The 144,179-nt window shown below is 43.5% G+C and overlaps 1 protein-coding gene across 1 annotated transcript; it reads right to left on the bottom strand.

Annotated features, from left to right (window-relative positions):
- Window positions 1–26,236: 26,236 nt before the first annotated feature.
- LOC149431232 (uncharacterized) lies at window positions 26,237–104,382 on the bottom strand. The gene is made up of 9 exons (XM_089665772.1): window positions 104,304–104,382; window positions 100,919–101,251; window positions 97,895–98,194; window positions 94,277–94,633; window positions 93,066–93,377; window positions 53,083–53,424; window positions 50,276–50,581; window positions 32,984–33,337; window positions 26,237–26,945 (listed from the first exon to the last, which is right to left on the bottom strand). The coding sequence occupies exons 1-9, from the start codon at window positions 104,380–104,382 to the stop codon at window positions 26,548–26,550; spliced, it is 2,781 nt and encodes a 926-aa protein (XP_089521898.1). The 3' UTR covers window positions 26,237–26,547.
- Between the last annotated feature and the right edge of the window lie 39,797 nt (window positions 104,383–144,179).

The following is a 144,179-nucleotide window of genomic DNA, read 5'->3' as shown; positions in this document are numbered from 1 at the left end:
TCATATCCCCCCTTATGTATTATACATGGTGATCATGTCCCCCTTATGTATTATACATGGAGATCATATCCCCCTTATGTATTATACATGGAGATCATATCCCCCTTATGTAGTATACATGGAGATCATATCCCTCCCTTATGTATTATACATGAAGATCATATCCCCCCCCCCCTTATGTATTATACATGGAGATCATATCCCCCTTATGTATTATGCATGAAGATCATATCCCCACTTATGTATTATACATGGAGATCATATCCCCCTTATGTATTATACAGGGGGATCATATCCCCCTTATGTATTATACATGGTGATCATATCCCCCTTATGTATTATACATGGTGATCATATCCCCCCTTATGTATTATACATGGTGATCATACCCCCCCTTATGTATTATACATGGCGATCATATCCTCCCTTATGTATTATACATGGAGATCATATCCCTCCCTTATGTATTATACATGAAGATCATATCCCCCCCTTATGTATTATACATGGAGATCATATCCCCCCTTATGTATTATACATGGAGATCATATCCCCCTTATGTATTATACATGGTGATCATATTCCCCCTTATGTATTATACATGGAGATCATATCCCCCCTTATGTATTATACATGGAGATCATATCCCCACTTATGTATTATACATGGAGATAATATCCTCCTTATGTATTATACATGGTGATCATATCCCCCCTTATGTATTATACATGGAGATCATATCCCCCCTTATGTATTATACATGGAGATCATATCACCCCTTATGTATTATACATGGAGATCATATCCCCCTTATGTATTATACATGGCGATCATATCCCCCCTTATGTATTATACATGGAGATCATATCCCCCCTTATGTATTATACATGGTGATCATATCCCCCCTTATGTATTATACATGGAGATCATATCCCCCCTTATGTATTATACATGGAGATCATATCCCCCCTTATGTATTATACACGGAGAGCATATCCCTCCCTTATGTATTATACATGAAGATCATATCCCCCCCTTATGTATTATACATGGTGATCATATCCACCCCTTATGTATTATACATGGAGATCATATCCCCCTTATGTAATATACATGAAGATCATATCCCCCCTTATGTATTATACATGGAGATCATATCCCCCCTTATGTATTATACATGGATATCATATCCCCACTTATGTATTATACATGGTGATCATATCCCCCCTTATGTATTATACATGGTGATCATATCCCCCCTTATGTATTATACATGGAGATCATATCCCCCCTTATGTATTATACATGGAGATCATATCCCCCTTATGTATTATACATGGAGATCATATCCCCCCTTATGTATTATACATGGAGATCATATCCCCCCTTATGTATTATACAGGGAGATCATACCCCCCTTATGTATTATACATGGAGATCATATCCCCCTTATGTATTATACATGGTGATCATATCCCCCCTTATGTATTATACATGGAGATCATATCCCCCCTTATGTATTATACATGGTGATCATGTCCCCCTTATGTATTATACATGGAGATCATATCCCCCTTATGTATTATACATGGAGATCATATCCCCCTTATGTAGTATACATGGAGATCATATCCCACCTTATGTATTATACATGGAGATCATATCCCTCCCTTATGTATTATACATGAAGATCATATCCCCCCCCCCTTATGTATTATACATGGAGATCATATCCCCCTTATGTATTATGCATGAAGATCATATCCCCACTTATGTATTATACATGGAGATCATATCCCCCCTTATGTATTATACATGGTGATCATATCCCCCTTATGTATTATACATGGTGATCATATCCCCCCTTATGTATTATACATGGTGATCATATCCCCCTTATGTATTATACATGGTGATCATATCCCCCCTTATGTATTATACATGGTGATCATACCCCCCCTTATGTATTATACATGGCGATCATATCCTCCCTTATGTATTATACATGGAGATCATATCCCCTCCTTATGTATTATACATGGAGATCATATCCCCCTTATGTATTATACATGGAGATCATATCCCCCTTATGTATTATACATGTAGATCATATCCCCCCTTATGTATTATACATGGAGATCATATCCCCCTTATGTATTATACATGGAGATCATATCCCTCCTTATGTATTATAGATGGAGATCTTATCCCCCCTTATGTATTATACATGGAGATCATATCCCCCCTTATATATTATACATGGAGATCATACCCCCCCTTATGTATTATACATGGAGATCATATCCCCCTTATGTATTATACATGGAGATCATACCCCCCTTATGTATTATACATGGAGATCATATCCCCCCCTTATGTATTATACATGGAGATCATATCCCCCCTTATGTATTATACATGGAGATCATATCCCCCCTTATGTATTATACATGGAGATCATATCCCCCCCTTATGTATTATACATGGAGATCATATCCCCCTTTATGTATTATACATGGAGATCATATCCCCCCTTATGTATTATACATGGAGATCATATCCCCCCTTATGTATTATACATGGAGATCATATCCCCCCTTGTGTATTATACATGGAGATCATATCCCCCCTTATGTATTATACATGGAGATCATATCCCCCCTTAATCTCCTCTTCTCAAGAGAGAATAAATTCAGTTCCTGTAATCTTTCCTCATAGCTGAGCTCCTCCATGCCTCTTATCAGTTTAGTTGCCCTTCTCTGTACTTTCTCCAGTTCCCCAATGTTCTTTTTGTGAATTGGTGCCCAAAACTGAACTGCATATGATGAGGTATTACTAATGATTTGTATGGGGGGGGGGAGATGATATCTCTCTCTCTGGAGTCTATACCTCTTTTAATACAAGAGAGGATTTTGCTCGCTTTAGAAACTGCAGCTTAGCATTGCATTCCATTATTAAGCTTGTGATCTACCAGAACTCCCAGATCCTTCTCCACCATTGACCCCCCCAGATCCTTCTCCACCATTGACTCCCCCCAGTTGTACCCCCTCCCCCAGTATGTATGATGCATGCATATTCTTAGCCCCCAAGCGCAGAACCTTACATTTATCAACATTAAACCTCATTTGCCACATAGTTGCCCAATTACACAGAGCATTGAGGTCGGCTTGTAAGTTGGAGACATCCTGTAAGGACGTTATTCCACAGCACAGCTTGGTGTCATCTGCAAAGACTGAAATGGGATTTATAATCCCAGACCCCATATCATTTATAAATATATTTAAAAGTAAGTGTCCCAACAATGAACTCTTGGGTGCCCCACTAATAACACTGAACCTTGGGGTACACCACTAATAACACTGAACCTTGGGGTACCCCACTCACACCCCTAGACCATTCAGAGTATGAATCATTAACCACGACTCTCTGAGTACGATCCTTTAGCCAGTTTTCTATCCATTTACACACGGATTTTTCCACCCTGTAGACTTTACCTTACACATTAGCCGTGTGTGGAGAACTGTGTCACGCTTTGCAAAATCCAAGTATACCACATCCACAGCCTCCCCTCTGTCCAAGTATACCATGTCCACCACCCCTCTGTCCAAGTATACCACGTCCACCGCCACCCCTCTGTCCAAGTATACCACGTGCACCGCCACCACTCTGTCCAAGTATACCACATCCACCGCCACCACTCTGTCCAAGATTTTGCTCACCTCCTCATAAAAAGAAATCAGATTTGTTTTACAACTTCTGTCTTTCTTCAAAAAGACTGTATGTGAACACACTGCAAAATATATTCCCATGGGCAACAAGGGAATATATTTTGCAGTGTGTTCACATACAGTCTTTTTGAAGAACTCCCATTTCTGTGTTGTGTTCATTGATGCCAATATTTCCTCCCAGTCTAAATCTTGGAGAGCAGCTCTCAGCCTTGGTAAATTAGCTCTCTTAAAATTGAGCGTTTTTATTTTTCCCATATGTGTTTGTTGTTTACAGCTAACAATAAATGAAATCATGTTATGGTCACTGCTACCCAGATGTTCTTTTAAATGGACATTCGTAATAAGCTCTGCATGGTTTGAGACTACCAGGTCCAGCAGAGCATCATTCCTAGTTGGGCCTATATTGTCATCATTGTCATCATTCCTAGTTGGGCCATAAAATTGTCCTGTAGTAGGTTTATACATTTTTGCCCTTTAACTGTTCCTGCAGTGCCATTGCTCCAGTCAATTTGCGGGTAGTTACCATCCCCCATTATTATCACTGTCCCAGCCCTTGCAGCCTTTCGATCTGTCCAAGGAGCTGAGTTTCCACCTCTTCACTAACACTGGGAGGCCTATAACAAATTTAACATACACACCCGCAGAAGTTCACATGAACAGGGTACGATTATGATGCAATGTGGAATCTGCACAGAAAACGCCGTTAATTCCGCTCCGCATCTGAACCTGGGCTCAGTGAAGTCTCTGGAGCATATCAATCAGGGGGGAGGAAAGGGTGTGGATCCTGAGCTGAATGTTGGCATAAGAATCCAGAAAAGTCTGTAACCCTCCCATGGGTAATTAACTCTTTTTTAACAGAAATGACGCACTTCTCAGAGGGCAGGAAGATTTGTAGGTACTTGGAGCTCATAAGCATCAAGACTGTGCAAAAAAGAAAACATAAGGCTTTAGAAGGTTTTAACTTTTGGAAGTCTACTTCTCCTTGTGTGGCATAGCAATGGGTTGGCAACTATAGATTGATTATTCCTATAGTAAGAGATTGATCGGAAATAGAAATCATATATATATATATATATATATATATATATAATAAAAGCACTGAGCAAACTGTTGGTGCTCTATAAATCCTGTAGAGCAGGGCCCTTGATCCCCTCATGTTTTGCATTGTATTGGTATTGTTCTGTCACATGTTCTGTCTCCCTTTTGTAATGTACAGCGCTGAGCGAACTATTGGCGCTTTATAAATACTGTATAATAATAATAATAATAATAATCAAATCATGTATGACCAGCATTGGAGTGATTTCTGGGAAATGCTGCCTGGAACCACATGCTATTATACGCCCCTCCACCGTCTATCGTCTATTACTTGGCATTCTCATGTTGTGATGTCAGTCTCCCTCCTTGCAGAAATACAATAACCCAGGAGGTGGATGGTCAGCCTCATCAGAGGATCCGCAACATTATCCCCATCCTAAGGGCTCGTTCACACCTGACTTCTTCCCAAACACCCCTATAGCATTAGACAGGCATTTGGGGAGTGTTTTTAATGCTCCCCAAATGCCCTATGCGCGTTTTTGAGCCGTTTTCCAAGTGTTAAAACCGCACCAAAAACGCCTATAAGAAAGTTACTGGTATTAATGCCTCGCAAACGCCGGCCAGGCGTTCGAAGAGCATCACCATAGGCTTGAAGAGGAGGCGTTGAAAGGCTTCAACTCCTCCAGACTGGACATGAGGCATCCATTTTGGCGCAGCGTGACACTAACGCTTCAGTGTGAACAGCACTGTGTGCTGCCATGTGTATAATGTTCATAGGTGTTTGAGGAGCGTTAAAAATGCCCCTCACATGCCTGCAAAACACCTGCCTACAAAGCTAGTGTGAACTGATCCTAACCCTCTGGTATTGAGTTGTATTGTCATTGGACTGTCTCCCTTTATAATGTAAAGTGCGAAGCAAACTGTTTGCGCTCTATAAGTCCTGAATAATAATAATAATGTGTCAGGATTTATTGTCCTGTAGAAAATACAGATCCCCGGAATCACCGTATTGCTCCATCCATACAGAAATAGTACTTAGTCCTCCTTTCTATAGACATTCTCTGTTCTGCTACATTGTGTTCTATGTGTATGCAGCTCAGGATGTGCTACAGAGCGACCAGCCTCTCCTCTAATCACTGGCCCGGCATCATGGATCATTTCCCATCACTCCCCACATCATGCCCTCTGCCCTAAGGCATGGTTCACATCTGTGCGGGTGGTGCCGCTGTGGGACCCGCACCAAAATACCTGCAGCCGCACCACCCGCACAGAGGAATGCGAGACCCGCACAAATACCTGCAGCCGCACCACCCGCACAGAGGAACGCAGGATCCGCACAAATACCTGCAGCCGCACCACCCGCACGGAGGAACGCGGGACCCGCACAAATACCTGCAGCCGCACCACCCGCACAGAGGAACGCAAAACCCACACAAATACCTGCAGCCGCACCACCCGCACAGAGGAACGTGAGACCCACACAAATACCTGCAGCCGCACCACCCGCACGGAAGAACGCGGGACCCGCACAAATACCTGCAGCCGCACCACCCGCACAGAGGAACGCAAAACCCACACAAATACCTGCAGCCGCACCACCCGCACAGAGGAACGTGAGACCCACACAAATACCTGCAGCCGCACCACCCGCACGGAGGAACGCGGGACCCGCACAAATACCTGCAGCCGCACCACCCGCACAGAGGAACCTGAGACCCACACAAATACCTGCAGCCGCACCACCCGCACAGAGGAACGCGAAACCCGCACAAATACCTGCAGCCGCACCACCCGCACAGAGGAACGCAAAACCCACACAAATACCTGCAGCCGCACCACCCGCACAGAGGAACGGGAGACCCACACAAATACCTGCAGCCGCACCACCCGCACGGAGGAACGCGGGACCCGCACAAATACCTGCAGCCGCACCACCCGCACGAAGGAACGCGGGACCCGCACAAATACCTGCAGCCGCACCACCCGCACAGAGGAACGCAAAACCCACACAAATACCTGCAGCCGCACCACCCGCACAGAGGAACCTGAGACCCACACAAATACCTGCAGCCGCACCACCCGCACAGAGGAACGCGAAACCCGCACAAATACCTGCAGCCGCACCACCCGCACAGAGGAACGCGAAACCCGCACAAATACCTGCAGCCGCACCACCCGCACAGAGGAACGCGGGACCCGCAGGCAGGTGCAATTAATTCTAATGGCACGCCGCCCGCACTGGAAATTGCAACTGTACTGGGAACTGAGATTCCCATTTGGGCTGCGATTTCCGGAGAAGTGCAGGGACTACTTCCCTGCGTGTCACGGGGCACGGGAGTCCCTTCAAATGAGTGGGCTCTCGTTCCCGCACACAATGCAGCCACACATATGTAAACCTGGCCTAATACAGGATAGTTTCAATACTATTATATATATTATATCCCGTACACCCCATATATCCCGTACATCCCCTACACCCCATACATCCCGTACATCCCCTACACCCCATACATCCCATACATCCCCTACACTCCATACATCCCATACATCCCATACATCCCGTACATCCCCTACACCCCAAATATCCTGTACATCCCCTACACCCCTACATCCCATAAACCTCCTACACTCCGTACATTCCATACATATTGTACATCCCCTACACCCCATACATCCCGTACATCCCCTACACCCCATACATCCCCTACACCCCATACATCCCGTACATCCCCTACACCCCTACATCCCATAAACCTCCTACACTCCGTACATTCCATACATATTGTACATCCCCTACACCCCATACATCCTGTACATCCCCTACACCCCATACATCCCGTACATCCCCTACACCCCTACATCCCATAAACCTCCTACACTCCGTACATTCCATACATATTGTACATCCCCTACACCCCATACATCCTGTACATCCCCTACACCCCATAAACCCCCTACACTCCGTACATTCCATACATCTTGTACATCCCGTACACCCCCTACATCCCGTACATCCTGTACATGAGTGGGCTCTCGTTCCCGCACAAAACATTGCCCACACAGCCACACATATGTGATCCTAGCCTAATACAGGATAGTCTCAATACTATTATATATATATTATTAGAATATTCAGAGGATTACCTGTTTCTAGAAAGCAAAGAAGCAGCAGAATGTGTGCAATCATTGTGTTTCTCTTGTCCTCCCCGATTAGATGTTTCTATTTTCACTTTCACTTTTAAACATTCACCCTCCTATATACAAAGTAGATCCTAGAAGGAGAACTTTCCCAGAACCAACTAGGAGAACACTGAAGACATAGAGGAAAGATGCAAAATCAATTGTGCAATAATTCCCATCGCTTATCGATACCAATCACTGCTTATTATATTGGGGTTGATTTACTGAAGGCAAATAGACTGAGCACTTTGGAAGTGCAGTTGCTGTAGAGTTTAGTAAATGACAGGAAGCTCTGCTGACTTCCATCATCCAATCATGTGCAAGATAAAATGCTGTTTTTTTCTCCTTGCGTGTGATTGGGTATTCTTTGCGAAGGGAAGTGTCATCTCATTTACTAAGCTCTGAAGCAACTGCCCTTGCAAAGTTCCCAGTCTATTTGCCCTTAGTAAATCCACCCCGTGTTAAATATTGCAACACTTTCCATATTTTAGTGTCCTTCTTAGGCAGTCATATAAATTGTTCGAGTGCCAGGCTGATTTAAAACAAAGTTTCTTCACAGTGAGAGCTGTGAAAATGTGGAATAGATTCCCTCAAGAGTTGGTTCTGGCCAGCTCATTGGATTGCTGTAGGAAAGTCCTGGATTCTTTCTTGGATACACAGAATATAACTGGATATAACATTTATAGGTAAAGTTGATCCAGGGAATATCCGATTGCCTCTCGGGGGATCAGGAAGGAATTTTTTTCCCTGCAGGAGCAAATTGGATCATGCTTTGCTGGGGGTTTTACACCCCCTACACCCTGTACATCCGTACATCTGCTAAACCCCTTACATCCCATACATACTGTACACCCCGTAAATCCCATACACCCCATATATACTGTGCACCCCATAAATCTCATACACCCCATACATCCCGTACACCCCCTTCACCCCGTACATCCCTTACACCCTGTACACCCCATATATCCCCTACACCCCGTACATCCCGTACACCCCATACATCCCGTACATCCCCTACACCCCATACATCCCGTATACCCCATACATCCTGTACACCCCCTGTTCTGGCTCTCCAATCTAAGCATTGAAAGTGTGATCTCTGTAACTTACAGTTGTGATGAGATAGCGATAACTCCAATCTTAGTTGAATAACACAGGCAGTGACTCAATCCAGACGACACCTTGTAGATCTTGTGAAGTTTATTCCATAAACTGAGAGAATCTTACAGCAATGAACATCCGAGAGGTCAAAAGATCATAATGTGATCTGCTTCCATAAGACATGAGGCTAGAAGCTGAAATGCATTACCGGGAAAAGGGGAGGGCTATCTATACAGCATGAACTAAGCCAAAGGAAAGGGAGGAGCAGAGACAAAATATAAAGAACTCTTAAAGGCACATGACAGTCATGTAAAACATGACATTCCCCTACACACCGTACATCCTATACACCACATACATCCCATACATTCCGTACACCCCATACACCCCTTATACTCCATACATCCCATGCACCCCTTACACCCCATACATCCCCTACACCCCGTACATCCCATACACCCCCTGCACCCCATACATCCCGTACAACCTATACATCCTGTACAATCCATACATCCCGTACACCACCTACACCCCCTACATCCCGTACACTCCATACATCCCGTACACCCCATACATCCCGTACATCCCCTGCACCCCATACATCCCCTACACCCCATACATCCCGTACACTCTGTACATACCTTACACCCTGTACATACCATACACCCCGTACATCCCATACATCCCATACACACTCTACACCCCATACATCCCTGTGACGTACATGTGACATGAATGTACAGATTTGAGTAGATAAGATGTGACCTGTACAGAATATGACAATGTAAATTTAGCTCATTCTTTGTTATTAAAGAAATATTCAGTCATAAGTACACAGACAGATGGACATCAATTAGCTCATCAATTAGCACCTGAAAAGCCTGGCTTCCTCTGGAAGTGGCACCTGGGTGCTAATAAGATTTTGTCACCTATACGTAATCAGACTTGGCCACCTTCCTGAAGCTGAAAAGAGAAACACAGACATTTCGGCTTCATAACAGCAGAGGGTCTCCGATCTGTCTGGGGAGCTAAAAGAATATACATACATCAAAGGGGTATGTTTCATCCCTCATAAAAGCTAAAATATTAGTTGCAGAGAGATGAAAATACTCCCTTCTGTTTGGGCATGCTGTGGGTCACACCAACATATAAAAATCATATTTGTGGTTTAGGTAGAAGGCCAGGAAAATGCAGGCAATGGTTAGGTGGCATTGGATCACGACAGTCGAACAGTACTGTCGCGATCGGGCTGATGCGCTGGTGTTTCAAGCCAGTCTTGGCCTGATTGAACTTGGGCAGGTCAGCACCCAGAACATCCTGTGGGCAGGTACAGGAACACCCCCCAGGGTCAATTGGCTGAAGGCTAATGTCCTGCCTACGTCCATATCCCCATAAATTGAGTACCCGGACATTGGGACATTGTATTTCGTATGGAGCTGGTCGATTGACTAACGGATTACGGACTTTTTCTGACTTGCTCCAGTCGCAGGGTAAATCTCAGTAAAGTTTTACTTCTGTCTTTTATTCCCTTTTATTTTATAGTGAATAGTCTTCGTGTGTCTTCTTGTATTTTTGTATTTCTGTAACTTTTTATATTTTGTACATATTTTATGCACTGCCCACTTTCGGGAAATTAAATCTTAAAATTAATTAGTGACTTCTGTGTACTTAAGCACATGCTCATATCTTTGGAGAGATTAGATTGTATTGTATTTTAGTGCCTTTAAACGCTCGGTCAAGCTCATTGTCAATCTGTATGCAATTGCACTGTGTGTTGGCAGATTGCGTGCAGATTGTAAAAGGTAACAGATCTGCCAGATGGAGATCTGTGCGTGTGGGGTGTCTCAGCAGACCGTTGTACGGATAAACTGTTGGGTGGTGGCACGCTACCTTTTGTGGTGTGTCTGGTGTGGGGGTGTGTGGACAGTGGAAGGGTGATTAACACCGGGGTTCAAGCTGTAGGGTAGCTGGAGGGACTCTAGAAGGGTGTGTAATTACTAAGCTGGTCCTCAACTCTAATCAGTGCACCAGATTGTATGTAAGATTTGTATCTGCCAGTGTGTGGTCAGCCATCTGGATTGGAGTGGAGTCTCCTTCTGGTGGTGGCCAAAAGTTAGTGCGGCCTGTGAAAGTATATCACGGCTGATCTTATATACAGTTTTATATATTCAAAGTTGAGTCCCCTTTACTCCCTCTTACTCCCTGTCATGGCCGCACATGCGCACCTTGGTTAGCTAGTCACTGTGGGTGTGTGCGTGTGGGGGATCCGTGACAATCCCGTACACCCCATACATCCCGTACACCCCGTACATCCTGTACACCCCCTACACCGCATACATCCTGTATACCCCATACACCCCGTACATCCCGTACACCCCCTACACCCCATACTGTACACCCCGTACATCCCGTGCACCCCATACATCCCATACATCCCGTGCACCCCATACATCCCCTACACCCCGTACATCCCATACACTCCATACACCCCCTACATCCCGTACATTCCATACATCCCATACACCCCATACATCCCATACACTCTGTACATCCCGTACATTCCATGCATCCCATACACTCTGTACATCTTGTACATTTCATACACCCCCTACATCCCTTACATTCCATACACCCACTACATCCCGTACACCCCATACAACCCCTACATCCCATACACCCCACACATCCTGTACACCCCATACATCCCGTACAATCCATACATCCCGTATATCCCGTACATCCTGTACACCCCATACATCCCCTACACCCCATACATCCTGTACATCCCATGCATTCCCATACACCTCATACATTCCATACACCCCTACACCCCATACATCCCATGCACCCCGTACATTCCATACATCATGTACATACCATACACCCCGTATATCCCGTACATTCCATACACCCACTACATCCCGTACACCCTGTACACCACGTACACCCCATACAACCCCTACATCCCATATACCCCACACATCCTGTATACCCCATACATCCCGTACACCCCATACAATCCATACATCCTGTACACCCCGTATATCCCGTACATCCTGTACACCCCATACATCCCCTACACCCCATACATCCTGTACATCCCATGCATTCCCATACACCTCCTACATTCCATACACCCCTAAACCCCATACATCCCATACACCCCGTACATCCCATACATCATGTACATACTATACACCCCATACATCCCATACACCCCCTACACCCCATATGTATCGTACTCCCTTACAACCCCTACACCCCATGCATCCCGTACACCCCCTACAACCCGTACACCACATAAAGCCCATACACCCCATAAATCCCATACACCCGTACATCCCTTACATCCCATACACCCTATATACCCCATACATCCCATACACCCTGTACATCCTGTACACCCCATACACCCCGTACATCCCATACATCTCCTACACCCCATACATCCCGTACACACTCTACATCCCGTACACCTCATACACCCCGTACATCCCATACATCTCCTACACCCCATACATCCCGTACACCCCCTACATCCCGTACACCCCCTACATCCGTACAACCCCTACATCCCATACACCCTGTACATCCCATACACCCCATACATCTAGTACATCCCATAAATCCCATACATCCCGTACATTTCATACACCCCCTACACCCCATACATTCCATACACCCACTACACCCCATACATCCTGTACATCCCGTACACCCCATACAACCCCTACATGCCATACACCCCACACATCCTGTACACCCCACACATCCCGTACACCCCATACAATTCATACATCCCATACACCCTGTATATCCCATACATCCTGTACACCACATACATCCCCTACACCCCATACATCCCCTGCAATCCCATACACCTCATACATCCCATACACCCCATACATCCCATACATCCCGTACATCCCATACATCCCCTACACCCCATACATCACATACATCCCATACACCCCCTATATCCCATACACCCCATACATCCCGTACAAACTGTACATCCCATACATCCCATGCCTCCCATACATCCCGTGCACCCCTTATACCCCTTACACCTTGTACATCCCATTCACCCCCTACACCCCATACATCACGTACACCCTGTACATCCCATACACCCCCTACACCCCATACGTCCCGTAAACCCTGTACATCCCGTACACCCTATTCATCCCTTACAACCCCTACATCCCATACACCCTGTACATCCCATACATCTCCTACACCCCCTACATCCCATACACCCCATAAATCCCATGCACCCTGTACATCTCATACGTCCCGTAAATTCCATACACCCCATAAATCCCATACACTCCGTACATCCCGTACACCCCATACATCCCGTGCACCCCATACACCCCATACACCCCATACATCCTGTATACCCCATACATCCCATACACCCCCCACACCTCATACATCACCTACACCCTGTACATCCTGTACACCCCATACACCCCGTACATCTCATACATCTCCTACACCCCATACATCTCGTACACCCCCAACATCTCATACATCCCATACATCCCGTGCACCCCCTACACCCCATACATCCCGTACACCCCATACACCCCCTAACCCCAAAAATCCCGTACACCCTGTACACCCCCTAACCCCAAACATCCCGTATACCCTGTACACCCCATACACCCCCTAACCCCATACATCCCGCACAATCCTGTACAATCCATACGTCCCGTACATCCCCTACACCCCATACACCCCGTACTTCCTGTACATCCTGTACATCCCATACACAACCCGTACATCCCATACACCACATACATCCCATACACCCCTACACCCCATATATCCCGTACACTCCATACATCACGTACACCCTGTACATCCCCTACACCCCATACATCCTGTACATCCCGTGCACTCCATACATCCTGTACACCCCATACATCCTGTACATCACCTACATCCCATACAAACCGTACAACCCGTACACCCCATACACCCCATACATCCCATACACCCCATACATCCCGTTCACCTTGTACATCATGTTCACCCCCTACATCCCGTACATCCTGTACATCCCATACATCCTATACACCTACACCCATTACATCCCGTATATCCCATACACCCGCAAAGCACCCTTGTTCCAATGTTGATAGACTGATAGACAAGGGCTTCGTCCCCACCTCTGAGTGCCGCAAACAGAAAAATGGGGGGAACCCCACGTTTTAATTAAGGGGGAGACCAGGTAACTGCTCCCTCCCAGAGTATACAGTATATAGGGGTACATTAGTAGTATGAGCTGTATCTTTTTGCCCCCTTATTGATTAAAGGGGCTTCAAATTCTTGTAATCCCCTCTCCCACAGACCCCCACATCATGTACACCCCATACATCACGTACACCCCATACATCACATACATCCCACACACCCCTATATCCCATACACCCCATACAGCAGTTTTGTAGAGGAGGAGAACATAATCACTCAATGGGGTTGATATACTAAAGGCGATTAGACTGTGCACTTTGCAGGTGCAGTTGTTCCAGAGCATAGTAAATGAGCAGAAGCTCTGCTGACTTCCATCATCCAATCATGTGCAAGCAAAACTGTTTTTTTTTTTGTCAAGATTGGGTATTCTTGACAAAGGGAAGCTTTACCTCATTTACTAAGTTCTGGAGCAACTGCACTTGCAGAGTGCTCAGTCTATTTGCCTTTAGTAAATCAACCCCACTGAGTTCACTGGCTCTGTGGGCAACCTTAAATGTAAAAACACAAAAGGAGCACCAGACCAAATGCTGAAAGAGTCCAAGTAGTTTTAATGATCATCATAAGATCTCATAAAGAGCCAGCCTGTTTCAGTGACTCAAAACACTTTACCAGGGATATAATATAAGTATAAAAAATATGATTAGTGTGAAAACAACTTATATTGAAATTCGTAGGATACAATTCATTTATATAAAAAGGCAAAGACAAGGTCAGCATTCCTAGGGGGTTATTTACTAAAGCTGGAGACTGCAAAATCTGGTGCAGCTCTGCATAGAAACCAATCAGCTTCCAGGTTTTACTGGCAAAGCTTAATTGAACAAGCTGAAGTTAGAAGCTGATTGGCTGCCATGCACAGCTGCACCAGATTCTGAGTTCTCCAGTTTTAGTAAATCTCCCCCATACTGTCCATCAATTCTTATAAAAGATATAGGTCCATAATACATGGTTTAAACATTTATTTAGAATCTATACACACTCACCGGCCTCTTTATTAGGTCCACCTGTTCAATTGCTTGGTAACACAAATTGCTAATCAGCCAATCACATGGCAGCAACTCAATGCATTTAAACATGTCAACACGGTGAGGGCAACTTGCTGAAGTTCAAATGGAGCATCAGAATGGGGAAGAAAGGGGATTTAGGTGGCTTTGAACGTGGCATGGTTGTTGGTGCCTGTAGAATTATAATTTAATTAGCTTATAACAGACGTCTGTATCCTTTAATATTTCTGACCCTCCAAAGTCTGCATATTGAGACTCAGCATTAGCTAGCTTAAAATGAACCGTGCGTGTAAATGGGCTCTGTAAGTCGGTGTACAAGTGTACCACGGCATTTCATGGCTAAGAGGTCAGGTCATTGGCTTCCCATCCTAAAACATATCACTTGAAATGCAGTAAAGAGCTGAGAGACAAGAAAATATCTTTTATAAAGAGAATCATTTCTAATCCATAATATAGTTAGTTATTTCATAGTTAGTTAACTAATTAGTTAGGAATACTGTGTGATAGTATATTCTCAATTATTGTTGATTATGTTTATGCATTTACGTGTTCTCTGTTCTTAAACTGAAGGTTGAACCTGTTTTAAGAAGAATGTAGTTATGTGATCCTATAGTACGGGAAGATCAGATAACAGTCTAACATAACAATATTGTGTATTTCTGTCCACCGAAGTATTTTGCAGATAACCACAGCTAAGAACCAGACATATGTTTAGAACACTTACTAATATGGCTGTTACACATTTCCCTCACACTGAATTAGGAAATGGTTGTATAGTGGGATGACTTCTTTGGTTCTTTGAAAAAGTATATAAGAAGCGACTCATGTCACATATAGACACACACACTCATACACACTGAAGTTGACACATGGGGGTTTATTTACTAAAGCTGGAGAGTCCAAAATCAGACTCCCTTCTGCATAGAAACCAATCAGCTTCCAGGTTTCATTGCCAAAGCTTCATTGAACAAGCTGAGGTTAGAAGCTGATTGGTTTCTATGCAGAAGGGAGTCTGATTTTGGACTCTCCAGCTTTAGTAAATAAACCCCATAGAGACATTTTGCTTACTTGAAGCGGAGCTCCACCCAAAAGATTTAAAGATTGGTCCCCAGCTCCCCATTAAGGATTGGCACCTTTGGGGGGCGGGGGGAACGGGTACCCAAATTTGAGAGGTACCCACTCCCACTTTCGCTGCGATCACCTAGGCCAGTGGTCGGCAAGCCGCGGCTCGCGAGCCACATGCGGCTCTTTACACATTTTAATGCGGCTCTTCTGTGTGCCGGGCGCTCGCTCCCCTCCCCTCCCTCCTCTCGGGCGGCCGCTCCCCTCCCCTCCCTCCTCTTGGGCGGCCGAGGACTCTGCAGCTAGCCCAGCAATGATTGGCCAGTCTCGCTGCCACTCACATCCTGATAGCTAGTGATTGGCTGTCAGGATGTGTGTAGGCGGGGCAGCGTGACAAACGTGAGGGGAGCTAGGCTCCTCTCACAGTCCGCCCTGAAGACCGGAACGGCGCTGGGAGCACGGCGAGAGGAACGCGCGGAGCAAAGGTAAGTGAATTGACACAGGAGGGACTTGGCTTACTACTTGCTACTTACTTACTACTACTATATGAGGGATGAATTAATATGGGGGATGAATTACTATATGGGGGATGAATTACTATATGAGGGATGAATTAATATGGGGGATGAATTACTATATGGGGGATGAATTACTATATGGGGGATGAATTACTATGGGGAATGAATTACTATATGGGGGATGAATTACTATATGGGGGATGAATTACTATATGGGGGATGAATTACTATATGGGGGATGAATTACTATGGGGGATGAATTACTATATGGGGGATGAATTACTATGGGGGATGAATTACTATGGGGGATGAATTACTATATGGGGGATGAATTACTATATGGGGGATGAATTACTATGGGGGAGGAATTACTATGGGGGATGAATTACTATAGGGGGGATGAATTACTATATGGGGGGATGAATTACTATATGGGGGATGAATTACTATATGGGGGATGAATTACTATATGGGGGATGCATTACTATATGGGGGATGAATTACTATGGGGGAGGAATTACTATGGGGGATGAATTACTATATGGGGGATGAATTACTATATGGGGGAGGAATTACTATGGGGGATGAATTAGTATATGGGGGATGAATTACTATATGGGGGATGAATTACTATGGGGGATGAATTACTATATGGGGGATGAATTACTATGGGGGATGAATTACTATGGGGGATGAATTACTATATGGGGGATGAATTACTATATGGGGGATGAATTACTATGGGGGATGAATTACTATATGGGGGATGAATTACTATAAAAACTTATTGAAACTAAAAACAGTGTACCATCCTATGTATTTTCAGTTTTAAAAATGTGGCTCTCAAAATAAATTTCAATTGTGGTTTTGGCGAGATTTGGCTCAGTTGAAAAAAAAGATTGCCCACCACTGACCTAGGCGATCAGAAGTGGAAGGTGTCCTCCCTCCCCGTAGTCTTTTGGGACACATGACAGGTCCAAGAAGACTACAGGCCCATTCACAAAGCGCATCGCTTCTCCTGCATGCGCATTGGGCACCCGGCTGTGAAGCCGCAAGTTGTCACAGGGAGAGAAGACGGCAGGTAAAACGGGCTGCAGGGGACACACCGTGGGACCAAGGGACAGGTGAGTGTGTGTTTTTGAACAGCCAGCAGCAGTTTTTGTAGCTGCTGACTTTTATTTTTTTGACAGGATGAGTGGAACTCCGGTTTAAAGCCTACAAGCCTTGCTACTCCAACACCTGTTGTCTTCCCTGACAAGACTGAAATACTCTTCATTTGCTACTTCACAATAGAACGGGCAAGAAGCTTGATATTTTTCTAGCGCTTATTTCTTCTCTATAGCTACAGCTATTATTTCTTATATTTTTGTTTCACTATACTAAACTGTATTTTATCTTTTGTATCCATTTTATGTTGTTGCCTAGTGTGAGTTATATAAAAGTCACACTGTTTTAAATCAGCCTGGCACTAGAACAATTTACCTAAACGCCTAAGAAGGACACTTAAATATTATAAGTGTCACGATATTTAACACTGCCAGAGGGGCTGGTCTGAGTATTTCAAAAACTGCTGATCTACTGGGATTTTCACACACAACCATCTCTAGGGTTTACAGAGAATGGTCCGAAAAAGAGAAAATCTCCAGTGAGCGGCAATTGTGTGGAGGAAAATGCCTTGTTGATGTCAGAGGAGAATGGGCAGACAGGTTGCTGTGACATTCAGATGGTAGCGTCAGAATTTGGTTTAAACAACATGAAAGCATGGATCCATCCTGCCTTGTATCAATGGTTCAGGCTGGTGGTGGTGGTGTCATGGTGTGGTGGATCCATCCTGCCTTGTATCAATGGTTCAGGCTGGTAGTGGTGGTGTCATGGTGTGGGGGATCCATCCTGCCTGGTGATCCGCTGGCCAGCACTGGTACTGCAGCCTGCACAGCAGGTCAGTCATTTCCTGGATCTGTGAGGAGAGGCTGTGTGAGTAGCTGCTGCTGCTGAGCTGCAGGACAGCTTGAGGGGCCTGGGGCTTGCCTGCCCCAACCCAGCCCAGGTGGGATGTCGGTCCCTGGGCCTGGTTCTGCTGACCTGAAGGCCCCAAAGCCTGGGACCTCAGGGGATGTATCCGGCTTAAACAGGATGGAAGACCCTGGGCCTAGTCCTGGAGGGAAGAAGGCCCCAAAGCCTGGGACCCCAAGTGCCCTGCCCGATCCAGGAAGGAAGGAGGGACCTGAGTCCAGCGAGGTTAGTACCCTGGAGGGACTTAGTACCGGCCTCCAAATCCCAGCAGTGGAGGACCTGGGAACGGGCCCAAAGATGGGGGAGACCTACTCCCAATACAGGGAGTGTGTGGCGGCTCGGATCAGGCTGGTGGAGCAGGAGGGGGCAAAGCTTAAGAAGCTGTCCCTTGGTTTGAAGAAGCTGCGCACCTCTTACTTACGCGTGTGGTCCTCCAAGAGGCAGGCGATGAAGCCAGGTCTGGAGGCCTTGGAGCTCCAGGTGTCCCAACAGGAGCGGTATGTTTTGGCGCTGCAGCGGAAGAGTGGGGCCCTTAGTGAGCGGTATCTAAATGAGGCCAAGTTCAAGGCCGCGAGGAGCCGCAGGGTAGCGGCTGTGCGGGGCCCTGTGGAGGAGGCCTCATCTGTGGAGGATCTTGCAGTGGAGTTGTCGGAGGATGGTGAGAGGAGACAGGGGCTGGCTGAGCCCGCTGTGTCGGTGGAGGAAGAGGTTCGGCCTGATATGGAGGAGCGTGCGGCTGTAGAATTATCAGAGTCTCTCCCCCCTGGGCAGCATCCCACAGATTGGGGGACACAGATGGAGGAGGCAGAGCTGGCAGGTGGGCTCCAGTTTACGGTGGAGGAAGGACCGGAACTGCGTCATGCGGACTTCCAGTTTTCATCCGAGGAGGAGGAAGTGGACGCCGGAAGTGACGTCATCCCGCGCAAACCCGCCAAGCCGGTGGCCAGGGAGCGTGCCGCTTTCGTGCGGCTGGATCACAGTCCGCAGGAGGTGCTGGCTAAGGCTGGGGAACTTCCCTCAGGACACAATGGACAGGACTCTGCTACTGGGACTGGTGAGGTATTCTCGGGCATGGGGGTGACAAATGTCATATCTGTTGATGTGTCAGGAGCGCAGGTCCGCCCCACGGTTCTGACTAGGGGTCTCCTCTCCCCAGTAGTCCTGCCGGGCCCCGCCCCCTCGGGGGTTGTGATGGCTGCAGGTGTACAGCCTCATATTAGTCCTCAGGGGGATTTGTCTTCTGAGCCTCTAGTACAGGCTCCTATGGGTCATGTCCAGGTGGGCTCCCCTGCCCAGGTGGGTGATGTCCAACTCCCAGCTCCCTGGGGTCCCAGTGTTTCACAGCCTGTGCCCCCTGTCTTGGCTGCCAGTGCAGTGGTTCCTCCTGCAGGATCCCCTGGTATAAGTGTCCCTAAGCCCGCGTTGAGCTACTCCGCGGCGGTTAGGGGTGGTCCAGTGCCCATGGGGTCAGCCAGGGCAAGGGCAGGCAACCTACCCACTTCAGCAGCCAGGCGCAATGTTGTCCAAATTAAGTGGACAGGGGTGGGTCCCCCCCTTGGTAGGAGGGAGGTAATCGACCGGATTCTGGAGATGGGGTTCCAGGCAAGTGAAATCTTTGCCTTTATCGCTCCGGTTGGGACTGGGGAATATGATGTCTCTTTCATGCGGCCTGACCAACTTGATTTGTTTTGGCAGCGGTATGAGGCCACTTTTGTGTCCAGTCCCAGGTGGGTGGGTTTGACCCCCCGGCTTTTGTCCCGCCAGTCCCTGGTTAAGAAGGTTACAATCCTGGTGCGGAATGAATCCATCCCTGCTGCGGATATCCAGGTCTGGTTGGGCAGGTATGGAGATGTGTTGGGGCCCTTGGGAAAGGTCCTGGATGACCGGGGGATATGGACCGGCGGGTGGACGGCTTCTGTTCGCCTCCGTGTGGTCGGGAATGTTATCCAGCATGTCCCCTCCTCTGCGTTCTTGGGGAAGGATCGGTTAATTATCTTTTATCCTGGCCAGCCGAGGGTCTGTCACCGGTGCGGGGCTAAGGGGCATTTTGCTGCCACCTGCCCAGTTGTACGTTGCTCTCTCTGCCAGGAGATAGGGCACTTGGCAAGAGATTGCAATATCATCAAGTGCAACCTCTGTGGTACGGAGGGGCACTCGTACAACAGGTGCCCAGAAGCCCTCCATAACCTCCCTGTGGGAGAGTTGGCAGCTGAGTTTTCCCGCATGGATGCGGAGGAGGCGGGGGAGGAGTTAGTGAGGGCTGCTTCGGCTTTGGCAGCTACCCTGGCGGGGGAGGTGGAGGCTGCTGAGGCTTCTTTGGTCTCTGCCCCTTCTGCCCCATCTGTCCCAGTTGTGTCCTCTGTCGCCCCTTCTGGCATGCCTGTCCCCCCTCCTAGGAACAAGAAACTGCTGAGGGAGGCTGCTAGGGGGGCTGGGTTGGTGGAGGCAAGGTCTAGCGTAGTTGTGGCCGCTCCCCCTGTGCTCTTGCCTTTGCGGAGGGAGAAGCCTGGTAAGGGGCCTCAGGAGTCCCAGGGTTCTGTCCCGGTAGGGGCTCAGGAGGTGGAGGGGTGGTCCCAGGTGTCTGGGGGTAGGCATAATAGGCCTGTTCTATCCCCTGCGGGGTCAGTCTCCTCTCTGGAGGTGGGGGAGGTGGCCCTGGAAAACCGGTTTGGGGCTCTATCGGGGGATGAGGGTGAGTTGGATCCCACTTCTCCGATGGAGGATGAGGAAGCGAGAGGGCTCCTGAAGCGTGTAAGGGACCCTGCTAAAAAAGTCAGGAGGAGGGTTAAGAAACGTCCCTCTCAATTATCTTAATGGCAGTTCCCGCTCCGATAAAGGTGGCAACCATTAATGTTGCCAGCATAAAGTCTGTAAGTGCTAGAGAAACAGCCTTATTTTTGATCAGTGGGATGGAAGCTGATATTTTCTTTTTGCAGGAGACCAGGTTGCCCACCTTGGCTGATGTCCATCTGGCCAAGCGTGAGTGGAGGCGTGGGCCCTCCTACTGGTCTCTTGCGGCTGAGCCTTACAGCGGAGTCGCGGTGCTTTTTACCGGCATGGTAACGTGTCGGCGGATAATTGAGGTAGAGATCGGAAGATGTCTGATTCTGGATGTTCTCGTAAGGGGGCAAGAGCTCCGGCTCATCAATATATATGGCCCACAGTCCAAGTGGGACAGGAAGAACCTCTTTGCGAGGATTAAACCTTACCTCTTTACATCCCGGCTGGTAGTCTTTGGAGGTGATTTTAACACCATTACTAGGCCCAAGGACAGGAGAGGCTTCACTGACAGGCTGGGATACGACAGCGTTTTTCTAAATGCTATAGTCAGGGAGGCAGGTCTGGTTGACGCTTGGATTCAAAGTGTCCCAGACGGCACGGGTTTCACCTATAGGAGAGGTAATAGCCAGAGTAGGATAGACAGGTTTTTTTTGAAGGAGAACTTCTCGGCACCTGAGTGTCGGGCGGTGGAGTTTTCCGATCACCTTATGCTATCTGTCACCTTGAATATTTCAGACACGCCGCTGAGAGGAAAGGGCATCTGGAGGATGAATTCGTCTCTGCTGGAGGACGAGGAGGTGAGACGATCTTTCGAGGAGTTCTTTCAGGCGCAGGAGACTGTGCTGGATTTCTGCAGCAGTAAGTCTGAGTGGTGGGAGCTCACCAAGGTGCGGATCAGCAGGTTTTTCAAGGCCATTGGTAAGAGACGGCAGTTTAAACAGTATAACGCCTACCAGCGGTTGCGGAGGAAGCTCGACCGCCTTGTTTCTAGCGGTGGAGATTCGGGGGCAATCTCGGAGGTAAAGCTTCTCCTCAGGCAATTCCAGTATGATCGGCGTGCCTCTTTGGTTCTGGAGAGGGATTATGGGAAATACCACTCACCCGACCCTTTCCAGAATTGCAAACGGAGTGCAGCAGTTAAGACGATCTCTGCTCTGAGGGATAGTACGGGGTCCCTGACTAAATCCAGGTCGGGGATTCTGGAGGTCTCCAGGTCCTTTTATGCGGATTTACTGAGTGAGAAGCACCTTGACCGGACAGGGATGTCGAGCTTTTTGGAATCCACGCCTGGTCTGGACAGTGATGTCCTTCTGGCGAGTTTGACTGGAGAGATTACTGCAGAAGAGGTGTCCAGAGCGATTGATAGTCTGGCCATTAAGAAGACTCCTGGGCCAGACGGTCTGACAGCCGAATTTTTTAAGGCTTTTAAATCCCGCCTGGCACCTCGTCTCACGGAAGTGTATAACAGCTGTCTGGATGAGGGATCTCTCCCTCCTTCCATGAGACAGTCTGCAGTTATCCTCCTGTCAAAGGGTAAGGATCCTTCGGCTATTGAGAACTGGCGCCCCATCAGCCTCCTCAATGTCGATAGAAAGGTTCTGGCGAAGATCTTGTTCTGGCGCTTGTCGTCAGTGGCAGACAGTTTGCTTTCCCATCAGCAGCATTGCTCGGTTCAGGGCAGGAGTACCTTTACAGCGGTGTTAGCTGTCCGGGAGGCTCTGGAGCGATGTAAGGCTGAAGGATGGGGAAAGTACTTGCTGGCGGTGGATCAGGCAAAGGCCTTTGATCGGGTTGATCACAAGTACCTCTGGCATCTCCTAGACCGGTATGGTTTGGAGGGGAGGTTCATCGGCTGGTTGAAGACTTTGTACCAAGGGGCTGAGAGCTTCATGTTGGTGAATGGTTGGGTTGGGCAGCCCTTTGAGGTTGGATCTGGGGTGCGCCAGGGGTGCCCGCTGAGTCCCTTGCTCTATGCCTTTGCCATCGACCCCTTCGTCAGGAGGCTAGATGGCGGGGCAGTGAGCGGGGTGCCGGTGGGTGCCACTGGAGATCCGCCTTTGAGAGTTGTGGCTTATGCTGATGACGTTTCTGTTTTCATTTCTGGACCAGAGGAGGCGCAGGAGGTGGTTTCAGTAATGGATCAGTATGCCGAGGCATCAGGTTCCAAGGTCAATCAGGACAAATGTGAAGTTCTTTGGATGGGCAGGGAGGGTGAGAGCTTCTCACTCCCGGACGCCTTCCCAGTGCCTCAGCCGAACATCAAAGTGTTGGGCATCAATTTTGGCCCTGCTGATTACAGCAAGCAAAATTGGGAATCCAAGCTGTCGGATGCCGAGGTCAAAGTGAGATGCTGGAAGGGGTGGCGGCTCTCCTTGAGGGAAAGGGTTGACTTGATCAAGACTTTCCTGCTCCCAGTCTTTTTATACGTCAGCTTCGTTTGCCTCTTGCCAGAATCGCTCTATGCGAGGATCTATAGCTGTTTCTTCCAGATGTTATGGGGGAATCGGCTGAACCTCGTCAAGAGGGACGTGACTTACTCATCCAGGCGGGAGGGTGGCCTAGGTATGGTCAACCCGGTGGTCTTTTTCTCTCTGATGTTCTTGAAACATAACTTTGGTAACATGCTGGCAGAGAGTCCGCCTGCATGGGTAGGACTGTTCCGGATCTGGTTTGGACCCTTTCTGCACAGTTGGGAGAGTGGTGGGCCAGTGAGAAGCCTGCGGGTCAAGCATGGTAAGCTCCCGGCTTATGCGGCCCCGTGCCTGAAGTTACTCCGGCGGTGGCATGTGACTGCGGAGGAGGTCCGGTCCCTCCCTAGGAGGCTCCTGGGTGAGAGGATTGTGGCATCTGCTTTCCATGCGCCGCTGGCCTTGAGAGATTGCCCGGGCCATGTTTTGAGGGAGGGTTTGCGGTTGATAAATCTGGAGCGGATCCCCCTGAAGTTGCGGGACCAGGCCTGGCTCGCCTTCCACGGCAGGCTCTACGTGAGGGGTAACCTGAAGTACCGTCCTCCGGATGACCGTGGTTGTCCGAGGTCGGAGTGTGGGGGTGAAGTGGAGACTATGGACCACTTCTTGCTTCAGTGCCCCTTTAACGTAGAGGTGTATAAACAGGTGGGAGGGTCTCTGGGTGTTCCTTTCCTCCATCGCATGTCGTATGCGGAGTGGGTGTACGGAGCATTCGAGTGTCGCATGGGTTTTGATTTGGACACCTTGTTTTTAGTCAGCTTAGTTGTCCGTTACTACATTTGGATGGCACGGTGTCAGGTCTCCATTCGGCAGAAGGTCCTCCCTGTTCAGGTGGTGGTGAGTGACATTCTTGGTGAGGTTGGGAAAATTCGGGGTCTTGAGAAAGACAGGCTGCGGCGTAGGGCTTGGATGGAGGCGTGGAGGAACATCAAGCCTGTTGCTGCGGTCTGTTGATCTCGGGTGATGGGAACTGTCCCTGTTTTCTGCCTCTTGCACTCCCTAGCTTTTGCGTTTCGGTCTTTTTGGTAGCCTTTTGTATGGTAGGTTGTAGGTGTTAGACGTGGAAGATCTGCGGGTTCCTTAGCCCTCCCCCATAGTGTATAAAATGGTTAGGTGTTTTTTGTGTATAGTTTGGGCCATATAGGCCGTAAGCGGCAGGTTTAGTATGGAAATTGTTTATGGTTTACGTTTATGTCTGAGCCATAAAGGCTCCTAATTATATGGTCTTGGCCATAGAGGCCTTGTACTGTACATATTGTATATAAGTTCCGTTTTTTCCTTTCAGGTTATGGACTTTTATGTTCTTTGTTTATTATTTCTCCCACAGGGGTTGTTGGGACTTTTTCAGTTTCTTTGTTTAGTTTTGTATTTATTTATTCTATTTATTATACTTTGTACTTTTATATATAAGTTGAGGATGGATATGTATGACATTAATACATAAATAAAAAATCTCCATCCTGCCTTGTATCAATGGTTCAGGCTGGTAGTGGTGGTGTCATGGTGTGGTGGATCGATTGTATCAATGGTTCAGGCTGGTGGTGGTGGTGTAATGGTGTGGGGAATTGTAACGTACCTGGTTGGGCAGCCTGACATGGAGAGAGGGTGTCCTCTTACTACTCCCGCTTGGGACCCCTGATAGGGTAGACAGAAGGTATCGAGCTAGGAGGGGCACCAGTGCCTGATGGGTCTGCGGTGACAGCTGGCAGGTTATGACCCGGAAGACCAGGATGCAGGTCGGTTGCGGATGCAGGTGAGCAGGTGCAGCAGCAGGCTGGTATGGACAAGCGTGGCAATCGGGCAGATCAGGTACAGAGGAGCAGGCAAGCGGATAGTCAAGGGATGAGCCGGGTCGGTGCAGATGGAGTTCAATCGCAGTCAGGTCAAATCAGGTAGATAACAGGAGTCAGGATACAACCACAGAACTTGGCAGACCAGAAGGCACCATTCTAAGTGCAGCAGGGGATTAAATAGCCTGCCTTTGCATGCCAGCGCACGAACGCATGCGCACTCTCGTGCACTGGCACGGCTGATGGGCACCCGGTGAAACTTCTTTACCCTGACAGTAATATTTTCTCGGCACTAACAAGGTGGACCTAATAAAGTGGACGGTGAGTGTATAAGTTGATCAAAGGTCCATTTAAACTCCTATAATGAACATAACACACTTGCAAAATTTTTAAACAGTGAGAAAAAAAGATTAAAATAAAAATAATAGAATTAATATTGATGGAATTAATACTGATACTGTGAAAAATATTAAAACACACGTTATTGTAAAGTGTGACATGCTCAAAAATATTCTTGTGGTATTATATTGTATTGTATTACATTAACACTGTATATATATTGGCTCAATCAACACAGCTAAAGGAAGTAATTGGACTTGGTACTAGTTTTTAGTCTGTCGTGGAGAAGCCTTTATTTGTGCTTTAACAGTCCTATTCATAGAATGCTTACTCAATCCTATAGCTCCTGTGGTCCTCTCTATGGGCTTCTCCAGGCTGGGATGTTCCACTCTACAGATGTACTCTGCCCCCTGGTCTCTGCTGAGTGATGGGGTGAATGTTAACAATGATTGATAGGTCTTATCTTTCTTATTGGTATGGATTTGGAAGGCATCATTAGGCGGTGTTATTATAATGGGATGTACGTCTGTCCCAGGTTCCTTCCTATACCAGCTCACAGTTATAGGATCTATGTATCCAGAGATTTTACAAGTCAGAGAGGCCTCTTTATCTTCTTCCAGGTTGGGAATATTGATATTTTGGACATGTAGACGGGGTGGATCTGAAAACAAAAGTTATTTAGAAGATGTGTCAGTCACAAAGTATTTTACAGTATACAGTATGTCCTTTGCAGACAATGCATTGCTACTGCTGTATAAACGGATTGTAGCCATGGTGTGCGATTTACATATTTTTGTGAGAATGTTTAGTGGACCGGATACATGTATTGCAATGCTAGCAGTGAGAGTGTAAAAAAATAATTACCACGCATAGGGTTAAAAACAAGAAGGCGTCAAGTGAAACAAGTCATGTGAAAAATTAAATCCATCCCATGAAACTCAAGGAAATTGGGAGATCAACCTCTCTAAGATCTGCTGTCAGGGATAGCTACTTCATATACTATCTAATGTGATTGTACCCGCATTTTTTTCTGATTCTTCCATCTGGATTACCTTACTAAGATTTGTTCGATCTGCTCTTTTATAGGTTATAAATTTGGCATGCTTTCACCAAACCATTTTTTCCTTGAGGGCTGCAGGAGGACGAACTCTAGTGCCTAACTGTCATTAGAACCAGGATACTCCATTCTACATTCACTATAGTTTTAGTCTATATGTGCATTACACTCCAGGACTTGTCTTATGCTAATTTCTACCCCATGGAAAGTGTTCACTATCAGGGATGCGGGTGTGACCAGAAGTGTGTGGACTGACACAGGGAAACGCAAGCTTCAGATATGGTATAAATAAGACAATTTATTAAGACTAACAATACAAATATAAACGCAGTGCACCAAACCCCAAGCTAACACAAATACGTACAACAAGGTGAAACAAACCCAAACCTAAACTGATAAAGATACACAGGTACATACACATATAGAGCACAACGTAATCAGGCAGGCCGGGTCGATAACTATCAGGCAGGTAGGTACAGGAGGAGCAGGCAGAGAGATTGGTCAGGGTCACAAGCCAGGGATCAAACAGGAGAAGTCAGCAGAGGTCAGGATCAGGCAGGGTCGGCAACAAGTCAGGCAGGAACAGGACCAGGAACGCAGGTTACAAGTTACAGGGGCCCATGGAAAAACACACACCAAGGCACAGACTGCAGGTCTGGCCATCCCTTAAATACACCACCTGCAATCAGTCTCAGGTGATGGCTAATTGCCGAAGTGAACCTCTGGTTGTTGAGAGCACCCGCTGGCCAGCCCTGGTACTGCAGCCCACAAGGCAGGTGAGACCCACCACTATTGGCAAGTCCATTCCTGACAGTACCCCCCCCTCAAGGAAGCTCCAAACAGTCCTAGCTGGGCAAAATGTTCCACCGCCCGGGTCCGGTGACTGGTGGGATATCAAAGACTGGCACATCGGGCTGGGCACCGGACGGAGGCAATTCGAGCTGGGCACCGGACGGAGGCACTTCGAGCTGGGCACCGGACGGAGGCACTTCGAGCTGAGCACCGGACGGAGGCACTTCGAGCTGAGCATCGGACGGAGGCACTTCGAGCTGGGCACCGGACGGAGGCACTTCGAGCTGGGCACCGGACGGAGGCACTTCGAGCTGGGCACCGGACAGAGGCACTTCGGGCTGGGCACCGGACGGAGGCACTTCTGGGCTGGACACCGGACAGAGGCACATCAGGCTGGATGCCGGACAGAGGCACATCAGGCTGGACGCCGGATCACCAGGCAGAGCAGCGGGCACCGGGCCACCAGGCGGAGCAGTGGGCACCGGGCCCCCAGGTGGAGCAGCGGGCACCGGGCCCCCAGGTGGAGCGGCGGGCACCGGGCCCCCAGGTGGAGCGGCGGGCACCGGGCCCCCCGGCGGAGCGGCGGGCACCGGGCCACCAGGCGGAGCAGCAGGCACCGGGCCACCAGGCGGAGCAGCAGGCACCGGGCCACCAGGCAGAGCAGCAGGCATTGGGCCACCAGGCAGGGCGGCAGGCACCGGGCCCGCAGGTGGAGCGGCAGGCACCGGGCCCCCAGGTGGAGCGGCGGGCACCGGGCCCCCAGATGGAGTGGCGGGCACCGGGCCATCTGGCTCGACAGCGGGTATCGGGTCACCAGGTACAACAGCGGGCACCGGGTCATCAGGCATTGGATCATCTGGCAAGACCGCGGGCTCTGAGTCATCTGGCAAGACCGCAGGCTTCGAGTCACCAGGCACAACAGCGGGCTCCGAGTCAACTGGCGGAACAGGGGGCATCGAGTCGTCTGGCAAGACTGCGGGCACCGAGTCGTCTGGCAAGACCACGGGCACCGAGTCGTCTGGCAAGACCGCGGGCTCTGAGCTGTCTGGCAAGACCGCGGGCTCCGAGTCAACTGGCGGAACAGCGGGCATCGAGTTAACTGGCAAGACTGCGGGCACTGAGTCGTCTGGCAAGACTGCGGGCACCGAGTCGTCTGGCAGGACTGCGGGCACCGAGTCATCTGGCAAGACTGCGGGCACCGAGTCGTCTGGCAAGACTGCGGGCACCGAGTCGTCTGGCAAGACTGCGGGCTCCGAGTCAACTGGCAAGACAGCGGGCACCGTGTCGTCTGGCGGAACAGCGGGCATCGAGTCGTCTGGCAAGACTGCGGGCACCGAGTTGCCTGGCAAGACTGCGGGCACCGAGTCGTCTGGCAAGACTGCGGGCACCGAGTCGTCTGGCAAGACTGCGGGCACCGAGTCGTCTGGCAAGACTGCGGGCTCCGAGTCAACTGGCAAGACAGCGGGCACCGAGACGTCTGGCGGAACAGCGGGCATCGAGTCGTCTGGCAAGACTGCGGGCACCGAGTCGTCTGGCAAGACTGCGGGCTCCGAGTCGTCTGGCAAGACTGCAGGCTCCGAGTCAACTGACAAGACAACGGGCACCGAGTCGTCTGGCAAGACTGCGGGCACCGGGTCATCAGGCTGGATCAGTTCATCAGGCTGGGTAGAGACATCATGCTGGGTAAGGACATCAGGCTGGGTAGAGACATCAGGCTGAATTGTGGGCGCCGAGGCACCAGGCTGCACCACGGAAGGCGGGTTCTCAGATGGCAGGCTGACCGGTTTGGATACTGGCAGGATGGTATTGGTTGGAAAGAATTTTCGCCTATCCTGGTTTTAGTTACCGGAGCACTGTAAGTAAGCGCAGGTTTGTAAACGGATGGAGCAGATGAAGACAGAGAAGAGCTGGAGGATGGAACAGAGGAAGGAGCAGTTGCTACAGAGGACTTCTTTACAGGGTTAAAGAAAGGATAGGTGCAGCGAGTGGGAGCAGAGGATTGATATGTGGTAGTTAGCAGAGTATACTGGGCAGTCACTGGGGGTGCTGTCGGGGATGCAGGAAGAGTGCCTTGAGCGGAGGAATGACGTTGTAAGCTGACTGAGGCTGGGTGCAACAAGTCTGACCATGTCTGCAGTATGGGTTGAACAAAGCTCAGCTTACACAAAGCCTGTCTGGTCAAAGACTGCACTGCGTTTATACAATCCCTTAATACCTGTGGTGAACATGCAGCTTAATGCTCCAAGAAGCAATCCACATCATCCTCTAATAACCATACCAGGGACTCTACCTGGTCTGCACTAAATGGTGGCAAAAAGTCATTCCTGCTTTCAGGGGTACCAGATGAAGCCAACTCTACACAAACCTGAATCAAAGGTTGCACCTCAGAGAACTCTGTGCCCTGATCTACTAGAACATGAGCGATCTGTATACATTCTAGCAGTTGATCCCGGGTATACTCCCTCAGAGTCTGATAAGCATATTCTCTGTCATCAAAAACCAGCAGCGACAGATACACAACCTCATCAAGATCCATCCTTCCCAGCAACAAGCCAAGATGGCTTCCCTGTGCAGCCACTTCTGGTCAGGATGGCCTTGGTGTAATGTCAGGGATGCGGGTGTGACCAGAAGCGTGTGGACTGACACAGGGAAACGCAGGCTTCAGATATGGTATAAATAAGACAATTTATTAAGACTAACAATACAAACATAAACGCAGTGCACCAAACCCCCAGCTAACACAAATACATACAACAAGGTGAAACAAACCCAAACCTAAACTGATAAAGATACACAGGTACATACACATATAGAGCACAACGTAATCAGGCAGGCCGGGTCGATAACTATCGGGCAGGTAGGTACAGGAGGAGCAGGCAGAGAGATTGGTCAGGGTCACAAGCCAGGGATCAAACAGGAGAAATCAGCAGAGGTCAGGATCAGGCAGGGTCAGCAACAAGTCAGCCAGAAACAGGAAGAGGAACAAGAATGCAGGTTACAAGATACAGGGGCCCATGGAAAAACACACACCAAGGCACAGACTGCAGGTCTGGCCATCCCTTAAATACACCACCTGCAATCAGCCCCAGGTGATGGCTAATTGCCGAAGTGAACCTCTGGTTGTTGAGAGCACCCCCTGGCCAGCCCTGGTACTGCAGCCCACAAGGCAGGTGAGACCCACCACTATTGGCAAGTCCATTCCTGACAGTTCACCTTTTCAGCATACTGTATTTAAACAGATCTTCATTCGAACAGTGAGGAAAGAAAAAACAGAGGGCGCACAGGCCTAGTGCATTACCATAAAAAATGTTTAATAAGAAATAAAGTAGGTGTTGTACTCACAAACGACAATATAGTCAAGGCACATCATAAAGAACAGCTGGGTCAACACCGCGCTGAGTAACAGTCCGCAATAGGGAGTATAGACATCCAAAAGGCTGACACGTTTCGAGGACTTGCCTCTTCCTCAGAGCCAACTGACCAAATGTCTGCTCCCTCTTTTATATGCTCATTACTAGTTAAACCAAAGGTCACATGGGCCATCCTGGACACTCCCCTGTGCAGGTGGAGGAGTCACAGGGGCAATTGACATAGTGTAAGTAAACATGAAAGGTCTATAAAAATATATATATAAATATATATATGTATAAATAAAACCATTGAAACTAGTGACAATCATAAAATCATATGAACCATAAGAAGTGTGCACAGTGAAAAATAAATAAGTGGAAAGTTACACATATATATAAAATAAAAATCCTTCCCTGCTGATGCACTGCACTGCTCGCCTTTAAATAAATGGATGGATGAGCAACGCTATGAAGCTGCCTAGTGCTCTTCTTGCCATAGACAACCATGGGACATGGATTTAATATAGAGAGTAGATCTGAAACCCAGCAGAGACACTTATTAATTCATAGAGATGCAGCCTACAGGGTGTGTGCTTATCATTCTTGTATAGTCATATGATGAAACGTAGGCATGTGTGGCAATGTAGTGCACCATGGATGGATATGCATATGCGATACTATATACAAGAACAAAGGAGATAAATCACTAGTAAAACATAAATGTTGATATAAAACGTTACAAAAACCTTCTTAATATGGTTCACAAAGTTTAAATAAAATAAAATTAAATAAGTATTGTTACAATATAGTATAATATCTGGTAAAATTGGTATAGTGTATGGTATATGTGTGCATGCATAAACATGGAAGCATAAGAAATAGAAATATATAGGAAATTAAAGAAAAAAAAAATATAAAAATGAAAAATTAATAATTATATAAAAAATGTATAAAAGATGCATATGTGTGTTATATATAAGAATTATATAAAAATGTCAAAGGTGTTATGGAACAAGCACTTGCAGGATGAGAAAGCAGTGCTCGAAGAGAGCTCACTGGACCACGTGCGTGCGCACATGTGTGTGTAACACGTCCACATGAGCAACTTCTTTTTAGTAAAAACACATGTATATACATACATACATAAACCCACACACACATATGGAAACTGAATGAAAAAATGGGTGACCAATGAATGATCCATAGACACAAGCACAGAGAAATAGAAACCAGTACGTCCCTGCTGACAAGAGAGAGATCTGTATTGTGTACACGCAGATCTCTCTTCTGTTGCTGGCTAGGACCCTGTGACTGACATCTCTGGGAGCCAATTGCAATGAGGGTAGGGCAGCACGCGCGCCCTCTACCCAGAAATGCGAAATCACATATATTTACATGATTTTGCACAGAGCGGCCACCCTGTAGCAGTACATCTGCTATAGGACAGTCTAAAAGCGGTTAATTGTAATGTGTTGAAAGTCTTATTATGGAAAAGTGTACCTATTCTTATAGGACCCGTTCTTTTCTCGATTGGATGCTCCAGGCTGGGATGTTCCACTCTACAGATGAATTCTGCCCCCTGGTCTCTGCTGAGTAACGGGGTGAATGTCAGGGATGACATATAGGAGAAGGTCTTATATTTCTGCTCCCTCTTCTTATTCTCAGAGACTTTGTGGGCTTTTTTAGGTAGCTCTGTTACAATGAGTTGTAAATCTGTTCCGGGTTCCTTCTTAAACCAGCTCACTTGCAGATGATCTGGGAAATATCCGGAGATATCACAGGTCAGACAGGACTCTTTACCTTCTTCCAGGTTGGGAATTATGATCTCTCCTACTTGTGGACACCAGGGCAGATCTGCAACATAAAGTGATTTACAAGACGCACAAGTCAGTTCATATCTCACAATGGGGTGATTCTCTAAAAAGCAACAAGTTGAGCATTTAATGCAAAAAAAATAAACTTCAGTCCTGTAGGAACCTTTGTTTTGAATGTTACTGTAAAACAAGCAGTACAACATTACAAAATACTAATAATTTTGAAGCTAATCCCTCCCCCCAGGCTCTGCAAGGGTTAAATGCTTATTTCATCCAGGGGGAACATAATAAGCAACTATACTTACCTTATTCCTCACTCCTGCAGGCTTCCTTCATGCTGCATGGCCAGTCCTGCAAAGCAGCTTCTATTCGCCAATACCATCAGTCATCTGAAGCCACCACAATTTGGAGCCTAGGTAAATGGAGAAGAGTACCAACTACCAGTGGAGTGAGGAATGATGTAATGTTAGTGTCTTTTTCTATTCCCTCTATAGAAATGAGCGTTTAACCCTTCCAACCCTGGCTGAGTCACACCGCAAAGGTCATTGTTTTCCCCAGAGTTTAGCTTTATGCAAGTTCAGGTTTGAAATGAATAATAAAAAGCAATATGGCACTCAATATTTTTTTATTGTGGTTACTACAGCCATTTGAAAGATTTCTCCCTCACTTTCTTTGTGAACACTTAGATACAAAATGAGTAAAATCTCTACAAATTGGCCACTAACAGCAGTAAACCATTTTTGTAAAGTAGAATGGGGAAAAATGAGAAGCTCTGTCAGGTTTTTATTGACGGCTCATCTTGTTTGGTCACCAGGACAAGAAATAAGGAGAAATTTCTTCAAGAAAGGAAAAAATGATGACAAGAGACCAAAAAGGGTGGAAAGAAATCAATTACAGTTTCGCAGCATCTCACGGCTGACAGAGCAGGCCCGGCACTGATAATACTGACCTGTGGAGTGCCCCTCCTTGTAGGCCCACCACTGATAATACTGTCCTGTGGAGCGCCCCTCCTTGTAGGCCCAGCACTAATAATACTGTCCTGTGAAGCGCCCCTCCTTGTAGGCCCACCACTGATAATACTGTCCTGTGGAGCGCCCCTCCTTGTAGGCCCAGCACTGATAATAGATAATACTGTCCTATGGATGGAAGGGGTGACATGTGCAGATGCATTTTCACTCCTCATTGGCTGGTGGGCGGAGCTCCAGAAGGGTTCCGGGGGAGTTAAGTGTGACAAGGCTCCTAATGCTGCCTCAGCACAGCAGCGTTAATTTCCCTGTCTCTCATACCTTTTTACATTTGAGGAACCCCTTGTCACAACCCGCGGTCGCCGCCACCAACAGGGCGACAATCGCACAGCCGCGACTAACAGTAATACGTCACGCCCACGGCGTCAGACCCCAGACCTTCTCACCAAACTCGTGACCGAAGGGCCGGCCGATCCAAAACCGCGGTGTGACGCACGTAACAAGGCCCCACCCAGCTGCACCCTACACAGCGATTGCCCAGCTAATGGACTGCAGCCTGAATGCGCTTGTTACTGGGTCGGGTTAGTTATGCAACTAACCCTCTACCTGCCACCACCACTTTTGTCGGAGACTGGGAAACTCCCGTTACCAAATATACACTATAATGATTGAAATATTGATCTATATAGCACGGCCCGCGGACCTGCTATACAGAGAAATGACAACCCGTAGCGTCTCTTTAAAGGCAGGGATTCGTGAATTGCAAGTAAGCGCTTAGAAACAGTTTAACACTTTCAGAAAGAAAGATTTATTACCAAAAGCGTCACACAGATGCAAATAAATATTTACGAAGAGATGTCACAAAAATATATATATATGTATATAAAGACACAGCAAACATAGAATAGCGAGGGAATTACAGGGTAAGTTACTTGCTGTTGGATTTTTAGACACATATAATACTGCTTCTAGTGTCTTGAGGCGATTATGAATGAAAGAGCCATTGTAATAAAAAATGAAGTGTGATTTTATTCTATCACACAATGGTGTCAAATAAACAATGTAAAGCGTATTATGAACAGTTCCATGTAGATGAAACTACTGTAAAACTGACAAGCGAAAGTTCAAAGAAAAAGTCACCATTATCTGTCATGGCTGTTCTGTCTTTGCCATGTGCTCCATGCTCCATGCTGTCCTTCCAATGACTTTGTAAAGAAGGAGAAGCCGGATGTGACTAAATTGTAGCTGGAAGTGATCTCAGTATGCACCTGTTGCAGCTTCTCAGACGTGTGTTTGCAAGAGTCATGTTGCTTGTGTGTATCAGAGAGAGTGTGTGTGAGCGTGAGTGAGTGTCCCTTGTCCGTTCCGATGGTCTTTTATGAGGCAAATGTACGTCATAGTTAGTGATCATAATACCTTCTATGGAAAGTATTACTGCTTAGCAAAGCTATTTCATAAAAGGGAAAGATGCTATACATATGATGTTTGATGGACAGGAACATATGTATGCTGATGTACCAATGATGTAACCCTTAGCTATATATTTAAAAGATAGTATAGCTTAAGAACATATCAATGTATAATCACTAAACTATATACAGTTGTGTCCAAAATTATTCAACCCCCAATGCTGTAAAGGGGTTTAGGGACTATAGTGTACATTTGGAATTGTATTCAGAATCAAATCCTACAAGGACGTTGTAACTACCCAAATGCAACTAAAATGACATCAATTGTTTATGTAATACAGTAGTAAATGGTTCTTATGTGGTTTCTTCATTGCCACAATTATTCAACCCCTTAAAGACTACCACTCTGAAGAACAGAGGTTCATACAGGTGCTTTCCATCAGGTATTGAAAACACCTGTGGATGTCACCGAGCAGCAATCAAGCATAATAAGCACCAATTAGGCAGCTTTAAAATGACTGTGATACTCAGCTCCTTCTAGACATTTACTGGTGTGGTTACAAACATGGTGAAGGCAAGAGAATGGTCCAGGAAGACAAGAGAAGAGGTGATTTCTCTTCACAGGAAGGGCAATGGCTATAAGAAGATTGCAAAGATGTTAAACATACCAAGAGACACCTTAGGAAGCATCATTCGCAAATTCAAGGCAAAGGGCACTGTTGAAACGCTACCTGGTCGTGGCAGAAAGAAGATGCTGACTTCGACTGCTGTGCGCTACCTGAAGCGTAGAGTGGAGAGAAGTCCCCGTGTGACTGCTGAGGAACTGAGAAAAGATTTGTCAGATGTGGGTACAGAAGTTTCAGCCCAGACAATAAGACGCACACTGCGTAATGAAGGCCTCCGTGCCAGAACTCCCAGGCGTACCCCCTTGCTGTCTCCAAAGAATAAGAAGAGTCGACTGCAGTATGCCAAAAGCCATGTGGACAAACCACAAAAGTTGTGGGATAGTGTTCTGTGGACTGATGAAACAAAATTAGAACTGTTTGGGCCCATGGATCAACACTATGTTTGGAGGAGGAAGAACAAGGCCTATGATGAAAAGAACACCTTGCCTACTGTGAAGCATGGTGGAGGGTCAATCATGCTTTGGGGCTGTTTTGCTTCTGCAGGTACAGGGAAGCTTCAGCGTGTGCAAGGTACCATGAATTCTCTTCAGTACCAGGAGATATTGGATGGAAACGTGATGCAGTCCGTCACACACCTGAGGCTTGGGAGACGTTGGACCTTTCAACAGGACAATGATCCCAAGCATACCTCCAAGTCCACTAGAGCATGGTTGCAGAGGAAAGGCTGGAACATTTTGGAGTGGCCATCGCAGTCACCAGACTTAAATCCGATTGAGAACCTCTGGTGGGACTTAAAGAAAGCAGTTGCAGTGCGCAAGCCTAAGAATGTGACTGAACTGGAGGCCTTTGCCCATGAAGAATGGGCGAAGATACCCGTAGATCGCTGCAAGACACTTGTGTCAAGCTATGCTTCACGTTTAAAAGCTGTTATAACTGTAAAAGGATGCTGTACTAAGTACTAAGATTGAATGTCACTTGGGGGTTGAATAAAACTGATAATGCTGTGAGCACAGAAAAGACATTTGTGGTTATTTCATTATAACTGTTATGTTATATTTGTCTGACCTACAAGTGCCTCTTTAATGTAAATGTAAGCAAGATGACTGAATGATCAAAAGCAATGTCAAACTGGCCAAAACACTCAATTTCAGTGGGGGTTGAATAATTTTGGACACAACTGTATGTATCAGTGTTAGAGACGTATACTAAATATACACAGAAAATACGTAATGTAATAGTAAGTCGCTTCTAATAACCTTGACATAACTACCAAATACTTTTAACCAACTATCTCTAAATATAGTCTACTCAACTTTCAACTGGTATATACTATTTCAGCTTAACTTGTATATCTTTTGGTCTCAGCTATAATTGAAGAATAGTAAATACTACCATTTGTCAAAGACCACTTACACATATTAATATTAATTATGACTAATCATAAAAACCAAATATTTTGCAAGCTTGCCATTAATATAAGTGCCGAATCATAATTTAGATTTAACACTTGCCTTGCCTGGTTTTAGCAAATTCAAGATGCAGAGCAGAAAGGTTCTTTGATCTCCTCTGTTACGATGTTACCTCGGATATCTCTGTGTGTGTTTCAGACTAACTCACTTAACTCTCTTAAAGGTCCCTCTCAAAGGGGAGGGGGGGGGCTCTGACTTGGGAGTGGTCATTGGGAAACTCTACACTAAATTACCAGCTTCATATCCCGTGATATGAACCATACAGTTGACCTGAAGAATGTTCAGTTCTGGGTCAGGTTGATAAGGTGTGGGGCTTACATAGCTTTGGTTGACCAAAGTGACACCTCCGCAGACGGGCTGGCTCCACTTCTCATGGTTGTTCCACATCATCTGCCAGGAGATAAAGTCTGCCTCACAGGAATGCAAGGGGGGGGGATGTGAGGAATGATTCGAGGAAGACCTCAAATACAGCAAGGAACAGGGGAACTCCGCTTCCAGCTCTGATGAGCTAGTTTGTTACAAAAGCAAAGGTTGAAGGAGAACTCCGCTTCCAGCTCTGAGGAGCTAGTTTGCTACACCTCCCTCTTTAGTGGTTGCCAAGGAGTGAGCTACAAGTTCTCTCCTGACGCAACCGACTTCTGCTGGCTTCTTATGCTGTATGGTGAAATCTTATTGCTGGAGAGTTAGGCTCCTCCGGAGTAGTTTGCCATTCTCCCCAGCCACACGATTTAGCCAGCTCAGGGGATTGTGATCAGTGATCACAGTGAAGTGCCGCCCATACAGGTACATTTGTAGTTTCTGGAGCGCCCACACGATCGCCAGGCACTCTTTCTTGATCGTGGCGTATGCTACCTCCCTCGGGAGCAGCTTCCGGCTCAGGTAGAGGATGGGATGTTCTTCTCCTGAACCATCAACCTGGCTCAGGACGGCACCCAATCCATATGCAGAGGCATCTGTCTGCACTAGGAAACGACGGGTGAAGTCTGGAGCCTGTAGCACAGGAGCGCTGGCCAGCGCCTCCTTCAAGGCCTGGAAGGCCTTCTCACACTCGGGTGTCCACGACACCGCCTTGGGCAGTTTCTTCTTGGTCAGGTCAGTCAAGGGTTTCGCCAGGCTACTATAGTTACCTACAAACTTCCGATAGTAGCCAGCTGTCCCCAGGAATGACATGACCTGCTTCTTGGTTTGTGGGGTAGGCCAGGCCAGGATGGCCTCCACCTTCCCTGTTTCAGGCCTCAGGGTGCCTCCTCCTACCTGGTGTCCCAAATACTGGACATCTGTCATGCCTATCTGACACTTGCTGGGTTTGACTGTCAGATTGGCGGCTGTCAGTCTGTCAGGAATGGACTTGCCAGTAGTGGTGGGTCTCACCTGCCTTGTGGGCTGCAGTACCAGGGCTGGCCAGTGGGTGCTCCCAGCAATCAGAGACTCAACCCTGCAGCCAGCCAAACACCTGAAACTGCTTATGCAGGTGTATTTAAGTGATGGCCAGACCTGCAGTCTGGGCCTTGGTGTGTGTGTTTTTCCTGGGCCCTGTATCTTGTTCCTGCATCCCTGTTCCTGTCCCTGTCCCTGTCCCTGTCTGACTGATTCGTTGCTGACCCTGCCTGATCCGGACCTCTGCTGACTTCTCCTGTTTCATCCCAGGCTTGTGACCCCGACCATTCTCTGCCTGACCCCCTGTACCTACCTGCCCGATTGTTATTGACCCGGCCTGCCTGACGACGCTTGCATTGTATGTACTGTTATCTGTGGGTGGTTTGGTTTGGTTCGTTTGCACTGTGTTATGTTTTAGTATTGCACTGCGTTTATGTTTGTATTGTTAGTCTTTAATAAATTGCCTTATTTATAACATATCTGAAGTCTGCGTTTCCCTGCGTCAGTCACACACCTCTGGTCATACCCTGGAGCCCTGACATTACACCAAGGCCAATCCTGACCAGAAGTGGCTGCACAGGGAAGCCATCTTGGCTTGTTGCTGGGAAGGATGGATCTTGATGAAGTTGTGTATTTATCTCTGCTAGTGTTTGATGACAGAGAGTATGCTTATCAAACTCTGAAGGAGTATCCCAGGGATGAACTGCTAGAGTGTATACGGATCGCTCATTGCCTAGTAGATCAGGGCACAGAGTTCTCTGAGGTGCAGCCATTGATTCAGGTTTGTGCTGAGTTGGTTTCATCTGGTACCCCCGAATGCAGGGATGAATTTTTGCCGCCATGTAGTGCCGACCAGGTAGAGTCCCTGGTATGGTTATTAGAGGATGATGTGGATTACTTTCTGGAGCGTTACTCTGCATGTTCACCACAGGTACTAAGAGATTGTATAAACGCAGTGCAGTCATTGACCAGACAGGCTTTGTGTAAACTGAGCTTTGTTCAACCCATACTGCAGACATGGTCAGACTTGTTGCACCCAGCCTCAGTCAGCTTACAACATCATTCCTCCACTCAAGGCATTCTTCCTGCATCCCCGACAGCACCCCCAGTGACTGCCCAGTATACTCTAACTACCACATACCAGTCCTCTGCTCCCACTCGCTGCACCTATCCTTTCTTTAACCCTGTAAAGAAGTCCTCTGTAGCAACTGCTCCCTCCTCTGTTCCATCTTCCAGCTCTTCTCTGTCAGCAGCTGCTCCATTCGTTTGCAGACCTGCGTTTACTTGCAGTGCCCCAGTAGTTAAAACCAGAAAAAAGCGGAAATTCTTTCCAACCAGTACCATCCTGCCAGTATCCAAACCGGTGAGCCTGCCGTCTGAGAACCTGCCTTCCGTGGTTCAGCCTGGTGCCTCGGCACCCGCACTTCAGCCTGATGCCTGTACCCAGCCTGATGCCTGTACCCAGCCTGATGCCTGTACCCAGCCTGATGTCTGTACCCAGCCTGATGAACTGATCCAGCCTGATGATCCTATCACGCCTGATGACCCAGTGCCCGCTGTCGAGCCAGACGATCCGGTACCTGATGACCCGGTGCCCACTGTCATGCCTGGTGACCCGATGCCCGCTGTCGAGCCAGACGATCCAATGCCTGATGACCCAGTGCCCGCGGTCATACCTGGTGACCCGATGCCCGCTGTCAAGCCAGTTGATCCAATGTCTGACCCAGTGCCCGCGGTCATGCCAGTTGACTCGGAGCCCACTGTCGTGCCTGGTGACTCGGTGCCCACTGCCTTGCCAGATGACGTGGTGCCCGCTGGCGAGCCAAATGACCTGATGCCTGGTGACCCAGTGCCCGCTGTCATACCTGGTGACCCGATGCCCGCTGTCGGGCCAGACGATCCAATGTCTGACCCAGTGCCCGCTGTCATACCTGGTGACCCGATGCCCGCTGTCGAGCCAGACGATCCAATGCCTGATGACCCAGTGCCCGCTATCATGCCTGGTGACCCGATGCCCGCTGTCAAGCCAGACGATCCAGCGCCAGATGACCCGGTGTCCGCTGTCGATCCAGACGATCCGGTACCTGATGACCCAGTGCCTGCTGTCATGCCTGGTGACCCGATGCCCGCTGTCGAGCCAGACTATCCAACTCCAGATGACCCGGTGCCCGCTGTCGATCCAGACGATCCGGTACCTGAGGACCCGATGCCCGCTGTCGAGCCAGACGATCCAATGCCTGATGACCCAGTGCCCGCTGTCATGCCTGGTGACCTGATGCCCGCTGTTGAGCCAGACGATCCAGCGCCAGATGACCCGGTGCCTGCTGTCGAGCCAGACGATCCAGTACCTGATGACCCGGTGCCCGCTGTCGTGCCAATTGACTCAGAGCCCACTGTCATGCCTGGTGACTCGGTGCCCACTGCCTTGCCAGATGACGCGGTGCCCGCTGGCGAGCCAAATGACCTGATGCCTGGTGACCCAGTGCCCGCTGTCATACCTGGTGACCCGATGCCCGCTATCGAGCCAGACAATCCAATGCCTGATGACCCAGTGCCCGCGGTCATGCCTGGTGATCCGATGCCCGCTGTCGAGCCAGACGATCCAGCGCCAGATGACCCGGTGCCTGCTGTCGAGCCAGACGATCCGGTACCTGATGACCCGGTGCCCGCTGTCGTGCCAATTGACTCAGAGCCCACTGTCGTGCCTGGTGACTTGGTGCCCACTGCCTTGCCAGATGACGCGGTGCCCGCTGTCGAGCCTAATGACCTGATGCCTGGTGACCCGATGCCCGCTGTCCAGCCAGACGATCCAATGTCTGACCCAGTGCCAGCGGTCATGCCAGTTGACTCGGAGCCCACTGTCGTGCCTGGTGACTCGGTGCCTGTCGCTCTGCCTGGGGGCCCGAGACCTGTCGCTCCGCCTGGGGGTCCTGCGCCCGCCTCGCCTGAGGGCCCGAGACCTGTCGCTCCGCCTGGGGGTCCTGCGCCCGCCGCTCTGCCTGGGGGCCCGAGACCTGTCGCTCCGCCTTGGGGTCCTGCGCCCGCCGCTCCGCCTGGGGGCCCGAGACCTGTCGCTCCGCCTGGGGGTCCGGCGCCCGCCGCTCCGCCTGGGGGCCCGAGACCTGTCGCTCCGCCTGGGGGTCCGGCGCCCGCTGCTCCGCCTGGGGGCCCGATGCCTGTCGCCCCGCCTGGGGGCCCAATGCCTGTCGCCCCACCTGGGGGCCCGATGCCTGTCGCTCCGCCTGGGGGTCCGGCGCCCGCCGCTCCACCTGGGGGCCCGAGACCTGTCGCTCCGCCTGGGGGTCTGGCGCTCGCCACTCCGCCTGGGGGCCCGAGACCTGTCGCTCCGCCTGGGGGTCCTGCGCCCACCGCTCCGCCTGGGGGCCCGAGACCTGTCGCTCCGCCTGGGGGTCCGGCGCCCGCCGCTCCGCCTGGGAGCCCGATGCCTGTCGCCCCGCCTGGGGGCCCGACGCCTGTCGCCCCGCCTGGGGGCCCAGCGCCTGTCGCCCCGCCTGGTGGCCCGATGCCTGTCGCCCCGCCTGGTGGCCCGATGCCTGTCGCCCCGCCTGGTGGCCCGATGCCTGTCGCCCCGCCTGGTTGCCCGATGCCTGTCGCTCCGCCTGGTGGCCCGGTGCCTGCTGCTCCGCCTGGTGGCCCGGTGCCTGCTGCTCCGCCTGGTGGCCCGGTGCCTGCTGCTCCACCTGGTGGCCCGGTGCCTGCTGCTCCGCCTGGTGGCCTGCTGCCTGCTGGCGAGCCAAATGACCTGATGCCTGGTGACCCAGTGCCCGCTGTCATACCTGGTGACCCGATGCCCGCTGTCGAGCCAGACAATCCAATGCCTGATGACCCAGTGCCCGCGGTCATGCCTGGTGATCCGATGCCCGCTGTCGAGCCAGACGATCCAGCGCCAGATGACCCGGTGCCTGCTGTCGAGCCAGATGATCCGGTACCTGATGACCTGGTGCCCGCTGTCGTGCCAATTGACTCAGAGCCCACTGTCGTGCCTGGTGACTTGGTGCCCACTGCCTTGCCAGATGACGCGGTGCCCGCTGTCGAGCCAAATGACCTGATGCCTGGTGACCCGATGCCCGCTGTCCAGCCAGACGATCCAATGTCTGACCCAGTGCCAGCGGTCATGCCAGTTGACTCGGAGCCCACTGTCGTGCCTGGTGACTCGGTGCCTGTCGCTGCCGCTGCCCGGAGTCCTGCCCGATGTGCCTCTGCCCGGAGTCCTGCCCGATGTGCCTCTGCCCGGAGTCCAGCCCGATGTGCCTCTGCCCGGAGTCCAGCCCGATGTGCCTCTGCCCGGAGTCCAACCCGATGTGCCTCTGCCCGGAGTCCAGCCCGATGTGCCTCTGCCCGGAGTCCAGCCCGATGTGCCGCTGCCCGGAGTCCAGCCCGATGTGCCGCTGCCCGGAGTCCAGCCCGATGTGCCGCTGCCCGGAGTCCAGCCCGATGTGCCGCTGCCCGGAGTCCAGCCCGATGTGCCAGTCTTTGATATCCCGCCAGTTACCAGACCCAGGCGGTGGAACATTTTGCCCAGCTAGGACTGTTTGGAGCGTCCTTGAGGGGGGGGGGTACTGTCAGGAATGGACTTGCCAGTAGTGGTGGGTCTCACCTGCCTTGTGGGCTGCAGTACCAGGGCTGGCCAGCGGGTGCTCCCAGCAATCAGAGACTCAACCCTGCAGCCAGCCAAACACCTGAAACTGCTTATGCAGGTGTATTTAAGTGATGGCCAGACCTGCAGTCTGGGCCTTGGTGTGTGTGTTTTTCCTGGGTCCTGTATCTTGTTCCTGCATCCCTGTCCCTGTCTGACTGATTCGTTGCTGACCCTGCCTGATCCGGACCTCTGCTGACTTCTCCTGTTTCATCCCTGGCTTGTGACCCCGACCATTCTCTGCCTGACCCCCTGTACCTACCTGCCCGATTGTTATTGACCCGGCCTGCCTGACGACGCTTGCATTGTATGTACTGTTATCTGTGGGTGGTTTGGTTTGGTTCGTTTGCACTGTGTTATGTTTTAGTATTGCACTGCGTTTATGTTTGTATTGTTAGTCTTTAATAAATTGCCTTATTTATAACATATCTGAAGTCTGCGTTTCCCTGCGGCAGTCACACACTTCTGGTCATACCCTGGAGCCCTGACACAGTCTGTCCACAACTTGTGACAGATGCACCAGATGTTCTTCCCAGGTGGGACTGAACACGGCGATGTTGTCCAGGTAGGCTACTGCGCACTGTTCCAGCCCCTCCAACAGGTCGTTCATGACCCTCTGGAAGGTGGCTGGGGCATTCTTCATCCCAAAGGGCATGACCGTGAATTCGAACAAGCCGAATGGGGTGATGAAGGCTGACTTTTCCCGGGCCTCGGGCGCTAGAGGAATTTGCCAGTACCCCCTGCTCAGATCCATGATTGTGAGATAGCGGGCCGCCGCCAGTCTATCCAACAATTCATCGATCCGGGGCATGGGGTAGGCGTCTGCAGTGGTGATGGCGTTCAGCTTCCGATAGTCCACACAGAACCTGCTCGCCCGGTCCTTTTTGGGGACCAGGACTACAGGGGACGCCCAGGCGCTGTGAGACTTCTGAATCACCCCCAACTGCAGCATTTCCTCCACCTCCCTTTTCATATCTGCCAGCACCTCTAACGAGACGCGATAGGCGGATTGTCTAATAGGAGGATGGGCCCCTGTGTCTACTTTGTGGGTAGCAAGATGGGTTCTCCCAGGCTTCCCAGTAAACCTACCCCCATGTACTGCCAGCACTCTCTTCAGCCCAGGTACCTGGGTGGGGGTAAGGAGGGGGTTGATCGGGAGGGCTGACTCCCCTTCCCTAGTGTCTGCGAGTAGGTCCAGGAGGGGGTCAGCCTCCTCGGTCTCCTGTTGGCTGCAGACTGGCATGACGTAGGCCGTACCTTCGTGGTGAGCCTTGATCATAATAACATGGAAGGCCTTCTGCCGTCTGCTTCCTTCGCCTAACCTAACCAGATAGGTCACATTGTTCAGGCGCTGGGTGATAGGGTACGGGCCTTCCCAGGCAGCCTGCAGTTTGTTCTGCCGCAAGGGTAGCAGAACATACACCTGCTGCCCAACGTTGTATGTCCGCTCCCTGGCATTACGGTCATACCAACGTTTCTGCCTGGTCTGGGCCTGGGCTATGTTTTCTCGTACCAACCCCACCAGCATCTCCATTTTATCCCGGAACCTGAGCACGTAATCCACCACGGAGACCTCCGGGTCCGCAATCTTGCCCTCCCAGGTCTCCCGGATTAGGTCCAGAGGCCCTCTCACCCTCCGCCCGTACAGAAGTTCAAAGGGCGAAAACCCGGTGGACTCCTGAGGCACCTCTCTGTAAGCGAATAACAGATGAGGCAAATATCGTTCCCAGTCCTTGCCCTGGGACTCCACAAAGGTGCGCAACATTTGTTTCAATGTGCCATTGAAACGTTCGCACAAGCCATTCGTTTGTGGATGGTAAGGGCTGGCCATGATATGCGTTATCTGTATCTTCTGACAGAGAGCTTGCATTAGGTCGGACACAAACTGGGGCCCTTGATCACTAATAAGCTCGGCCGGAAATCCCACTCTGGTGAAGATTCCCAGCAGAGCATCCGCAACCTTGTCCGCCCGGAGGGAGGAGAGAGCCACAGCTTCCGGATACCGGGTGGCATAGTCGACCACTGTCAAGATATTATGTTTGCCTGAGCTGCTAGGGATGGCTAGAGGCCCCACGATGTCTACTGCCACCCTCTTAAAAGGCTCGTCAATCACAGGCAAAGGTTGTAATGGGGCCCTGTGCACCTCTCCTGCCTTGCCAACTCGCTGACAGGTACCACAGGACCGACAGTAATCCGCTATGTCTGCTAACATAGTGGGCCAAAAGAATTTATGGATCAATCCGGCTCGCATCTTAGTGATTCCCAGGTGCCCGGCCAGAGGAATCTCATGAGCCACCTTCAGCAGCTGTCCCCGACAGGGATGAGGCACGACAAGCTGTCGTCTACCAATGTCAGCCCCCCTTCCCTCAGTGGGCAGCCCCTCCCTATATAGTCTGCCTTGCTCCCAGTAGACCTTTTGTTTAGCATTCTCAGCAGGGGGGCCATTAGCCAGATTCCTGAGCTGCTCCAGGGTCTGGTCTGTCAGTAAGGCAGTCTCAAATGTGGAACTATAGGTCCCAGCCAGTGGTCCTGTAGCAAATAATGACAGCTGCTGAGACTCCCTGGAGGCAGAGTCCACTGGGTCAGAACAAGGGGAGGGGTCAGGGACGTCCTCCTGCTGTTCTGAGACCAGAGTCTGTGCCTCAGCTACCCTGGCTGCACTGCGGGTGACCACTAAGGTGAGGGATGCCTCATTAGTATCATCAGAACCATCAACATTACTGACCTTATTAATGACATTACTAATGATATTACCGACATTGACATCAACATTACAGGCATTTGCAACATCATTGTCCTCATAATTATCAACAGTTACTTGTCTACTGTCCATTTCACCTGAGTTCGTTACCCCCCCCAACAAGGGGATTTCTTCTCCCTCTCCAGCTAATGGAGAATCTTGCCACCCAGCTCCCTTCCCAGCCCCCTCCCTCTGTCCATCCACAGGCTGCCCAGACATTAGCTCAATATCTGCCCACTGCACCTTGGTAGGTCCCGAGAGTTCCAGGGGGGCATCCGGAGAGTCCTTAGCAGGGGCATAATAGGCGATAAGGGTGCCCAGATCGGCCCCCAATAGGACAGCTGTGGGAATTTCATCAGAGACTCCTACCTGCCTCATCCCCCTCCCTGCACCCCAGTCGATGAACACATATGCCTGGGGTATGCGGGAACGGGTTCCCCCCACTCCGGTGAGGGTCAGGAACTTCTCGGGGATGATGTCTGTGTCCTCTATCACCTCGGGTCGGACTAAGGTGTTACGATGTTACCTCGGAGATCTCTGTGTGTGTTTCAGACTAACTCACTTAACTCTCTTAAAGGTCCCTCTCAAAGGGGAGGGGGGGGCTCTGACTTGGGAGTGGTCATTGGGAAACTCTACACTAAATTACCAGCTTCATATCCCGTGATATGAACCATACAGTTGACCTGAAGAATGTTCAGTTCTGGGTCAGGTTGATAAGGTGTGGGGCTTACATAGCTTTGGGTGACCAAAGTGACACCTCCGCAGACGGGCTGGCTCCACTTCTCATGGTTGTTCCACATCATCTGCCAGGAGATAAAGTCTGCCTCACAGGAATGCAAGGGGGGGTGGGGTGTGAGGAATGATTCGAGGAAGACCTCAAATACAGCAAGGAACAGGGGAACTCCGCTTCCAGCTCTGATGAGCTAGTTTGTTACAAAAGCAAAGGTTGAAGGAGAACTCCGCTTTCAGCTCTGAGGAGCTAGTTTGCTACACCCCTGGCAAAACTTTTGGAATTTCAGGGAACTCCTGAAATAATGTTTGAATCTACAGCTCATGGAACACTGGTATGATCAGCGAGCTGTTGATAATAACAATTATTTTTAGAAATAGCATTAAATAAATATTAAAACTTACCTATTTAGTGTGAAACATGTGCTTTCTTTTTCTGCAGAGATGCTCCATTCTAGGTCATACTTGGGAAATACAGAGTGTGTGGGGGGGCAGCAGGGAGGGTACAAGGGCTCAGGAGGGAACATTACATGGAAGCAGGGCACATCATGTGGGACCAGGGCACATTGCATGAGGGCAAGGCACATTATGTGGGAGCAGGGCACATTATATGGAGGTAGGGCACATTATGTGGGAGCAGAGCACATTATATGGAGGTAGGGCACATTATGTGGGACAGGGCACAGGGTACATAGCATGGGACAGGGCACATTAAATGGGACAGAGCACAGGGCAAATTACCTGGCACAGGGCACATTACCCAGGACAGGGCACATTACATGATACAGGGCACCTTACATGGTACAGGGCACATTACCAGGAACAGAGCACAATACATGGGATAGGGCACATAGCATGGGGTAGGGAACATTACATTGGTCATAGCACAGGACACTTTACATGGGGCAGAGCACAGGGCATATTACATGGGACAGGACAAATTACATGAAATAGGGCACATTACATCATGCAAGGAGCAGTATACATTACATGGGACAGGGTACATTATACGGGAAAGAACAATTTACATGGGACAGGGTACATTGCATGGGGAAGAGCACTTTACATGGGATAGAGCACATTACTTGGAACAGGGCACATTACATCAGGCAGGGCACAGGGTAAATAACTTTGCACAGGGCACATTACATGGAAAAGAGCACTTTACATAGGACAGGGCACATTACATGGGACAGACCACTTTACATGGGACAGGGCACATTACATGGGACAGGGAATATTGTATGGACAGGACACATTGTATGGACAGGGCACATTGTATGGACACGGGCACATTACATGGACAGGGCACATTACATGGGACAGGGTACATTACATGGACAGGGCACATTTTATGGACAGGGCACATTGTATGGACAGGGCACATTACATGGACAGGGCATATTGTATGGACAGGGCACATTAAATGGGACAGGGCACATTACATGGGACAGGGCATATTGTATAGACAGGGCACATTAGATGGGACAGGGCATATTGTATGGACAGGGAACATTGTATGGACAGGGCATATTGTATGGACAGATCACATTATATGGACAGGGCACATTACATGGGACAGGGCATATTGTATGGACAGGGAACATTGTATGGACAGGGCATATTGTATGGACAGAGCACATTATATGGACAGGGCACATTGTATGGACAGGACATATTGTATGAACAGGGCACATTGTATGGACAGGGCATATTGTATGAACAGGGCACATTGTATGGACAGGGCATATTGTATGGACAGGGCACATTATATGGACAGGGCACATTGTATGGACAGGGCATATTGTATGGACAGAGCACATTATATGGACAGGGCACATTGTATGGACAGGACATATTGTATGAACAGGGCACATTGTATGGACAGGGCATATTGTATGGACAGGGCACATTATATGGACAGGGCACATTGTATGGACAGGGCATATTGTATGGACAGAGCACATTATATGGACAGGGCACATTGTATGGACAGGACATATTGTATGAACAGGGCACATTGTATGGACAGGGCATATTGTATGGACAGGGCACATTGTATGGACAGGGCACATTGTATGGACAGGCTGTTGGGCACAGTGTAGGGGACACATCTGGGCACACTACTGTACCGGCTTCAGGGGCAGACTGACAACTCATGGGGCCCCCGGGCAATAAGGGATCATGGGGCCCCTATGTCCTTGCCCACACTCAAAAAGCCTATGAAAAAGGTACCAGGGGCATCTCATGGGGCCCCCTACTGATCCCGGACCCTCAGGCAGTGCCCGAGTTTCCAGTTGGTCAGTCCGCCCCTGACCGGCTTCCTTCTACTACGTGGCTTGCTGAGGCGGCTTTCAACCATCCTCCAGTGGCACGTTGTTCCCCGCCGGCCCCTCCTCCTATCCTGTCCATCCCAGATGATGTTATATACAAGCACTCGGGATGAACAGGAGGGGAGGAGGAGCGGCGGGGAACAACGCATTGCGGCCAATAGTATGTCAGCCGCTTCCCTGCATCTGTGTTCATGTGATCAACCTGTCAGCTGCCTGCGACTGCAAGGTGGATCGCCGCGGAACTCCGATTGACAAATACTGCATTAGGGAAATAAGGCAGTCGCGAGGCCCCTGTAAGCCGGAGGTTTAAGGCAACTGCCTACTTTGCCTAATTAAATAGCTGCCTCTGCAAGAATAAAATGACATTTCTGGGGGAGTTCTGTACACTACACACAGAGCGACTCCAGGTTGCCATATTTCACTGAATTTTACAGAAAATCACAGCGCTACAGACTGAAAGGGAAATTTCATTTTAAACAAAACATTAATTTATAACATGGCTTATTGTTGTATTGTATTATTCCTTTTTATTTGCTATATTTTTTCCACAAAAGTGGAGTTATCCTTTAAATGAGATATTTAATTCACAGTTGGTTTTATTGTTGTTCAGAATGACAATATCTGTAGTCCTGCAGTAGTATATTTATGATCCATAATACCTGTTCTTACCTACCTCTTACAGTCAGTGTTCTGGTCTCCGGTTTATCCATAGATTCGTGTTTCCACATTACAGAGACTTTGATCTGCGGATCATTAAACACATCCATGGGAATGTTGACAACACTGGTGGCACCGTGTGTGAGATCTTTGTATTTTTTAAGTTTGTTGGTGCATTGTATTTTATACTTTCTCTCTCCATATTCATATCTCCATTTAATTTCTATATTTTCTGGGGAAAACTTCAGTAGATTGAGGGTGAAGAGAACACGAGAGGAATCCCCCAGAGTGATCGTTATAGGCTCCACCATCTGGGGTTTAACTGGAATACACAAACAGCATATTGAAGAACATCTAAACCCAAGAACACAAAATGTAATAAATTACAGCTTACAAGTCCTTAGAATGCGGTGGCTGCATTTGTTTCCTTGTTACAGGCTTTTATTTTCTTCTTTTCACCTGGTGATCCTGCCACTGACACAATTCCTGTCTTAAGGTGACAACACTTCCTCTCTGTTGAGGACCACTCAAACGTCTGCACCTAATGCCTGACTATGGCCTATCGAACCTAACTAGTACTCAGCACTTATTACAATTAGTAGGTTGTGTTTGTTCAGCATTTCTATTTTACGAGTGAAAAATCGGTCACCTCCTGATTCGTATTTTGACGTGTTTTAGGAAAGATTGGGGCAATGTTAAGCACAGCACTAAATCTAAATATTACACGCTCCCTCTCTGTACTGTATCTATGGAGGAACATTGTTGTCACCCTAGGACATGAAGTGTGTGAGGACCATTTCTGTAGTTCAGGTGGGAAGCCTGGGCAGAGCTGATAACAATGCTTGAGATAAGACTGCAGAGTGTACAGGAGAGCTTTGAATTTCTGTCAGGATCAACTGATATTAAACAGGTATATCAAATGGTTTAAATCAGGGGTGGGCAACCTTACAGAGGTGGAGATCTACCTGAACAACATGAGAGAAGTCAAAGATCACCGGGCATGGTGTCGCTTCCTCACGCCTAATTTCAATCTCTAACTGTTGTACTACCATGTCACAATCGCATGTATTGCACAGCAATCATGTATTTAAATCAGGTGGTGAGGAGGTAACATATTGGGGGATGGTAAAACCCTGCAGTTGAGTCATGGTTTAACTGCCCCCAATCTCTGCCCCTTTAGCTGCTGAGGCAGCAGCCAAAGGTGTACATATGCTGCAGCAGGAACAACAGCCTCTGTTGCTTTTGGTGGGTGCTACCGCCTGTCAATAGAGACCTGTTTAAGTAAATGGGGCCACTCTGTAAGCACCGCATAGCTGCATGCTTCTGCAGGGTTCAAGCGGTTAAAGCAGGGGGTGAGAAAGCAACACACCGCTGCCTGTTTAACCCCTTGTTTGCTGTACTTCACAAGGTTGCCGTGTACTTGCAGAATGGCCTCATTCACTTAAATTGGTCAGGTGCTACACCCACCAACCATGACAGGGCGTAGGAGCTGGCGCTACAGTGGAGACATCAGGTTATGCGACTCTTGCTCCCTACTACAGCTCCAACTTTACAAGTCCTTCTGCTTTACAGTCTGCCTGATGCTCTGGGATGGCGGGTCAGCAAGCCCTAGCCATGATCTACCAGTCACCTGGCCGAGATCTACTGGTAGACCACAATATACTGGTTGCTGACCCCCGGTTTAAATGGTATCTCCCCAAAGGGAGGATATAAGAGAATCTCTTTTCAGGGTTTACATACACTTTAATAGTATATGAATTGACTCTCATGTTGAATAATATGTATCAATGTTTTAACTTGTGAACTGTGGACAATAATTTAAGTCAAGAGTCTCGAGTCTCCAGACTTACTAAACAAAGGGTCCATTTACTGTTCTTCAAACTTTGGGGGGCTATTCTGCTGGCCCCATCATCACCTTGAAAGGTAGAATCACTGCCAGCAACTATGAATACATTTTGGACAACCACGTGCACCCCATGGTGTAGACATTGTTTCCCGAAGACAGCGCCATTTACCAAGATGATAATGCTCCAATTCACACAGCTGGTGTTGTTATATTATGGTTTGATGAGCCTGCAGATGAAGTCTCGCACCTTCCTTGGGTGCCAGGCCTCAATACCATAGAGCCACTGTGGTCCGTTTTGGAGAACAAGTTTCAGGCTCCTTTTCTGCCTTCGGTATCTCTGCGAGCACTGAGATGATTTTTGCATGAAGAGTGGTATCAGATTCCACTATCCACCATCCAAGACTTATATTTGTCAATTCCCAAGAAAATTCAGGTCGTCTTGGATACCAAAGATCCAACTGCATATTAGGTAACTATTTTATTATTTTACCTACTGTTTCCATAATTTTGTCCAATGTCCCCTATGCCAGTGCCCAGCTCTCCTTGTCTTTTTGTGGGTTAGCTTTCAAAATGGCCACAAATGATTCTGAAAATGTGTCCCCACCTAGACTTCAGTAGGGTTCAGTATTGGGTCTGCAATGTTCTGACTTCATGCTGGGATGAACCCCTGGAAAATAATGAAAACCCAGACACATACGCTTATCCTTTGCAGGGAGGCAAAGTGAGGGTCATAGGAGCTGGGCCAGCATAGACAGTAACTGACAACTCCCAGAAAAGGAGTGGACTGTGGTGTGCAAGGAGGAGGGCTAGGCAACTGGCACAATGCATGTCAACAAAAAATAGTTTATGGAAAGAAAAAAACCTTTAAGAAAGTATTTTAAATTCTGTAGTTTTATCACAATTGTTTAGGTTGGAGACAGGGCCTTTTTAGGGAACCATTGTGATTTGTGATCTATCCAAATAATATAAACTCTCACCTTTTACAATAAGTTTTTCAGTTTTTTTCTCAATGGGTCTCTCCAAAAAGGGGTGTCCCACCCTACAGATGTATTGTGCCCCCTGGTGGACGCTCAGTATGGGTGTGAGGGTCAGACTGGCTGTACAGCTGTATGTGTTATCATCTCCTCTCCTGGGGGTCATTGTACTGCTATCCATATTATCAGTCTCCTCACATAAGTCCTGATCCCGACTTCTTCTCAGCCAGGTCACGGTGATGGTGTTGGGGAAGTACTTAGAGATATGACACTGTAGAGTGACCGGGGTATTTTCAAATACATTGGGTGTCTGGATCTCTTCCACCACTGGGGTCCATGGGTAATCTGCTAAACAAGAAAAGTGTACCATCATTAGGGTTCACATTTAATTTCCCACATCTCCAATTTATATAAACCTTGACCGCTCAGGAAGTTGACTAGTAGCAACTCTCTGGTTTTGGTGGACCTCTTAATCCCGACCTCTAAAAGTGGTCTGCTATACTTTCTGCTTCTGAAATCTGCTTTCAGCTTTTGTTTGTATAAAGGCACGTGTGAACACAGATAGATGTAAGTGCCCATAAAGGCAGCTATGATCCAAATGAATGTTAAAGAATTAATCTGGGACAAACATTTATATTCCCATAGAGTGGGGCTCTGCCCACACTGCATGGGTTAAATGCTCATTTTTGTCTCAGGGCTCTGAAAGTAAAGATATACGTACCTATTCCGCCAATCCTCCGAGCGCGAGACCGGTTCCCGCTGCTCCTGCGCCCCCCGTGGTCTTGTGAATGGGCTGTTCCTGATGTCATCATGCCCATAGACTGGCTCCATACGTGAGAAACAGTCCACCGCTGGACATGGGGGAGTGTGGTTTTCCACGACGATCGGTGGACAGGATATGTATAGCTTATCCCTGAGCCCTTCGACAAAATGAGCACTTAATCCACGCAGTGGGGAAAATAACAATTTTCACCGGAATTCTGCTTTAACCCCTTGGCACTGGCGCCTAACGGCCCTTTAAGGATTTCAGAAGCCGGGAGGCGGGGTGTGGTTTTAGGGTCATGTGACTGCCATGATTCGCTGTCACGGCGGTCACATGTTTGGGAAAGGTCCCGCTCGCAAGAGGAGATCAGGACCATTCCATGAGTACCGGACATGTGTGCTGGGAGCACGCAGGGCGCGCACTCTCAGCACATATGTTTTTCTTAATTGTATGCAAATGTGTGGCCGCTCAGAGGCCCAGATGCCAGGAGGCCGCCAAGAGGTTAAAGTAGATGTGAACCAAAACAGGATGACATTTGGTTTGCTAAGGCACTGACTATCATAAACAACTATCTTTTTTTTAAAATAGTTTTCACTTTTTTATCCTCTGTGTATCCCAGTGATGCTGGTCTCTTGCAGCCTTTTCCACTACTTTCTGTTTACTCCAGGGAAGGCTGAACATTATTGTCCTAGACCAACTTCCTGATAAGTACAACGGTGGACCATGCCATGGCAATGTGGGAATTTAAATAATAAGGGATCCTCCTGCGCTCATGGGAATAATTGACAAAATACAGCTGCTGTCACTTAGCTGATACCAATAAGTGCAAAATAAAATTAAAAATTAGTGAAGCGCTTGTATCACATGAATACAATCATGTATCTCCATATAGTGTAATTATAAATCAAAGTGACCACTATATATAATAAATGTGTGTTGACTCCCTCTAGTGGAAAGAAAAAATAGTGTCAACCAAAATAACTAAATAACACACATTATGAAACTAAATATATAGTGCATGAATCAAATATAATGAACAGAATATATATACGTGAAAACAGAATATTGGCCACATACAATGGTGTCTAAATCATACATAAATGATATATGCCATAGGTGAAAAAGACAATATCAAAAGTGAAAAAATATTCCATGCATGTGACTGTGCTTTAAGCTGGAACACACACGTGATCTCCACTTCTAAGTGCAAGTACTCTCCTTCAAATGGCAGCAATGCCTGCTCACCTCCCTTCCTCGACCCACACAGGGCCTCAAAGCAGTTACCACCTCAGTGGTGTATTCCTCTGGCAGACTCCTTATTCCTCCTCCTCTCTTATGCAACTCATAAAAAGACAAGAAAGCCTTCCATAGTGTAGTAAATTTAATAGGCAAAGTTAAAAATTACAAAGTTTTCCACTCACATGCTCCTTTCCATAAAAAAGCGTTTTTCCCAGCCTGTGGGTAGATATGCATGCACCTGGGGGAATCCAATATGGCCACTGCATCCGGACATGCGTCACCAGGAAGTAGACAAACCGACGCGTTGCGTCACGTGCATCGTGACTTCATCAGGGTTACTGCCCCCTGGTGACTCAATGGTATTTATAGAAAAAAAAAAAAAAAAAAAAAACCTAATTGGATTCTCCATTTTCTCCATTACTACTTATTATTTTTATATTTATATTTACATTTATTTTTATTTATTTATTTATTTTTATTTTTTATATATTTTTTTTTTCTCCATTACTACTTATTATTTTTATATTTATATTTACATTTATTTTTATTTATTTATTTATTTTTTTTTATTTTTTATATTTTTTTTTTTTTTTATTTTTTTTTTATTTATTTTTTTTTATATTTATTTTTATTTATTTTTATTTTTATTTTTTATTTTTTATTTTATTTAGGATATATATATCTACTTAATAAGGAAGCCCACTAAGATTAATGTTTTTAATATTTACGATTAATAAAGTTTATGATTTGGTGTTAGTGCACCATTAAAGATGTAGATGTGGTTCATACAGGCTTAAATATATAATTCGTTTTACTCCTATATGTGTATATCTTGAATATGACATATGGAGATGTATATCTGGTATCCAGCACTAGAATTCATATATGGGATAGATTCATGTATGTGAGTGCAGGACTCTAATAAGATGTCCGCTGTATGCCCGCTCTCACAATGGAATCCAATTAGGTTTTTTTTTTTTTGTTTTTTTTTTTCTATAAATACCATTGAGTCACCAGGGGGCGGTAACCCTGATGAAGTCACGACGCACGTGACGCAACGCGTCGGTTTGTCTACTTCCTGGTGACGCATGTCCGGACGCAGTGGCCATATTGGATTCCCCCAGGTGCATGCATATCTACCCACAGGCTGGGAAAAACGCTTTTTTTATGGAAAGGAGCATGTGAGTGGAAAACTTTGTAATTTTTAACTTTGCCTATTAAATTTACTACACTATGGAAGGCTTTCTTGTCTTTTTATGAGTTGCATAAGAGAGGAGGAGGAATAAGGAGTCTGCCAGAGGAATACACCACTGAGGTGGTAACTGCTTTGAGGCCCTGTGTGGGTCGAGGAAGGGAGGTGAGCAGGCATTGCTGCCATTTGAAGGAGAGTACTTGCACTTAGAAGTGGAGATCACGTGTGTGTTCCAGCTTAAAGCACAGTCACATGCATGGAATATTTTTTCACTTTTGATATTGTCTTTTTCACCTATGGCATATATCATTTATGTATGATTTAGACACCATTGTATGTGGCCAATATTCTGTTTTCACGTATATATATTCTGTTCATTATATTTGATTTATGCACTATATATTTAGTTTCATAATGTGTGTTATTTAGTTATTTTGGTTGACACTATTTTTTCTTTCCACTAGAGGGAGTCAACACACATTTATTATATATAGTGGTCACTTTGATTTATAATTACACTATATGGAGATACATGATTGTATTCATGTGATACAAGCGCTTCACTAATTTTTAATTTTATTTTGCACTTATTGGTATCAGCTAAGTGACAGCAGCTGTATTTTGTCAATTATTCCCATGAGCGCAGGAGGATCCCTTATTATTTAGCTTACTTCACACCATTATACCTTTTGCAGCCAATATGGAGATTTTTAAATTCATAGAGAATAGAACTATCAACATAGAGGATATTTTTACTAAAACAGAGAACACCCTTAATGGAGATCTAGACACCTTATATAGGAAATTAGGGCATCTAATGGAGAAGAAACTATCCACATGGTGGGATATGACCACCTTTGAAAAATATCTCAAGGACCGGTTGGTCCCCAGGAGATTTAGGTGGGACGTACCCATCTGTGATGGATTAGTTGATGCTGAGGCCACTGATGAATGGTTCAACTTCTTTCATGATAAAGGGTTGGAACTCTTGAGATTCTTATTAAAAAGAAAACAGAAGAAAATGAGACAACTCGAATCACAGATAGAAGAAATAAAAAAAAAAAAAAAAAAAATAGAATTGAACCTTTGAAAGATTCTCCAGATTTAGAACCATATAATAAAAGATTAAGTAAAGACTTGGAAAAATTTGATCAGGAAACCAAATATAGGAAAACGAAAAAGTACCAAAGAGACCTTAACGATTTCAAAAAAGAGCAGGTATTCAAATGGCAAAGTTCCTCCACAGAATCAGAGATAGCCTCTATTAATACAACCCCGATTAAAGAACAGAAGGGGGAAACAGTTAAACTTTCGTTTATAACTACTCAGGAAAAACAGGAAAATAATAAAGAAAAGAAGGGCAATTATCACCCTAATGGTCCACCACATCATACACCCCGAAATGGATGGAGACCCAATAACAATGGGGGTTCTAATCGGAAAAAGTCTAAGGGGGGTGGTAACAATTGGAGACCATATCAAAATGGGGGAAGACCGAATAACCATTATAAAGGGAATAACTATAATCCAAATTATTATGGCCCATATAGACCAGATTATTACCAAAGACCTGTATATAATAATTACTATCCAGAGAGGCAATACCCACAAGAGAGATGGTATCCACCTTATGGTGAGGGAAGAAGTCCTATAGAACAGTACAATAGATATGAACCACTGAGAGAAGAATTACCCCAGAGAGATTTTTTAGAGAGAGACAGGAGTCCGGAGAATGTAAGGTGGAAAAGTCCACCCAAAGGAGGGGGTGCCGGGCAGGGAGGAAACAACAAAAGAAAAAGAGAATAATAGGGGAAGGTGTTTTTAACTTAAGTGGATGTGAATTATCTAAAGAAGAAATTATGGCCTTAGATAAGGGCCTTAAATTCGCACCACCTAAGGTGGCTAATAAATTTGCTATTTATGTAGATGCACAAAAATTTATCCGTAAACTCAATATTAAAAAGTATTTTTTAAACTTACCAGGAGCTAAGAGCAGCATAGCGAATTGTGCTAGCAGTAATTTTTTACATAGTCATTTTTCAAATAAATCGCTGTTTAATCCGCAGGTACATAATAATGACCACATTGAAGTTTTTAAACAGATGGTCACTAAAGATTTGGATAATTTGAAAATCCCCAAATGCATAAATAATATAGGCATTCAAACAGGGATTAATAGACTTACTAAGAGAGGCAATATAGTCATCAGGCCTGCTGATAAGGGAGGGGGCATAGTGGTGTTATCCAAAGAATATTATTTACAAGAATTAGCTCAACAGTTGGCAGATGATACCACTTATAAAGTTATGTCTAAAGACCCCACGTTGTCATATAAGAAACAATTGGTCAAACTTGTAACAAAAGGGGAAAATAAAAAAATCTTGAACAAAAAGGAAACCAAATATCTGATACCTGAAACTTGCCGTATTCCAGTGATATACACTGTACCGAAAATACACAAGAATGTGAAGGATCCACCAGGTAGACCAATAGTGAACGGTATCCAATCCGTTCTATCAAGACTTGGTCAATATGTGGATTTCTATCTACAGCCAGTAGTTAAAAGAACTAAAGCGTACCTACGGGATACGAAACATTTAATTCAAATATTAGAAAAAATTGAGGGTCATCCAGAAATAATTTTAGCAAGTGCAGACGTAACTTCGCTGTACACCATTATTGACCATGATGGAGCAATGGATGCAGTGAAGTGGGGACTTGAAAAGTATAGTGATATCCAACGAGTTCAAAGGAAATTTACATTGGAGTGTCTAGAGTTTTGTCTTTTACATAATTACTTCTGGCACAATCATACCTTTTTCCAGCAGATTAGGGGTGTTGCGATGGGGGCAAGGTTTGCCCCCAGTGTTGCCAACCTGTATATGGCCCACTGGGAGGAGGAAGCCATCTATAAACAAACCCCATGTGAACTTATCTCATATTATCGATATATTGATGATGTTATTATCATTTGGAAGGGAAGTAGACAACTGTTGATTAATTTTCTGAATGGATTAAATAATAATACGAAAAATATTAAATTTTCCTGGACCTTTGATAGTGAAAGGATTAATTTTTTGGATCTTAACATTATGAATCAACAAGGGAAAATTTATACAAATACTTATTTTAAAGAAGTGGATCGTACTGGATTCATACCATCAGACAGTTGCCATTACCGCCCATGGCTCTATAATATACCTAAGGGCCAGCTAGTGAGGTTGAGAAGGAATTGCTCTGATAAGGAAGAGTACAAGAAACAAGCAAAGACTTTAGGAGATAAGTTTATCAAAAAAGGCTACCCTGAGAAAGAAATAGAGAAGAGAATAATTGAAGTTCAAAATATGGAGAGGGAGTCACTGATTGTAGACAAAAATAAAAAGGAGAACTTTGAGAGTCAAATGGCAATTATTCTAGACTACAATGTCCATTATAAAAAAATCGAGAAAATATTTTCTAAACATTGGTCTATTCTTAAAACGGACCCTGATCTAAATAAGATTTTGGGAGATAATCCAAAATTTATATATAGGAAGGCCCCTTCCCTGAGGACAAAACTAGTTAAAAATGTACTTGATCCACCAGTCAAAAAGAAGAGCATTACATTTCTTGACCAAGTAGGTTTTTTTCCGTGCCGAAAATGTTACGCATGTAGAGCAACCAAAGGAAAAAACGGCAAATGTAACACTTTCAAGGCCAACTATGATGGCACAATATATAAGATCAAAGATTTCATTTCATGCCATACAGAGGGAGTAGTTTATGGCCTTGAATGTGCATGTGGTTATCAGTATATAGGAAGAACTAAAAGGCCTATGTGGAAACGCATGAGGGAACATGTACAAAACATAAAAAAGGGGTTCCCTAAACATAGCGTTTCCCGGCACTTTTTAAAACAGCATAATAAAGACCCTTCAGGACTCAAATTTTGGGGTATACAGAAGTATGTGAGTCATTGGAGGGGGAGTAATAAGATTAAATCCCTTAGTCAGGCAGAGTCGAGATGGATGTATACCATGCATACACAGGCACCGCATGGCCTTAATATTGAGTTTGATCTCAACTGTTTTATTAGCGATTTTTAAATTTGAATTTTAAATGTTAGAAAATTGATCTGGTAACAGCAATTTACATATAAAATATCTCTGGTAATATTAACTTACATATTATATTTTTTAACTCTGTTAATATAACGAATGTATTTTTGTAAACCCAAGCTATTGGTATTTGTGCATGCCACTTTATTTATTTTTATTTTTAATTGTTCTTTTAAATCGGAATTTAATGAGCTCTTTGAGCATTCATTCGAATTAATTTATAATGGTCGTGTAGATATATTTTTTAAAAAAATTAATTTTTTTTTTTTCTCCATTACTACTTATTATTTTTATATTTATATTTACATTTATTTTTATTTATTTATTTATTTTTATTTTTTATATATTTTTTTTTTTTCTCCATTACTACTTATTATTTTTATATTTATATTTACATTTATTTTTATTTATTTATTTATTTTTATTTTTTATATTTTTTTTTTTTTATATTTATTTTTATTTTTATTTTTTATTTTATTTAGGATATATATATCTACTTAATAAGGAAGCCCACTAAGATTAATGGTTTTAATATTTACGATTAATAAAGTTTATGATTTGGTGTTAGTGCACCATTAAAGATGTAGATGTGGTTCATACAGGCTTAAATATATAATTCGTTTTACTCCTATATGTGTATATCTTGAATATGACATATGGAGATGTATATCTGGTATCCAGCACTAGAATTCATATATGGGATAGATTCATGTATGTGAGTGCAGGACTCTAATAAGATGTCTGCTGTATGCCCGCTCTCACAATGGAATCCAATTAGGTTTTTTTTTTTTTTTTTTCTATAAATACCATTGAGTCACCAGGGGGCGGTAACCCTGATGAAGTCACGACGCACGTGACGCAACGCGTCGGTTTGTCTACTTCCTGGTGACGCATGTCCGGACGCAGTGGCCATATTGGATTCCCCCAGGTGCATGCATATCTACCCACAGGCTGGGAAAAACACTTTTTTATGGAAAGGAGCATGTGAGTGGAAAACTTTGTAATTTTTAACTTTGCCTATTAAATTTACTACACTATGGAAGGCTTTCTTGTCTTATTATGAGTTGCATAAGAGAGGAGGAGGAATAAGGAGTCTGCCAGAGGAATACACCACTGAGGTGGTAACTGCTTTGAGGCCCTGTGTGGGTCGAGGAAGGGAGATGAGCAGGCATTGCTGCCATTTGAAGGAGAGTACTTGCACTTAGAAGTGGAGATCACGTGTGTGTTCCAGCTTAAAGCACAGTCACATGCATGGAATATTTTTTCACTTTTGATATTGTCTTTTTCACCTATGGCATATATCATTTATGTATGATTTAGACACCATTGTATGTGGCCAATATTCTGTTTTCACGTATATATATTCTGTTCATTATATTTGATTTATGCACTATATATTTAGTTTCATAATGTGTGTTATTTAGTTATTTTGGTTGACACTATTTTTTCTTTCCACTAGAGGGAGTCAACACACATTTATTATATATAGTGGTCACTTTGATTTATAATTACACTATATGGAGATACATGATTGTATTCATGTGATACAAGCGCTTCACTAATTTTTAATTTTATTTTGCACTTATTGGTATCAGCTAAGTGACAGCAGCTGTATTTTGTCAATTATTCCCATGAGCGCAGGAGGATCCCTTATTATTTAGCTTACTTCACACCATTATACCTTTTGCAGCCAATATGGAGATTTTTAAATTCATAGAGAATAGAACTATCAACATAGAGGATATTTTTACTAAAACAGAGAACACCCTTAATGGAGATCTAGACACCTTATATAGGAAATTAGGGCATCTAATGGAGAAGAAACTATCCACATGGTGGGATATGACCACCTTTGAAAAATATCTCAAGGACCGGTTGGTCCCCAGGAGATTTAGGTGGGACGTACCCATCTGTGATGGATTAGTTGATGCTGAGGCCACTGATGAATGGTTCAACTTCTTTCATGATAAAGGGTTGGAACTCTTGAGATTCTTATTAAAAAGAAAACAGAAGAAAATGAGACAACTCGAATCACAGATAGAAGAAATAAAAAAAAAAAAAAAAAAAATAGAATTGAACCTTTGAAAGATTCTCCAGATTCAAATGCTATTAAAAACCCAACAACCTGGCCCTTTTGGTTGAACAGGTCCTCAAAGGTACTCATGGCCTGCTCTTTCTCTTCATCCACAAATTCATTATTGCTATCCCCCAAATTCAATTTCTTGCGGAGATAATTTATTACTTCATTTTCAACATACTTCTGCCAAGCACCGGCAGCTTTCCGAGCTGGCTTCATAACTTCCTGCTCAATGCCTTGAGCCGCCATATTTTCCTCGTTATGCTTGGAAGAGGTGGATCCGTGATTACTGGATGCCATTTTGATACAAAATATATGTTTGATAAAGTGTACAAATATACAATCACCAGTGCGTTTTGTGTTATGGTACGATTTCTATGGATCTCAGCAGTGCCTCCAAATTTATGTTGTGGTGGTTTATGTAAGGATATATATTATTTATAAAGGGCGTGTCCCTTTCCCTTAGATGAAATATTACAGTGCCTCCAGCCGTTAAAATACGGCAAATATTTAGTAAACCAATAATTTGGACACTTTGATAATTTGATCACCACTTATTATTATACCTTGAATTCTTTTAGCCAATATGATTTCGTACCATACACACAAAATTTGCCTTATAATAGATAAATATAAAAATTTATTTATGTACAAAAATTATATATATATTAACACAAAACGCAAAAGACTGGTGATAAATGAATATTGGTACACACAATCAAGAATATATCCTACCAATGTAAGACACAATAATAAGGTCTCTAACTAATTACATCAATCACAAATTTTAAATGATATGATTTTTATTAAATTTATTAATAATTAATAATTTCGAATATCTCAAAGGTTATATTCTTACAAGCCGTGGCCATAGGACTGCAAGAAGGAAGCCCTTGATATATGATACTCTGGTTATTAATATTCAATAAATTATGAAATATGAAAAATTTATAATATGGCAATAAACAATTTTTAACAGTAACACAGTATCTTTCTACATATATCTAACTACTCAATATTGTTATGATACACTGAGGTAATTTTATGATTCCACACAACAGAGAAAATAATTAATACAAAAATCAAATAAATATCTCACCACACCCGGAATTCAGACTAGGCAACTCTCCCGTGGATTTAGCTGGCAGTGGAACGCCTTTAGACTGATATATAGGGCAAGTGATAGATTCAGTAGGGGAGAATGTAGGAAGTTATCAGATTAGAGGTTTAAAGTTTTAGGAAGTTTGAAAAGATGGAAGAGTAGTTATTCAGCAGATCTTCTTCAGATGTCAGGTCTTTCCATGAGGTTTTTATGAGGGCTCTTTTTTTTTTAAAGCACATGGGCTTTTATATCCACTAGTCCATTGTTCTAAGATACCTTCCCACCAGGCTTCCTGATTGGCTAGTTGAGAAATGTGTGTACATAAGCTATTTCTCACCTGCCCGCCAGGTGGCGGTCATGTATCACAGAACAATGTGAGTATTTGAGATGACTCATACCTTGGGTGGAATCTTCAGGTAATTTCAGGAATAAAATATACGGCTCTATCCAGATATAGCAGTGATACCTATATTATTCTAAATAGGGACCATGGAATATAGGTGTATATTCGGTTATTCCTCCTTGAAGTACCATCCTGTTTGTTTCCTGATAAGACATGTAACGAATGCTAGTCTATAATACATCTTACTTCCCATCATCTCAATACTCAAATTAGTGATATATAGTTCCCATTGCTGAGTATTTAGTGGTGTTTAAAATCTATAACATCTTATTTATGATATGTTTTTGTAGTATATTTTTGTCATGATATACAGTGAACTTTTAAACTTAAATGTCCTGAATTTCACCCCTTTGTTTCAGAATCAACATTTTCTCTGTGTAGAAAAAAAAACTCTTTGTTTGCATGGCCCTTGTATTGGACTCATGGTAAACAATTGTTAATGCTTTCACCCTTGGTGAACAATAGTATATGGTAATAGTTTCAGAGGTCTGTTAGTTCATCACACTCTACAGGTTTTGGTTAAGCTTTCAACCAGTTGAGTTCCCGTCTCATTCTTGTTGAAATGTTTAAAAGTCAAAGTCCTATCTGGCTATGTGTTTGACTTTTCTGTATGTGCATTCTTCTCAACCTCCATATACAAATAGTCCTTGTTGACAGTTCAAACAGGCTTATTGTCTTGGAAAAGACTCACTTCCCCCATTCTCCATTTCTTAACTAGGATCCTTGATGGTTCAACCAAGACAAAATTAACTCTTAGCATCCGGCTATACTGAGCTGTTTGCCACATAATATTATGTCTTGATAAAAGTCATATTTTTGAGACGTGATTCAAAAGTCCACAACAAGATTTAGAACCATATAATAAAAGATTAAGTAAAGACTTGGAAAAATTTGATCAGGAAACCAAATATAGGAAAACGAAAAAGTACCAAAGAGACCTTAACGATTTCAAAAAAGAGCAGGTATTCAAATGGCAAAGTTCCTCCACAGAATCAGAGATAGCCTCTATTAATACAACCCCGATTAAAGAACAGAAGGGGGAAACAGTTAAACTTTCGTTTATAACTACTCAGGAAAAACAGGAAAATAATAAAGAAAAGAAGGGCAATTATCACCCTAATGGTCCACCACATCATACACCCCGAAATGGATGGAGACCCAATAACAATGGGGGTTCTAATCGGAAAAAGTCTAAGGGGGGTGGTAACAATTGGAGACCATATCAAAATGGGGGAAGACCGAATAACCATTATAAAGGGAATAACTATAATCCAAATTATTATGGCCCATATAGACCAGATTATTACCAAAGACCTGTATATAATAATTACTATCCAGAGAGGCAATACCCACAAGAGAGATGGTATCCACCTTATGGTGAGGGAAGAAGTCCTATAGAACAGTACAATAGATATGAACCACTGAGAGAAGAATTACCCCAGAGAGATTTTTTAGAGAGAGACAGGAGTCCGGAGAATGTAAGGTGGAAAAGTCCACCCAAAGGAGGGGGTGCCGGGCAGGGAGGAAACAACAAAAGAAAAAGAGAATAATAGGGGAAGGTGTTTTTAACTTAAGTGGATGTGAATTATCTAAAGAAGAAATTATGGCCTTAGATAAGGGCCTTAAATTCGCACCACCTAAGGTGGCTAATAAATTTGCTATTTATGTAGATGCACAAAAATTTATCCGTAAACTCAATATTAAAAAGTATTTTTTAAACTTACCAGGAGCTAAGAGCAGCATAGCGAATTGTGCTAGCAGTAATTTTTTACATAGTCATTTTTCAAATAAATCGCTGTTTAATCCGCAGGTACATAATAATGACCACATTGAAGTTTTTAAACAGATGGTCACTAAAGATTTGGATAATTTGAAAATCCCCAAATGCATAAATAATATAGGCATTCAAACAGGGATTAATAGACTTACTAAGAGAGGCAATATAGTCATCAGGCCTGCTGATAAGGGAGGGGGCATAGTGGTGTTATCCAAAGAATATTATTTACAAGAATTAGCTCAACAGTTGGCAGATGATACCACTTATAAAGTTATGTCTAAAGACCCCACGTTGTCATATAAGAAACAATTGGTCAAACTTGTAACAAAAGGGGAAAATAAAAAAATCTTGAACAAAAAGGAAACCAAATATCTGATACCTGAAACTTGCCGTATTCCAGTGATATACACTGTACCGAAAATACACAAGAATGTGAAGGATCCACCAGGTAGACCAATAGTGAACGGTATCCAATCCGTTCTATCAAGACTTGGTCAATATGTGGATTTCTATCTACAGCCAGTAGTTAAAAGAACTAAAGCGTACCTACGGGATACGAAACATTTAATTCAAATATTAGAAAAAATTGAGGGTCATCCAGAAATAATTTTAGCAAGTGCAGACGTAACTTCGCTGTACACCATTATTGACCATGATGGAGCAATGGATGCAGTGAAGTGGGGACTTGAAAAGTATAGTGATATCCAACGAGTTCAAAGGAAATTTACATTGGAGTGTCTAGAGTTTTGTCTTTTACATAATTACTTCTGGCACAATCATACCTTTTTCCAGCAGATTAGGGGTGTTGCGATGGGGGCAAGGTTTGCCCCCAGTGTTGCCAACCTGTATATGGCCCACTGGGAGGAGGAAGCCATCTATAAACAAACCCCATGTGAACTTATCTCATATTATCGATATATTGATGATGTTATTATCATTTGGAAGGGAAGTAGACAACTGTTGATTAATTTTCTGAATGGATTAAATAATAATACGAAAAATATTAAATTTTCCTGGACCTTTGATAGTGAAAGGATTAATTTTTTGGATCTTAACATTATGAATCAACAAGGGAAAATTTATACAAATACTTATTTTAAAGAAGTGGATCGTAATGGATTCATACCATCAGACAGTTGCCATTACCGCCCATGGCTCTATAATATACCTAAGGGCCAGCTAGTGAGGTTGAGAAGGAATTGCTCTGATAAGGAAGAGTACAAGAAACAAGCAAAGACTTTAGGAGATAAGTTTATCAAAAAAGGCTACCCTGAGAAAGAAATAGAGAAGAGAATAATTGAAGTTCAAAATATGGAGAGGGAGTCACTGATTGTAGACAAAAATAAAAAGGAGAACTTTGAGAGTCAAATGGCAATTATTCTAGACTACAATGTCCATTATAAAAAAATCGAGAAAATATTTTCTAAACATTGGTCTATTCTTAAAACGGACCCTGATCTAAATAAGATTTTGGGAGATAATCCAAAATTTATATATAGGAAGGCCCCTTCCCTGAGGACAAAACTAGTTAAAAATGTACTTGATCCACCAGTCAAAAAGAAGAGCATTACATTTCTTGACCAAGTAGGTTTTTTTCCGTGCCGAAAATGTTACGCATGTAGAGCAACCAAAGGAAAAAACGGCAAATGTAACACTTTCAAGGCCAACTATGATGGCACAATATATAAGATCAAAGATTTCATTTCATGCCATACAGAGGGAGTAGTTTATGGCCTTGAATGTGCATGTGGTTATCAGTATATAGGAAGAACTAAAAGGCCTATGTGGAAACGCATGAGGGAACATGTACAAAACATAAAAAAGGGGTTCCCTAAACATAGCGTTTCCCGGCACTTTTTAAAACAGCATAATAAAGACCCTTCAGGACTCAAATTTTGGGGTATACAGAAGTATGTGAGTCATTGGAGGGGGAGTAATAAGATTAAATCCCTTAGTCAGGCAGAGTCGAGATGGATGTATACCATGCATACACAGGCACCGCATGGCCTTAATATTGAGTTTGATCTCAACTGTTTTATTAGCGATTTTTAAATTTGAATTTTAAATGTTAGAAAATTGATCTGGTAACAGCAATTTACATATAAAATATCTCTGGTAATATTAACTTACATATTATATTTTTTAACTCTGTTAATATAACGAATGTATTTTTGTAAACCCAAGCTATTGGTATTTGTGCATGCCACTTTATTTATTTTTATTTTTAATTGTTCTTTTAAATCGGAATTTAATGAGCTCTTTGAGCATTCATTCGAATTAATTTATAATGGTCGTGTAGATATATTTTTTAAAAAAATTAATTTTTTTTTTTTTCTCCATTACTACTTATTATTTTTATATTTATATTTACATTTATTTTTATTTATTTATTTATTTTTATTTTTTATATATTTTTTTTTTTTCTCCATTACTACTTATTATTTTTATATTTATATTTACATTTATTTTTATTTATTTATTTATTTTTATTTTTTATATTTTTTTTTTTTTATATTTATTTTTATTTTTATTTTTTATTTTATTTAGGATATATATATCTACTTAATAAGGAAGCCCACTAAGATTAATGGTTTTAATATTTACGATTAATAAAGTTTATGATTTGGTGTTAGTGCACCATTAAAGATGTAGATGTGGTTCATACAGGCTTAAATATATAATTCGTTTTACTCCTATATGTGTATATCTTGAATATGACATATGGAGATGTATATCTGGTATCCAGCACTAGAATTCATATATGGGATAGATTCATGTATGTGAGTGCAGGACTCTAATAAGATGTCCGCTGTATGCCCGCTCTCACAATGGAATCCAATTAGGTTTTTTTTTTTTTTTTTTCTATAAATACCATTGAGTCACCAGGGGGCGGTAACCCTGATGAAGTCACGACGCACGTGACGCAACGCGTCGGTTTGTCTACTTCCTGGTGACGCATGTCCGGACGCAGTGGCCATATTGGATTCCCCCAGGTGCATGCATATCTACCCACAGGCTGGGAAAAACACTTTTTTATGGAAAGGAGCATGTGAGTGGAAAACTTTGTAATTTTTAACTTTGCCTATTAAATTTACTACACTATGGAAGGCTTTCTTGTCTTATTATGAGTTGCATAAGAGAGGAGGAGGAATAAGGAGTCTGCCAGAGGAATACACCACTGAGGTGGTAACTGCTTTGAGGCCCTGTGTGGGTCGAGGAAGGGAGGTGAGCAGGCATTGCTGCCATTTGAAGGAGAGTACTTGCACTTAGAAGTGGAGATCACGTGTGTGTTCCAGCTTAAAGCACAGTCACATGCATGGAATATTTTTTCACTTTTGATATTGTCTTTTTCACCTATGGCATATATCATTTATGTATGATTTAGACACCATTGTATGTGGCCAATATTCTGTTTTCACGTATATATATTCTGTTCATTATATTTGATTTATGCACTATATATTTAGTTTCATAATGTGTGTTATTTAGTTATTTTGGTTGACACTATTTTTTCTTTCCACTAGAGGGAGTCAACACACATTTATTATATATAGTGGTCACTTTGATTTATAATTACACTATATGGAGATACATGATTGTATTCATGTGATACAAGCGCTTCACTAATTTTTAATTTTATTTTGCACTTATTGGTATCAGCTAAGTGACAGCAGCTGTATTTTGTCAATTATTCCCATGAGCGCAGGAGGATCCCTTATTATTTAGCTTACTTCACACCATTATACCTTTTGCAGCCAATATGGAGATTTTTAAATTCATAGAGAATAGAACTATCAACATAGAGGATATTTTTACTAAAACAGAGAACACCCTTAATGGAGATCTAGACACCTTATATAGGAAATTAGGGCATCTAATGGAGAAGAAACTATCCACATGGTGGGATATGACCACCTTTGAAAAATATCTCAAGGACCGGTTGGTCCCCAGGAGATTTAGGTGGGACGTACCCATCTGTGATGGATTAGTTGATGCTGAGGCCACTGATGAATGGTTCAACTTCTTTCATGATAAAGGGTTGGAACTCTTGAGATTCTTATTAAAAAGAAAACAGAAGAAAATGAGACAACTCGAATCACAGATAGAAGAAATAAAAAAAAAAAAAAAAAAAATAGAATTGAACCTTTGAAAGATTCTCCAGATTCAAATGCTATTAAAAACCCAACAACCTGGCCCTTTTGGTTGAACAGGTCCTCAAAGGTACTCATGGCCTGCTCTTTCTCTTCATCCACAAATTCATTATTGCTATCCCCCAAATTCAATTTCTTGCGGAGATAATTTATTACTTCATTTTCAACATACTTCTGCCAAGCACCGGCAGCTTTCCGAGCTGGCTTCATAACTTCCTGCTCAATGCCTTGAGCCGCCATATTTTCCTCGTTATGCTTGGAAGAGGTGGATCCGTGATTACTGGATGCCATTTTGATACAAAATATATGTTTGATAAAGTGTACAAATATACAATCACCAGTGCGTTTTGTGTTATGGTACGATTTCTATGGATCTCAGCAGTGCCTCCAAATTTATGTTGTGGTGGTTTATGTAAGGATATATATTATTTATAAAGGGCGTGTCCCTTTCCCTTAGATGAAATATTACAGTGCCTCCAGCCGTTAAAATACGGCAAATATTTAGTAAACCAATAATTTGGACACTTTGATAATTTGATCACCACTTATTATTATACCTTGAATTCTTTTAGCCAATATGATTTCGTACCATACACACAAAATTTGCCTTATAATAGATAAATATAAAAATTTATTTATGTACAAAAATTATATATATATTAACACAAAACGCAAAAGACTGGTGATAAATGAATATTGGTACACACAATCAAGAATATATCCTACCAATGTAAGACACAATAATAAGGTCTCTAACTAATTACATCAATCACAAATTTTAAATGATATGATTTTTATTAAATTTATTAATAATTAATAATTTCGAATATCTCAAAGGTTATATTCTTACAAGCCGTGGCCATAGGATTGCAAGAAGGAAGCCCTTGATATATGATACTCTGGTTATTAATATTCAATAAATTATGAAATATGAAAAATTTATAATATGGCAATAAACAATTTTTAACAGTAACACAGTATCTTTCTACATATATCTAACTACTCAATATTGTTATGATACACTGAGGTAATTTTATGATTCCACACAACAGAGAAAATAATTAATACAAAAATCAAATAAATATCTCACCACACCCGGAATTCAGACTAGGCAACTCTCCCGTGGATTTAGCTGGCAGTGGAACGCCTTTAGACTGATATATAGGGCAAGTGATAGATTCAGTAGGGGAGAATGTAGGAAGTTATCAGATTAGAGGTTTAAAGTTTTAGGAAGTTTGAAAAGATGGAAGAGTAGTTATTCAGCAGATCTTCTTCAGATGTCAGGTCTTTCCATGAGGTTTTTATGAGGGCTCTTTTTTTTTTAAAGCACATGGGCTTTTATATCCACTAGTCCATTGTTCTAAGATACCTTCCCACCAGGCTTCCTGATTGGCTAGTTGAGAAATGTGTGTACATAAGCTATTTCTCACCTGCCCGCCAGGTGGCGGTCATGTATCACAGAACAATGTGAGTATTTGAGATGACTCATACCTTGGGTGGAATCTTCAGGTAATTTCAGGAATAAAATATACGGCTCTATCCAGATATAGCAGTGATACCTATATTATTCTAAATAGGGACCATGGAATATAGGTGTATATTCGGTTATTCCTCCTTGAAGTACCATCCTGTTTGTTTCCTGATAAGACATGTAACGAATGCTAGTCTATAGTACATCTTACTTCCCATCATCTCAATACTCAAATTAGTGATATATAGTTCCCATTGCTGAGTATTTAGTGGTGTTTAAAATCTATAACATCTTATTTATGATATGTTTTTGTAGTATATTTTTGTCATGATATACAGTGAACTTTTAAACTTAAATGTCCTGAATTTCACCCCTTTGTTTCAGAATCAACATTTTCTCTGTGTAGAAAAAAAAACTCTTTGTTTGCATGGCCCTTGTATTGGACTCATGGTAAACAATTGTTAATGCTTTCACCCTTGGTGAACAATAGTATATGGTAATAGTTTCAGAGGTCTGTTAGTTCATCACACTCTACAGGTTTTGGTTAAGCTTTCAACCAGTTGAGTTCCCGTCTCATTCTTGTTGAAATGTTTAAAAGTCAAAGTCCTATCTGGCTATGTGTTTGACTTTTCTGTATGTGCATTCTTCTCAACCTCCATATACAAATAGTCCTTGTTGACAGTTCAAACAGGCTTATTGTCTTGGAAAAGACTCACTTCCCCCATTCTCCATTTCTTAACTAGGATCCTTGATGGTTCAACCAAGACAAAATTAACTCTTAGCATCCGGCTATACTGAGCTGTTTGCCACATAATATTATGTCTTGATAAAAGTCATATTTTTGAGACGTGATTCAAAAGTCCACAACAAGATTTAGAACCATATAATAAAAGATTAAGTAAAGACTTGGAAAAATTTGATCAGGAAACCAAATATAGGAAAACGAAAAAGTACCAAAGAGACCTTAACGATTTCAAAAAAGAGCAGGTATTCAAATGGCAAAGTTCCTCCACAGAATCAGAGATAGCCTCTATTAATACAACCCCGATTAAAGAACAGAAGGGGGAAACAGTTAAACTTTCGTTTATAACTACTCAGGAAAAACAGGAAAATAATAAAGAAAAGAAGGGCAATTATCACCCTAATGGTCCACCACATCATACACCCCGAAATGGATGGAGACCCAATAACAATGGGGGTTCTAATCGGAAAAAGTCTAAGGGGGGTGGTAACAATTGGAGACCATATCAAAATGGGGGAAGACCGAATAACCATTATAAAGGGAATAACTATAATCCAAATTATTATGGCCCATATAGACCAGATTATTACCAAAGACCTGTATATAATAATTACTATCCAGAGAGGCAATACCCACAAGAGAGATGGTATCCACCTTATGGTGAGGGAAGAAGTCCTATAGAACAGTACAATAGATATGAACCACTGAGAGAAGAATTACCCCAGAGAGATTTTTTAGAGAGAGACAGGAGTCCGGAGAATGTAAGGTGGAAAAGTCCACCCAAAGGAGGGGGTGCCGGGCAGGGAGGAAACAACAAAAGAAAAAGAGAATAATAGGGGAAGGTGTTTTTAACTTAAGTGGATGTGAATTATCTAAAGAAGAAATTATGGCCTTAGATAAGGGCCTTAAATTCGCACCACCTAAGGTGGCTAATAAATTTGCTATTTATGTAGATGCACAAAAATTTATCCGTAAACTCAATATTAAAAAGTATTTTTTAAACTTACCAGGAGCTAAGAGCAGCATAGCGAATTGTGCTAGCAGTAATTTTTTACATAGTCATTTTTCAAATAAATCGCTGTTTAATCCGCAGGTACATAATAATGACCACATTGAAGTTTTTAAACAGATGGTCACTAAAGATTTGGATAATTTGAAAATCCCCAAATGCATAAATAATATAGGCATTCAAACAGGGATTAATAGACTTACTAAGAGAGGCAATATAGTCATCAGGCCTGCTGATAAGGGAGGGGGCATAGTGGTGTTATCCAAAGAATATTATTTACAAGAATTAGCTCAACAGTTGGCAGATGATACCACTTATAAAGTTATGTCTAAAGACCCCACGTTGTCATATAAGAAACAATTGGTCAAACTTGTAACAAAAGGGGAAAATAAAAAAATCTTGAACAAAAAGGAAACCAAATATCTGATACCTGAAACTTGCCGTATTCCAGTGATATACACTGTACCGAAAATACACAAGAATGTGAAGGATCCACCAGGTAGACCAATAGTGAACGGTATCCAATCCGTTCTATCAAGACTTGGTCAATATGTGGATTTCTATCTACAGCCAGTAGTTAAAAGAACTAAAGCGTACCTACGGGATACGAAACATTTAATTCAAATATTAGAAAAAATTGAGGGTCATCCAGAAATAATTTTAGCAAGTGCAGACGTAACTTCGCTGTACACCATTATTGACCATGATGGAGCAATGGATGCAGTGAAGTGGGGACTTGAAAAGTATAGTGATATCCAACGAGTTCAAAGGAAATTTACATTGGAGTGTCTAGAGTTTTGTCTTTTACATAATTACTTCTGGCACAATCATACCTTTTTCCAGCAGATTAGGGGTGTTGCGATGGGGGCAAGGTTTGCCCCCAGTGTTGCCAACCTGTATATGGCCCACTGGGAGGAGGAAGCCATCTATAAACAAACCCCATGTGAACTTATCTCATATTATCGATATATTGATGATGTTATTATCATTTGGAAGGGAAGTAGACAACTGTTGATTAATTTTCTGAATGGATTAAATAATAATACGAAAAATATTAAATTTTCCTGGACCTTTGATAGTGAAAGGATTAATTTTTTGGATCTTAACATTATGAATCAACAAGGGAAAATTTATACAAATACTTATTTTAAAGAAGTGGATCGTAATGGATTCATACCATCAGACAGTTGCCATTACCGCCCATGGCTCTATAATATACCTAAGGGCCAGCTAGTGAGGTTGAGAAGGAATTGCTCTGATAAGGAAGAGTACAAGAAACAAGCAAAGACTTTAGGAGATAAGTTTATCAAAAAAGGCTACCCTGAGAAAGAAATAGAGAAGAGAATAATTGAAGTTCAAAATATGGAGAGGGAGTCACTGATTGTAGACAAAAATAAAAAGGAGAACTTTGAGAGTCAAATGGCAATTATTCTAGACTACAATGTCCATTATAAAAAAATCGAGAAAATATTTTCTAAACATTGGTCTATTCTTAAAACGGACCCTGATCTAAATAAGATTTTGGGAGATAATCCAAAATTTATATATAGGAAGGCCCCTTCCCTGAGGACAAAACTAGTTAAAAATGTACTTGATCCACCAGTCAAAAAGAAGAGCATTACATTTCTTGACCAAGTAGGTTTTTTTCCGTGCCGAAAATGTTACGCATGTAGAGCAACCAAAGGAAAAAACGGCAAATGTAACACTTTCAAGGCCAACTATGATGGCACAATATATAAGATCAAAGATTTCATTTCATGCCATACAGAGGGAGTAGTTTATGGCCTTGAATGTGCATGTGGTTATCAGTATATAGGAAGAACTAAAAGGCCTATGTGGAAACGCATGAGGGAACATGTACAAAACATAAAAAAGGGGTTCCCTAAACATAGCGTTTCCCGGCACTTTTTAAAACAGCATAATAAAGACCCTTCAGGACTCAAATTTTGGGGTATACAGAAGTATGTGAGTCATTGGAGGGGGAGTAATAAGATTAAATCCCTTAGTCAGGCAGAGTCGAGATGGATGTATACCATGCATACACAGGCACCGCATGGCCTTAATATTGAGTTTGATCTCAACTGTTTTATTAGCGATTTTTAAATTTGAATTTTAAATGTTAGAAAATTGATCTGGTAACAGCAATTTACATATAAAATATCTCTGGTAATATTAACTTACATATTATATTTTTTAACTCTGTTAATATAACGAATGTATTTTTGTAAACCCAAGCTATTGGTATTTGTGCATGCCACTTTATTTATTTTTATTTTTAATTGTTCTTTTAAATCGGAATTTAATGAGCTCTTTGAGCATTCATTCGAATTAATTTATAATGGTCGTGTAGATATATTTTTTAAAAAAATTAATTTTTTTTTTTTTTCTCCATTACTACTTATTATTTTTATATTTATATTTACATTTATTTTTATTTATTTATTTATTTTTATTTTTTATATATTTTTTTTTTTTCTCCATTACTACTTATTATTTTTATATTTACATTTATTTTTATTTATTTATTTATTTTTATTTTTTATATTTTTTTTTTTTTATATTTATTTTTATTTTTATTTTTTATTTTATTTAGGATATATATATCTACTTAATAAGGAAGCCCACTAAGATTAATGGTTTTAATATTTACGATTAATAAAGTTTATGATTTGGTGTTAGTGCACCATTAAAGATGTAGATGTGGTTCATACAGGCTTAAATATATAATTCGTTTTACTCCTATATGTGTATATCTTGAATATGACATATGGAGATGTATATCTGGTATCCAGCACTAGAATTCATATATGGGATAGATTCATGTATGTGAGTGCAGGACTCTAATAAGATGTCCGCTGTATGCCCGCTCTCACAATGGAATCCAATTAGGTTTTTTTTTTTTTTTTTTCTATAAATACCATTGAGTCACCAGGGGGCGGTAACCCTGATGAAGTCACGACGCACGTGACGCAACGCGTCGGTTTGTCTACTTCCTGGTGACGCATGTCCGGACGCAGTGGCCATATTGGATTCCCCCAGGTGCATGCATATCTACCCACAGGCTGGGAAAAACACTTTTTTATGGAAAGGAGCATGTGAGTGGAAAACTTTGTAATTTTTAACTTTGCCTATTAAATTTACTACACTATGGAAGGCTTTCTTGTCTTATTATGAGTTGCATAAGAGAGGAGGAGGAATAAGGAGTCTGCCAGAGGAATACACCACTGAGGTGGTAACTGCTTTGAGGCCCTGTGTGGGTCGAGGAAGGGAGGTGAGCAGGCATTGCTGCCATTTGAAGGAGAGTACTTGCACTTAGAAGTGGAGATCACGTGTGTGTTCCAGCTTAAAGCACAGTCACATGCATGGAATATTTTTTCACTTTTGATATTGTCTTTTTCACCTATGGCATATATCATTTATGTATGATTTAGACACCATTGTATGTGGCCAATATTCTGTTTTCACGTATATATATTCTGTTCATTATATTTGATTTATGCACTATATATTTAGTTTCATAATGTGTGTTATTTAGTTATTTTGGTTGACACTATTTTTTCTTTCCACTAGAGGGAGTCAACACACATTTATTATATATAGTGGTCACTTTGATTTATAATTACACTATATGGAGATACATGATTGTATTCATGTGATACAAGCGCTTCACTAATTTTTAATTTTATTTTGCACTTATTGGTATCAGCTAAGTGACAGCAGCTGTATTTTGTCAATTATTCCCATGAGCGCAGGAGGATCCCTTATTATTTAGCTTACTTCACACCATTATACCTTTTGCAGCCAATATGGAGATTTTTAAATTCATAGAGAATAGAACTATCAACATAGAGGATATTTTTACTAAAACAGAGAACACCCTTAATGGAGATCTAGACACCTTATATAGGAAACTAGGGCATCTAATGGAGAAGAAACTATCCACATGGTGGGATATGACCACCTTTGAAAAATATCTCAAGGACCGGTTGGTCCCCAGGAGATTTAGGTGGGACGTACCCATCTGTGATGGATTAGTTGATGCTGAGGCCACTGATGAATGGTTCAACTTCTTTCATGATAAAGGGTTGGAACTCTTGAGATTCTTATTAAAAAGAAAACAGAAGAAAATGAGACAACTCGAATCACAGATAGAAGAAATAAAAAAAAAAAAAAAAAAAATAGAATTGAACCTTTGAAAGATTCTCCAGATTCAAATGCTATTAAAAACCCAACAACCTGGCCCTTTTGGTTGAACAGGTCCTCAAAGGTACTCATGGCCTGCTCTTTCTCTTCATCCACAAATTCATTATTGCTATCCCCCAAATTCAATTTCTTGCGGAGATAATTTATTACTTCATTTTCAACATACTTCTGCCAAGCACCGGCAGCTTTCCGAGCTGGCTTCATAACTTCCTGCTCAATGCCTTGAGCCGCCATATTTTCCTCGTTATGCTTGGAAGAGGTGGATCCGTGATTACTGGATGCCATTTTGATACAAAATATATGTTTGATAAAGTGTACAAATATACAATCACCAGTGCGTTTTGTGTTATGGTACGATTTCTATGGATCTCAGCAGTGCCTCCAAATTTATGTTGTGGTGGTTTATGTAAGGATATATATTATTTATAAAGGGCGTGTCCCTTTCCCTTAGATGAAATATTACAGTGCCTCCAGCCGTTAAAATACGGCAAATATTTAGTAAACCAATAATTTGGACACTTTGATAATTTGATCACCACTTATTATTATACCTTGAATTCTTTTAGCCAATATGATTTCGTACCATACACACAAAATTTGCCTTATAATAGATAAATATAAAAATTTATTTATGTACAAAAATTATATATATATTAACACAAAACGCAAAAGACTGGTGATAAATGAATATTGGTACACACAATCAAGAATATATCCTACCAATGTAAGACACAATAATAAGGTCTCTAACTAATTACATCAATCACAAATTTTAAATGATATGATTTTTATTAAATTTATTAATAATTAATAATTTCGAATATCTCAAAGGTTATATTCTTACAAGCCGTGGCCATAGGATTGCAAGAAGGAAGCCCTTGATATATGATACTCTGGTTATTAATATTCAATAAATTATGAAATATGAAAAATTTATAATATGGCAATAAACAATTTTTAACAGTAACACAGTATCTTTCTACATATATCTAACTACTCAATATTGTTATGATACACTGAGGTAATTTTATGATTCCACACAACAGAGAAAATAATTAATACAAAAATCAAATAAATATCTCACCACACCCGGAATTCAGACTAGGCAACTCTCCCGTGGATTTAGCTGGCAGTGGAACGCCTTTAGACTGATATATAGGGCAAGTGATAGATTCAGTAGGGGAGAATGTAGGAAGTTATCAGATTAGAGGTTTAAAGTTTTAGGAAGTTTGAAAAGATGGAAGAGTAGTTATTCAGCAGATCTTCTTCAGATGTCAGGTCTTTCCATGAGGTTTTTATGAGGGCTCTTTTTTTTTTAAAGCACATGGGCTTTTATATCCACTAGTCCATTGTTCTAAGATACCTTCCCACCAGGCTTCCTGATTGGCTAGTTGAGAAATGTGTGTACATAAGCTATTTCTCACCTGCCCGCCAGGTGGCGGTCATGTATCACAGAACAATGTGAGTATTTGAGATGACTCATACCTTGGGTGGAATCTTCAGGTAATTTCAGGAATAAAATATACGGCTCTATCCAGATATAGCAGTGATACCTATATTATTCTAAATAGGGACCATGGAATATAGGTGTATATTCGGTTATTCCTCCTTGAAGTACCATCCTGTTTGTTTCCTGATAAGACATGTAACGAATGCTAGTCTATAGTACATCTTACTTCCCATCATCTCAATACTCAAATTAGTGATATATAGTTCCCATTGCTGAGTATTTAGTGGTGTTTAAAATCTATAACATCTTATTTATGATATGTTTTTGTAGTATATTTTTGTCATGATATACAGTGAACTTTTAAACTTAAATGTCCTGAATTTCACCCCTTTGTTTCAGAATCAACATTTTCTCTGTGTAGAAAAAAAAACTCTTTGTTTGCATGGCCCTTGTATTGGACTCATGGTAAACAATTGTTAATGCTTTCACCCTTGGTGAACAATAGTATATGGTAATAGTTTCAGAGGTCTGTTAGTTCATCACACTCTACAGGTTTTGGTTAAGCTTTCAACCAGTTGAGTTCCCGTCTCATTCTTGTTGAAATGTTTAAAAGTCAAAGTCCTATCTGGCTATGTGTTTGACTTTTCTGTATGTGCATTCTTCTCAACCTCCATATACAAATAGTCCTTGTTGACAGTTCAAACAGGCTTATTGTCTTGGAAAAGACTCACTTCCCCTATTCTCCATTTCTTAACTAGGATCCTTGATGGTTCAACCAAGACAAAATTAACTCTTAGCATCCGGCTATACTGAGCTGTTTGCCACATAATATTATGTCTTGATAAAAGTCATATTTTTGAGACGTGATTCAAAAGTCCACAACAAGATTTAGAACCATATAATAAAAGATTAAGTAAAGACTTGGAAAAATTTGATCAGGAAACCAAATATAGGAAAACGAAAAAGTACCAAAGAGACCTTAACGATTTCAAAAAAGAGCAGGTATTCAAATGGCAAAGTTCCTCCACAGAATCAGAGATAGCCTCTATTAATACAACCCCGATTAAAGAACAGAAGGGGGAAACAGTTAAACTTTCGTTTATAACTACTCAGGAAAAACAGGAAAATAATAAAGAAAAGAAGGGCAATTATCACCCTAATGGTCCACCACATCATACACCCCGAAATGGATGGAGACCCAATAACAATGGGGGTTCTAATCGGAAAAAGTCTAAGGGGGGTGGTAACAATTGGAGACCATATCAAAATGGGGGAAGACCGAATAACCATTATAAAGGGAATAACTATAATCCAAATTATTATGGCCCATATAGACCAGATTATTACCAAAGACCTGTATATAATAATTACTATCCAGAGAGGCAATACCCACAAGAGAGATGGTATCCACCTTATGGTGAGGGAAGAAGTCCTATAGAACAGTACAATAGATATGAACCACTGAGAGAAGAATTACCCCAGAGAGATTTTTTAGAGAGAGACAGGAGTCCGGAGAATGTAAGGTGGAAAAGTCCACCCAAAGGAGGGGGTGCCGGGCAGGGAGGAAACAACAAAAGAAAAAGAGAATAATAGGGGAAGGTGTTTTTAACTTAAGTGGATGTGAATTATCTAAAGAAGAAATTATGGCCTTAGATAAGGGCCTTAAATTCGCACCACCTAAGGTGGCTAATAAATTTGCTATTTATGTAGATGCACAAAAATTTATCCGTAAACTCAATATTAAAAAGTATTTTTTAAACTTACCAGGAGCTAAGAGCAGCATAGCGAATTGTGCTAGCAGTAATTTTTTACATAGTCATTTTTCAAATAAATCGCTGTTTAATCCGCAGGTACATAATAATGACCACATTGAAGTTTTTAAACAGATGGTCACTAAAGATTTGGATAATTTGAAAATCCCCAAATGCATAAATAATATAGGCATTCAAACAGGGATTAATAGACTTACTAAGAGAGGCAATATAGTCATCAGGCCTGCTGATAAGGGAGGGGGCATAGTGGTGTTATCCAAAGAATATTATTTACAAGAATTAGCTCAACAGTTGGCAGATGATACCACTTATAAAGTTATGTCTAAAGACCCCACGTTGTCATATAAGAAACAATTGGTCAAACTTGTAACAAAAGGGGAAAATAAAAAAATCTTGAACAAAAAGGAAACCAAATATCTGATACCTGAAACTTGCCGTATTCCAGTGATATACACTGTACCGAAAATACACAAGAATGTGAAGGATCCACCAGGTAGACCAATAGTGAACGGTATCCAATCCGTTCTATCAAGACTTGGTCAATATGTGGATTTCTATCTACAGCCAGTAGTTAAAAGAACTAAAGCGTACCTACGGGATACGAAACATTTAATTCAAATATTAGAAAAAATTGAGGGTCATCCAGAAATAATTTTAGCAAGTGCAGACGTAACTTCGCTGTACACCATTATTGACCATGATGGAGCAATGGATGCAGTGAAGTGGGGACTTGAAAAGTATAGTGATATCCAACGAGTTCAAAGGAAATTTACATTGGAGTGTCTAGAGTTTTGTCTTTTACATAATTACTTCTGGCACAATCATACCTTTTTCCAGCAGATTAGGGGTGTTGCGATGGGGGCAAGGTTTGCCCCCAGTGTTGCCAACCTGTATATGGCCCACTGGGAGGAGGAAGCCATCTATAAACAAACCCCATGTGAACTTATCTCATATTATCGATATATTGATGATGTTATTATCATTTGGAAGGGAAGTAGACAACTGTTGATTAATTTTCTGAATGGATTAAATAATAATACGAAAAATATTAAATTTTCCTGGACCTTTGATAGTGAAAGGATTAATTTTTTGGATCTTAACATTATGAATCAACAAGGGAAAATTTATACAAATACTTATTTTAAAGAAGTGGATCGTAATGGATTCATACCATCAGACAGTTGCCATTACCGCCCATGGCTCTATAATATACCTAAGGGCCAGCTAGTGAGGTTGAGAAGGAATTGCTCTGATAAGGAAGAGTACAAGAAACAAGCAAAGACTTTAGGAGATAAGTTTATCAAAAAAGGCTACCCTGAGAAAGAAATAGAGAAGAGAATAATTGAAGTTCAAAATATGGAGAGGGAGTCACTGATTGTAGACAAAAATAAAAAGGAGAACTTTGAGAGTCAAATGGCAATTATTCTAGACTACAATGTCCATTATAAAAAAATCGAGAAAATATTTTCTAAACATTGGTCTATTCTTAAAACGGACCCTGATCTAAATAAGATTTTGGGAGATAATCCAAAATTTATATATAGGAAGGCCCCTTCCCTGAGGACAAAACTAGTTAAAAATGTACTTGATCCACCAGTCAAAAAGAAGAGCATTACATTTCTTGACCAAGTAGGTTTTTTTCCGTGCCGAAAATGTTACGCATGTAGAGCAACCAAAGGAAAAAACGGCAAATGTAACACTTTCAAGGCCAACTATGATGGCACAATATATAAGATCAAAGATTTCATTTCATGCCATACAGAGGGAGTAGTTTATGGCCTTGAATGTGCATGTGGTTATCAGTATATAGGAAGAACTAAAAGGCCTATGTGGAAACGCATGAGGGAACATGTACAAAACATAAAAAAGGGGTTCCCTAAACATAGCGTTTCCCGGCACTTTTTAAAACAGCATAATAAAGACCCTTCAGGACTCAAATTTTGGGGTATACAGAAGTATGTGAGTCATTGGAGGGGGAGTAATAAGATTAAATCCCTTAGTCAGGCAGAGTCGAGATGGATGTATACCATGCATACACAGGCACCGCATGGCCTTAATATTGAGTTTGATCTCAACTGTTTTATTAGCGATTTTTAAATTTGAATTTTAAATGTTAGAAAATTGATCTGGTAACAGCAATTTACATATAAAATATCTCTGGTAATATTAACTTACATATTATATTTTTTAACTCTGTTAATATAACGAATGTATTTTTGTAAACCCAAGCTATTGGTATTTGTGCATGCCACTTTATTTATTTTTATTTTTAATTGTTCTTTTAAATCGGAATTTAATGAGCTCTTTGAGCATTCATTCGAATTAATTTATAATGGTCGTGTAGATATATTTTTTAAAAAAATTATTATTTTTTTTTTTTCTCCATTACTACTTATTATTTTTATATTTATATTTACATTTATTTTTATTTATTTATTTATTTTTATTTTTTATATATTTTTTTTTTTCTCCATTACTACTTATTATTTTTATATTTATATTTACATTTATTTTTATTTATTTATTTATTTTTATTTTTTATATTTTTTTTTTTTTATATTTATTTTTATTTTTATTTTTTATTTTATTTAGGATATATATATCTACTTAATAAGGAAGCCCACTAAGATTAATGGTTTTAATATTTACGATTAATAAAGTTTATGATTTGGTGTTAGTGCACCATTAAAGATGTAGATGTGGTTCATACAGGCTTAAATATATAATTCGTTTTACTCCTATATGTGTATATCTTGAATATGACATATGGAGATGTATATCTGGTATCCAGCACTAGAATTCATATATGGGATAGATTCATGTATGTGAGTGCAGGACTCTAATAAGATGTCCGCTGTATGCCCGCTCTCACAATGGAATCCAATTAGGTTTTTTTTTTTTTTTTTCTATAAATACCATTGAGTCACCAGGGGGCGGTAACCCTGATGAAGTCACGACGCACGTGACGCAACGCGTCGGTTTGTCTACTTCCTGGTGACGCATGTCCGGACGCAGTGGCCATATTGGATTCCCCCAGGTGCATGCATATCTACCCACAGGCTGGGAAAAACACTTTTTTATGGAAAGGAGCATGTGAGTGGAAAACTTTGTAATTTTTAACTTTGCCTATTAAATTTACTACACTATGGAAGGCTTTCTTGTCTTATTATGAGTTGCATAAGAGAGGAGGAGGAATAAGGAGTCTGCCAGAGGAATACACCACTGAGGTGGTAACTGCTTTGAGGCCCTGTGTGGGTCGAGGAAGGGAGGTGAGCAGGCATTGCTGCCATTTGAAGGAGAGTACTTGCACTTAGAAGTGGAGATCACGTGTGTGTTCCAGCTTAAAGCACAGTCACATGCATGGAATATTTTTTCACTTTTGATATTGTCTTTTTCACCTATGGCATATATCATTTATGTATGATTTAGACACCATTGTATGTGGCCAATATTCTGTTTTCACGTATATATATTCTGTTCATTATATTTGATTTATGCACTATATATTTAGTTTCATAATGTGTGTTATTTAGTTATTTTGGTTGACACTATTTTTTCTTTCCACTAGAGGGAGTCAACACACATTTATTATATATAGTGGTCACTTTGATTTATAATTACACTATATGGAGATACATGATTGTATTCATGTGATACAAGCGCTTCACTAATTTTTAATTTTATTTTGCACTTATTGGTATCAGCTAAGTGACAGCAGCTGTATTTTGTCAATTATTCCCATGAGCGCAGGAGGATCCCTTATTATTTAGCTTACTTCACACCATTATACCTTTTGCAGCCAATATGGAGATTTTTAAATTCATAGAGAATAGAACTATCAACATAGAGGATATTTTTACTAAAACAGAGAACACCCTTAATGGAGATCTAGACACCTTATATAGGAAATTAGGGCATCTAATGGAGAAGAAACTATCCACATGGTGGGATATGACCACCTTTGAAAAATATCTCAAGGACCGGTTGGTCCCCAGGAGATTTAGGTGGGACGTACCCATCTGTGATGGATTAGTTGATGCTGAGGCCACTGATGAATGGTTCAACTTCTTTCATGATAAAGGGTTGGAACTCTTGAGATTCTTATTAAAAAGAAAACAGAAGAAAATGAGACAACTCGAATCACAGATAGAAGAAATAAAAAAAAAAAAAAAAAAAATAGAATTGAACCTTTGAAAGATTCTCCAGATTCAAATGCTATTAAAAACCCAACAACCTGGCCCTTTTGGTTGAACAGGTCCTCAAAGGTACTCATGGCCTGCTCTTTCTCTTCATCCACAAATTCATTATTGCTATCCCCCAAATTCAATTTCTTGCGGAGATAATTTATTACTTCATTTTCAACATACTTCTGCCAAGCACCGGCAGCTTTCCGAGCTGGCTTCATAACTTCCTGCTCAATGCCTTGAGCCGCCATATTTTCCTCGTTATGCTTGGAAGAGGTGGATCCGTGATTACTGGATGCCATTTTGATACAAAATATATGTTTGATAAAGTGTACAAATATACAATCACCAGTGCGTTTTGTGTTATGGTACGATTTCTATGGATCTCAGCAGTGCCTCCAAATTTATGTTGTGGTGGTTTATGTAAGGATATATATTATTTATAAAGGGCGTGTCCCTTTCCCTTAGATGAAATATTACAGTGCCTCCAGCCGTTAAAATACGGCAAATATTTAGTAAACCAATAATTTGGACACTTTGATAATTTGATCACCACTTATTATTATACCTTGAATTCTTTTAGCCAATATGATTTCGTACCATACACACAAAATTTGCCTTATAATAGATAAATATAAAAATTTATTTATGTACAAAAATTATATATATATTAACACAAAACGCAAAAGACTGGTGATAAATGAATATTGGTACACACAATCAAGAATATATCCTACCAATGTAAGACACAATAATAAGGTCTCTAACTAATTACATCAATCACAAATTTTAAATGATATGATTTTTATTAAATTTATTAATAATTAATAATTTCGAATATCTCAAAGGTTATATTCTTACAAGCCGTGGCCATAGGATTGCAAGAAGGAAGCCCTTGATATATGATACTCTGGTTATTAATATTCAATAAATTATGAAATATGAAAAATTTATAATATGGCAATAAACAATTTTTAACAGTAACACAGTATCTTTCTACATATATCTAACTACTCAATATTGTTATGATACACTGAGGTAATTTTATGATTCCACACAACAGAGAAAATAATTAATACAAAAATCAAATAAATATCTCACCACACCCGGAATTCAGACTAGGCAACTCTCCCGTGGATTTAGCTGGCAGTGGAACGCCTTTAGACTGATATATAGGGCAAGTGATAGATTCAGTAGGGGAGAATGTAGGAAGTTATCAGATTAGAGGTTTAAAGTTTTAGGAAGTTTGAAAAGATGGAAGAGTAGTTATTCAGCAGATCTTCTTCAGATGTCAGGTCTTTCCATGAGGTTTTTATGAGGGCTCTTTTTTTTTTAAAGCACATGGGCTTTTATATCCACTAGTCCATTGTTCTAAGATACCTTCCCACCAGGCTTCCTGATTGGCTAGTTGAGAAATGTGTGTACATAAGCTATTTCTCACCTGCCCGCCAGGTGGCGGTCATGTATCACAGAACAATGTGAGTATTTGAGATGACTCATACCTTGGGTGGAATCTTCAGGTAATTTCAGGAATAAAATATACGGCTCTATCCAGATATAGCAGTGATACCTATATTATTCTAAATAGGGACCATGGAATATAGGTGTATATTCGGTTATTCCTCCTTGAAGTACCATCCTGTTTGTTTCCTGATAAGACATGTAACGAATGCTAGTCTATAGTACATCTTACTTCCCATCATCTCAATACTCAAATTAGTGATATATAGTTCCCATTGCTGAGTATTTAGTGGTGTTTAAAATCTATAACATCTTATTTATGATATGTTTTTGTAGTATATTTTTGTCATGATATACAGTGAACTTTTAAACTTAAATGTCCTGAATTTCACCCCTTTGTTTCAGAATCAACATTTTCTCTGTGTAGAAAAAAAAACTCTTTGTTTGCATGGCCCTTGTATTGGACTCATGGTAAACAATTGTTAATGCTTTCACCCTTGGTGAACAATAGTATATGGTAATAGTTTCAGAGGTCTGTTAGTTCATCACACTCTACAGGTTTTGGTTAAGCTTTCAACCAGTTGAGTTCCCGTCTCATTCTTGTTGAAATGTTTAAAAGTCAAAGTCCTATCTGGCTATGTGTTTGACTTTTCTGTATGTGCATTCTTCTCAACCTCCATATACAAATAGTCCTTGTTGACAGTTCAAACAGGCTTATTGTCTTGGAAAAGACTCACTTCCCCCATTCTCCATTTCTTAACTAGGATCCTTGATGGTTCAACCAAGACAAAATTAACTCTTAGCATCCGGCTATACTGAGCTGTTTGCCACATAATATTATGTCTTGATAAAAGTCATATTTTTGAGACGTGATTCAAAAGTCCACAACAAGATTTAGAACCATATAATAAAAGATTAAGTAAAGACTTGGAAAAATTTGATCAGGAAACCAAATATAGGAAAACGAAAAAGTACCAAAGAGACCTTAACGATTTCAAAAAAGAGCAGGTATTCAAATGGCAAAGTTCCTCCACAGAATCAGAGATAGCCTCTATTAATACAACCCCGATTAAAGAACAGAAGGGGGAAACAGTTAAACTTTCGTTTATAACTACTCAGGAAAAACAGGAAAATAATAAAGAAAAGAAGGGCAATTATCACCCTAATGGTCCACCACATCATACACCCCGAAATGGATGGAGACCCAATAACAATGGGGGTTCTAATCGGAAAAAGTCTAAGGGGGGTGGTAACAATTGGAGACCATATCAAAATGGGGGAAGACCGAATAACCATTATAAAGGGAATAACTATAATCCAAATTATTATGGCCCATATAGACCAGATTATTACCAAAGACCTGTATATAATAATTACTATCCAGAGAGGCAATACCCACAAGAGAGATGGTATCCACCTTATGGTGAGGGAAGAAGTCCTATAGAACAGTACAATAGATATGAACCACTGAGAGAAGAATTACCCCAGAGAGATTTTTTAGAGAGAGACAGGAGTCCGGAGAATGTAAGGTGGAAAAGTCCACCCAAAGGAGGGGGTGCCGGGCAGGGAGGAAACAACAAAAGAAAAAGAGAATAATAGGGGAAGGTGTTTTTAACTTAAGTGGATGTGAATTATCTAAAGAAGAAATTATGGCCTTAGATAAGGGCCTTAAATTCGCACCACCTAAGGTGGCTAATAAATTTGCTATTTATGTAGATGCACAAAAATTTATCCGTAAACTCAATATTAAAAAGTATTTTTTAAACTTACCAGGAGCTAAGAGCAGCATAGCGAATTGTGCTAGCAGTAATTTTTTACATAGTCATTTTTCAAATAAATCGCTGTTTAATCCGCAGGTACATAATAATGACCACATTGAAGTTTTTAAACAGATGGTCACTAAAGATTTGGATAATTTGAAAATCCCCAAATGCATAAATAATATAGGCATTCAAACAGGGATTAATAGACTTACTAAGAGAGGCAATATAGTCATCAGGCCTGCTGATAAGGGAGGGGGCATAGTGGTGTTATCCAAAGAATATTATTTACAAGAATTAGCTCAACAGTTGGCAGATGATACCACTTATAAAGTTATGTCTAAAGACCCCACGTTGTCATATAAGAAACAATTGGTCAAACTTGTAACAAAAGGGGAAAATAAAAAAATCTTGAACAAAAAGGAAACCAAATATCTGATACCTGAAACTTGCCGTATTCCAGTGATATACACTGTACTGAAAATACACAAGAATGTGAAGGATCCACCAGGTAGACCAATAGTGAACGGTATCCAATCCGTTCTATCAAGACTTGGTCAATATGTGGATTTCTATCTACAGCCAGTAGTTAAAAGAACTAAAGCGTACCTACGGGATACGAAACATTTAATTCAAATATTAGAAAAAATTGAGGGTCATCCAGAAATAATTTTAGCAAGTGCAGACGTAACTTCGCTGTACACCATTATTGACCATGATGGAGCAATGGATGCAGTGAAGTGGGGACTTGAAAAGTATAGTGATATCCAACGAGTTCAAAGGAAATTTACATTGGAGTGTCTAGAGTTTTGTCTTTTACATAATTACTTCTGGCACAATCATACCTTTTTCCAGCAGATTAGGGGTGTTGCGATGGGGGCAAGGTTTGCCCCCAGTGTTGCCAACCTGTATATGGCCCACTGGGAGGAGGAAGCCATCTATAAACAAACCCCATGTGAACTTATCTCATATTATCGATATATTGATGATGTTATTATCATTTGGAAGGGAAGTAGACAACTGTTGATTAATTTTCTGAATGGATTAAATAATAATACGAAAAATATTAAATTTTCCTGGACCTTTGATAGTGAAAGGATTAATTTTTTGGATCTTAACATTATGAATCAACAAGGGAAAATTTATACAAATACTTATTTTAAAGAAGTGGATCGTAATGGATTCATACCATCAGACAGTTGCCATTACCGCCCATGGCTCTATAATATACCTAAGGGCCAGCTAGTGAGGTTGAGAAGGAATTGCTCTGATAAGGAAGAGTACAAGAAACAAGCAAAGACTTTAGGAGATAAGTTTATCAAAAAAGGCTACCCTGAGAAAGAAATAGAGAAGAGAATAATTGAAGTTCAAAATATGGAGAGGGAGTCACTGATTGTAGACAAAAATAAAAAGGAGAACTTTGAGAGTCAAATGGCAATTATTCTAGACTACAATGTCCATTATAAAAAAATCGAGAAAATATTTTCTAAACATTGGTCTATTCTTAAAACGGACCCTGATCTAAATAAGATTTTGGGAGATAATCCAAAATTTATATATAGGAAGGCCCCTTCCCTGAGGACAAAACTAGTTAAAAATGTACTTGATCCACCAGTCAAAAAGAAGAGCATTACATTTCTTGACCAAGTAGGTTTTTTTCCGTGCCGAAAATGTTACGCATGTAGAGCAACCAAAGGAAAAAACGGCAAATGTAACACTTTCAAGGCCAACTATGATGGCACAATATATAAGATCAAAGATTTCATTTCATGCCATACAGAGGGAGTAGTTTATGGCCTTGAATGTGCATGTGGTTATCAGTATATAGGAAGAACTAAAAGGCCTATGTGGAAACGCATGAGGGAACATGTACAAAACATAAAAAAGGGGTTCCCTAAACATAGCGTTTCCCGGCACTTTTTAAAACAGCATAATAAAGACCCTTCAGGACTCAAATTTTGGGGTATACAGAAGTATGTGAGTCATTGGAGGGGGAGTAATAAGATTAAATCCCTTAGTCAGGCAGAGTCGAGATGGATGTATACCATGCATACACAGGCACCGCATGGCCTTAATATTGAGTTTGATCTCAACTGTTTTATTAGCGATTTTTAAATTTGAATTTTAAATGTTAGAAAATTGATCTGGTAACAGCAATTTACATATAAAATATCTCTGGTAATATTAACTTACATATTATATTTTTTAACTCTGTTAATATAACGAATGTATTTTTGTAAACCCAAGCTATTGGTATTTGTGCATGCCACTTTATTTATTTTTATTTTTAATTGTTCTTTTAAATCGGAATTTAATGAGCTCTTTGAGCATTCATTCGAATTAATTTATAATGGTCGTGTAGATATATTTTTTAAAAAAATTAATTTTTTTTTTTTTTCTCCATTACTACTTATTATTTTTATATTTATATTTACATTTATTTTTATTTATTTATTTATTTTTATTTTTTATATATTTTTTTTTTTTTCTCCATTACTACTTATTATTTTTATATTTATATTTACATTTATTTTTATTTATTTATTTATTTATTTTTATTTTTTATATTTTTTTTTTTTTATATTTATTTTTATTTTTATTTTTTATTTTTTATTTTATTTAGGATATATATATCTACTTAATAAGGAAGCCCACTAAGATTAATGGTTTTAATATTTACGATTAATAAAGTTTATGATTTGGTGTTAGTGCACCATTAAAGATGTAGATGTGGTTCATACAGGCTTAAATATATAATTCGTTTTACTCCTATATGTGTATATCTTGAATATGACATATGGAGATGTATATCTGGTATCCAGCACTAGAATTCATATATGGGATAGATTCATGTATGTGAGTGCAGGACTCTAATAAGATGTCCGCTGTATGCCCGCTCTCACAATGGAATCCAATTAGGTTTTTTTTTTTTTTTTTCTATAAATACCATTGAGTCACCAGGGGGCGGTAACCCTGATGAAGTCACGACGCACGTGACGCAACGCGTCGGTTTGTCTACTTCCTGGTGACGCATGTCCGGACGCAGTGGCCATATTGGATTCCCCCAGGTGCATGCATATCTACCCACAGGCTGGGAAAAACACTTTTTTATGGAAAGGAGCATGTGAGTGGAAAACTTTGTAATTTTTAACTTTGCCTATTAAATTTACTACACTATGGAAGGCTTTCTTGTCTTATTATGAGTTGCATAAGAGAGGAGGAGGAATAAGGAGTCTGCCAGAGGAATACACCACTGAGGTGGTAACTGCTTTGAGGCCCTGTGTGGGTCGAGGAAGGGAGGTGAGCAGGCATTGCTGCCATTTGAAGGAGAGTACTTGCACTTAGAAGTGGAGATCACGTGTGTGTTCCAGCTTAAAGCACAGTCACATGCATGGAATATTTTTTCACTTTTGATATTGTCTTTTTCACCTATGGCATATATCATTTATGTATGATTTAGACACCATTGTATGTGGCCAATATTCTGTTTTCACGTATATATATTCTGTTCATTATATTTGATTTATGCACTATATATTTAGTTTCATAATGTGTGTTATTTAGTTATTTTGGTTGACACTATTTTTTCTTTCCACTAGAGGGAGTCAACACACATTTATTATATATAGTGGTCACTTTGATTTATAATTACACTATATGGAGATACATGATTGTATTCATGTGATACAAGCGCTTCACTAATTTTTAATTTTAATGTGGGAATTTACTATCTGCTGCTAGAGAAACTGAGCCCTTTAGGAACTGATCAAACAGCCATGTAGTAGCCTTATTGATGTCTGCAGGCTTAACAGGGACTGTTCTTATGTGCACCAACAGTACAATTGGGCCCCAATGTTGGCTGGCTGAAGAGTTTGGACTAAAGACTGTGCCTTTGCAAGTTACAAGGGGGCGTGGTTGTCAGGGACCGGAGTGATACCACAGATTGATTCCCATACACCAGCCTAACAAGTGAACAATGACCCTACTTTTCTGGCCTTTTAACCTGACCTACTAGTCAACACATTCTCAGCATAATTCTATCATCAGAGTCTACTGCAGTGTACACCCTCTACAGGCCCAACCCACGTCCCTGCTCCTTTAGCAGTTGGCTCACCTTTATAAAGGGACACTTGCCACCATTGCCATTTGCTATTGCAGCCTGGAGAGGAGTTACCCTTTGCAATGCTTCTCCCAACTTATGCTACCTTTGTTTGCCTACAATCTGCATCTCGCCTAGTGCATTAAAGGGACACTGCCCAAGTCGAGTGCCACTTAAAGGAATAGTACTTGTTCCTTCCTTTCCTTGTATTAATCCTATAAGGGGCTGCCATTTCTTTTCATCTTTCAACTTAAGGTCTAGATCTTTGAACTGCACCAACTGGGCCCCAAAGAGTCTGCAGAAGACCTTTCGCTGCAGTGAAGCAACATCCACCCTGATTGAAGAACTCTATTTCGTATCTCAGACTTGAACCTTTCCACCAACTTCTGAGAGCCTGAAGTGAGCTAGTTTTATTCCTTAGTAGGTTTTTTTGCTCACTGGGGACAAGAAACACCTCAAACTTGAGGTTCTCGGTTAAATTCTAAATATCAGGCCTGCCAGCACTGATTGAGATTTTGCTGTATGTGTTGTTTCTTTACTTAGAGTTGCTTAGAGTTGCTAAGAGTGATAACTGCCATTGCATACACAGATAATGCTTTATGCTGGTCTACTGTGCGCACAGTCAAGTTTAACATAAACAAAATACCAGTTCACTCTAATCTGTGTATGAGTCTATTTTCTGGTGATAATTTACTCTGGCCAGAAGAGTACTGTGGTGTCAACAAGGGTTGGGCTTTCAGAGTGGGGTCCAGAGAGACTAGGAGGCAGGGGCGGACTGACTTTTCCGGCACTCGGGCACTGCCTGAGGGTCCGTGGTCAGTAAGGGGCCCCATGAGATGCCCCTGATACCTTTCATAGGCTTTTTTGGGTATGGTTTGAGTGTCGGCAAGGACACAGGGGTCCCATGATCCCTTATTGCCCGTGGGCCACATGGGTTGCCATTCCGTCCCTGCTAGGGGGCGAAAATAAGTCATCAACTCCTAAGGGGGTAGCGCTCCATATATATTTGTTGGTTACAGCCTCATGTAACTCACCTGAGTCTCTGATAGATAGATCCTTATACCCCAATGTGTCCAGAGAGTCATGTTTCCAGCTCACTTGCACTCTGAATTCTGGATCCTTCAGGAGCTCCTCAGGAATTCTCCCCTCACTGCAGACACTATATGTCCCGTCAGTAATATCTGTGAATGTCTCTGTGGATGGTAAGGCTTGTTGTGGCTTCCCCAAGCTATGTGTCCATCTAAGTGTGATATCTCTGGGATAAAATTTTTCCAAAGTGACCAAATACTTCAACTCCCCAGAGCCAATCAGACTTCTTGATACTGGCTGTAAGAGCTGAGGCTTAGCTGAAATTAGATACAACATAAACCTTATGAGTTAAATGTTTTTAATAAAAAATGTTAGATACCTATACACATAGATTTTCTTTTTAGATTAAATCATATAGATGTCTGTTTATAACAGAATTCACTATGTGAATGTCTCAACCATTCACACATGACCATGAATAATCACTGTAATTTGCCTAACAGTTTTGTTTTTTTTCCTATGATTGTCAGCTCCATCTAGTGGCCATAATACAGTATTTTTCTGAAGTACCTCAATCAGGAAAATACTTTATTATGGCCTCCAGATGGCCATAATACAATCAAAGGAAGTAAACCTATTAATGAAATTAACATGTTCTGTGTGGTGGCTGTGTGAATGTAATTTTTTTTATACACAGACCCCTAGTAATAGGTAGTTTCACTCAAATTTTCATTATTAGCCTGATGTAAAGTGGAATCTTAATCAAAATCACTATATATACATATGAGAAAATTCTGTGAAATTCCTGGCAGACACACCAACCCAATTCTTCAACAGAAATGGGAAGACTGTTGGCTGGGTTGGATTCTTTGATATGATAGATGATTACTTGAACTCAAGCAATAGTTCCATGGCTGGAAGCTGCAGGCATCAGCTCAACTGCTGGGAGCGTGAAGACTTCTCTGCAGCAGTTCCAGCAAAGGGCACAATGGGTGGCAAGTGTGACACCTATTCCCATAAAAAAGGACATGGAACCCTTTTCTGGATATCTTTTATAAAGATAAAAAAATCAGATAAAAAAATCCCAGATAAAATAAAAAATGAGGGTATGAAAGGTGAACATTGGAGATTGGTATTTTTCCTGTGTTAACGTTATCACACCAATAATAGACAACACTGTACACAAGCCGTGGATGTAATAATAGAAATTCCTCACCATAAATAGCTCTGCAGTGAAATGTTTTCTCTTTCTTCATTTTCCCACAGCTATATCTACAGATGAAGGTCACACCTTTGTGTTTGACCACACTGGGTCTGAACTTCAGTGAAGATGTGTAGTTTGGTCCTTCTCTGCATGATATGACCCCATACTGTGTGTCCATCAGTCTCTCCTCTTCCTCCTTATCGCCTCCATGAGGCTCTGAGATCTCGTAGACTTGTTCTCCTCTCTTCTCCAGCCAAGTCACACTCGTGTTCTCTGGGAAATCGGTGCCTCTGCAGTATAGAGATGTTTCTTCTCCATCTATCAGCTTGGTAGGACCTTCAATGTCCATTAATCTGAAAACTCCCATATCTGCAAATACATTGATTATGATTGTGCTCAGTTGTTTGCTTCTTAACATGGAAAATTCATCTCCGTTTTCAAACAAAAGGAACATGTCCAAAATGCACTTTATAATATATATTTATATATATATATTTAAGCAAGGCTGTAAAGATACACAAGATGCATGCTGAATGGACAGAGGGAATCATAAGATGGTCTGGGGAAGAGTTGACAACGTGAAGGTCAAGGTCTACTTATATTAACAATGTATAGGTCCCTGTGGCCAATTTACTGTTACTATAAGTAGCCCTGACCTTCACATTGTCAACTCTTCCCCAGACCATCTCATGATCCCCTTTGTCCATTCAGCATGAAATGTTCTAAAGTTGCAAAGGTCACTTCTATTAGCCACCAGTCTAAAAAAATTGTCAACAAATTGTAATAAAATATGTCTTTTTGTTATTGAGAAACAGTTTAGGCTGTCAGGAGAGGCGGAACTCCAATTCAGCATAATTTACTTTAAAGCTGCTCACCTATCAGAAACATTAACACTTCCTAAGCTGGGATTTCATTATCAGTAAGTGATTACATTAAAGAATGAGTCCACAAATGAAAATCTATGCCTAGGTTAATTCCCCCTGGAGGTAGACCAACGGTGCTCTAAAGCTCACAGTGTCTTCCTAGCACTTTAAACATCATGAGAGTATAAGGTGAAGAAACTTGTTCTCCCGATAACAGTACTTTAGAAATAAAAGGTACAGTTTGCAAGTTACAGCAGCTTACACGTTTCGGTAAAAAACCTTATTCATAGCCAATTGGGAGAATGAGTTGCCGGCTCTTCACCTTATACTCTCATACATGAAAGACTGAATCCTGAGTATTGGCAACTTTAGCTTTAATTACTGCCTGGCCCAAGAAGGAAAGTAAAACTGGGCACCAGATATGGTTTTATTGCAAAGTTACATTTGTTTACCTTATTCCAATGTAAGTACACATATTCCATACCTGTGGGAATATTGGGTAAGTGGAAAGTCACTGTAGTAGTTGGCACTTTTGGATCCTGTAGCAAGAGGCTGCCCTTCCGCATAATGAACACAAAGAGGCACTCGCTCGGCATGGTAAACATTCACAGAACACTGTATTTTTTTCTTTTAATACAAGGCATTCTGTAATTGAACAAGGTGTGCTTTAAAAAAAAAATGTGTTCTACAAATGGCAGTTGAGCCAAGCGAGTGATCCTCTGTGTTCAAGCGGAGTTCCACCTGAAAAAAAAAAATAAAAGTCAGCAGCTACAAAAACTATAGCTGCTGACTCTTAAAATATGGACACTTACCTGTCCCTCGGTCCAGCAATGTCCTCTCCACCGCTGTTTTCACCAGCCATCTTCTCTCCCTGGCAACGGCATCTTCAGTGTGGGCACCCAGCGGTGACAGCTTACGGCTTCACAGCCAGGTGCCCACTGCGCATGAACGAGAAGTGCTGTGCTTTGTGAATGGCCCCGTAGTCTTCTGGGACCTGGCACGTGTCCCAGTAGACTACGGGGAGGGAGGACAACTTCCGCTTCCGATCGCCTAGGAGATCACAGCAGAAGTGGGAACGGGTACCTGTCAAATTCGTGTACCCCCCCCCCCACACTCCACAAAGATGCCAATCCTTAATGGAGAGTTGGGGACAAAGGCTTAAAGGGAAACTTCCCCTTTTGGGTGGAGCTCCGCTTTCACTATACAGAAGGCAGCTGCTCAGCACAGGATCCAGAAGACTTCAGCAATGACTGTAGTAGCGCCAAACACTACCGTGATTCTCTACTTCCACAATAGGCCCACAGGAACATAATATGTACACTTATAACGGCCTACACTAAACAAATATAACTTTGCAATAAGAACCCTACCTGGAGTTCAGCTTTATTTCACAGGTAAAATAGAATGTGCTGTTAGCAACATTAACATTCAGTAAGCACACAGTATACATTAATATACTTTTTATACCAGCAGGACTGGGACAAGGGGTGGGCAGGAGTGCCCTGGGCACTGTTGCATCATGTGAGGTGTGGGGGGGAGCTGTGAGGAGATTGGGGGGGAGGGGATTTTTTTTGGAAGGGGAAATTTGGGTGGTGGCAGGGGGTAAGAATTGTTCTAGGAGGAATAATTCAGGTGTGTGTGCTAGAAGTGATTTGGAGGGAATTGTGTTGGGAAGGGGGATGGGGAGGAGGATTTGTGCTGGGGGGGATTTGGGGGGTTTGTGCCAGAAGAGGTGACATGGCAGTGTGGGGGGGGGGGGGGTAGGTCTGCAAAGATTTGTGCTGGGAGTGGGATTTTAGCAGGGGGAAGGGGGGATTTCAGCTTGGGCATTTGTACTGGGAAGGGGATGATTTATGCTTAGGCAATAAGCATACAGTTTAGAGCTCAATTTTTTTTTGTAGGGGGGGGGGATTTTTACTGACACATACTGCTTATACTTCTTGGGGAGGGTGCAGTTTGGTATGTTTCTCCTGGGCTCTAGATGACCTTGTCCCAGCACTGCATACCAGAAAGTACAACAATTTGCAGAGTTTAATGAGTATTACCTTTTTTTCTGTATTTTCGAACCCTCAAAAAGATTCCGATCACAACTGCGATTGTTGTTATCAAACCCAGAGTAATACAGACCACAGTGACCACATTAGGTGATTTTTCTATATATGTAAAATAAAATAATGATTAAAGAAAAGAAAGTGTATTCTTAACATATCCTCTATATGGAGGTTTATATGCTTGGGGAGGGCTGAGCACCAAAGAGAAAGTTGGAAGACATGGAGGAACAATCTCACCACCAGTGGTGAATTACCCAATATCCTGAATAAAACACCAATAGATAGATATGTTACTATTATAGTAATCACATTGATCTAAAGTGGAGGTTAAGAATTTCCATACCAATAAAATCCTATGATACTAAATTATATTATGTGACCAATGCATTCAGCAAAAAGTCACCCAAAAAGAATATTGATAAAGCAGTTACAATATTTGGCACTATCAAGGATCCACCTTCGCTGTTGCATAAGACTTCCCCCCAAATAATCACTTTGCACCTGCTCCTTGTCACCCCTTTACTCCTAACTTATTAAGAACCTTATTCTAACAGTGCTAGGGTAGGGATGAACAAAATGTCATGTCTGGCGTACCTTATTGGGCCTTCAATGTCTTACTATGCTCCATCTTCTGACCTCCCTGTTAATTGCTATGCAGGTAAGGACAAACTTAATTTAAAAAATGTCTTACATGAGAAGTGAATGATGATTCATACCTTCATATATGAGCTGAAAGTCCCTCTTCAGAAGTTCTTGTAGAGAGTCATGTTGGACTCCACAGGAAAAGGTCTGGTTCTGGTCATCATTGGTCGGTGTGATTGTCATGGTGATGGTGACTTGGTAGGTTCCATTTTCATACTCTTGTGGCTTTTCCATGAACTGGTTCTTTAGGGTCTGTCCATCTTTATACCACATTACTTTGATCTCTGGAGGGAAGAATCCAGTGGCCTTACAGGCCAGTGCATTTTCTGTATTTCTGTGGACCTTCGTACTAAGTATAGAGAGTAGAGGTCTAGCTGCAGAGAACATAGATACAGTTTATGAAGTGGGATACATATGCTTTTGAGAAATGCTCATCTACAGTGGGACATATTTGTGAAAGTGTTGGTGTTGTGTTACACTATTTGATTATTATTTCTCTGTGACCATCACTTGTTTATTATTGCTCTGTGTCTTTAAGCTGTCTCCTCCTGTCTAAGCTGAGCTCTTTCTCTTACCATATTTGTGTATTTCCCTCCCCCCTGCCTCTCTCTGGTAGTCATTCCACTCTATCCTGTCTTCCTGAATGCATCTTTCCATGAGGCTTACAACATCAAAGTTTTTCTACCTATGATTATCCTCCATTAAAAGCAACAATTGAATAGTTTTCCTCATCTGACTTCCTCAACATGTAAGTTTATTCATTGAGTTAAACTGTCTGACCCGATGCAAGAGACAGATTCAACACCATGTCGTATAGCTGTATACATAGCTGGTGATAAAGTTTATGGTCCTGTAGTTGAGCCAGAACAGTTGGGGTCTTGTATTTAACATTAAAATTCTGTCTCTTTAGTTCAGTAGTATAGGATCAAACCCATATTTAGATTTTTATTTCTCCGTCCTTCCAACAAAGAGATTCTCCCAAATCTTCCGATTGGGGCAACCTGGTCCTGTGAGAAACTGTCTAAGGGAAAATTTCCTCTCACTTTGGAAAAATTTCCACTTGCTAAAATCTTGCATAAACTTTAATATACAATTTAAAAAGTAATTTAAAAATTTTTTTAAACCTGCAGCATTTATTAAAATAATATCTAGTGATCTTGTCATGAAGGTCCTTGTTTAAAGCAGAACTTTACTCTACTATTTCTAATCCTTATGCTGCTTATATTAGTAAATAGATAGGAAAGTATATCATAGCTACTTGTTTAACACTTTTTTCTTTTAAAATCCTTTGATAACTTCCTGGTTTCCAGCCCTAGGCAAATGATGGCATACATCCCAGAAATCTTTAGGAAAGGAGGAGGGATTTTCTCATCTAAGCACACCATCCGGTCTGTGTATCTGAGCTAAGGGCAGATGGATTCCGTATAGTACATGCTACATGAATCATCTGCTCTTACTCAAGATAGCCATGGCCAGAAATACTAGGGAGTACCTTTCAAAGTGATTTCTCACTAAAATAAAGCATGGAGACATAGATGGATGGAGAAGTTTGCTTTGAACAATAAAAATGAATTAAATAGTAGTGGAGCACCCTCCTAGTTTAGCTAGGGGGAGCTAGATCCTAATGGTTAGACAGGAGCTGAGTAGCAGCTTAGGTGTAATAGCCAGAGGGGTCAAATTGTGGTCAGGGTTAAGAGGCTCTGCAGGTCAACCCCTCTGGAATTTCCCCCTGCTCTGAGGCTTTTGGAGGAAGGCCTTGGAGGCAGTGGGTGGATCTGAGGTGTGGCTGGCTTCATTCTTGAGGGACCTCAGCCAATTCCCAACAGAAGGCTTGGAAAGGGGTTGGGACTCCCTTAAAAATGCTGGAGCCTGCTCAGTGGCAGGAGTTGGGTGGAGGGTGTGTAAAGTGTGGGAGAGAGGAAGATGTGAGGCTGAAGGAAGAAGGCTGCCAGGAGGCCTAGTGGGATGGGGCCTGCCTGCGAGCCTGGAGCAGGAAAGGAGGAAAGCTTGGAACTCACTGGCCCCTTGAATAAGGACCACCTGTATGGCAGGGAAGGAGCAGCCCAGCAGCCAACCCGCAAGAGGTACAGCAGAGGATCTGAATGAGTAACCTGTACCCCCTGGGTGGATAGGGGAAGGAGCACTCTGGTGGGAAACCAAATTAGCCCCTTACTAGTGACTTTTCACCCATTTAAAGGAACACGAGCACAATCTCCTGCTCAGGAGAATCTCCAGATTGCTGGGTGAAGAGGATAATTTCAGCTAGAGTCTGGGGTGGTACATAAAGGAGATGCTGGCTAGCTCTCCAGCAGGGACTGTGTTGCAGAAGAGAAGCTTGTGCATAGTTTCAGAAAGTTTTCCTCAGTTTCTGGTTCCCTTTGCGCATCCTTTACCCCCTTACCCTATCCCAGTTCAAATCCCCTTAATAAATAACAAAACCAAATCTCAAGGACTGATTTTCTGACTCTGGATGCAAGCTTGTGTGGAGAATGCAGATTGCCTGGCTGTGCAGGACTATAGGGGGACCCAATTCATCAGCAACCCCTAAGGGGGTAGTACTACAGGTGTTTTTGGTTTGTGGTGCTCAGATGCAATGTAGTTCTGCTTCAAGTATTTCCTGTCATGGGGTGACAGCATTCTATCACTGTCTTCTAGTTGTTCTTCTGTGTTGCCACCCTGTCACATAGACTTCCAGAGGAGACTACAAGCAGCCTCTCTAACACATATTACATACTGTAGGTATAGCCCACTGTTTTCACAATCTGGAAACTTGCCCTGAGAAAAATATAATAAATGTAATTGTTTTATATATCTTTCATTAAAATATTAATTGGAGATCTAGCCATGAAGGTCCTTGTTCAGCCACTTACTGTTATGAGGTGACAACACCTCGCATATTCCTCTTGTTTTGTTACCCTGTTACATGCCTCATTTGTGTGGTCAACAAGGGGCCACAGTCAGTCATACTGGGTAGGCATGGTCCAGAATTATGATATACAATGCTTTGAGAAATTAAATGCTGTCTAGTTACAGATTAAATCTACTTCAATACCCTTTTTACCCGACATTTACCATTTTTATCCTGTAGGTGCCCTTACCTAACACTTTGAATAAAATTTCCTTCTCCTTGCTGTCAGGGCTGTAGATAACGGAACACGTATAGAAGCCTCTATCAGAGATGGTCACATTGGATATGTGTAGTGAAGCATATCCGTTCCTCAGGGATTCCACATTGAGAGACATCCTGGTATCTCGGGTGGAGAAGCCTTTGTTGTCATATCTCAGGATTACTTTTCCCTGGAAACTCCACAATACGGCCAGGAAGTTAAGATCCAGTGGCTGTTTATCCACCGAGAAGGTGCAGTTGAGGATGGTGTCATTGGTGACAAGAGCCCTCTGTTGGGAAGGAGCGAAGACATCCAAAGCTGCATCTATAGAAACACATCAACATGTAATATTATGAAAAATTAATTCTCAAGAAATGCATTGGAGTGAAGAAAACATATGTGCTTCTGGGGAGATAAACATAAAATGTATAACAAACACAATTTAAAATTGTATTCAACCACTTCACCTCCGAAAGGTTTTACCCCCTTCATGACCAGGCCATTTTTTTATAGTCGACACTGTGCTACTTTAACTGGCGATTGAGCGATCATGTAACACTGTACACAAATTAAATTTATATCATTTGTTCAAACAAAAAGAGCTTTCTTTTGGTGATATTTAATCACCACTGGGTTTTTGTTTTATTTTTGCTATTTAAAAAAAAAACTGAAAATGGTGAAAAAAAACATGTTTTTCTTAGTTTCTGTTATAACATTTTGCAAACAAATAATCTTTCTTCAGAAATATAGACCAAAATATAGGCTACTACCTTTCTTTGGTTAAACATAACTCAAATCAGTGTATATTATATAGTCTCTGTGAAATGTATAGAGTCTACAAACTATGGTAAATATATAACTGAAAATTGATCAATCCTGATGTACTGACGGCCTCATTTCTTGAGACCCTAAAATATCAGGACAGTATAAACATCCCCAAATTACCCCTTTTTGGAAAGTAGACAGTCCAAGATATTTAGTAAGAGGCATTTTTTACATTGTAACCATGTGATGGCAATGATTGGTCATTGCCATCACATGATACCCTGGCCACTCACAGTGGCTGGGTACCAAGCGCCACGATCTGCTGTGTCCATCGGGCTGTGCACATGTGTATGTCGCGCTGTCTGCAGCTGTTGCCTGCTCATAGTAAAGGTAATGTGCAAGTGGTTAAAGCCAGAACCTTTTGTTTAGCTTTGGATAGAACACGGAAGGGTTAGGAGCCCAAAAAACAACGTTTTTTATCGCTGGCCGGAAAGGAATAAAGCACCTTGTGTAGTACGCTGTGCCAAATGGTGAGTTTGGCCAAATTGCTCTACCAGTGTTAACAGGGCATGATCAAATAAAACCTGAATCTACAATATGTAGCACTACCCCTTAAGGGTTGCTTAGTAATTGTTATGGGTTCCCTGGCAATCTGAACCTTTTGATGAAAGCCCAACCTCTGCTGACACCACTATGCTCTCATGACCAAAGTCAATCACAACTGCAAAATGGACTCACACACAAGTTAGGATAAACCAACAGGAAGTTTTTATTGAAATTAAAGGTAACTTGGTCAAACACTGAAAACGATTTTGCGACTAACCTCACTGATGTGCGAACTTGGCGCTCTATTTCAAATTTCAGTGTTTTTGGTTTGATGACATTATTGAATTAAATTTATAATTATTATATTATTATTTTTTATGATTATGTATTATATTATAATTTATGATTTCATATTTCAAATTTTATCAAACCCGGGATGTATACTAGACTTTTGTTCAGATAGATTTCAGTGAGTTATTCCTAAGAATTACAGGCCTACAATAAAAAAAAGACATATTTCCATGCAAAAAAATGTACCGCTTTGAGCACAGAAATTTGGACATAATCACACCTCTGGGGAGGTTAAGGCACTCAACATGGGGTAGGCTTGCAGTAATGAATAGTAACAATTGGCATAAATGTCTATAAGCAAAGAAAGCTCCCTTAGTGCATCAAAGGCAAAAGTTAACAGTAGTAGAAATCCTGCTTTGTTGAGGAATGGAAACTTGTTGTTTCAGTGGACACCGCTGTATCCTGGCCTGCAATTGTATGTCCTGCGGTCAGCTTGTACAAGAAACTGCGATGTAGGTGTATCCAGGGCCGGTGCTAGACTATTTTGCATCCTAGGCAAGACCAGCTACTTGCACCCCCCCTCCAAAAAAAAAAAAAATCAAAACAAAAACCTAAATAAATCATTTAAAAAACAGTAGAATATATTAAATCAACAAAATATGAAACTGCTAAATTGCTTTTAATTTGCAAAAATAAGTGCCGTAAGATCAGAAGATGCCACCAGCACCAAAATACAGACTGTACCTGTGGCTGGCAGTGGCAGGCTGACAGTTGCAGTGGGTGGAGGATGATGGATCCACACTCTGACAGATCCCAGGCTGGAACTCCCTGGGCAATGGGGGGAGATAAAACACTGTGACAGCAGGGAGCCCAGCCCACACACACACACAGAGAACCCCTGAACTGAGCGATCCCACACAATGACAAATCCAACACAACACACCACTACCAATACTGACACAGATCAGTGGGCCCAGCAGGAACTAGAAGAGCAGACTGTGGGATCGTGATGATGTCATCACTTACTGACACATTGCACATGTGATGGATGGCGGTCACACTCACACAGACACGAGACATCAACTTCAGACGTTACCTAACTCCGCAGGTGCAGCTCCGCTTCTGCTGATGAATGGGAAGAGAAGGGCTGGAACTCCACAGTGATCAGCAGCCGCCAGTCGGCTTGCATTAAGGGACTGAGTCTGGGAGGAACACTGGAAAGAGCATCAGTTCAGCTGATAAACTGGCCCCAGACAACAGGCATCTTCCTCTGTCCTTTCTTCCTCCCATCTGTCACCCCTCCTCTCAGCTGAAAGATCATTAATGACATGTTGGTGTCTCACACAGAGAGAGTGCCGGCCTGGGCTACGCCCAGGCACCCATAGGCGGCTGCCTAGTTCGTCTAGTGGAAGCACCGGCCCTGGGTGTATCTTAGTGATAGCGGCTGCAAGAAATAGGCTGAAAACTGAAGCAACTATATGTAATGTTCACAGCTATGTGTAAGCAGATAGCTGAAGTGGCAAACTGTCAGCATTCACTTGCTTAGTGGGTGCATGGGTTTCCCTCATCTGATTAAGTAGTCCAGCAGATCGTAGCGGTCTGTCTCTCTCTGTAAACAGGTTCAGTCTACGGACTCTCCAACTCAGACTCGGTGTCCCATCGGGTCTCCTGCTGGGCAGCGTGCAGACCGGGTGGTCAGTAGGCTCTTTCCGCTATTCCTCTCTTTCCAACCCTGGCTCCATGGACTAGTTCAGCACTTCAGCTGTCAGCATACCTCCTTCTCCTTCATTCTTTTCCCTGCACTCTACTGGCCAATCTCTGAGGCTTTGATATTTATATGTCTCCGCCCACATGCTACATCTTTTGGGAAATGTCTGACTGCCCTGCTTACAATCTGAGTCCTGCTATACAGCATACAAGTTCCAGAGGGTTGTTCTGTCCATGTGAGTGACCCTGAATGACAGACCACCGCCATTTATTGCAAGTAATAACATTTCAATGGGCTACATCTACTTGCTGTATACACAGAACACATATGCCTCAGTCCTTGTACCTACACAATATGGTTTCATTACTATGCCACAAGAAAACGCCTAACAGACACCTACAACTCTTAGCACAATCAAGCAATTAAACTCTTCCCTTACATATATGCTTTTCAACCTACCTTAAAAAAGAACTGCATAGAATAGTCAGTGACTACTTAGCAGCCAGCAACTGCTGAGATGATAAACACTTTGACCAAAAGAATGTAATGCAAAATATTAGATAAAGGGTGTAGTGGTCAGAAGTACTGTATGTCATACTGTATATTGCCCAGTGTACAGAGTGTCGTCCTTTGAAAGCTTTCTACATATAGCAATCTCTCCCCTTGTGAATCCATGGGTGTGCTGGTGTACTCAATCTGTCCTTTTTGCTCCATGCTACTCCTTAGATGAGAGTGCTCCTTAAACTGCACTATTGATGAGATCTTCCTAAGCCTGCCCGAGCCCAGTCTGGAGGTAGGGACCCCCTTCTAGACCTAGGGGATCCCTCCTAGACCACCAACAGCCTCCACAGAACTGCGTCTTCCACCCAACCTTCCTTGCTGGCATGGCTCCACCGTATTTAAAGGATGACCTTGCCACCCTGCCAGGCCAAGTTCCTTCTACTAAGTAGATCAGTCCCTCCTGACCTCCACCCACTAACTTCTAGAAATGTCTCCAAACTCCTAGATCCAGAGGGAGGTACCAGAGACATCTATTACCAAGCCATCCAGCCTGACCTTCAGTAAACCAACCTAATTACAGACTCACACAGTTACCATGAGTCATAATGCAATAAATTTACCTATGCTAACACTAGTGCTACACAGGATATAAACAGGAAACAGGAGGGACTCACCTTTAGGTACAGGGTGGAGGAGACTATCACTCAAACGGCCCCCAGGCTCACCTACCCAGGTTGGCGCAGTGAGGAGGGCTCCCATGTCAAAATGATCAAAATCAGTGTGGACAACATGGGGGAGATTTACTAAAACTGGAGCACTCAGTGAATGATAGCCAAACAGCTTCTAACTTCAGCTTGTTCAATTAAGCTTTGAGAATAAAAACTGGAAGCTGACTGATTATGATGTGGAACTGCACCAGATTTTGCACTCTCCTATTTTAGTAAAATGCACTCCATGTGGCTTGTGGGTCAGGGAGCTGCTCTGGACTCGTTGGGCAGAAGAAGCAAGTGCCGCCATACTTGTGTTCTTGATAGAGTTGCTAAGTGACCAATAGTATGCTTAATAGGTCTATTACAGAATGTCGGCTGGAGGTGTTGGTTATGCTGGGACATTCCGGCTTAAAAAAGCCTTGGCTATCTGCATGCCTGTTTGGGAAGAATTACCTCACTAATGACCCTGGTGACCATTGTCTTTGATACAGAAAGTGTGTGAAATCACTAAAATTTAAATTCAGAAGAAATCTTTCATGTGAGACACCTGTTCTGCTAAGGACCCTAATATCACCTTACTTTGAAGAGATCGCCTCTTACTTCTTGCTGTGTCTCTGGAATGAGAGTCTCCCTGAACCTTACTGGGGTCATATCAATGCCATATATTATATACTTTTCTTGCCTTCTACCATGAGTGGAAGGAAATGTAGCACCCTCTAGTGTTAGAGTGCGGGAAGTTCATGCAGACTCCTGGTAGTTGTGTGAGTCTGAATTTATTGTGGGTTCAAGCTGGAAAGCTTTGCAGACCAGGCCTCTATTGCCTCCCCCTGTTTCTGAAGGTTCATGGAAACTTCTAGAAGCTGGCAGGTGGAGAGGTGGATACCAAGATCTGCATATTCAAGGTAATCTGGCCAGTCCCAGGCCAGGAGGCCTGGCAGTGTGGTAGATGGGCCCATAAATATGAAAGAGCCTAGCCAGCAGAGGAGTCTGGAGTTGAGTGGAAGTTTGATTGCTGAGTGCTGTCGTGTGGCCTGGGAGGAGGAGGAAGGAAGAAAATGAACCTGAAAGAGGGAGGGAGAAAAAAACAAGCCCATGGACTGATTACTGACTTTGAAAGAAAGCTGGAAAATGCATGTAGCATGTCTGTGCAGCTATAAGGGGACCCAAAGCTCAGCGGCCCTCAAGAGGGTAGTTCTACAGAAAGAACATTGCTTGATTTCCCCATCAACACAGTCAATTACCCTTTTCTTTTCTATTTTCTATTGTGAATAAAATATAGGAGATTTACAAATCATTGCATTCTGTTTTTATATAGATTTTACAAGGCGTCCCAACTTTTTTGGAATTGGGTTATAGATGATATCTGCGACTACACTGGTCAAATAACGCTTGGACATTTGTAAAGGTTCTGTAAATCTAACATTTTTTTATACCATATGCACAGACATGCACAGCCCTTCTAAAACTGCTTTATCTCTACTAATAAACAAGTCGTTTTAACTGCTGATATAGGCAGATGACCTTAGTTCTGTGACCTTTGAAATTACATAATATTGCTTTACAAGCTTGGCGATGTAACTCATTGTAGGACTGTAACACAAGTAGCTTAAAAAACCGCTGGTAAAAGCTGGATAAAAACCGATAATAATTTGTGTTTAGCAGTGTTTTCAGCAGTGTTTATGAGCTTTAGCAGTTTTGTTAAGGAGTGGGAGGCCGCCAGCATCCTTAACCGTTTCAATACCGGGCAATTTTACACCTTCCTGCCCAGGCCATTTTTCAGGTTTCAGCGCTCTCACACTTTGAATGACAATTGCGCGGTCATACAACATTGTACCCAAACTAAAATTGTATCATTTTCTTCACACAACTAGAGCTTTCTTTTGGTGGTATTTAATCACACTGGGGTTTTTATTTTTTGCTAAATTAACAAAAAAAGACCAAAAATTTTGAAAAAAAAACACATTTTTCTTTGGTTCTGTTATAAAAGTTTACAAATAAATAATTGTTCTTCATACATTTAGGCCGAGATGTATTCTGCTACATGTCTTTGGTGAAAATAACCCAAATTAGGATGTATTTTTTAGTTTGTAGGAAAGTTATAGAGTTCACAAACTATGGTATAGATCTGAATATTGATCAATCCTGAAGTACTGACAGCAAATCTAATTTCTTGAGGTCCAAGAATGTCAGAATAGTACAGATATCCCCCAAATGTCAGAATAGTACAGATATCCCCAAATGACCCCTTTTTGCAGAGTAGACAGTCCGACGTACTTCATAAGAGGCATGGCGAGTTTTTTGAAGTTGTATTTTTTTGTCATAATTTTTTGGAAGATTAACAAATTAAAAAAATTATTTTCACTATTTTTTTTTTTACATACTGTCACCAGTGCAGTACAGCGTCATCATATAACTGGCATGGCGGTGAACAGGGACACTGACTGGTGACAGTATGAAAAAAAAAAAAAATATATATATATATTTTTTTTTTATTAGATTTAATTTTTTAATACATTTTTTTAATTTTTTTTTAAGATTTTTTTTTCATATTTTACTATGACCAAAGTAGTACAATGTTACCATAGTAACATTGTACTACTTTGGGGAAGTGATCAGTATTTTTTTTTTTTTTTTTTTACACAATTTGCTTATAGCAAAGAATTACTTTGCTATAAGCAAGCATTTACCTGAATGAAATCGATTCATTCAGCTTTTTTTTTTTTTTTTGTGCTTAGCTGTGATTTGGTCACAGCTAATCACATGACATGTGCATGTGATTAGCTGTGACCATTCACAGTGTTGTGGTGGTTTATGTAAGGATATATATTATTTATAAAGGGCGTGTCCCTTTCCCTTAGATGAAATATTACAGTGCCTCCAGCCGTTAAAATACGGCAAATATTTAGTAAACCAATAATTTGGACACTTTGATAATTTGATCACCACTTATTATTATACCTTGAATTCTTTTAGCCAATATGATTTCGTACCATACACACAAAATTTGCCTTATAATAGATAAATATAAAAATTTATTTATGTACAAAAATTACATATATATTAACACAAAACACAAAAGACTGGTGATAAATGAATATTGGTACACACAATCAAAAATATATCCTACCAATGTAAGACACACTAATAATGTCTCTAACTAATTACATCAATCACAAATTTAAATGATACGATATTTATTAAATTTATTAATAATTAATAATTTCGAATATCTCAAAGGTTATATTCCTACATGCCGTGGCCATAGGCCTGCAAGAAGTAAGCCCTTGATATATGATACTCTGGTTATTAATATTCAATAAATTATGAAATATGGAAAAATTTATAATATGGCAATCAACAATTTTTTTTTAACAGTAACACAGTATCTGACTACATATATCTAACTATCCAATATTGTTGTAATACACTACGGTAATTTTTATGATTCTACACAACAGAGAAAGTAATGAATACAAATCAAATAAACATCTCACCACACCCGGACGTCAGACTAGGCAACTCTCCCGTGGATTTAGCTGGCAGTGGAACGCCTTTAGACTGATATATAGGCAAGTGATAGATTCAATAGGGGAGAATGTAGGAAGTTATAAGTTTTGAGGTTTAAAGTTTTAGGAAGTTTGAAAAGATGGAAGAGTAGTTATTTCAGCAGAGATCTTCTTCAGATGTCAGGTCTTTCCATGAGGTCTTTATGAGGGTTTTTCTTCTTTTCATGAGGTTTTTTCTTTTTATGTTACAGCACATGGGCTTTTTATATCCACTAGTCCATTGTTCTAAGATACCTTCCCACCAGGCTTCCTGATTGGCTAGTTGAGAAATGTGTGTACATAAGCTATTTCTCACCTGCCCGCCAGGTGGCGGTCATGTATCACAGAACAATGTGAGTATTTGAGATGACTCATACCTTGGGTGGAATCTTCAGGTAATTTCAGGAATAAAATATACGGCTCTATCCAGATATAGCAGTGATACCTATATTATTCTAAATAGGGACCATGGAATATAGGTGTATATTCGGTTATTCCTCCTTGAAGTACCATCCTGTTTGTTTCCTGATAAGACATGTAACTAATGCTAGTTTATAATACATCTTACTTCCCATCATCTCAATACTCAAGTTAGTGATATATAGTTCCCATTGCTGAGTATTTAGTGGTGTTTAAAGTCTATGACATCTTATTTATAATCTGTTTTTGTAGTACATTTTTGTAATGATATACAGTGAACTTTTAACTTAAATGTCCTGAATTTCACCCCTTGGTTTCAGCATCAACATTTCCTCTGTGTAGGGAAAAAAATCTCTGTTTGCCTAGCCCTTGTATCGGACTCATGGTAAACAATTGTTAATGCTTTCACCCTTGGTGAACAATAGTAGATAGTAATAGTTTCAGAGGTTTGTTGGTTCATCACACTCTACAGGTTTTGGTTAAGCTTCCAAACAGTTGAGTTCCCGTCTCATTATTGTTGAAATGTTTACAAGTCAGAGTCCTATGTGTTTGACTTTCTGTAGATGCATTCTTCTCACTTCCATATACAAATAGTCCTTGTGGACAGTTTAAACAATCCCATTGTCTTGGAAAAGTCTTAATTCCCTGTTCTCTTCAGTTCTTTAACTAGAATTCTTGGTGGTTCAACCAAGACAAAATTAACTCTTAACATCCGGTTCTGCTGAGCTGTTTGCTAGATAACATTATATCTTGATAAAAGTCATATTTTTGACATGATTCCAAAAGCCCACAACAAAATCCCCCTTTGTTTTTGGGGTACAGGCACGTGTATAGGGGTGTCTGTATCGAAAAACATGAGTGAGGCTTTTGGCTAGGGTGATTGTTCGTCTTCTCCGGTGAAGGGAATGAAATAATAAAAAAAAATTTCCGATAATAAAATGGCAGCGGTAATGCTGGTTGTTCCTCAACTTGACTCGGCGTCTTTAGATGGACACTTCCGATGACGATCCTGGTCTTGTGATGAGGCCGGCCTGGCCTGACACATCCACCTTGGGGTCCATGGGTCCTCCGCACGACAGGTCTCTTAGACGGTCTCCTAGGCGGGTCTTTTCCTCTGGACTGGCCCTTGGTGGCCTGGGACATCAGGTTATCGTCTCCGGATCGATCTCTGGCATCTGGTCTTTCCCACAGGACATTATAGCTTCCTTTTAGGGTCCGGTCATTGACACCTCCGATCGCCGGTCTGGTCATAGTCTGGGCCTTCCTTTCTAAATTATTAAAATGAACAGTTTGAGTAATGGATATACATAAAATTATGTTACTGGATCCTGTAAGGCAAAATATGAATTATATGTTTAAAGGAAGTTTAAGAATGATCTCAATATCTCCAGATGGGAATTGGTGGGTTTAGTCTTCCAACAACTGCAATTGAGACTTCGGATGGCAAGCACGTAATTGGTTGATGTGCACCCATCTATCACTGATTTCACCATACCGTGTCACCTGCAATTTATATGCGACCGGAGAGATTTTATCAATGATAGAGAACGGACCTTTCCAAGATGGAAGGAATTTCCGTTCCTTGATCTGGTCTCTTGCAAAGTTGTATAGATAGACCTTGTCACCAATCTCATATTCCTTCTTGGAGGTTTTGAGATCATAGTATGTCTTAGCACTAGTTGCAGCTCTTTCCAAATTTCGCTGGGCAAAGGCAAAAGCATATTGCAGATGTTTACGTAAATCCTCTATGTATTGGTGTGTGGTGGTAGCATTGATCAAATTTTGATCTGTAGTGCGATACAATAAGTGCTGGGGCAGTACCATCCGTCTACCTGTCATCAGTTCAAAAGATGACATTTTTGTAACTGTATTCGGAGTAGCCCTCAACGCCATCAGGACCAGTGGCAGTTTGACATCCCAATCTTTGCCTGTTTCCTTAACAAATTTCTTAAGGACATTAACGATGGTCTGATTGTATCGTTCTACACCACCACTAGAGGCTGGCCGATAGGCGATATGCAATTTCCTTTTAACCCCCAAAATTTTCCACAATTTGGCCATCACTTCGCTAGTGAAGTGCGATCCTCTATCAGACTCTATCCTCTGAGGTAAACCAAAACGAGAAAATACATGATTTATTAGCAATGCAGCACATGTCTCGGAGCTATTATTTGGTGCTGGTATACATTCGACATACTTGGTGAATAAACATGTAACTGTTAACATATACCGATTTCCTCGTGAAGATTTTGTTACTGGCCCAATAAAATCCATCTGAAGGTCTGACCAAGGCATACATATCCCCCTCTTCTGGAGAGGTGCTCTATGAGTTGGCTTGGTAGGTTGAAATTGGGGACATATTAGGCAACCTTGGCAGTATTCCTTCACATCACGTAACATATGAGGCCAGTAGGCATAATCCCGCAGGATCTCATACGTGATCTTCTCTCCACGATGACCGGAAGTGGGAGCATCATGGGCATGCTGTAGCATCAAACCTCTAAATTTAAGTGGGACGACCCATTGTTGTACGCCACCCTTTGAGGTTCGTATCAACAATCCCTGGTATAAAGAGAATTGGGATTTGGATTTCATTAAGATACGTAAATCCTCCTTCCCACTATATACTTCCTTATTTATGGGATTTTGGTTGGGATCTTCTATATGACTATAAAACAAGCCAATTATTGGGTCTTCTTTTTGGGCAGTAATTAAATCCTCACTAGGAGAATCGTGACTCCACTGTAATGCATTCGGATCACCAGCTGTTCTGGCCTGTTGCCTGGTGACAGCTTCAATCTGTACGGTACCTAAAAATTGGTCAATGTCTATCAGTTCACCGGTGATTGCCCCTTCCTTGGCTAGAGAATCGGCCAGATCGTTCCCTTCTTTCTCGGCACCTAGAACCTTGGAGTGGCCTTTGGTCTTCTTGAAGTGCAGGGTGAGATCATTGGACCTTACCAGTTCATCGATGTGACAAAAGAGCTTACCATGTTTCACGGGTTTGTGATTACTCTTGTTCATGTTGTTTCGCTTCCACCTAGGAAAATACTCCACAAAACTATTCCTGACATAATTGGAATCGGTTATGATGGCACACTCTTTAATGTTGAACTCTATAGCCATCTCAACTGCTCTAAGAATTGCAGTAAGTTCAGCAACCTGACTGCTTTTTGGTCCAAGTTTGTATCCCACAGAAATTGGGGTGACACCTTGGGTCCAAACGATTCCAATACCTGCCACTAGTTGGAGCTGTTCCCCATCCTTGTGATGAAAAGCACAACCATCCACATATACACACGGCAGCTGTTTACAGTATTCTTCATCATAAACCTTGTAGGGAGAGAACAGTTGTTCTTCCAGAAAGTCAGTGTCCGGGGCCTCCATAACAGGCGTAGTTGCGGAACAATCATGGAGCTCGGCTAGGCCCTGGGCTACTGGACTTTCCTTGTTCTGTTTGTACCGAATTTCAAGAGGCCACCCTTGCAAAGACAAAGTCCAAGCAGTGATGCGGCTATTAGACACATTTCCTCCCTTGATACGTTCACTCTTTAAATACTGTAAAGGCTGGTGTGCCGTTTCAACAATGATTCTCTCTCCCTGAATGTAACTGCGAAAATTCTGTAATGCCCACACGGTGGACAATAGAGCTTTTTCACAGTCACTGAACTTTACTTCAACCGGGGACAAAGTTTTACTGGCATAGGCAATCACCTTACTGACATCATCACGTTTCTGGTAAAGAACAGAACTCATACTTACCTGCGTAAACCCTGTCTCTAGATAGAAATTTTTACCCCCTTCGGGATATCCGAGACACGGCGCTTGTGTGAGACGTTCCTTTAATTCCTTCATGGCGTCCTCCTGTTTCTTACCCCACGACCATTCGACATCCTTCTTCAGTAGGTGAAGCAGTGGCTTGCTTATCTCGGCGTAATTGTCAATAAACTTACGCGAGTAGTTTACCATACCTAGGAATGATCTCAATTCTTTAAGGTTAGTAGGGACTTTACAGTTCAGAACCGCCTCAACTTTCTTCTTTTGTGGGTTCAAACCTTCAGCAGTAACTTCATGGCCTAGGAAGTTTACCTTCGTGCGACACCACTGGGCTTTTTGTAAGGACAGTTTAACTCCTGCTGCTTTTAATTGGCCCAGGACATGCCGAAGTTCTGTAATATGTTTGGTCATATCTGTACTTTTGATCAGGATATCGTCCACATATGCCAACGTCCCCCTTTCGAAAGCGTCTGGCATGGCCTTGTGCATGAACACAGCAAATTCATGTCCGGAATTTATGAATCCGAAAGGCATTCGTACCCAACAATATTGTCGATTCCCAAAACTGAAGGCCAGTTTGTATTGGTCTTCCTCACTCACCTTTATGGTCCAATACCCCTGTGCACAATCCAAGGCTGTGAAAACTTGGGATCCTTGGAGCTGGGCGAGACACTGGTCTATGTATGGGACCGGCCATCCTGACATGTACACACGTTTGTTCAGCTGACGGAGATCAGCGCATAAACGCCATTGTCCATTGGGTTTTAAAATACCCAGGATCGGGTGGTTGTAGGAGCTGTGGATGGGCCTAATTATACCCCTTTCATGTAACTTCCTGATAATCTCAGCTAGAGATTCATAGGAAGCTAATGGTAACCTATACTGTCTTACGAATACTGGTGGGGCATCTGGATCTGTTTGGATCCTAGCGATGTGTAGGTCAGTAGTCCCACAATCGTAAGAATCCTTGGCAAAGATCTCTTGGAATTCAAGGAGAAGCTCTCGGAGCAATTGTCGGTCGAGATCACTGGCACACGCGTCGGCGAGGGCCACCATCTCTTCCACTAACTCCTTGAATCCAGGAAAGCTTTCCGGCTGACCTATCTCATATGCCTCTTCAAGTTTCGTGGTGAGGTCATTGGGTATGTGATGTGTGTGTGTGTTCTCCTGCCATCCAGGTTCTTTGGGGTACTCTTGTTCTTTGATTGGGTGATCAAAGACAATTGATGTCTCTTCGATTCGACAGGTGCCATCTTTAGAATCGAATGGATAAATGGACTCTATGGTGAAAATACCCTCTGGTAATGAATGGAATGTTTGTTCAATTAATTGTTCCTCCGACAAATATTCATCGGGGATGAGTCCAATCACCTGGTTAGTGACCCCAAAGGTGTAATATTCAGTCTCTACCGCTAGACCAATAAGGGTCTCTTTGGGTAAGACGATGTCCTGATTGGACAGATTATGTACGTAAATGTACATCGGGGATTGATGTGTGTTGACTAAGGGCGTGTGTGTAATGTTCAGTCCCTCCCCCTGCATTTTATGGGAGAGGCATACTAATGCATCTGACCCCTTCAGTCTATGTCCCTTTTTAACTTGGATGGGGAGTATGAAATTATTTATGCCCTTAGGAATTGTAATCTTTTGGGCTACCTGGACTTCAACAGCATAAGGCATCTGTTGCTGGGATTTTAAAGCTAAGTCCAGATTTCGGTATTTTTCGGGGTCCCCCTTTAGTCGACTCCATAAACAGTCATTAATTAGGTCGACTTGCATTGCAAAGCGATGTAATATATCGTTGCCAAAATAAATTTTCGTTTGGGGATTATCCAAGACTAGGAACACATGGGTGGCTGTTTTGTTTCCTACAGTGACGTTTAAGAGACACCTAGCCATTGAATTGTGATCATCAGAGTCATCAAGGGAGTCTGAAATCCAATGACGCTGAGGTGTGGAGAAACGGATCATTTCCATTTCGGTCAGGTGTTTTATCAGCCCATGGCTTACAAAGCTGTGTTCCTGTCTCAAATCTAGTTTGGCATATTTTGACCTATTAAGACCATTTATCCGGATGGGGATAAACAAGTCGCTGTTAACCCTTTCAATACCTGTCAAGAATTGGGTGTGATCTCCCCCTTTTCTTGGTTTATCCTCCTGATGAAAAGATATCGTAAGGATGTTATCTTGGAGGGAGATATCTTTTATTTTATCTTGGGGAATTCTAAAAATGTGTTCCTCATCTCTTCTGATAGGGTTACAGTCATCAGGTTTGATAACCGTTACATCAGGAAGTTGGCTGTTCCTGAAATGGATTTCCAATGATCCAGGCCTTTCTTCCACCAGGTGGCAGTGTTGTCGGGAATGGGGAGTTTTAAGTTTCCCATATTTAATTGGGGTATTTACCTGTGACCACAGGACTTGGTTCACACAATCAACTATGGTGTTCAGCCTTTTTAGGAAGTCCATCCCAATTATCATGTGGTGCTGTGATATGCTAGCAATGATGATGGGGTGTCTCAGTTCCTTATTACCCAGTTTCAGTTTAAGCCAGGCGGTACCCATGACTTGTAAAGGGTCTCCACCTACACCAATCAATGAGCTGTCAAAACTTTTAAGTCTTGGCTTGGTGGGCATGACATTCGCCACTTTGTCAAAATGCTCCTGTGACATGATGGTTGCTTGGGATCCAGTGTCTATTAAGCCGACAATCGAAAGATCACTGGCATCCTGCACCTGCACCGTGGCATAATATCTCCCATCAGATTCAGTCAGCTCACACATGAAATTAGTGTGGTTGAAGATCTGTGGGCCCTTCAATAACATATGACTGGCTCTTATCTCACCGCATGTGGTGGACACATTACCCTTATCCTCCCTGGTGGGATTCTTGGACTGTCTCAAAACAGAAGCACAACTAGAAGTTGGTGCTCCGTCTGGCTTGTCAATCCCGACGACTTCCGATGCCGCGACTATATTAGGGGCAATAGATGGACACTGAAAAACAGGAGAATCATTAATAACCAACAACTGGTCCCCCTTTGCCTGAGAACTAGCTTCTCCATTAATAGGCGTGTCAGGGACGGGGCACACATCTCCTGTCATTTGACTCAGTGTCCTCCCCTGTTGGTTTAAGGCTTGGTTGCCTGTTAATTCTGTGACCCTTGGTTGGTCACAGGAGCTGCTCCTAAAAAAGGATTGGATGGAAATTGAGTGACAAGCCTGTCCATCTGTTCAGCCATTTTGCTGACCTGTGCCTCTATTTGTCCAATACGCTCAGAGGAGTCATTCTGTTGATTCTCCCTCTTCTTATACTTGCGCTTGTATTTTGGACGAGACTGGTAATGAGACTCAGAGTCAGAACTACTGCTCTGGTCCCGACGCCATTGTTCTCTCTGAGGTTTTGGGGTCTCCCTGTTATTAAAGGGAGCCTGGGGTACTGTATCCCCCCTTTTAGCCTGAGGGTGTTCTTGGCGTGGAGGAAATCTTTGGAAGTCGGAATTTTTATTAAAATTGGGATTCTTATTGTAATTATGGTTCCTGTTGAAATTGGGGTTCCCATAAAAATTCCCATGTTGGTTTTGGCGAGGATAATAGAACCTCTGAGGATACCATTGCCTCCTTTGATTTTCATCACTGTACTGGCCCTTACCATACTTTTTATTCTTCTCACTTCCACTACCGTAGTTCCCTGGCTTTTGCCTATCCTTTCTCACCCACTGGTTTTGGGGTGCAAAGTTCTGGACCTCCTTCACTTGCTGGGTTTGAGGTACAAATCTAGGGGAACCATTGGTTTTACCCCCACGGACTACTTCCGCATATGATTTCTTCTCTGCCTGCACATTTGGATTTGGAGGGGAAACGGTAGTGGCTGCTACTATCTTGGGGCTATTTTTAGGTTCTCTTTTTATCCCGCCCTCACTGGACTGTTGGATCGAGAATAAATAGTCACTCTCTCTCACCAACCAATCAAGAGAGCATCCCTTTCTGTAATCCTTTGCAAGTCCCAATTTTATGTAAGCAGGTAATGCTTCATAGAATAGTGTCTTGAATTCTGGCTGGTTAGGATTGGGATCCTTTTCAGCCAGGAAATAGGCATTTCTGAGGACAGCCAGAAATTCTGCAGGGCTTTGGTGAGGACCACACTTTAAATTGTAGGCCGCAGCCTTGGCAGAGGTTACAGTTTTATAAGGCCCAAATTCCATGTGGCACTTATGTTTAACCTCTCTCCAGGACTGATTGGAATAGGCCCTCAAAGTCTCAAAGAATTGCCGGTATTTCTCTTCAAACACCCATGGCAGCAATTCTATTTTGGTGTGGTCATCTCTAATGCCCAGAATCTCTAACGTCTGTTCATATGTTCTCATGTGTTCGGTGATCTCAAGGGACCCTTTCTTAGAAAACATAGGAACAGTGTCCTTCAGGAACTTAATGACCTTTGGGGTGTCATATCTCCTGAATGACCCCTGGGATTTCCCTTCCTGCCTATATGAAACCTCATATTTTTCTTCAGAGCGCTCTGGAGTGTATCTTGAAAGCCTAGGAGGTGACCTATATTCTGACCCTGACTCACTATCAGATACTTCGCTGTGATGCGGGTATCTCCGCTCATCAGCCTCTGGCTTGACTGGGTTGGTCCGTCTTTGGACCCCAGAATTTATTTGGGCCGTCAACCTTATAATCTGCTCCTCCAGAGTTTTCTGCTCAGATTTTATCAAGGTAAGTTCTGACTGGTCATGCTTATCCCCTGGGTGAACTTTAATTTTAACAGGAGATAACCTCTCTGATCTGAAGTACTTCACCTCATCTTTTAAGTCCTGATACTTCCCTTGAAGTTGTTTTAATTCCTGAAAGTTTCTTTCATATAGGTCCTGAGCACTTCGAAAGTCTCCGACCAATCTATCATAATGTTTCTCGGATTCGTCTAAACGAATACCGGCATGACCAAGCTTCCCTTTCAAAGACTCAATGTCCTGATTTTTGCTTTCTAACAAGAGGCGGGCCTCTGACAACTCTTCCCTTATAGTCATGGTCCGCTGGGCAGCTCCAGCGGTCATGAACCATAACATGGGCCAAGCTTCTAGGAGAAGTCTGTCACGGCCTCTATCACTTTCTGTTCCAGCAAATGCCATTAAAAACCCAACAACCTGGCCCTTTTGGTTAAACAGGTCCTCAAAGGTGCTCATGGCCTGCTCTTTTTCTTCATCCACAAATTCATTATTACTATCCCCCAAATTCAATCTCTTGCGGAGATAATTTATTACTTCATTTTCAACATACTTCTGCCAAGCACCGGCAGCTTTCCGAGCTGGCTTCATAACTTCCTGCTCAATGCCTTGAGCCGCCATATTTTCCTCGTTATGCTTGGAAGAGGTGGATCCGTGATTACTGGATGCCATTTTGATACAAAATATATGTTTGATAACGTGTACAAATATACAATCACCAGTGCGTTTTGTGTTATGGTACGATTTCTATGGCTCTCAGCAGTGCCTCCAAATTTATGTTGTGGTGGTTTATGTAAGGATATATATTATTTATAAAGGGCGTGTCCCTTTCCCTTAGATGAAATATTACAGTGCCTCCAGCCGTTAAAATACGGCAAATATTTAGTAAACCAATAATTTGGACACTTTGATAATTTGATCACCACTTATTATTATACCTTGAATTCTTTTAGCCAATATGATTTCGTACCATACACACAAAATTTGCCTTATAATAGATAAATATAAAAATTTATTTATGTACAAAAATTACATATATATTAACACAAAACACAAAAGACTGGTGATAAATGAATATTGGTACACACAATCAAAAATATATCCTACCAATGTAAGACACACTAATAATGTCTCTAACTAATTACATCAATCACAAATTTAAATGATACGATATTTATTAAATTTATTAATAATTAATAATTTCGAATATCTCAAAGGTTATATTCCTACATGCCGTGGCCATAGGCCTGCAAGAAGTAAGCCCTTGATATATGATACTCTGGTTATTAATATTCAATAAATTATGAAATATGGAAAAATTTATAATATGGCAATCAACAATTTTTTTTTAACAGTAACACAGTATCTGACTACATATATCTAACTATCCAATATTGTTGTAATACACTACGGTAATTTTTATGATTCTACACAACAGAGAAAGTAATGAATACAAATCAAATAAACATCTCACCACACCCGGACGTCAGACTAGGCAACTCTCCCGTGGATTTAGCTGGCAGTGGAACGCCTTTAGACTGATATATAGGCAAGTGATAGATTCAATAGGGGAGAATGTAGGAAGTTATAAGTTTTGAGGTTTAAAGTTTTAGGAAGTTTGAAAAGATGGAAGAGTAGTTATTTCAGCAGAGATCTTCTTCAGATGTCAGGTCTTTCCATGAGGTCTTTATGAGGGTTTTTCTTCTTTTCATGAGGTTTTTTCTTTTTATGTTACAGCACATGGGCTTTTTATATCCACTAGTCCATTGTTCTAAGATACCTTCCCACCAGGCTTCCTGATTGGCTAGTTGAGAAATGTGTGTACATAAGCTATTTCTCACCTGCCCGCCAGGTGGCGGTCATGTATCACAGAACAATGTGAGTATTTGAGATGACTCATACCTTGGGTGGAATCTTCAGGTAATTTCAGGAATAAAATATACGGCTCTATCCAGATATAGCAGTGATACCTATATTATTCTAAATAGGGACCATGGAATATAGGTGTATATTCGGTTATTCCTCCTTGAAGTACCATCCTGTTTGTTTCCTGATAAGACATGTAACTAATGCTAGTTTATAATACATCTTACTTCCCATCATCTCAATACTCAAGTTAGTGATATATAGTTCCCATTGCTGAGTATTTAGTGGTGTTTAAAGTCTATGACATCTTATTTATAATCTGTTTTTGTAGTACATTTTTGTAATGATATACAGTGAACTTTTAACTTAAATGTCCTGAATTTCACCCCTTGGTTTCAGCATCAACATTTCCTCTGTGTAGGGAAAAAAATCTCTGTTTGCCTAGCCCTTGTATCGGACTCATGGTAAACAATTGTTAATGCTTTCACCCTTGGTGAACAATAGTAGATAGTAATAGTTTCAGAGGTTTGTTGGTTCATCACACTCTACAGGTTTTGGTTAAGCTTCCAAACAGTTGAGTTCCCGTCTCATTATTGTTGAAATGTTTACAAGTCAGAGTCCTATGTGTTTGACTTTCTGTAGATGCATTCTTCTCACTTCCATATACAAATAGTCCTTGTGGACAGTTTAAACAATCCCATTGTCTTGGAAAAGTCTTAATTCCCTGTTCTCTTCAGTTCTTTAACTAGAATTCTTGGTGGTTCAACCAAGACAAAATTAACTCTTAACATCCGGTTCTGCTGAGCTGTTTGCTAGATAACATTATATCTTGATAAAAGTCATATTTTTGACATGATTCCAAAAGCCCACAACAACAGCTAGGCACTAGTATACAATGGATGGCATGAATGAAGCCAATTTATTGTATACAACTGTCATGTGACCTGCTGTGACTGGTCACAGCAGGTCACATGGTACCAGCAACGGGAGTCGGTACTCGGATCTGTCATCGGCCGTGTCCGAGGTGCACGGCCGGTGACAGATCGCACTGCTGCGCCGCTCTGCATTAGCGCAAACTGCGCATGTGCGGGAGCACGCCAAATGGCGTGCACCCGGAGTGCAGAGACACTTCTGAAGCTGCCAAACGGCCATTGGCCAGGTGGCTAATGGTTAACAACCAGTGAATAGCTGGTTGTTAAGGAGCAGACTGGCAAGCCGGCAGCCGTGTCCCTAACACTGGATGACTCAGCAGCTGACAGCAGGGTTCCCTGCTGACAGTTGAATGTAAAGAAAAGAAAAAAACAGCGTGGGCTGTGGGCCCTCCATCCATACCAGGCCCTTCAAGCTGACAGATGATGAGTTATCTGTTGCTAAGGATGCTGTGGCTGGCTTGCCAACCCACTCCTTAACAACCAAGCTATATACTGGTTGTTAAGGAAGACGAAAGGCTGCGTGCTAAGAAAAAAAAGCTGCTTAGCAGTGGTTAGCAGCTTTTTTTCTGTAGGCAAATCGCTCCCAAAAGTGGCAAAAAGAGCTTTTTTTCGTCCCCTAGAAGTTGAAGCTTAGAAATCACTCAAAAGCTGCTGCTAGGAGTGTTTTTTAAGCTCTGGTCCTCTACTCTTTAGGCCTCATGCACACTGCTGCTCATAAAGTGATCTCAAGAGCTAAATGGCTAAATGATTAGCACTTCTGTCTAGCAGTACTAGGGTTGTTGGTTCAAATCCCAACCATGGCACCACCTGCCTGGAGTTTGCATGTTCTCCCTGTGCCTGTGTGAGTTTCCTCTGGGTACTTCAGTTTCCTCCCACACTCCAAAGACATGCTGGTAGGTTAATTGTCTCCTGTCTATATTGTCCCTAGTATGTGTATGTATGAATGTGAGTTAGGGACCTTAGATTGTATGCTTCTTGAGGGTTAGGGACCTTAGATTGTACACCCCTTGAGGGTTAGGGACCTTAGATTGTACGCTCCTTGAGGGTTAGGGACTGATGTGAATGTAAAATATATATGTAAAGTGCTGTGTAAATTGACAGTGCTATATAAGTACCTGAAATAAATAAATAATTTTGGCATTTTTTGCCAAAGCCGTTGGACTCAACTCAATAAGTCTGTGTCCATGCACACATAGACTTTTATCAGAGTTTAACAGCAGCAGAGTTTAAGGCCAGTTAAACGTCCCTCTCCTGAAAGCAGAAGAATCGCGTTTAGGAAAGGAACATTTTGTCCAAAATATGCTAAACGTGACAAAAACGCGGGTAAACGCACCTAAGCGCTTGGGAATTTATTCATTTCAATGGCAAGTACTCTGGCCAATGAAATGAATATACTGTATGTTCAATTAATCCCTCTACCTGCACTCAGTGAAGTTTGAAGATTTTGAAATCTTCCTTTACCCTGGCCACGTGTGAGAAACCAGCCCCCACCATTACTTATGTGATCACCTTCCTAAAGACTCCATTCCTAAGACCAATTAAATCTCCAAATTTGTTTCCTAGTTTTGTATAGAATGTTGAAGATTAGAACTAGAGATGAGCGAAGAAATGAAAAATTCGATTCGACTGATTCGGTGAATTCGTGGACAATATTCTATTCGAGTCGAATAAATTCGCTGTGAATTTAACTTAAAAAAGGGTGTTTCTAGGCTTCAGAGAGACTTAATATTAGTGCTGAACACTGTACCTTTAATTTAAATGCCCTTGGAGTCTGCTGGGGAAGAGAAATAATACTGTCAGTCAGTATGACATGCAGATGAGTGCCGTCGATCTTAGAATCACCGCACACTTCACTCATTTGGGCAGTCACGGGGCCAAAACCAGAGTGTGGAGCCACAGTGTGGCGGTGGAGGCAGCAGCAATGGGAGGCCATACAGCACCCTATGACAAAAATGGAAACCACCAGCAGTGTGAGGAGACCTGAAAGTGGCACATGGCAGAGTGTGGCGATAGAGACAGCAGCAATGGGAGGCCGTACAGGGACCCATGACACACTCTGGACCTGGCAGCAGCATGAGGAGGCGGTACAGGGGCCCATGACAGATTACGGGCCTGGCAGCAGCATGAGGAGTCGGTACGGGGGCCCATGGCAGATTACGGGCCTGGCAGCAGCAATGGGAGGCCGTACAGGGACCCATGACACACTCTGGACCTGGCAGCAGCATGGGGAGGCGGTACAGGGGCCCATGACAGATTACGGGCCTGGCAGCAGCATGAGGAGTCGGTACGGGGGCCCATGACACACTCTGGACCTGGCAGCAGCATGAGGAGGCGGTACAGGGGCGCATGACAGATTACGAGCCTGGCAGCAGCAACTTGGACAGGAGGACGTTCAGCTTCTGCACCGTCGGGTGCGTGCTCGCAAACTGTTGTCTCTTGGAAACGGATTCCAAGAAAGACTGCTGACGGAATCCGTGAAGAGGAGTAGCAGGAGAAGGAGCATCTGAACGAGCGGAATATGCCAACAAGCGACAACAGGGGCCCATGACAGATTACGGGCCTGGCAGCAGCATGAGGAGTCGGTACGGGGGCCCATGGCAGATTAGGGGCCTGGCAGCAGCTATGGGAGGCCCGTAATCTGCCAGCACCCTATGACAAAAAATGGAACCCACCAGCAGTGTGAGGAGACCTGAAAGTGGCACATGGCAGAGTGTGGCGATGGAGACAGCAGCAATGGGAGGCCGTACAGGGACCCATGAGAGACTATGGACCTGGCAGCAGCATGAGGAGGCGGTATAGGGGCCCATGGCAGATTAGGGGCCTGGCAGCAGCTATGGGAGGCCCGTAATCTGCCAGCACCCTATGACAAAAAATGGAACACACCAGCAGTGTGAGGAGACCTGAAAGTGGCACATGGCAGAGTGTGGCGATGGAGACAGCAGCAATGGGAGGCCGTACAGGGACCCATGAGAGACTCTGGACTTGGCAGCAGCATGAGGAGGCGGTATAGGGGCCCATGGCAGATTAGGGGCCTGGCAGCAGCTATGGGAGGCCCGTAATCTGCCAGCACCCTATGACAAAAAATGGAACACACCAGCAGTGTGAGGAGACCTGAAAGTGGCACATGTTTGGGGCATGATTCATGGCGGATTTAGTCAGTTGTGTCAGGAACTGGTGGTTTGAAATCCAGACTAATCCACGCCTGATTCATTTTCACAAACGTGAGTCTCTCCACACTTTGGGTGGACAGTCGTGTCCTCCGCGGAGTTGCAATACCTCCTGCCGCACTAAACACGCACTCCGATGCCACGCTACTGGCCGGGCATGACAGCCTTTCAAGGGCAAATTCAGCTAGTTGGGGCCAAAGGTCAAGTTTCGTTGCCCAGTAGTCAAGGGGATTGTCTACCTCGGTTGGCAGGGTGCTGTCCAAGTAGGCCTAAGCCTGTTGTTTGAGGTCCTGCTCCAGGTCCACCTGATGCTGCTGCTGCTGCTGCTGCTGCTGCGGCTGGTTAGTAGTTTCCTCACTGCGCTGGTGAAGAAAGCTACTCATCATCGACTGCAGACTGAGGCAGCCGCTGCTGGTGGAGCTGCCACTGCTCCTACCACCCCACCCCTCCCCTGCTGCCATGGCAGCGGAACGCGAGCGCACAGGGCCCACAGTGTCTGAGGATGGACGTTGGCGCAGACAGGCAGAGACCAGCTGACTACATAGGTGGTTTTTATAGTACGTTATTTTGGCCTCCCTCTCAGCAGGTGTGAAAAAGGCCACCATTTTTGAACGGTAGCGAGGGTCCAACAAGGTGGACAGCCAAAAGTCATCCCTCTGTCTGATGGTTATTATTCGGCTGTCACTACGCAAGCAAGCGAGCATGCTATGGGCCATTTGTGCCAAGGAATGCGAGGGACTCCCTGCCTCCATCTCCACAGCATACTGCCACGGTGCGTCTGGGTCCTCTGTCTCCTCTTCCTCCTCCTCTACCAGATGCTCCTGCTTCTCCACTCCTGTCCGCTGAGTGGAAAAACCACCCATTTCACTCAATAATTCCTGAGCACCAATGTCCTCCTCTACCTCCTCCTCTTCTTCCTGTCCTGCCCCCACAGGGGTCATGTGGCGTTGAGATCTGTGCGCCACGTCTACCGCACCCTGACCAGCCATTGTTAACAGCATTTGTTCCAGGACGTGCAACAGAGGAATGACGTCGTTCATCCCATAGTCCTGCCGACTCACGAATAGCGTGGCCTCCTCAAAGGGCCTGAGCAAGCGCAGGTGTCACGCATGAGCTGCCAATGGCTGACATCTAAGTTACACAGGGAGTACCTTTATCCGCTTTTAACATCAGGAAATCTGTGATGGCCTTTTGCTGTTCGTAAAGGCGGTCTAACATGTGTAGGGTTGAATTCCACCTTGTTGCAACGTCACAGCATGAGGAGTCGGTATAGGGGCCCATGGCAGATTAGGGGCCTGGCAGCAGCTATGGGAGGCCCGTAATCTGCCAGCACCCTATGTCAAAAAATTCAACACACCAGCAGTGTGAGGAGACCTGAAAGTGGCACATGGCAGAGTGTGGCGATGGAGACAGCAGCAATGGGAGGCCGTACAGGGACCCATGACAGACTCTGGACTTGGCAGCAGCATGAGGAGGCGGTATATAGGGGCCCATGGCAGATTAGGGGCCTGGCAGCAGCTATAGGAGGCCCGTAATCTGCCAGCACCCTATGTCAAAAAATTCAACACACCAGCAGTGTGAGGAGACCTGAAAGTGGCACATGGCAGAGTGTGGCGATAGAGACAGCAGCAATGGGAGGCCGTATAGGGACCCATGAGAGACTCTGGACCTGGCAGCAGCATGAGGAGGCGGTATATAGGGGCCCATGGTAGATTAGGGGCCTGGCAGCAGCTATGGGAGGCCCGTAATCTGCCAGCACCCTATGACAAAAAATGGAACACACCAGCAGTGTGTGAGGAGACCTGAAAGTGGCACATGTTTGAGGCATGATTCATGGCGGATTTAGTCAGTTGTGTCAGGAACTGGTGGTTTGAAATCCAGACTAATCCACGCCTGATTCATTTTCACAAACGTGAGTCTCTCCACACTTTGGGTGGACAGTCGTGTCCTCCGCGGAGTTACAATACCTCCTGCCGCACTAAACACGCGCTCCGATGCCACGCTACTGGCCGGGCATGACAGCCTTTCAAGGGCAAATTCAGCTAGTTGGGGCCAAAGGACAAGTTTCGTTGCCCAGTAGTCAAGGGGATTGTCTACCTCGGTTGGCAGGGTGCTGTCCAAGTAGGCCCAAGCCTGTTGTTTGAGGTCCTGCTCCAGGTCCACCTGATGCTGCTGCTGCTGCGGCTGGTTAGTAGTTTCCTCACTGCGCTGGTGAAGAAAGCTACTCATCATCGACTGCAGACTGAGGCAGCCGCTGCTGGTGGAGCTGCCACTGCTCCTACCACCCCACCCCTCCCCTGCTGCCATGGCAGCGGAACGCGAGCGCACAGGGCCCACAGTGTCTGAGGATGGACGTTGGCGCACAAAGGCAGAGACCAACTGACTACATAGGTGGTTTTTATAGTACGTTATTTTGGCCTCCCTCTCAGCAGGTGTGAAAAAGGCCACCATTTTGGAACGGTAGCGAGGGTCCAACAAGGTGGACAGCCAAAAGTCATCCCTCTGTCTGATGGTTATTATTCGGCTGTCGCTACGCAAGCAAGCGAGCATGCTATGGGCCATTTGTGCCAAGGAATGCGAGGGACTCCCTGCCTCCATCTCCACAGCATACTGCCACGGTGCGTCTGGGTCCTCTGTCTCCTCCTCCTCCTCCTCTACCAGATGCTCCTGCTCCTCCACTCCTGTCCGCTGAGTGGAAAAACCACCCATTTCACTCAATAATTCCTGAGCACAAATGTCCTCCTCTACCTCCTCCTCTTCTTCCTGTCCTGCCCCCACAGGGGTCATGTGGCGTTGAGATCTGTGCGCCACGTCTACCGCACCCTGACCAGCCATTGTTAACAGCATTTGTTCAAGGACGTGCAACAGAGGAATGACGTCGTTCATCCCATAGTCCTGCCGACTCACGAATAGCGTGGCCTCCTCAAAGGGCCTGAGCAAGCGGCAGGTGTCACGCATGAGCTGCCAATGGCTGACATCGAAGTTACACAGGGGAGTACCTTTATCCGCTTGTAACATCAGGAAATCGGTGATGGCCTTTCGCTGCTCGTAAAGGCGGTCTAACATGTGTAGGGTTGAATTCCACCTTGTTGCAACGTCGCAGATCAGGCGATGATGTGGAATTCCGTTCTGCCGCTGCAGCTCAAGGAGGGTGTGCTTTGCGGTGTAGGAATGGCTGAAATGCATGCAAAGTTTACGTGACATTTTAAGGATGTCTTGCAGTGGGATGGTGGATTTTAGGAACCGCTTGACAACCAGATTGAACACGTGAGCCATGCATGGCGCATGGCACAACCTTCCTTGACGCAGAGCAGACACCATGTTCTTTCCGTTGTCGGTCAACATGGTTCCAATTTTCAGTTTGCGCGGAGACAGCCATCTGTCGATTTCTCTGTTCATTACACTGAGAAGTTCCTCCCCTGTGTGACTACATTCGCCTGGACCTGGCAGCAGCATGAGGAGGCGGTATAGGGGCCCATGGCAGATTAGGGGCCTGGCAGCAGCTATAGGAGGCCCGTAATCTGCCAGCACCCTATGTCAAAAAATTCAACACACCAGCAGTGTGAGGAGACCTGAAAGTGGCACATGGCATGAGAGACTGTGGACCTGGCAGCAGCATGAGGAGGCGGTATAGGAGCCCATGGCAGATTAGGGGCCTGGCAGCAGCTATGGGAGGCCCGTAATCTGCCAGCACCCTATGTCAAAAAATTCAACACACCAGCAGTGTGAGGAGACCTGAAAGTGGCACATGGCATGAGAGACTGTGGACCTGGCAGCAGCATGAGGAGGCGGTATAGGGGCCCATGGCAGATTAGGGGCCTGGCAGCAGCTATGGGAGGCCCGTAATCTGCCAGCACCCTATGTCAAAAAATTCAACACACCAGCAGTGTGTGAGGAGACCTGAAAGTGGCACATGGCAGAGTGTGGCGATGGAGACAGCAGCAATGGGAGGCCGTACAGGGACCCATGACAGACTCTGGACCTGGCAGCAGCATGAGGAGGCGGTATATAGGGGCCCATGGCAGATTAGGGGCCTGGCAGCAGCTATGGGAGGCCCGTAATCTGCCAGCACCCTATGTCAAAAAATTCAACACACCAGCAGTGTGAGGAGACCTGAAAGTGGCACATGGCATGAGAGACTGTGGACCTGGCAGCAGCATGAGGAGGCGGTATAGGGGCCCATGGCAGATTAGGGGCCTGGCAGCAGCTATGGGAGGCCCGTAATCTGCCAGCACCCTATGTCAAAAAATTCAACACACCAGCAGTGTGTGAGGAGACCTGAAAGTGGCACATGGCAGAGTGTGGCGATGGAGACAGCAGCAATGGGAGGCCGTACAGGGACCCATGACAGACTCTGGACCTGGCAGCAGCATGAGGAGGTGGTATATAGGGGCCCATGGCAGATTAGGGGCCTGGCAGCAGCTATGGGAGGCCCGTAATCTGCCAGCACCCTATGTCAAAAAATTCAACACACCAGCAGTGTGAGGAGACCTGAAAGTGGCACATGGCATGAGAGACTGTGGACCTGGCAGCAGCATGAGGAGGCGGTATAGGGGCCCATGGCAGATTAGGGGCCTGGCAGCAGCTATGGGAGGCCCGTAATCTGCCAGCACCCTATGTCAAAAAATTCAACACACCAGCAGTGTGTGAGGAGACCTGAAAGTGGCACATGGCAGAGTGTGGCGATGGAGACAGCAGCAATGGGAGGCCGTACAGGGACCCATGACAGACTCTGGACCTGGCAGCAGCATGAGGAGGCGGTATATAGGGGCCCATGGCAGATTAGGGGCCTGGCAGCAGCTATGGGAGGCCCGTAATCTGCCAGCACCCTATGTCAAAAAATTCAACACACCAGCAGTGTGAGGAGACCTGAAAGTGGCACATGGCATGAGAGACTGTGGACCTGGCAGCAGCATGAGGAGGCGGTATAGGGGCCCATGGCAGATTAGGGGCCTGGCAGCAGCTATGGGAGGCCCGTAATCTGCCAGCACCCTATGTCAAAAAATTCAACACACCAGCAGTGTGTGAGGAGACCTGAAAGTGGCACATGGCAGAGTGTGGCGATGGAGACAACCCACCGACTGTTTTGCTCGCTGCCAAGCTGCCACCCTCTTCTCCTGATGATGCGGAAGCAATAGCCTGATGACGACGAGGCTGCCAAGTGCGATCAGCCTCATCATCATCAATTAGGGTCTCCGCCTCACTACTAGCCCCCTCGGCTGCGTGTGGGTCAGGAGACAGACCTGTCTCTACACCGGCTACCGAGCCACTCTCCTCGCCACTACTTCTTCGCCTGGCTGCTGAAGAGGCGGATGTCTCCCCCCGTTCCTGACCGCCCTCTGTTAGCTCTTCCTCACTGTACTGGATGACACCGGGAGCACTAGCCTCTGGCTGCGAATAGTGCTGCCTCGACCCCTTCCTCTGCTGCCACGTCTGCTCGCTCCTAAAACATTGCCTCCTCTGCCACTCCTCTGCATGTTGTCTGACATACTCTTTAATTAAACGATTCTGTGTCCCTGAGTATCAATTCTGTGGCCCTAAGTAACAGTTCTGTGGCCCTCAGTAACAATTCTGTGGCCCTAAGTAACGGTTCTGTGGCCCTCAGTAACAATTCTGTGTCCCTGTGTAACAATTCTGTGTCTGTGCGAGTAACAATTCTGTGGCCCTAAGTAACAGTTCTGTGGCCCTCAGTAACAGTTCTGTGTCCCTGAGTAACAATTCTGTGTCTGTGCGAGTAACAATTCTGTGGCCCTAAGTAACAGTTCTGTGGCCCTCAGTAACAGTTCTGTGTCCCTGAGTAACAATTCTGTGTCTGTGCGAGTAACAATTCTGTGGCCCTAAGTAACAGTTCTGTGGCCCTCAGTAACAATTCTGTGGCCCTAAGTAACGGTTCTGTGGCCCTCAGTAACAATTCTGTGTCCCTGTGTAACAATTCTGTGTCTGTGCGAGTAACAATTCTGTGGCCCTAAGTAACAGTTCTGTGGCCCTCAGTAACAGTTCTGTGTCCCTGAGTAACAATTCTGTGTCTGTGCGAGTAACAATTCTGTGGCCCTAAGTAACAGTTCTGTGGCCCTCAGTAACAATTCTGTGTCCCTGAGTAACAATTCTGTGGCCCTAAGTAACGGTTCTGTGGCCCTCAGTAACAATTCTGTGTCCCTGTGTAACAATTCTGTGTCTGCGAGTAACAATTCTGTGGCCCTAAGTAACAGTTCTGTGGCCCTCAGTAACAGTTCTGTGTCCCTGAGTAACAATTCTGTGTCTGTGCGAGTAACAATTCTGTGTCCCTAAGTAACAGTTCTGTGGCCCTCAGTAACAGTTCTGTGTCCCTGAGTAACAATTCTGTGTCTGTGCGAGTAACAATTCTGTGGCCCTAAGTAACAGTTCTGTGGCCCTCAGTAACAATTCTGTGGCCCTAAGTAACGGTTCTGTGGCCCTCAGTAACAATTCTGTGTCCCTGTGTAACAATTCTGTGTCTGTGCGAGTAACAATTCTGTGGCCCTAAGTAACAGTTCTGTGTCCCTGAGTAACAATTCTGTGTCTGTGCGAGTAACAATTCTGTGGCCCTAAGTAACAGTTCTGTGGCCCTCAGTAACAATTCTGTGTCCCTGAGTAACAATTCTGTGGCCCTAAGTAACGGTTCTGTGGCCCTCAGTAACAATTCTGTGTCCCTGTGTAACAATTCTGTGTCTGTGCGAGTAACAATTCTGTGGCCCTAAGTAACGGTTCTGTGGCCCTCAGTAACAGTTCTGTGTCCCTGAGTAACAATTCTGTGTCTGTGCGAGTAACAATTCTGTGGCCCTAAGTAACAGTTCTGTGGCCCTCAGTAACAGTTCTGTGTCCCTGAGTAACAATTCTGTGTCTGTGCGAGTAAAAATTCTGTGGCCCTAAGTAACAGTTCTGTGGCCCTCAGTAACAATTCTGTGGCCCTAAGTAACGGTTCTGTGGCCCTCAGTAACAATTCTGTGTCCCTGTGTAACAATTCTGTGTCTGTGCGAGTAACAATTCTGTGGCCCTAAGTAAGAGTTCTGTGGCCCTCAGTAACAGTTCTGTGTCCCTGAGTAACAATTCTGTGTCTGTGCGAGTAACAATTCTGTGGCCCTAAGTAACAGTTCTGTGGCCCTCAGTAACAATTCTGTGGCCCTAAGTAACGGTTCTGTGGCCCTCAGTAACAATTCTGTGTCCCTGTGTAACAATTCTGTGTCTGTGCGAGTAACAATTCTGTGGCGACTAAGTAACAGTTCTGTGGCCCTCAGTAATAGTTCTGTGTCCCTGAGTAACAATTCTGTGTCTGTGCGAGTAACAATTCTGTGGCCCTAAGTAACAGTTCTGTGGCCCTCAGTAACAATTCTGTGTCCCTGAGTAACAATTCTGTGGCCCTAAGTAACGGTTCTGTGGCCCTCAGTAACAATTCTGTGGCCCTGTGTAACAATTCTGTGTCTGTGCGAGTAACAATTCTGTGGCCCTAAGTAACGGTTCTGTGGCCCTCAGTAACAATTCTGTGTCCCTGAGTAACAATTCTGTGTCTGTGCGAGTAACAATTCTGTGGCCCTAAGTAACAGTTCTGTGGCCCTCAGTAACAATTCTGTGTCTGTCCCTGAGTAACAATTCTGTGGCCCTAACTAAAGTTTCTGTGGCCCTAAGTAACAGTTCTGTGGCCCTCAGTAACAATTCTGTGTCTGTCCCTGAGTAACAATTCTGTGGCCCTAACTAAAGTTTCTGTGGCCCTAAGTAACAATTCTCTGGCACTCAGTAACAATTCTGTCTGTCCCTGAGTAACAATTCTGTGGCCCTAATAACGTTTCTGTGGCCCTAAGTAACAGTTCTGTGGCCCTCAGTAACAATTCTGTGTCTGTCCCTGAGTAACAATTCTGTGGCCCTAACTAAAGTTTCTGTGGCCCTAAGTAACAATTCTCTGGCACTCAGTAACAATTCTGTCTGTCCCTGAGTAACAATTCTGTGGCCCTAATAACGTTTCTGTGGCCCTAAGTAACAATTCCCTGGCACTCAGTAACAATTCTGTCTGTCCCTGAGTAAGAATTCTGTGGCCCTAACTAGCGTTTCTTTGTCCCTAAGTAACGATTCTGTGGCCCTCACTAACAATTCTGTGTCCCTGAGTAATGGTTCTCTGTCCCTAAGTAACGTTTCTCTGTCCCCAAGTATTGTTTCTGTGGCCCTAACTCTGTCCCTAATACAGCCAGGTCTGCCTCTGTTCAATGACTGCAGGCAAATGAAGAATTCCAAAATGGCCGCTATTTATAGCTCGACCATTACACAGTGCTGGCTGGCTGGCTGCTGATTGGCTGATGCGATCACATGTCATTGAGGAATGCATTATGGGTCAGCGCGCCTTGTCTGCGCGCCTTCCCAGACATCCCCGCTCCGTCGCCGCACATGTCCGCCGCCATTTTCGGAAAAATTTCGATTCGCGCGTCCGAAGTAGGCTATTTTTCGGATTCGACATTTTTCCGATATTCAACTCGAATTCCACTTCGGCTACTTCGATTCGCTCATCTCTAATTAGAACCTTGTTCATCTTTTTATTTCTGACTGGATTCTCTATCTAGGAATTTACCCTCAATTCTTGTCCATTCGTGGCCGCGGATGTCAGTCACCGGGTCCCGGCTTTTAATTACTCACCAGCACCCCGTGATTTCCAAAGATCTCTGATGGGGAGGAGAACTGTTTTGTTTACTAACAGTTCTCCTCCCTGTTAGCTCGGGCACACTGCACAGCACAGCCATCCAAAGCAGTGTGCGTACAGTGAAGCACACAGACACCACCTCCTCATAAAACACTCCCAGCACACAGCTAACCCTTTGATGTTAACCCCTTCCTACCCAGTGCCATTAGTACAGTGTCAGTGCTTTTTATTAGCACTGATCACTGATCACTGTATTGGTGCCACTGGTGATGTCAAGGACACCAAGTGAGTTCCCCCCAGTGTCAGAATGTCCGCCACAGTCCCGCTATAAGTCGCTGATCACCACCATTACTAGCAGAAATAAAGAATAAAAAAGAAATCCCAGTATATATACCGCCATTTGTAAACACTATAACTTTCACGTAAACCGATTAGTTTACATGTATTGGGATTTTATTTCTAGAAAAGACACGGAGCAGAATACATTTTGGCATAAATTTATGATGAAATTTTTGGCTGAGTCCGCGCCATTTTGGCTATTCTTCTATCCATTCGAATGGTAGTTTTTCGCTTTCTTCCACGTCTTTCAGGTTTTGGTTGCCATTTTAAAGCATTTGCGATCATTTTAGCTGAGCAGCCGATCATTTTCTGCACTTCTTTATATATTTTCCCCTCTCCAATCAACTTTTTAATCAAGGTACGCTGTTCTTCTGAACAATGTCAGGAACGACCCATTTTCCTCAGAATTTCATAGAGAAATGCACTGTAACCAGCATGAACAACATTTGCTGCCTTCCTTCCTTAAATAAGGGCAATAATTGCCACCTGTTTTTCAGAGAATGAATGACCTCACTAATAGAACTCCACACTGCTATTATTTTGAACACGCCCCTTTCAATGAGTGATTCAATGACACAGAATCAGCAGCATGCATGTCATGATTGATCCGGTTAGTGATGTCTGACTGCTATTATTTTTAACACAATTGTACATGGCGATTCCCACCACCATTCACCACTGAGCTCACCTCCAAACTTGGACTTGTGTGTATGCAGGTCAAAAATGTATTTTCCCTTATTTTGGGACTCCTCCTTAGTATGTCTCCTTCCAATACAGCCGTGGGTATTGATAAAAAGCTCAAACCCCAGATCTATAGAATCCCATATAATGTGGTCTGGCCCTTTAAATCATCTTCTTCTTATTTATGCTCACAGAGAATAAAAGCTTTCCATAGTGAAGTATGTATACACCCAGTAAGATGTATTATAAAACTGCACTTACAAAACAAAGTCAAATACAGACATTTCCATACAAGCATTGGGGCCGCGGCTCCCGCGTTACGTCCGGTTTTGGTATCCCTAGTACCCGGCTCCACCTAGACGCATGTCGTCACGTCACGTGACTTCTTCAGTAGGACGTGGCCGGGGGCTGATCTACACTCTATTAGACATGTGCAAAACCAAAAAAATTAGTTTTGTTTAGATTCGAAATCTAACAAATGTCGTGTAGTTGGATTCGGTAAATTCATTCAGTTCGTTTCGGTAATTCGTTTGTGAATACAATTCGAAAGCATTTCGAGCAAATTCAAAAAGTCGTTCACATTCTAAATTGGTTCAACTGAATTCAAAATTGATGCAACAAAATTCGAAAAGTCGTTTGAAATCAAACCAAATTCGAAAAAATTCTACCAAATTCGGAAAGTGGCCATACACCTGTAGATTTGAAAAAATAAATAAATAAAAGTCAGTAGCTACAAAAACTGTAGCTGCTGTCCTTTAAAAAATGGACACTTAGCTGTCCCTCGATCCCGCGGTCCCCCCTTCCCTCCTCCGCAGCCCATTTCACTAGGCGCCAGTTCCCGGTATCTTCAGTGTGGGCACCCAGTTTGACAGCTTGCGGCTTCACTGTTTGCTGCGCATGCGCGAGTAGCTCTGGGCTTTGTGACTGGTCCCGTAGTCTTCTGGGACCTGTCACATGTCCCAGGAGACTACGGGGAGGGAAGGAGGGGAGGACAACTTTTACTTCCAATCACCTAGGCCAGTGGTGGGCAACCTTTTTTTTCAACTGAGCCAAATCTCGCCAAAACCACGATTGAAATTTATTTTGAGAGCCACATTTTTAAAACTGAAAATACATACCCCATATAGTAATTCATCCCCCATAGTAATTCATCCCCCATAGTAATTCATCCCCCATATAGTAATTTATCCCCCCTATAGTAATTCATCCCCCATATAGTAATTCATCCCCCATAGTAATTCATCCCCCATATAGTAATTCATCTCCCATAGTAATTCATCCCCCATAGTAATTCATCCCCCATAGTAATTAATCCCCCATATAGTAATTCATCCCCCATAGTAATTCATCCCCCATAGTAATTCATCCCCCATATAGTAATTCATCCCCCATATAGTAATTCATCCCCCATAGTAATTCATCCCCCATATAGTAATTCATCCCCCATATAGTAATTCATCCCCATAGTAATTCATCCCCCATATAGTAATTCATCCCCAATAGTAATTCATCCCCCATATAGTAATTGATCCCCCCTATAGTAATTGATCCCCCATAGTAATTCATCTCCCCTATAGTAATTCATCCCCCATATAGTAATTCATCCCCCATAGTAATTCATCCCCCATATAGTAATTCATCCCCCATAGTAATTCATCCCCCATAGTAATTCATCCCCCATAGTAATTCATCCCCCATATAGTAATTCATCCCCCATAGTAATTCATCCCCCATATAGTAATTCATCCCCCATATAGTAATTCATCCCCCATAGTAATTCATCCCCCATAGTAATTCATCCCCCATAGTAATTCATCCCCCCCTATAGTGTCAATTCACTTACCGTATTTGCCGGCGTATAAGACGACCCCCCTACTTTTCCTGCTAAAATGTAGTGTTTGGGCTATACTCGCCGTATAAGACTACCCCTCTTCCAATGCACACCAGTAGGAGGAGTAGTGCCCCATCATTGGCATTAGTGGCAGGAATAGTGCCCTATCATTAGTGTCAGTGGGAGGAATAGTGCCCCATCATTGGTATCAGTGGGAGGAATAGTGCCCCATCATTGGTGTCAGTGGGAGGAATAGTGTCCCATCATTGGTATCAGTGGGAGGAATGGTGCCCCATCATTGGTGTCAGTGGCAGGAATAGTACCCCATCATTGGTGTCAGTGGGAGGAATAGTGCCCCATCATTGGTGTCAGTGGCAGGAATAGTGCCCCATCATTGGTGTCAGTGGGAGGAATGGTGTCCCATCATTGGTGTCAGTGAGGGGTGGAATAGTGCCCCATCATTGGTGTCAGTGGGGGGTGGAATAGTGCCCCATCATTGGTGTCAGTGGGGGGGGGGATAGTGCCCCATCATTGGTGTCAGTGGGGGGGAGGAATAGTGCCCCATCATTGGTGTCAGTGGGAGGAATAGTGCCCCATCGTTGGTGTCAGTGGGAGGAATAGTGCCCCATCATTGGTATCAGTGACACCAATGATGGGGCACTATTCCTCCCACTGAGACTTGCTGACCCTGTTCTCGTATGGTGCTGCTGCAGCCAGCATATGTGGTTGCAGCAGCACCTCTACACAGAACACTTACCTGCTGCTCCGGCGCTCGATTTTCGTGGGGCCGCTCGGCTCCGCCCCCTTGCCGGTGATTGGCCGCCTGTGTGCCTTTCCTGAGCTACAGTTCTGGCGGCCAATCACCGGTGAGGAGGCGGAGCCGAGCAGCCGCACGAACATCCAGTGGCCGAACAGAAGGAGACGCCGCGCTTCCTGGACCGGATCGTCGTGGGACTGGATCCAGGTAAGAGGCATCAGCCCCTGCAAACCCCTGTACTTAATGCCGCAGCCCCCCTAAACAGTATACCGGCGTATAAGACGACCCCCGACTTTTGAGAAGATTTTCAAGGGTCAAAAAGTTGTCTTATACGCCGGCAAATACGGTACCTTTGCTTCGCGCGTTCCTCTCGCCGTGTTCCCGCACCGTTCTGGTCTTCAGGGCGGACTGTGAGAGGAGAGGAGTTTGTCACGCTGCCCCGCCTACATCCTGGCTGCCCCGCCTACATCCTGACAGCTGCAGAGTCCTGACTTTTGGGGAGGCCGCCCGAGAGGAGGGAGGGGAGCGGGCGCCCGGCACACAGTAGAGCTGCATTTAAGTTTGTAAAGAGCCGCATGTGGCTCGCGAGCCGCGGCTTGCCGACCACTGACCTAGGCGATCGCAGAGGAAGTGGGAGCGGGTGCCTGTCAATTTCGGGTACCTGCTCCCCACTGCTCTCCAAAGCTGCCAATCCTTAACGGGGAGCGGGGGACCAGTCCTTTATGTGGAACTTCCCCCTTTTGGTGAAGCTCTGCTTTATACTGGTTTTCGAATGTTTGACCAATTTTGTTTTCAAATTCAAATTTGTGTTTTGATTTTGTTTTCAAATTCTAATTGTTTTTGAATTGAATTTTGGCCGAATTTCGTTTAATTATTTTGGATTTGTTTAACCCCTTGACGCCAACGCAACATAAATATGTGTCCTCACAGAACTGGGCTTTATTCCGTGGGGCTGCATATTTGTGTATCTGTCTTTGTGCAGGGAGTGTGCCACATGGCGCACTCCCAGCACAAAGACCGCGGTGTCACTGAGAGCACCAGGTCCCGTTCTAACGATCGGGACCCGGGACTCCCCGTTCCGGGTCACATGATCACTGTGATAGCCTCTGATTGGCTGTCATAGTGATAAGTCACTGTACAGCCCGCCCCCCTTGTTTTTTTCTCTCTCTATGAATAGAGGAGAGAGATACATTGTATCTCTCTAACTCCTGGCATAGACAGAGAAAAAAATGTTTGTAAAAAAAAAAAAAGATAAATATATATAAAAAAATAAAATATAAAATAAAGAAAAAATACCTAGATCAAGGTTTGATCTAGTTCAGTGCCAGGGTAGTGTGTGGGTCAATGTCAGGGTCAAAGGTCAAGGTCAAAAGGTCAGGATTTAAAAAAAATGTTAGTGTCAGTGTCGGTGTGTTTTAGGTAAAATAAGACAAAAACAAAATGCGCACTATTGTTTCTGGGCTGTACTACGGGTACAAAGAACAAATAACATACACATATATGGTATCGCTGTGATCGTCAAGAGCTGGAGAATTTATTTTGGGTTGTTTTTTGGTGGTAGGTTATGGTAGTAACAACACACAGCTAAATTAAAAAAAAGTATTTTTTTTTTACTATTTTGATATAGTTTTCCTTTGATAAAAAAAAAATCAGGAGATATCCATTACCATTTACCACCCAATGAAAGCCCAATTTGTCCTGAAAAAAAATGCGGTATAATCCATCCGGATGTACATAGTAGTTGTGATGATATGTACGGTTTTACTAACACATGTTAACGTTGCAAAATTGTGCTTAGGCATTAAGGTTTGTTTTACCCTTAAGCGTGAAGGGGTTAACTTCGTTATTTTTGTAATTCAGCATTCTAATACATCCCGAATAACAAAAAAAATGTCCGAAATTCAATTCGGAACAAATGAAACAAACTGCACGTGTCTAGATTTTATATACCGATGTTATTTGCTCTCTCCATGGATACCGGAAGTTTACTATTCCTATGGTGCAAGTGGAGAAGAATTTCACGCTTTGTATATGGACTTTTCAATTCAATGTATTCACTGTTTATGTTACATGGACTTGTTGACTTATAATTGAGTTATTATTTATAGATATATTAGCATCCATTTAACACATTACCTTTTTTCACATATAAAAGGTAAAGATTGCTCCTTATTCCTGCCCCTTTAGACTGAGCGAGTGGTAACCCTTGCAGTACAATGGGGCCCCACTGCATGGATAGATTTTGTCTGATTCCTGGAGATGGGATTTAAGGTGGCAGGGTGAGTACAGAGCTTTTCAGGGAAGTTGGAAAATCTTTGGATGTGACAATGAGAGACTCGGACAATCAGAACCTTATGTTCTTGCCCCCTGGTATGGCGTCATTTATGCTCACATTAAGTTTACGTATGCCAGTAATTAAAGTTCTTCTCTATATTCGGATTACAACACTAGGAGAGAGCAATGCCCACAGTTCTATCAAGATTGTATGACTTCTGTGTTCCTGAACATCTCATCATAGATCTTTTCTATTATATATCATCCTTACAGCGAAATGATCGGCTCATTTCCATCACAAATGATAAAAGGTTAAAACTTACATGTTTGGCATAGAGAGAAAAGAATCAATATTCCCCGATTAGTCCTCTCCATCGTCCCGACTCTGGGTGGAATGAGGGACCTTTACCCCCGTATGCCAACACATGTATGTCTTTCACTTAGTTTCACTTTTAGAAAAATAATTCTTCTTCTTCTGTTTAGCTATGGTTTAAAGGTTACAAGCCAGATTGGGACATTCCCAACATTTCAAAAACAATTTACAGGGACTCCTTTTTTTTTTTCTTTTTGCTGTGCATCCAGAAAGTCATTGTAAGCAGAAAATGTACTTGACTAGAGTAACCCATATGTCTCCAAGTCCTTCTACATCTCACCATAGCTACCCTTCCCAACTTATGCTAATTAAGAAATTACCAAAGACCCGATCTGGAGAAAATTAGCCAACCTGGCCGTTTATTAACAAATAAACCAAAATAGCATTCCTTAACCACTTCCCATCTGCCCTATAGCAGAAATACTGCTACAGGGCGGCACCGGTGCGCAAAATCACATATATATATACACATGATTTTGCAGTTCTAGGTAGGGGGAGCATGCTCCCTACCCGCACAGCCATTTACGGCCTCGGCTGTTAATCGCTGTTTCCTGGCCGGTGATTACTCGCCGGCAATCTACAGTTCCAGTTGGGGGCAAGCATGAGCCAGGCACCCACTCTACTCACACTGCCATTCGCGGCCGCAGCTGTCAATCACTGGGCCCTAGCCGATAATTACTCACCAGCTCCTGGTGATTTCTGATGATCACTGACGGGGAGGAGGACTGTTACTAACAGTCCTCCTCTCTGTCAGCTCGGGCACACTGTTGTGGGTGGCTGTGCACAGCACAACCATCCACAACAGTGTGAATACAGTGAAGCACACCCCGCCCCCTGGTAAAACACTCCCTATACACAGTTAACCCTTTGATCGCCCCTCATGTTAACCCCTTCCTGCCCAGTGCCACTAATACAGTGTCAGTGCTTTTTTTTAGCATTGATCACTGTACTGGTGTCACTGGGGATGTCAGTGACACCAAGTCAGTTCCCCCCCAGTATCAGAAAGTCCGCCGCTGTCCCGCAGTCCTGCTATAAGTCGCTGATCGCCGTAAAAAAAAAAAAAATTCCAGCATCTATAGCTCCATTTGTAAATGCTATAACTTTCCCGTAAATCAATTAATTTACATGTATTGGGATTTTTTTTAGCAAAGACATGGAGCAGAACACATTTTGGTGTAAATGTATGATGAAATTTGATTTTTCAATTTTTTTTTACTGGACATGTTTAATAGTAAAAAGTCAAAAATATTGTTTTTTTCAAAATTGTCAGCCTTCTTTTTTTTTATAGCGCAAAAAATAAAAAACGCACAGGTGATCAAATACCACCGAAAGAAAGCTCAATTCGTGGGAAAAAAAGGACGTAAATTTATTTTGGGTGCAGCGTTGCATGACCGCGCAATTGTCAGTTAAAGTAATGCAGCGCAGTAACACAAAAACTGGCCTGGTCAGGAAAGGGGGAGAAATCCTCAGGAGGGCAAGTGGGTAAAACAGAAAACATGTACATAAACCAATTGCCATAACATACATGTTGCCGGTCTTGGGAGGCACTTGGGAACCAACACTAGATTGTGTATCTGTGTTACTACTTCACGATCCCCAGCCACAAAACACCGTCTCGGGGTCAAACCCACTTTTCTTCAGATACCAACTCGTTACCACTTCCCAGATAATACCCCATTAACTGGGATCCAACAGAGGACACCATACCTTAGATGGGTCACTGCTATGAACTGTTCTGAAAATGATAACGCCTCCAAAGACCCCCCAACGCCAAAGGCCCAAACAACAACAGGGCAGGAGGGCGTTAAGATTCCTACCCATCAGCTGCTCCCAAGGATTTGCCGCTCTTTGGGTCTTCTCGTGTACCACCCTCAACAGCTCTACCTACTCCCAACAGCCACCAGAGGAGAGTCCCCCATCCATACTATGTAGTGTATATAGTGGAATTGAGTGAGTTCACAAGAGAAATTTTCACAAGTATAGCTAGCCTTAGTCTTAGTGTTGCCATCCCTCGAAGTGAAATTTACTGACAGGGCACTCAAAATTTACAAACACCATATTTTTTTGTACTGACAAAAATCATGAAACTTACTGACAGAGCCACATTTTTTACTGACGCTTAAAAAAAGTACAGTATATAAAATGGTCATTATAACAAATGTTAAAAACCATATTTCTCCTTTTACATAAAGGTCAAGTTAACATAACCCGGCACAGAGTTCCCCTTTACACCAGAGTCTGCAGGATTCTCCTTTACAGTGCAGAGGGAACTCTGCTGTAAAGGGGAACACTGCAGATCGTGATGTAAGGGGGAATACTGCAGACTTTGGTGTAAAGGGAAACTCTGATGTAAGGGGGGGGTCTTTGGTGACCAGAGACCACCTTATATCAGAGTCCATTGCGTTCCTCTTCCCTGTTCCCATCAGAGTTCCCACTTACATCAGGGTCTGCAGCATTGCCCTTTACATCAGAGTTCCCCTTTACATCAGGGTCTGCAGAGTTCTCCCTTGCAATGTAAGGGGGAATCCTGCAGACTCTGATGAATGCCGGTAACTTGGATATGAGGGGAGCTCTGGTGACCACAGACCACCTTCTGCAGAGTGAATACACTAATGGTAAGGGGGGGTTACTGATATAAGGGGGGACCATTATATCAGTGCCCCCTTATATTACTGTATTTGCTCCCCCCTTATATCAGTGACACCCACCCCCCCTTCGACTGCCCTTGCGGCACTGTCACTGACCTCCTCTCAAGTGCACCATGCAGGGCTCAGTCGGACGGTCCTCTCTGGGCTCCAGCTTGGCGGCTCTGGTTCCATCCTATATTTTCCTCTTCACAAGCTACACACGTCTGTCTCCTCCTGTGACCCCCATGCCGGTGGCTCCCCTACTTTTGACTCCTCTCCAGGCTCCCCTCAGACACTGAAAACATGATACAAGACAAAAGATGGTCAGAGGTTGTGAATATGATGCAAGAGATGATTAGAGGCTGCGGGCATCATACAAGGAGATAGTCAGAGATTACAGATATGATACAAGAGATGGTTAAAGGCTGTAGACAGGATATAAGAGATGCTTAAAGGCTTCAGACATGATACAGGAAATGACTAGAGGCTGCAGACATGGTACAAGAGATGGTTAGAGGCTGCAGACATGGTACAGGAGATGGTTAGAGGCTGCGGACATGATAAAGGAGATGGTTAGGGGCTGCAGACATGATACAGGAGATGGTTAGGGGCTGCGGACACGATACAGGAGATGGTTAGAAGCTGCAGACATGGTACAGGAGATGGTTAGAGGCTGCAGACATGGTACAGGAGATGGTTAGAGGCTGCAGACATGATACAGGAGATGGTCAGAGACTGCAGACATGATATAGGAGATTGTTAGAGGCTGAAAACATTATAATAGGAGATAGTCAGAGATTGCAGATATGATACAAGAGGTGGTTAAATGCTGCGGAAAGGATATAAAAGATGTTTAAAGGCTGCGGACAGGATACAGGAGATAGTTAGAGGCTGCAGACATGATACAGGAGATGGTTAGAGGCTGCAGACTGGATACAGGAGATGGTTAGAGGCTGCAGACAGGATACAATAGATGGTTAGAGGCTGCGGACAGGATACAGGAGATGGTTAGGGGCTGCGGACATAATACAGGAGATGGTTAGGGGCTGCAGACTGGATACAGGAGATGGTTAGAGGCTGCAGACAGGATACAACAGATGGTTAGCGGCTGCGGACATGATGCAGGAGATGGTTAGAGGCTGCAGACAGGGCCCCCTCTCAGGCTCCACACTCCAGCTCCTCACTCCACCTTCCACCGGACACACACTGTTCCTGCTCCCCAGGCTCTGTCATACTTAAGGGTTGCCTTTGTCACCATGCCCAGTCTCATGCCAGGGGATTGGCCAAGGTTCCTCAAGTATGCAGGTCTGAGCTTCCTCCCCTCCTCTGTCTGTCCTTCTTCCAGAAAGTTCTACAAGCTTCTGGAAGGGTGGAAGGGCTCAGAGGTATGCTACCTCTGAGGCATTTTATATGCTGAGCATTTATGGTCCTTATAGGAAAATTTGATGCCTCTATATGTGTTTATTCCACTGGCATTTATTGTACCCCTTGGGGGGGCACAATGTGAGACCTGTGGAGTGTGGTGTATTGTTGTTGTTTTAAAATATATTTTTGTTTGAATAAAGGTGTCGTTCCTGTGCTTTGACCACCAGCCTTATGATTTAATATATGCATTTACAACATAAAAATCCACTAATCCTGGTTGAGTCCGTAGCTAGTCTTTTTTAGTTTGTTTTGCTAAACTTTACACTTGGCGCAATGCAGTCAGGCAAGTACCGTTCTCCTAGAAACCGCCAAACCCCGACATATCCATTGGACTGCCAGACAGAGAAGCGTGATTGGTCACATCAGAGAACACGTCTCCCCTGCTCTAGAGTCCAGTGGTGGCGTGCTTTACACCACGACATCCAACGCTTTGCATTGCACTTGGTGATATAAGGCTTGGATGAAGCTGCTCGGCCATGGAACCCATTCCATGAAGCTCTCTACACACTGTTGTTGTGCTATTCTGAAGGCCACACCAAGTTTGGAGGTCTTTAGCTATTGACTCTGCAGACAGTTGGCTACTTCTGCGCACTGTGTGCTTCAGCATGCGCTGACCCCGCTCTGTCACGTTACGTGGCCTACCACTTAGTGGCTGAGTTGCTGTTTTTCCCAGTTGCTTCCACTTTGGTATAATCCCACTAACAGTTGAGCGTGGAATATTTAGTAGCCAGGAAATGTCACGGATGGACTTATTGCACAGGTGGCCACCTATCACGGGACCACGCTTGGAGTCACTGAGCTCCTGAGAGCGACCCATTCTTTCACCAATGTTTGTAGAAACAGTCTGCATGCCTAGGTGCTTGATTGTATACACCTGTGTCCATGGAGGGGATTGGAACACCCAAATCCAATGATTTGAAGGGATACTTTTGGCAATATACTCTATACAGTTATTAGTAGAGATGCCTCCAGATGAATATTGCAGCAAAATCCAGATCCAAGGGCCCCTGAGAATGATCACGATGCGGCATCAGTTTTGGTGTCATAGACCTGAAGACATGATCAGTGGTCATGGGAAGATCCTCCAACTGTTGTCCAACCAGTCTAGAACACAGTTTCTCACATGCAGAAATTGTGGTGTGGCAGTAGAACTCAGAGTCAGCCTATCTACTTTGCATCTCAGTCCCTAATAGCTTCTAATCTGTAATGCAACTGGACCTCTAACTACCAGAGGTGGTCATCAGATGCCTAACCTGGCTCTATTCTATGCTGATCATTAAACCCTGAGCTAAAACTAGCTATTGAATCACACACCAGAAGGGACAGGAATAATTCGAATAAGAGGAGCT

This window comes from Staurois parvus, unplaced genomic scaffold (assembly GCF_062004578.1).
Source record: "Staurois parvus isolate SC_StPar_1 unplaced genomic scaffold, SC_StPar_1.0 ptg002335l, whole genome shotgun sequence".
NCBI lineage: Eukaryota > Metazoa > Chordata > Amphibia > Anura > Ranidae > Staurois > Staurois parvus.
This window is presented reverse-complemented; position numbering and strand designations above follow the sequence as displayed.

What these genes read in the sequence shown, in the direction of transcription:
- LOC149431232 (XM_089665772.1), bottom strand. Translation starts at nt 104,382, where the DNA reads ATGTGGGCGGAGACATATAAATATCAAAGCCTCAGAGATTGGCCAGTA. An exon ending in TCACTGCAGAGCTATTTATG is followed by an intron (nt 93,378 to 94,276) that starts GTGAGGAATTTC and finishes ATCTAATTTCAG; the next exon opens with CTAAGCCTCAGCTCTTACAG. An exon ending in AACGGGTCCTATAAGAATAG is followed by an intron (nt 26,946 to 32,983) that starts GTACACTTTTCC and finishes TTTTGTTTTCAG; the next exon opens with ATCCACCCCGTCTACATGTC.